Source organism: Lithobates pipiens, unplaced genomic scaffold (assembly GCF_037356315.1).
Source record: "Lithobates pipiens isolate NorthernLeopardFrog02 unplaced genomic scaffold, aLitPip1_a1.2 Scaffold_16, whole genome shotgun sequence".
NCBI lineage: Eukaryota > Metazoa > Chordata > Amphibia > Anura > Ranidae > Lithobates > Lithobates pipiens.
The window spans coordinates 45,105,040-45,249,218 of NW_027507748.1; the positions used below are offsets into that span (position 1 = coordinate 45,105,040).

General features: G+C 42.9%; 1 protein-coding gene across 2 annotated transcripts; it reads right to left on the bottom strand.

Annotated features, from left to right (window-relative positions):
- Window positions 1–4,904: 4,904 nt before the first annotated feature.
- LOC143981755 (uncharacterized) lies at window positions 4,905–69,613 on the bottom strand. Of its 2 annotated transcripts, none has more exons than XM_077479836.1 (12): window positions 69,510–69,613; window positions 42,267–54,134; window positions 40,940–41,194; window positions 34,241–34,353; window positions 30,349–30,565; window positions 22,311–22,451; window positions 18,410–18,541; window positions 16,163–16,300; window positions 13,546–13,626; window positions 11,211–11,323; window positions 8,765–8,963; window positions 4,905–6,740 (listed from the first exon to the last, which is right to left on the bottom strand). In XM_077479836.1, exons 1-12 carry the CDS (start codon window positions 69,556–69,558, stop codon window positions 6,526–6,528), a joined length of 13,521 nt encoding a protein of 4,506 aa, XP_077335962.1. In that variant the 5' UTR covers window positions 69,559–69,613; the 3' UTR covers window positions 4,905–6,525. The 2 variants fall into 2 exon arrangements, with proteins under 2 accessions (XP_077335962.1, XP_077335961.1); XM_077479835.1 differs by lacking the exon at window positions 69,510–69,613 and adding an exon at window positions 64,984–65,097.
- Between the last annotated feature and the right edge of the window lie 74,566 nt (window positions 69,614–144,179).

A 144,179-nucleotide genomic window follows, 5' to 3' on the forward strand; every position in this document is an offset into this window, starting at 1 on the left:
AGGTAAGTGTCTTATTATTAAAAGTCATCAGTTGCAGTATGTGTAGCTGTTGGCTTTTAATTTTTTTTTTGGGCGGACCTCCGCTTTAAGCTGTAAATGATTGACCTCCCATTTGATGGTGCCTGACTAGTTCTGAGTTCTGGGGTCAATCCACTTGGCATAGTCAGCTGCTTCATATGCATCTGTAAGTGTGAAATTCTGACCACCACTGTAAGAAAGGCGATCTTCTCATTACTACGGATAATTGTCTTTATGAGAGGCTCCCTGAGACTTAAATTATTTTTACAGTTCCTCTGGGGTAAAAAGGTTGAGAAAGGTTGCTCTAGAACAGTGTATATACAAAATAGACAAATACTGTTGCGCACAAACCTCGCCAGATGAACCTGATCTTATTTTTAGAAAGCTGCTCACATATAAAAGTGTTCTCTACACTCAAAGTTACAGATAAAAGGGGTGTTTTATGTGGCGCTACCTAAATAAATTAATCCTAAGTGGATCTTACTAAATGTGAACTCTCAAAAAAATATATATATTCTTATAAATAAATCTGATCCATATGTAAAAATTCATACAGTGCATCAATTCTCAAAAAGTATAGTGCAAAAAAGTATAAACAATATAACAAAAAGGTAAAAATTAATTGCATGAATAAATCAATACGTGCAAATGTGCAATAGTGCAAATCGCATAACCCACAATCAAACCAAAAAGGATAAAAATATTAAAAATAGGGTTGCTCCAAACAAGATATAAAGTGCAAAGTGCGAATAAATCAGTCCACTCCAATCTGTATAAATTGTGCAATCAGTCCAAAAGATGATGGTAATCATGCAATGTGAATAAAAGTGCAGATTACACCGTTCCTCCACACTTCAGTGCTTAAGGTGCACCCCTTGTTTCCCCCAGCCTCTCACCTCTAATCAAGGTCCCTAGGGACCGGATCACACTTCAGGGATGGTGGGCTAGCAATCTTCCACCTCCTCCCAAATATAACCTCTGGGACACCAGCTTGTATTCTCCAAAAATTCACAATCCGGGTTATATAATAATGAGGAAAGAGAATAAGGGGGGCCTCCAATGTGTAGTACAATCAAATCCACTTTATTTCTAAAAATATCCACACTTACATGTAAATCCAGCAATTCGCGAATGTAAACAATGGTACTTCCGGTCTCGGCCGCGACCGGAAGTGACGATCGACACCTAACTCCTCCCTGACGCGTTGCGTCACATACCACGTGACTTTCTCAAAGGGACCCTTTGAGGCTACATGAGGCTAGTGGAAAGAAGATCATTGCTATTAATCTAATCAGGTCCGAAGGCTGCACATCATACACCAAAGTGCCACAGGTTGGGCACCAGGGCTGTAGAAGCTGGAAACCACGGTAGAAGACATCACTACCCTGGTGATCCACTATGATTATGTCACCTCCTTGCCTTTCCACCTCATCCAATCACAGAACAGTTTGCATTCATAGAGGAAATTTAAAGCATTCTCTTAATGTCTCCCATGTCTAGCAGTCGACATCCTGTGCTCAGAATGCAGCAGGGCAGCCACTCAGAGCTGGACCTGGAAGCTAGTGGAGATCACTGGAGTAACGGTGTCCACTTAGAGTGACTTCAGCTTCTAGAGGGATCTGACAGGTAAAGTATGGTATATACATAGTTACATTGGATCATGGTTATTATTTAAAAATATCCATACTTGGAATTTGTCTTTAATAAGAGATTCCTGGTGTGAAACTTGTTCCTATGGGGCAGAGCGAGATCCATTCATGTAAGGTTTGCAAAGTACTGTCAACGGGTATTGGTTAAGTCAAGTTGGGTCACCCCACAGACGTTACCATATGCATAGAAGAGTGTGCTTCGGGGGTAGGAAACTAGACAGGGAATGAGTTAAAGAGTGAGAGTGCTTCCCCCGTACAACAAGTCCGTAAGCAACCCCCATAACAAAGTGTAAGCAACAATGCTCTTAGGTGGACCTTAGAGAACAGTGTAGACTGACGGAGAAAGCAGTAGCTGATCACACAAAGCATCTTCTGATACCACAACTTTCCTTTCCTGTAGATCAGATCTCCTGTATGTATGAAATAGACTAGTGAGGAAACACAATGGAGGGAATTTATGCTGACATTGAACGATGCACTAAAGCTTGTGTAGCTTCTCTTTGAGGCAGTATTGGTCAGAGCATCCCATGGGTTGGCAGTTGAGGATCTACTAGTTCTGCAATGCTGGTAGTTGTAGTTCTATAGGGATGGGAGATTATTACATTTGTTAAATCCTATAAGTACAAACAATTGCTGACCTGTGGATACAGCATCCTTAAATGATAGATATACTTTTAAGGAGTTGTTTGTGATTGTTAATTGATGGACGGCTGTCGCTTTCTTATTACTCCAATTTCATTTCTTTCAGTTATTATTAGGGGGCAGGGTGTATCGCTCCCTAGTGGTGGTTGATAAGCCAGTTCACATTTTAGAAGGAACTTCTCTGCTGGGAACTTCAAAGACCTGCATCCCAAGCACTGGCTTTTCATTACAACGTATGGGTCTATCAAGGAGTAACTGGTCCACAAGATTCAAATAGCTAATGGGGGTCCCGCCTCTTGTGGTTACCAACCTGATCCCTCCAGGGTCAAGCCAACCACCTTTCCTCAGGGTCTTTGGGTTACTGGGTACATGGTGCAGACAGGGGGATCTGTCACTACCAACACGTTGGCTGACTCAGCTCACCTGGGCACTCACTGAGCTAAGTTCCACGCAAGGACCCTCAGATATAGCCACCTTAAGTTTCAAGGAAGACATTGTCTCAATTTTCTTCTTTTTTTGCTTTCCTGACTGTGGCCTGGCATAACACAACTTAACTGCTCATACTCTTCATGGATTAATGAAGGTCATAACATAGTTTGGTTGAACACATACTGTAGGAACCATTTCTTAGTTGCCTAAATTTCTATCCTTTACCAACTCTGCAACAGTCTTTAACAAAGAGTCTTTCAGCTCTTCTGGCCTGGGTCACTCAGGGCTGAAGAGAGTTCTGGTGTTCCTGAGAGGGGGAAGACGTAGTCAAGTGTACTACATGGTCTCTGCTGGTGAGGCCCTTGGATTCCCAAGGGGACCTACATCAGGAATACCTGCCTTCTCTGGCTTCTGTCAATTACTCCACCACCACCAACAACTCCCCACTCTCCTATTTAAATGGTGCCTACTTGTACAAAGGGGGTGCGAGAGGAGGGGGCCCTAGTGGCCAAACTAAGGATTGCTGCTCAACCCTAACAGGGGAGCTACAGTAGGGTCCTACAAGGGGTGAAAACTGTTACACTAATTTTAGCTTGCTCTGTCTTTTTTTCATGCTATTTGCCACCAACAGGGCTAGTCAGAACCAACAGCAGGGCCAGATGATCTGGATGCAGAAAAAAAAGTCACTGGGGCACCAATGCCAACACTGTGGGGGAGTCACTGACAGTCTGTCATACAGCATCATGACCTGGGAAACACTAGTATGCATTAGGGTGATTAAACAGAACCTGTGCCCTTTTATATAAGGTGTCCATATCAACGTCCTGCCTTATATCATGAGTGCTCATCAGAGGTCCTCACCAGAGTGCCCCCTTACATCAGGGTCCGCATCAGAGTGCCCCCTTATATCAGGTGTCCCCATCAGCGTGCCCTCTTACATCAGGTGTCCCCACCAGAGTGCCCTTTTAAATCAGGTGTCCCCTCCAGAGTGCCCCCTTATATCAGGCGTCCCCATCAGAGTGCCCTCTTACATCAGGTGTCCCCACCAGGGTGCCCCCTTATATAAGGTGTCCCCATCAGAGTGCCCCCTTACATCAGGTGTCCCCATCAGAATGCTCCCTTATATCAGGGGTCCTCATCAGAGTGCTCCCTTACATCAAGTGCCCTCACTAGTGTGCCCCCTTACATAAGGGTCCCCATCAGAGTGCCCCCTTACATCAGGTGTCCCCACCAGAGTGCCCCCTTACATCAGGTCTCTCCATCAGAGATATTGGGGGTACAACTAAAATCTGGGGGGCCCACCCTAGCACTGCAGCCCACACTAGAACTGCAGCCCACCCCAGCACTGCAGCCAACCCCAGAACAGCACCCACTTAGATCCAGCCCTAGCCATTAATGTTTTTATTGCCATGATATTATAATTATTATTATACAGGAAATATATAGTGCTAACAGATTGCACAGCACTGCTGATAGTGCTAGGTGCTGCAGAGAGAGGTTCTGTAACACTCTTCGCAGAGATCAAAACATTGCTCTGGGGATCTACATGTATCGACGGATAGATAATAAATAGATAGACAGATAGATACAGGGCTTCTTCAGGGAGATTGCGGGGAAACAGTCCTGTCACCTCCAGCATTAAATCTATATAGTGACAAAGGGTGCTGGGGTTTGCTGGATGGTCTAATGATGCCTGCTGCTGAAGGATTTATTGTCGCTGGAGGTATCTATTGTAGAGGGAGGGGTCTTATTTTGCTGGAAGGGGGGGGGGGGGCAATTGTTGCAGAGAGGGATCTGTTAAGGGAAGGTTCTATTGTTCCTGGCTGCTGGTCTTCTATTGTTGCTGACGGGGTTCTATTGTTCCTGGGTGGATCTATAGTTGTTGTGGGGGTATTTTTTTTTGCAGGGATCTATTGTTACTGGCTGAAAGGGATCTTTTCCTGCTCTTTTTTGTTATCATTAACAAATTTCATACAAATTACTTATCATCCCAAAATGATATTAGGTTCTGTTTTCTCGAAAAGGGACAGCACTGGGAGGAGGTGGAACCAAGGGACCGTGCTCAGAGGTATGATAGATAGATAGATAGATAGATAGATAGATAGATAGATAGATAGATAGATAGATAGATAGATAGATAGATATTACGCAAATATAAGTCATCCATTAATAAAATAATTTGTTTATTGCCTTTAGCTTAAATAGCATCATAATAAATATAAAATTGTCATTTAATAGTTATATTCTTTAATCCGTATACAAATTACATACATTCCTATGTCATATAAAGTCTTCTTATTATACAGTATAAACAAAATAAACATATACTCAATATAATTTATTTAACATATATTATATTGTAAACAAGCAACAATAGTACCGGTATTTGTTCATGTTGATAATAGGCCTGGGGATTACATTTGGCTATACCCAGCGCCAAAGTTATTTGTATAAAAGCTATAGCCCCATGTATAGGGGCTTTAAACTTGAAGGGGAACCCTTCTGCTGAGGGAGTACGCAAAGCTCTGGAATGATAGATCCCATGTCTGGTCATGACAGCATTTACAACAGCCATGTTTTAATAGGTGGCCCATATTCTATTTATAATAGAATTAGAATAGCATGGTACCCCTCAGCTGTAAAGATTAGCCCCTCCCCCAAGTATTGGCACTTTATAAATAAAAATTTAATTCTCACATTAAAAATTACCACGGTAAAGTAAATAAAATAATAAAGCGCTCTTTTGTTCAGTGCAAATATATTTGAACCCTTATCACTTTTTACATATTTTCTGATTTGCTGCAATCCCGTAACCATCCTTCAAGTATATTGCTAAATAAAATCGTTTTTTGCAAACACATAAGGGGGCCTGTTTATAAAGAAAAATTCATACGATCGTCATCTCCATCTAGTGGCCATAATGCACTTTTTTATTTTTATTTAAGTAGTTCAGAAAAATTCCCCATTATGGCCACTAGATGGAGCTGGCAATCATAGCAAATACACATATTAGACACGTTTCGGGATTATTCATGACCTAGCAGAGACATTTATTTTTTATTTTTGAAGGGGTTGCAATAAGCTCCGTTACCTATAAAATGTTGTGCCCTCTTTTCTCCCTCCCTTTGCTACTTTATATTTTTATGGGCAACAGGACTTTAGCAAGGTCATTAAGTATGTTCTAATAATTGAATATATATTTAAAACTGCTAATGTCATTTTTATTATTTTACAATGCAGAAATCTGCTTTATATAAAATAATGTGTGTTTTTGTAAACGTGGCAGACTTAATATAATCGTACTAATATTAAGGCCTTGCCATCTGTTGAGCGTTGGGTTTGCACAAGCCCTTTAACGGAAACGCATAGAAAAATCTTCTTTAAATTGCTTTCTTGCTGTGTATATATATATATGTATACAGACTGTGCTGTATATAACACAACTAATGACACAATGGCAGTGCGCCACGACTAGAGGTAACCAGAGTGATCAACACGCTGTTACTCTTATTTAATAAGCCAATAAACAATTGACAAAGGGTAGCAACCCATAGCAACCAGAATTCATATTTCAGTGATGTGAAATCCAACTTGTTACTAGGGGCATTGCAATAAGCAACTACTGGATAAGCCTGTACATCACAACTGGCCATTTATGCTCCATACAGACATACTGTATGTATATTTTACAGTTAATAGTGAGCAGCACATGCCACAGGCAGCAGAAGTCCATTTTCATGCTTAGTCCATATACTGGAAGACAGCAGAAAGTCCATTATGTCACAGGTTATAGGGTCCTATAAGTGGACCATATGATGTCCTTTGGGGAGAATGAGCCCATTCTGTTCTTGGTGTAGATCCACACGGCAGCCAGAATGACCACTATTAGCAACAGTGCCCCCAGAAGGACAGAAACCACGATGGTGGCAGTCTGCCAGTTGTTGTCTGAGGTGGTGGCTGAGGTGGTGGCTGAAGTGGTGGCTATGCTGTTTGTGACAATTGCTGCAAAAAAAAAATAAGAAAAAAAAATTATTAAAGGGGACATTTAAAATCACATGTCTATCAATTGTGGCAGCTGTACATTTTAGGGTTTTGACAGGTTTCTGTTCATATCAGAACTGCTTTCACCTCAATTCAAGTCTTGGAATACATAGGCAGCTCAAGGTCTCCATGGAAAGAGGTCAAATGCACACACACAGGCCTCTACTTAATTGGGCTTGTTTTATGCTATGAAGTAGTATCTTGTATTAGTAGGGTTTAGAGCTCAATTTCCATCATCTTTGTGTAGGATTTCTTCCAAAATCCAAAAGCATGTGGCCAAATTAAATGACTTCAGTCTATGTCAACCATTTTCCAACAGGGTTCAATAGAACCCCTTGGATTCTCCAGGGTTGGCTAGGGGTTCCTTGAGCCGTGGCTAACTGATCTTCCATCTGATGATACTTACATAGTTCCAGGTACAACGATACCTGGCAGAGCCATCAGAATGACTGCAGGGATGCCACCTGTAAGGGTGGTATTCTTACCACCTTCCACCACCAATGCAAGGGATATGTTTCCAATGAACCCTACTGGATTATTCTTGAATGATCTCATAAGAGTTTCAATGGATTTCAAATGATAGTTTAAGGCACCTAAAGGCACACTGAATTTGGCTATTGACAAAAACTCAAAGCTCGTTAACACAGCCCTATACTTAGTCAGGCTTGTTTGATGCTATGAAGTTGTACCTTGTATTATAATGGGTTAAAGCTCAATTTCCATCATTTTTGTGTAGGATTTCTCCCAAAATTCAAAAACATGTTGCCAAGCTAAATTACTTCAGGCTATGTCAGTCATTTTCCACCAGGGTTCACCAAAACCCTTGGGTTCCTCTAGGGTTGGCTAGGATTTCCTTGAGCTATGGCTAAATGACTTCCCATCTGATGGTACCTACATAGTTCCAGGTGCAATGATACTTGGCAGAGCCATCAGAATGACTGCAAAAATGGTATTCTAGCCACCCCTGTAAGAGTGGGATTCTTCCCACTTACCACCACCAACGTAAGAGGCATTTTTCCATCTTACCAAGGGTCCCTTGAGATCTGAAACTTATTTGAAGGGTTCCTCCATGGTAAAAAGGTTTAGAAAGGCTGGTCTACTCGATCCCTAAGACTGTAGGATTGTTGTAGGGATATTAAATTTAGGTGCCAACAAAAGTGATATTTTGGTTATAGGTAGAATTGAGTTGGCTCAGTAAGCCCTCATGTGTTTTATACACTATAAGGTCAAAAAACTTTTGGACATCTGACCATTACACCAACTGTATATGAGCTTGTTGGGCATTCCATTCCAAAACCATGGGCATTAAAATTAAGTTTCCCGCACTTTTGCAACCATAATAGCACCATTCTTCTGGGAAGGCTTTCCACAGGATTTTGAAGTGGGTCTGTGGGACCGGGATGACCTGCCTCAAAATTGGCATGCTAATTCATCCGAAAGGTGTTCAAGTCAAGGCTCTTTGCAGGGCACTTGAGTTCATCCACACCTAACTCATCAAACTATCTCTTCATTCAGCTGGCCTTGTACACAGAGGCATAGACTAGTCACGTTGGAACAGAAAAGGTCCTTCTCCAAATTATTGCCACAATCATCTGAAATGTCTTTGTATGCTGTGGTATTAACAAAATCCTTCATTGGAAACATCTGACCTCAATAATTTGCAGCGGAATTCCCATACTTTGGGCCATATTGCGTATATTTTTTTGCACTGCTGGTGAGTTCTCTGGACATCTGAGATTTCCATTTCTTTTGGTACAGCAGGTGTATGTTTCAATCATCATATTATAAAAAGTATTAAAAGTTCAACTAGAAGAGTAGGAGCCCCTTGTCATAGCCATAGTAGATGTAAAGACAACCAGACTTAGGCACTAACAAAGTTAAGAATCAGCATCTACCAAAGTGTCTGGCTCCTCTAGGTTGGGGCCTGATGAAAAAGAGTTAGCTCATGAATGTGATATGTATAGGCAATATAAATGAATACTTACGCTGCATGACATTGGGTTCGGCGTCAGTGGAAATTATGCCTTTGCCACCGTCCAGAGCCTTCTGAAAGGCGTCGATGCTAATAGAGTTAGAGGAGTTTATCAGTGATGTGAAGTAGGCGACTACACTTCCCTTCCTGAAGCCAACTACAATGATCTGGAAGTTGGTGACATTCAGAGTTCTTTTCATGTAATCAGTGAGCTGAAAAAAAAAAGGAAAAAGAGAGGCAATTAATTAAAACAAATTAAAAGGTCAACTAAATGAGCGGTCAACTTCTTTTTGGTATTGAAGGGTTAGAACTTCTATGGGGTTTATATTGTTGTCTGTGTTCCTTTTGGGGAGATTTCCCTTCACTTCCTGCTCATTTGACAGTCGGACAGAAAAAGTAGGTAGGGGAAATTTGCCCAATGGGAATTCAGACAGTAGCAAAAAAATATTTTACAGGAAGGGTTAAAGCGGTAGTAAACCCGCAATTTTATTTATTTTTTTTAAAACCTGCAAAGCAAAAGGCATAATGAGCTAGTATGCACCGCATACTAGCTCATTATGAAATACTTACCTTAGAACGAGGCCCCGACATCTCGCCCGATCCACGCCGAGGGAGCCGACATGCTCCCTCGGCGTCTCTTCCGGGTATCGCGGCTCCGGCGCTGTGAGTGGCCGGAGCGGCGATATCGTCACTCCCGCGCATGCGCGCGGGAGATTTAAATCCGGCCGGACGAGCGCTGCCGGATTTTCACGGAGAGAACCCCCTTGTGCGCATGCGCCGCTGCAGTCAGCGGCGCATACCGAGGTTTAGGAGATATTACGGTTTAGGAGATATTTTTTTTACCTACAGGTAAGCCTTATTATAGGCTTTCCTGTAGGTAAAAGTTAAAAAAGTGGGTATACAACCACTTTAAGGCTAGGACTCCGTTCAAGTTTATATAACTATTTATGTCCCCTTTAGGAAGTTTTGCCCTTTCTTACTTCCTTCTGACACCTGTCATCTGGACAGGTAATGTGTTTAGTCACCTGTCCAAGGGTATAATGGGGGCTGCCCATGCTGACTTTTAAGAATGCTAGCTTTTTGTCACTGACATGCAACCAGTATAGAAATATGCAGCTTGGGTAAAGCAAAATAAACTATAGTAAAAAGCTGTCACATAAACAACAATAACCTGTGGTCGCTGGCCTTATGCATATATGTGAACGGAGGTGGATTGACAGTGCTGCTGCTCTGTGCTGGGGGAACACTCACATAATGCACACCCACCATTGGGAATTAGCTGTCGCCAACAGCTCCCAGTCACTATTTACAATCATGAGCTATAGGAAGGACTAATCACATGATCACTGTCACATGGTCAGGAGCCCCCTACCAGCTTCTGTCAGAAAGATCCCTTAAAAGTGCCATTGGGTGGTAATGGTTAAATAAGAACTTCCAACAATCCAGATTAGATTTTGACTAGGATTGCACTGATACCTATACTAGTATCCAGTGGCGGCACGTTCATAGGGGGCGCAGGGGCGCTGCCCCGCTAATCCATGTGCCCGGCCTCTCATCTACATGCAGGGTGATGGGCGCATGGATTTCAACTGGTTTTTTTTTTAAGCACATAATTAGAGCCTGAGGCTCTGATTGGCTTCAAAAAAGGGTGGGCTTGGGGTGCAGAGCACTGAGCCCACCCAGTTGTGTGACAATAGAATAGAACTAATTTTCGCTGTTGTCTTCCTGATTCTCCTCCCAGCCAATCGGGTCTCAGGATCCACTTCCTGTTCGACCGAGAGGAGTAGTAACAGCCCTGGAGCGAGGAGTCGCTGTGAGGAGTAGCAGCCCTACTCTGGATCGTTGTCATCTGCCTCCTAAGGTAAGAAGGCCTCTGTCCATCCATCTGCCATGGGCAAGGCATCAGAACACCACAACGGTCATCTTGGTACACCCCGTACACCCAGCACTCGCCTGCAGTAAGGCTTGTTAGTTGTTACACTCAGCCAAGTTATTTCACACACAGACAAATTAGTGCCCTCATCAGTGCCACCCTATTAGTGCCGCCTCATCAGTGACCATCAGTGTAGCCTCATCAGTGACCATCAGTGGCCATTAGTGCAGCCTCATCAGCGCACATAAGTGAAAGAGAAAAATTACTTATTTACAAAGTTGTGCTTTGAAAACTGTCACATGACATTAAAAAAAGTATTGGTAATTGGTATCGGCGAGTACTTTAAAAAAGTATCGGTACCTGTACTCGGTCCTAAAAAAATGGTGCATCCCTAATTTTGACACACAATAACCTAAATGCCTTCTTGTGAGTTTGGTAAATAAATTCCTGAAGGCCACATATAATACAATAAATCCAGTGGATATGATACCTTATCCTAGAGTACAGATGAGTCTTTGAAGACCATAGAATGTATAGTTCCTGAAACTGTGTAGAAACTTTAAATGTGTGTTAAGGGAGTACTTACATTTACACTGAAAAGGTTAGCCAGGGTTTTGTAAGCTTGGCTGGAGGCATTATATAGATCTACGTTGAAATTCCTATCCCTCATCTGTAAACTGGATGGAAAAGCTTGGTTACCTATGGAGAGAAAGGACAATACATTTCTTTTATAACAATTAAAAATTTTGTTCTGTGTCTTAACAGAGCAGACAATCAGAATATATATCAAGTTCATGAAAAATACAGCCCAGATTGGCTGCCAGTGAAAGATAGAAGAAAAAGACCTTCTGAGATCCTTCTGGTGTAGCATTGAGACCTCACCACTTCCATTGTGACTCCTAACCCAAGGCTTGTAAAGTCACACCCATTGACTAAGATTTCTATGAGAGCTTTAAATAAATATACACAAACATTTTAAAATGTTTTAAAATATGAATGGTGTCAGTAGAGAAGGGAACGGGGTCAGTACAGAAGTGGACAGTGTCAGTAAAGAAGTAGATGGGGTCAGTAGAAAAGTGGACGTGTCAGTAGAGAAGTGGACGTGTCAGTAGAGAAGTGGACATGTCAGTAGAGCAGTGGACATGTCAATATAGAAGTGGATGGGGTCAGTAGAGAATTGGATGGGGTCAGTAGAGCAGTAGACATGTCAATAGAGAAGTGGACAGGGTCAGTAGAGAAGTGGATGTCTCAGTAGAGAAGTGGACGTGTTAGTAGAGAAATGGATGGGGTCAGTAGAGAAGTGGACGGGGTCAGTAGAGAAGTGAATGTGTCAGTAGAGAAGTGGATGGGGTCAGCAGAGCAGTGGACGTGTCAATAGAGAAGTTGACGTGTTAGTAGAGAAGTGGACGTGTTAGTAGAGAAGTGGATGGGGTCAGTAGAGAAGTGGACGGGGTCACTAGAGACGTGGACGGGGTCAGTAGAGAAGTGGATGTGTCAGTAGAGAAGTGGATGTGTCAGTAGAGAAGTGGACGGGGTCAGTAGAGAAATGGACGGGGTCAGTAGAGAAATGGACGGGGTCAGTAGAGAAGTGGACGTGTTAGTAGAGAAGTAGACGTGTTAGTAGAGAAGTGGATGGGGTCAGTAGAGAAGTGGACGGGGTCAGTAGAGAAGTGGACGGGGTCACTAGAGATGTGGACGGGGTCAGTAGAGAAGTGGACGGGGTCAGTAGAGAAGTGGACGGGGTCACTAGAGATGTGGACGGGGTCAGTAGAGAAGTGGACGGGGTCAGTAGAGAAGTGGACGGGGTCAGTAGAGAAATGGACGGGGTCAGTAGAGAAGTGGACGGGGTCAGTAGAGAAGTGGACGGGGTCAGTAGAGAAGTGGACGGGGTCACTAGAGATGTGGACGGGGTCAGTAGAGAAGTGGACGGGGTCAGTAGAGAAATGGACGGGGTCAGTAGAGAAGTGGACGGGGTCAGTAGAGAAATGGACGGGGTCAGTAGAGAAGTGGACGGGGTCAGTAGAGAAGTGGACGGGGTCACTAGAGATGTGGACGGGGTCAGTAGAGAAGTGGACGGGGTCAGTAGAGAAGTGGACGGGGTCAGTAGAGAAGTGGACGGGGTCAGTAGAGAAATGGACGGGGTCAGTAGAGAAGTGGACGGGGTCAGTAGAGAAATGGACTGGGTCAGTAGAGAAGTGGACGGGGTCAGTCGAAAAGTGGACGGGGTCAGTAGAGAAATGGACGGGGTCAGTCGAGAAGTGGACGGGGTCAGTAGAGAAATGGACGGGGTCAGTCGAGAAGTGGACGGGGTCAGTAAAGACGTGGATGTGTCAGTAGAGAAGTGGATGTGTTAGTAGAGAAGTGGATGTGTTAGTAGAAATGGACAGTGTCAGTAAAGAAGTGCACTGGACAATAAATGAATAGAAGGTTCTCTGTGTTGAGCGTCTTCCTGTTTATTTACAAACTGAAGCATAGTAAACACAGTTTATGATGCTTCAGTTATGAATGAACACAATTAGTGATTGGCGACAATCATTCACTGTGTTCATCCAGAAAAGGAATGACATATTTACCGGCCCCTTCCCCCCACCCCTTCCTGAAACAATCCACACAGCAGCTGGCAGGAGAGATGAGGAGGGAGACCAGCAGCGATGCGGGGGTGGGGGGGGGGGTCAATTACAGCAACTGTTTTTTTTTTCTGTTGGGATAAAGGTCAGTGGTAAATGGTTTGGCCCAACCCTCTAACTGACACATTTTTGGACACCTATGTCTGGTAAAGGAAGATGAAAAATGACAACTTACTGGCAGCCCAGGTGAGGCTTTGTCTATGCATCCAATGTACAGTAATAGGGGGGTTGGAGGATTGCACACTACAGTAAGAACTTTGCAGTATTTGAGTAGTAACAGATATAAGCACTTACTTGCACAAATCACGTTTTTGGAATCTAGGCAGGCGGAGTTCGAGGAACAAAATGTTGCGCTGTTAAAGCAGGGGATAGGATCTGTAACACAAATAAAGACCAAAGGGTTGATTTAAATGAGAAATATTGATGGTAAGATGGTCAGCTCTGATTAGTTAGTATCTTTCATCCTGTATTCTATAGACTAGTTGATTGTATATATTCTGTAACCAACTGCATTTACTACACAAGATATATGAGTGACAAATGTTCCTTAATGTATCAGATTGGCTCAAATTAACTGTGCACCATTGTTCCCAGTAAACACTGAAAATGGTGTAATGGCATGTATAGTACACGTGATTATGTGCGTACAGCATTTATGTATAAATTAATTCTAGTAGCTAGATGAATTCATGTGCATATGCATGTACACGCACGTGTTTGCACACTTATAGGTGTGTATATGTGCAAATGTCTTCAAAATATGCATCCTCGAGTGCGAGACACACGTTTATTTTTATGGATCTGAAAGCAGCACTAAAACATGCTGCTAAATGCTGCTGTGTGAAGGGATTCCGTGTCTATCATAGAACTGCTTTCAGGTCTTAAAGAAAAACAAAAGCGCTGTATAGATCTAAATGTCGTGTTTTTAACATCTTCGTACATGAGCCTTTTAATGTGTTCATCAACCTCTGCCTGCTTTGTTTAAAAAAAAAAAAGAAAAAAAAAGCTGTTGTTTACAGACCTCTATAGCTCAAGTTGGATTTTACATCTATTGAAACCTAATGAGTGAGCAGAATCGGTTGGCTGATTTGATAAAGAAGTTTAGAATAGTTTAGTATAGAAATCCAACTGAGAAGACCCATATGTTGCCAACATCCTAATTTGAACAAAATATAATAAAAAAGAGTACCCCACAAGGAATACTAAGGGACTTTTGAGGCAACTGATCAACAATTGATGAAAAAAGCATAGAAATGTATTACTATAAAAGTATATAAATATACATGGTGCATATAACACCAAACAGGAGTTGCATATACAACACAGACAGAATCATAAAACAAATATAAAAATGAAGATCTTTCAATACTGATCCCAACGCATTTCTAGACCTGTGTAGAGTCCTTTCTTCGGGACCATTACCTACGAAGTAGTGCTGCTACATGCTATAATGAGACAGTCACACATCCTCATTCCTGTAACTATGAACATGATTTTGATGTGTGACTCTGTCTCATTATAGAATATCAATATAACAGCACTACTCCGTATGTGCAGATCTTTCAATACTGATCCCAACGCGTTTCTAGACCTGTGTAGAGTCCTTTCTTCGGGACCATTACCTACGAAGTAGTGCTGCTACATGCTATAATGAGACAGAGTCACACATCCTCATTCCTGTAACTGTGAATATGATTTTGATGTGTGACTCTGTCTCATTATAGAATATCAATATAGCAGCACTACTCCATACGTAATGCCCCTGAAGAAAGGACTCTACACAGGTCCAGAAACGCGTCGGTCTCAGTATTGCATAATCTGCATTTTTTATATTTGTTATATGATTCTGTCTATGTTGCATATGCAAATCCTGTTTGGTGTTATACGCACCCTGTACTGTATATTTATATACTTTTATAGTAATACATTTCTATGCTTTTTTTCATCAATTGTTGGTCAGTTGCCTCAAAAGTCCCTTAGTATTCCTTAGCGGCGGTATCCTTTTTTAGAATTTTGATCAAGAAGAACTATCATGATTATCTAAACAGAACTGAATGCTTTGCCTGATCCAATCAACCCTAAGTGGTAGTATTTTGCCAAAGGAATAGCAGTTGCTTGAAACTACCTGCGCACGGAAGATGTGATGGAAATCATGTAACTCAAACTTTTCAACAGAGATTAAAATGTTTTCACTCCGTGAGGAATTTATTTATTTATGTGGGCCAGGTTTTCTTATCTCATAAGGAAATTCTCACTGTGCTGAGCTAGGAACCTGGCTTTTCAGAGGACTTATTTGAGTCACCAGCGTGTAAACTCTAAATTGAATGTCTATGAAGAAGCACTAGATGACACCTGCAGTAGATATTAATAGGTTGACTGAACAACCAAGCTCTGGGCTTGTCTTAGTCCTCAGCTTGGTCCTTTTAGGAAGATGAGGGAGGTCTTTTCCCTGTAGAACTAATGGAGGATGGACCCCTGAAACCAACTCCACTCTCAAGAAAAAATAAAAAATTTTGTGTAATCGCCTTTCTAATAAGCGGCAGAAGTAAGTCATGACTTCATCAACTGTCTACTGCGGAAAACCATTGAATTGCAGTGAGCTTTTTGTGCTATTTGAAAACTTCGAAACACTAAAGGATATCATAGAGAGATCTTTTGAAGGAGCTTGGCATAAGTATACTGATGGATTTCGATTTGTTTGAATATAAGTGCTTCTTGTAAAGATGTCAAATTGAGAGCGATAACACCAAAGCAAAAATGCAGATAGTAAATGTATGATTACAGTAATATTTGGACTCACATATGTATTATCACCCTTTGAGGGGGGCCTGTTGGTTCAGTTGAACCAGTTGAGTGAGGATAATGAATTGTGTATAGGTGTTTGAAGATGATGATATTGGACTGCACTCACCTAGACATTTTCGCCCAGGGTTGGTTAGGTTCTGATCCTGAATTCCTGGATAGCAGTTACATTCGTAGCTTCCCACGGTATTGGTACAGTAAGCGAGTTGTGAGCATGTGTTGCTTCCATTAGTGCACTCATTCACCTCTGTATAGACATAACATTTAGGGTTGTATATATTCTTTAGTTATTATGCTTGGGAATAAAAAATATATGACTTAAAACTAACATTGCACATTTTGTATTCTCCTTTTCACCCAGTAGATGGAGCTCTAACGTAATTTCATCATTTTTAAGACTTTCTTTACCTGCTTTGCTAAAAGAAAATGTCTGTTGTTTACAAACCACTACAGCTCAAGCTTAAACGTACACCTGTTTAAATCTAGTGAGTAATTGCTGAAGTCATGCCACAAGACGTTTGATATTTGTTATATGTTTTGTTCACTGTCACAAGGTTATGGGCCCTCAGATCACTGATAATGTTACCATCAGTAATCACACATGCCACTGAGATACGGGGCCCACACCTTACTACCTTGTTCTCAAATACTTACCTTCTCTAGGGTTTCTGTCTACCTTTGCTTTTCCCCTTCCCTATCCCCTTCCTCCCCGCCCTCCCTGACAGCCTACTTCTTCCTCTATCCGGGTTAAAAGATGGAAGTTAAAAAGTAATGTTACACATAAGGTTCTCACATACTTATGTACCTTGGTACTTGTGTATTTTTGTAATTTTGTATTACTGAACTTTCATTGATCCTGCAAATAAAAATATATTCAACCTTAAATCTAGTGAGTAAGATTTCCCCTAATGTCCTTTTCTGAAGGCTTCTGGATAATCTAAGGTCATTGGCATGCCATGCCTAGGAATTTAAATTATCCAGAAACCATCTCTGGAGTGAATGCAGTCTTATGGCTTATGCTATATTTCAAAGCCCCGATAAAGGAATTGACTTGATCCTCTGAAAAACATTGGCGTTTTCTTTTTGACTATCAATAAAAAGATTTTGGATCTATCTCATGATCAAAACATCTCATGCCCCTTTGTACACAAAGCTCAGCACCCACCACATACCAAGGCCATTTTGCTTATGAATCTGTACTCTGAGCAGTTCCTCAAGATGAACTGAGTATCCCAGGTCCCATTTGCAGGCCCAACATACACTCCGGGTTCCCTCAACTTTGGATTTATACCATCCAGTGCCACCTTAACAGATCATCTATCCCTACCCTAGACATCAAAAATGTCCTTTTCTAGTGACAGTTGGAAAAGTGAACGAAAATCTCCCCAATTGGAGCACAGGCCTTAAAAAATCCAAATAGAGGCTGTAACCGCTCCCTCAGCCAGAAAGTTAAAGTTTTGAATGAGATTGCACTTTCATTGTAGTCAGGTTGCTATTAACAAAGTGAAACTAAATTCAGAGATACGCACAATGAGAATTCTGGCTTACTAAGTTAAAGTGGAGAGTTCCACCCAAAAATGGAACTTCCGCTTTAAGTGACGGTGATCCCCTGACATGCCACATAAGGCATGTCGGGGGGGGGGGCAGATACCCTCTTTTTAGAGGCGTCCAGCTCTCACTTCCTTCCGGGGCTCCGTAAGAAAGTTCACCCCCTCCGCTGCAATCTTCTGGGACACGTCACAGGTCCCAGAAGATTGCCGGCCAATCACAGCGTGCATGCGCAGCTCATGCCCAGGTGTGAAGCCACAGCCGGGCATCCACAGTAGTGATGTCGGCGCCGTGCAGAGGAGGGGGAGAGGAGTGGGGCTTCCTACACCTGCATCGCTGAATCCTAAACAGATGAGTGTCCAATTGTTAAAAGTCAGCAGCTACACTGTAGCTGCTGACTTGTATTTCTTTATTTTTGGTGGAACTCCGCTTAAATAACAATAACCTTCATTACAGCATTGGGGTTCTTGGTTCAAATACCTGCCAGGACACTCGCTGCATAGCGTTTGCATGGGTTTCCTCCCACACTCCAAAGGTGTGCTGGTAGGTTAATTGATTCCTATCAAAACTGATCCTAGTATGTGTATGCATGGGAAATAAAGACATTTGATTGTGAGCTTCTTGATGTGAATGTACAGTATAGGAAGCACTGCATGAGTTGTCAATGCTATATAAATAAATACCCGTAATAAATATATCTTGTGGAATTTTACTTTTGATTGTATGACAGGTTTGCTTTAAGGATGTTCTCCTCTACGCTAATACATGACAAATCATATTTGATCCATTGACCTCATAGAAGGCTTACCTGTGCATACCCGTCCAGGGTTGGTGGGATTTTCATCCTGAAATCCGGATTGGCACTGACATGTGTAACCTCCAACTATCTTGGTACAGGTGGCATTTGGTGAACACGTGTTATTACCAGAGGTACACTCATCTGTATTACCAACACAGGACAAGGTTGTACATTAAACTCTTGATGCACAAAACTGCATTACACAAAAATACAGTTTTCTGATGCTTTACATAGAACATAATACATTTTCCATGATCTTTTAGATGCACAATTAAAACAGATCCCAATATTCTTATCATTGTGTCCTTTTTAGAACTTTACTTCTATGTATAGATATAGTAATTATAGGTGTACATAGAAGTCGATGTATTTACTGTCTACATAGGCAGGCCCTGCCTTCTACTTTGCTTCGCTGCACCACGAGTTGCGCTTTACGGCTCCTTCTCACAATGCAATTCTGTGAGTCGGATGATTCATTGAAAACAATGAGCTCTGAGTTGAGTTGAGAATTTTTATTCAACTGATAGAACTCATATTTCCATCAATTATCCAATCAAGTGAAAAGCAAATTCCTCTTTCTTTATATTTGTGTTCAACCAATCAGGTTCACAGGAAACTAATTGAGTGAAGATTCTCAACTCCTTTTTGTAAATCACCCCTATTATCTCAAAGTTGCAATTTGTGGCAATTTATCTATTATGTCACAGTGACCATAGTTTATAAGGGGTCCTGTGCCTCCTATTGCTTGGCACAACACGGCGTTTATTCTATACCCCCAAAATATATGCAATATTTTCTATATGCTGCACAAAATGCAGCATTTTGGGAAATTTTTCAGATAGAGATTTTTCTATTTCCATTTCCCTGGAACGTGCGTTGAGAATCATTTTTTATTTGCCACATTGGCAAAAATGTTACAGTCTGCGCTATTTTAATATTGTACGGCTGATAGTTTATATAAGTGTGTTTCTGGTTCTGAATTCCAAAGGACTACCTACCTTCATTTCCAATACATTATATATAACCCTTCCCCATGCTCATCTCCTTAATCTCCTCCTCACTTCCATAACCCCTCCCCATCTTCTCCCCTTTTCCTCACCTCCATAACCCCTACTCATCTCCTCCCTTCTCCCTCATCTCCATAACCCCTACTCATCTCCTCCATTTTCCCTCATCTCCATAACCCCTACTCATCTCCTCCCTTCTTCCTCATCTCCTCCCTTCTCCCTCACCTCCATAAGCCCTACTCATCTCCTCCCTTCTCCCTCACCTCCATAAGCCCTACTCATCTCCTCCCTTCTCCCTCACCTCCATAAACCTTACTCATCTCCTCCCTTCTCCTTCATCTCCATAACCCCTATTCATCTCTTGCCTTCTCCCTCATCTCCATAACCCCTACTCCTCTCTTCCCTTCTCCCTCACTTCCATAACCCCTACTCATCTTCTCCCTTCTCCCTCACCTCCATAAGCCCTACTCATCTCCTCCCTTCTCCCTCACCTCCATAAGCCCTACTCATCTCCTCCCTTCTCCCTCACCTCTATAAGCCCTACTCATCTCCTTACTTCTCCCTCACCTCCATAACCCCTACTCATCTCCTCCCTTCTCCTTCATCTCCATAACCCCTACTCATCTCTTCCCTTCTCCCTCACTTCCATAAACCCTACTCATCTTCTCCCTTTCTACATAACCCCTACTCATCTCCTCCCTTCTCCCTCATCTCCATAACCCTTACTCATCTCCTCTCTTCTCCCTTATCCCCATAACCCCTATTCATCTCCTCCCTTCTCCCTCATCTCCATAACCCCTCCTCCTCTCTTTCCTTCTTACTCATCTTCTCCCCTCTTCCTCATCTCTATAACCCCTCCTCATCTCTTACTCTCGTCCTCATCTCTTACTCTCGTCCTCATCTCGGTAACCCCAACTCATCTCCTCCTCCCTGCTCGTCACCACAACCTCTCTTAATTACTTTCTCTCTTCCTCATCTTCAAAACCACAAACTCAAATTTCCCCCCGCTCATCACCATAGCCTCTGCTCTACCCCCTCCATCTTTTACTCATTTCCATAGTCCCTCCTTGTCTTCTCCCCTCTTCCTCATCTCCATAGCCCATCCTCATCTTTTCCCGTCTTGCTCATCTTCCCCCTCTTCCTCATCTCCATAATCTCTCCTCATCGCTTACCTTCTTCCTCATTTGCATAACCCCTCCTCATCTCCATATCCCCTCCTAGTGCACAGGCAGCGAGCACAGGAAGTTATTAGCTAACAAGATTTCTGGCAGGATCAACAGGTATTGTATGCACTTATAGAACAAATGTAAATGTACACTTTTAATGGTATATTTAAAGAGGAAGTAAACCCGCCCAAAAAAATTCCAATTTTCTACTGTTACTCTGATACTGTACATCAGCCTTCATCCTATATATGTTATTTCTCAAAACGAGCGCTGTAAATACCTTTTTTTATCGTTTCCAAACTATCTCCCTTCCGGGTATCGCCCGCGCCATTTCAAATTCTGGCTTTGACGTCCTTTCCGGACATCATTTCCGCCCTTAGTTAGATTTCACTCCGGAAATCTCGCGCATGCGCCGTAGCGTCAATAGAAATCCTAACCAAGCCTCGATCTCGGTTGCCGTTACTAAGGCAACAAAGCATGTGACCAATATAGTAAACAGTCACAACAAGCTCTGCTCTGCTCTCCTCTCCTCTGCTCTATGAATCATTCCCCTGCGTGACGTCTTCAGTCACAAGGGGGAGTGTCAGGAAGAGCAGGGATAGCTTTACAACGCGAGACTTCTCCTCTGCCGCAATGAGGAGAATGCCTCGTATTAAAAAAAGGCAGAGAGGCAGGAAGATGAAAGTCGGCAATACAGTATACGCCGCATTCGCACGACCACACTGCGCAAGCGCGGCTGACGTCACGGAAATGTAAACGGCGGTTTTTACGAAAATGTGACAAGCAAGTTCACTTTCTCAGGCAGCGATCAGCTGCCTGAGAAAAGTATTATCTAACAAGCTAAACATGTTTAGGAGGGTTTACTTCCTCTTTAACAATTCTAAAGGGAACAAATAAAAGAAGTGAATTTTTAGGGTTTACATACACTTTAAAGTGGAGTTCCGTCTTGGGAAAAAAAATATATTTTAAATACTGTAGCTGCTGAGATTTACTATATGGACACTTACCTGTCATGGGAGCCCATGATGTTGGCACTGCAGCCGATCTTCAGGTCGACTGTGGGGTGGTGCCACCGCCATTCCAGGAAAGGGAACCCGGCAGTGAAGTCTTTTGGATTCACAGCCAGGTCCCCACTGTACATATGCGCCGCACTTTCTGATTGGCTCGGCAGCAGAGGAAGGAGAAGGGGGTCGAATTTGTGGCCCGGTCTCCCAGAAGTAGGGAAGGGGACCTGTGAAATATGGGTACCTGTTCCCCCCTTCCCCCGAAAGGTACCAAATGTGACACCGGAGGGGGGAAGCAATTAAGTTCCGCTTTTGGGTGGAACTCCGCTTTAAGCAGTTAGGTTGAGTCATTATATTCCTTTCTTTTTAGGTAGATGATGTCATAGGAGGAGGCCATTCCTGTTGAAGAAGCCTTCTCCAATAGAAGCCCTTAAACTGCAGACTTCCATAGGTTATAATGTGTGAGAGGAGAGTGGATTGGTAAGCCTCTGCCTCAGTACTCGCTTCAGAGCTCACTGACCTAAACCAAATCATGAATTGCTTTATTGGAATGTTACCTAAACTAATACATGAAGCTGGACGGTCTGGCAGGCCACATCACCACCAACTTTTTAAAACTATACATTAAGAGGAGTTGACCTTATATTGTTTATCTCAATTTCCTTTTTCTCTGATGAGTGCATAAGAAAAAATAAATAAATATATATATATATATATATATATATACACTTACCAAATTCACACTGTATTCCAGGAACATCGGGGCTAAAATCGTAATAGCCAGCATTGCATTGGCAAGTAGATGTCCCGATGTTCGATAGGCAGGTGGCATATTGGGAGCATCTGTTAACATCCACGGCACAACTGTTTTGGGCTGTAAACACAAAAACATCAGTATTGCATTAATATCATTGTGAAAATTTTCTATCCAGCAACAAATAAGTAAGACTGCATGATGCCCCTGTTACCTTAGAGCCATGATATAGCTAGTAATCATAAGCCATATTCAGATGTTGATTTTTCATTTAAAATGGGTTGTGTGAAAGTTGTGGAATTCTATGTGTCAATTGTTGTCAAATCGCCAAGGTTGGAGATGTTAAAATGGCAGTATATGTGGAAGACAGATGGTGTCTAAAGCCCCCCACCTCTGTTCAGAGATAGTCTTTCCATTTTAACCACTTCGCATCCAGGCCATTTCTGACATTTCTCTCCTACATGTAAAATTCCTAATTTTTTTGCTAGAAAATTACATAGAACCCACAAACATTATAAAATTTTTTTTAGCAAAGACCCTAGAGAATACAATGGGGGTCGTTGCAACTTTTTATCTCGCACGGTATTTGCACAGCAATTTTTCTAACACGTTTTTTTCCGAAAAAAAAAACTGTTTCATGCTTAAAAAAAAAAACAGTAAAGTTAGCCCAATTTTTTTGCATAATGTGAAAGAGGAGGATACGCCGAGTAAATAGATACCCAACATGTCAGGCTTCAAAATTGCACGTGCTCGTGGAATGGCGCCAAACTTTGGTATTTAAAAATCCCCATAGGCGACGCTTTAATTTTTTTGACTGGTTACATGTTTTGGGGTACAGAGGAGGTCTAGGGCTAGAATTATTGCTCTCGCTCTAACGTTCGCGGCGATACCTCACATGTGGGGTTTGAACACCGTTTTCATATGTGGGCGGGACTTACGTATGCGTTCGCTTCTGTGTGCGAGCTCACGGGGACAGGGGCACTTTACTTTTTTTTTTTTTATTGTTAATTTTATTTTTATTTTTTTAGTTTGACACTTAAAAAAAAAATTTAAAAAAAATGTATGATTTTTATTCCTATTACAAGGAATGTAAACATCCCTTGTAATAGGAATATGGCACGATTGGACATATTTACAGTGAGATATGTGGTCAATAAGACCCCATATCTCACCTCTAGGCTGGGAAGAATAAAAAAAAGGAAAAAAAAACGATCATGGTTTCCCTGCTAAATTGGCGCCGTTATTTTGAATACCGAGGCCGGGCGTGAAGTCATAACATCGCACCCGGCCTCCGAATGATCATAGAGACTCCGGGGACGATCTGGTCCGCCGGAAATCTCTATGGTAACTGGCGGGGGCCGGCGGATCCTGTCACCGACTCACCGATGGAAGCAGTGAGTCGGTACAAGCACCGTAGGACGGCGGGAGGGGGGGGCGTCCCCTCCCGCCGCCCATAAGAACGATCAATCGGTGGAACAGCCGCCATGATCATTCTTATGGTGCAGGGAATCGCCGGCTGAAAACGCTGATATCTGAATGATGTCTGTGGCCTCAGGCATCATTCAGATATAACCACTGAAAGCCCATGACGTCAATAGACGTAGTATGGGCACCAAGTGGTTTTAACCACCTCAATACAGTGCAGTTACACCCCCTTCCTGACCAGACCAATTTTCAGCTTTCAGCGCTCTCACAGTTTGAATGACAATTACTCAGTCATCCTACACTGTATCCATATGAAACTTGCGTCCTTTTTTCCACACAAATAGAGCTTTCTTTTAGTGGTATTTAATCACTAGTGGGTTTTTTATTTTTTGTGCTATAAATAAAATAAAACGTAAATTTTGTGAAAAAAATGCCTTTTTCTTCGTTTCTGTCATACATTTTTGCTAATTAGTAATTTTTCTTCATAAATTTTGGCCAAAATTTATACTGCTACCTATCTTTGGTAAAAATAACCCACATTAGTATATATTATTTGGTCTTTGTGAAAGTTATAGAGTCTACAAACTATGGTGCCAATCACTGAAAATTGATCACTTCTGATCAGGCCTTCAGTACATCAGGTGTATCTCATTTCTTGAGACACTAACAAGTCAGGAAAGTACAAATACCCCCCAAATGACCCCTTTTTACAAAGTAGACATCCCAAGGTATTAAGTAAGTAGCATGGTGAGTTTTTTTAAGTTGTCATTTTTTCCCACAATTCTTTGCAAAATGAAGATTTTTTATTTTTTTTAATTTTTTTTTACTAAATTGTCATATTATCAGGTTATTTCTCACACACAGCATATGCATACAACAAATTACACCCCAAAATACATTCTGCTACTCTTCCTGAGTACGGCGATACCACATGTGTGAGACTTTTACACAGCCTGGCCACATACAGAGCACCAACATTGATGTAGTACCTTCAGACGTTCTACGAGCAAAAATGACGCATCTCATTTCTCAACCACCTATTGCACTTTTGAAGTCCCTAGAGTACCAGGACAATGGAATTTCCCATAAAATTACCCCATTTTGGAAAGCAAACACCCCAATGTATAATCTGTGAGGCATAATGAGTCTTTTGAACGGTTCATTTTTTTCCAGAAGTTTTTGGAATATGTGGAAAAAAATTAAAACGCATTTTTTTTTACACAAAATTGTCAATTTATAAGATATTTCTAACACATAGCATGTATATAGCAAAAATTACACCCCAAAATACATTCTGCTACTCCTCCCGAGTATGGCGATACCACATGTGTAGGACTTTTACACAGCCTGGCCACATAGAGAGGCCGAACATTGAAGTAGTACGTTCAGGCGTTCTAGGAGCATAAATGACACATCTCATTTCATTCCTACCCATCACACTTTTGAAGGTCCTGGACCACCAGGACAGTGAAATTACCCACAAAATGACCCCATTTTGGAAAGCAAACACCCCAACGTATATTCTATGAGACATGGGCTGGAGATAGGTGCTCGGGTACTCTGATGGCCTGGTGACAGTTACTCGGGTACTCTGATGGCCTGGTGACAGGTACTCGGGTACTCTGATGGCATGGTGACAGGTACTCGGGTACTCTGATGGTCTGGTGACAGGTACTCGGGTACTCTGATGGTCTGGTGACAGGTACTCGGGTACTCTGATGGCCTGGTGGTAGGTACTCGGGTACTCTGATGGCCTGGTGGCAGGTACTCGGGTACTCTGATGGCCTGGTGGCAGGTACTCGGGTACTCTGATGGCCTGGTGACAGGTACTCGGGTACTCTGATGGCCTGGTGACAGGTACTCGGGTACTCTGATGGCCTGGTGACAGGTACTCGGGTACTCTGATGGCCTGGTGACAGGTACTCGGGTACTCTGATGGCCTGGTGACAGGTACTCGGGTACTCTGATGGCCTGGTGACAGGTACTCTGATGGTTTGGTGACTGGTATTTGGGTACTCTGAAGGGCGGTGACAGGTACTCATATGGACTGTGACAGGTACTCGGGTACTCAGATGGACTGTGACAGGTACTCTGGTACACAGATGGACTGGAACAGGTACTCGGGTACTCAGATGGGCTGTGACAGGTACTCGGGTACCCTGATGGACTGTGACAGGTACTCGGTACTCTAATGGACTGTGACAGGTACTCGGTACTCTAATGGACTGTGACAGGTACTCGGGTACTCTAATGGACTGTGACAGGTACTCGGGTACTCTAATGGACTGTGACAGGTACTCGGTACTCTAATGGACTGTGACAGGTACTCGGGTACCCTGATGGACTGTGACAGGTACTCAGTACTCTAATGGACCGTGACAGGTACTCGGGTACCCTGATGGGCCGTGACAGGCACTCGGGTACCCTGATGGGCCGTGACAGGTACTCGGGTACCCTGATGGGCCGTGACAGGTACTCGGGTACCCTGATGGGCCGTGACAGGTACTCGGGTACCCTGATGGGCCGTGACAGGTACTCGGGTACCCTGATGTGCCGTGACAGGTACTCGGGTACCCTGATGTGCCGTGACAGGTACTCGGGTACCCTGATGTGCCGTGACAGGTACTCTGGTACTCTGATGTGCCGTGACAGGTACTCGGGTACTCTGATGTGCCGTGACAGGTACTCGGGTACTCTGATGGGCTGTGACAGGTACTCGGGTACTCTGATGGGCTGACAGGTACTCTGATGGGCTGTGACAGGTACTCGGGTACTCTGATGTGCTGTGACAGGTACTCAAATACTCTGATGGACTGTGACAGGTACTCTGATGGACTGTGATTGACAGGTACTATGAGGGGTGGTGACAGGTCCTCTTTATTGGGGGGGGGGCAATCAGTATGATTGGTGTACACTGTATGCGGTAACGAGATGTTACCGCAATCTCCTCCTCACACACGATCGGTGTGTGAGGAGGAGAACCCAGTAACATCCCGTTACCGCAGTTTGTTTACATTTTTGTGATCGGCTGTGAAAGGATCACAGCCGATCACGTGGGTAAACAGCCGGCCAATGGCTGTTTACCAGCGTCGGTGATGAGCAGTGTTCCCGGGAAACACGCCGCCACCGACGTGCACGCGCAGCACGTCATTTGACGGCCGGCGGTCAGCAACTAGTTAAAGAAGAATTCCAGTTATGGCAATGTTTACATTGGTGCAGCTTGGACTAACATAACTATGTCTATACCATACATGTGGGATCCCTTTAGACGCTGGAGGTCACTGCAATAGGCACCCCTGCTACAGTGATGTCCACTAGGTGCCGGAAGTAAAGAGCATGACATCACCATGCCGCCTCTCCAATTAGATTGGAGCTTTGGATTCATTGAAAAAAACTCAAAGTAATCTCTGAACGGCCCACATGCTGGGCATCCAACCTTCTGTGTTCAGGATACATCAGGGCAACCTCTCGGCATGGGACCCAAAAGCAAGTGGAGATGACTGCAGTGGCAGCGTCTACTATGAGGATTTCCAGCGTCTAGAAGGATCCCACCGGTATGGTATATGCATAGTTATACTGGTCCAAGCTGGACAAACGTAACTATGTACAAATATCCATAACTGGAATTCTTCTTTAATGTAGATGGCCTCTTGTTATCCAGTTGTACTCTTTGTCCTTGAAAGAATGTCCCTTTACTTTAAATTTTAGGAAAGGTGCTTAGTGTTGGCTTGTAGAATTTGCCCTCCTGTGTTGGGTCATTCATTTGTTGAGAATTCTTTTATTTTTTTTGTGTACAAGCTTCTGTCTCAGTGTACTTGGACAATCAATATATAGCTTGACAGATTCCATGGTGGCTGGATTAAGCCCCGTACACACTATCAGATTTTCTGCTGAGTTTTTCCTTCAGATTTACCAAAACCATATAATATGAGGTCAAATCTTAGGAGTTTCAATGTGTATGCAATCAGGCAGGCCCTTGTACTACATGGTTTTGGTAAATCTGAAGGAAAAACTCAGCAGACAATCTGATAGTGTGTACGGGGCTTTAGAGTCACTGAGTTACCCATGAGGGGTATGTTCCTATCACTCATTAGGACTGAGGAAGTGGCTTGGACAACCTGAAGGGTCATCTGTGCTAAGCATTGCTGTTCATTCATTCAGATATAATGGTCCTCTATGGGAACCCTTGTATCCGAACAGACAGGCAGGTAGGTCACACATTAAAAACACATAAAATTCCAGTAGTAGATGACCATCTTAAGTCTGCTGCTATTGGCTGTCCAAGTTTTGTAGATTAATGCCTTGTACACACGGTCGGACATTCGGAACCACAAAATCCGTTGGATTTTTTCCGACGGATTTTGTCCGTTGCATACACACAGTCGGACAAAGTTGTCGGAAGATCGCTCGGAACGTGATGGCGTTCGTTCGTTACGACGGAACTACGCTGAGGCTAGTAGCCAATAGCTTTGGTCTTGTAATTTTATCTGAGCATGCGTGGCACTTTGTCCGATCAGAATTCTATACAAATGATCGGAAAAAATAGCTAATGGAATGATAGATAGATAGATATATAGATAGATAGATAGATAGATAGATAGATAGATAGATAGATAGATAGATAGATAGATAATGGATAGCTACGCAGATAGATAGATAGATAGATAATGGATAGATAGATAGATAGATAGATAGATAGATAGATAGATAGATAGATAGATAGATAATGGATAGATAGATAGATAGATAGATAGATAGATAGATAGATAGATAATGGATAGATAGATAGATAGATAGATAGATAGATAGATAGATAGATAGATAGATAGATAGATAGATAATGGATAGATAGATAGATAGATAGATAGATAGATAGATAATGGATAGATAGATAGATAGATAGATAGATAGATAGATAGATAGATAGATAGATAATGGATAGATAGATAGATAGATAGATAGATAATGGATAGATAGATAGATAGATAGATAGATAGATAGATAGATAGATAGATAGATAATGGATAGCTACGTAGATAGATAGATAGATAGATAGATAATGGATAGATAGATAGATAGATAGATAGATAGATAGATAGATTGATAATGGATTGATAGATAGATAGATAGATAGATAGATAGAAAGATATATAGATTGATAATGGATTGATAGATAGATAGATAGATAGATAGATAGATAGATAGATAGATAGATAGATAGATAGATAATGGATTGATAGATAGAGAGATAGATAGATAGATAGATAGATAGATAGATAATGGATTGATAGATAGATAGATAGATAGATAGATAGATAGATAGATAATGGATAGCTACGCAGATAGATAGATAGATAGATAGATAGATAGATAGATAGATAGATAGATAATGGATAGCTATGTAGATAGATAGATAGATAGATAGATAGATAGATAGATAGATAGCTTTATCACAATGTGACATCATGGGGGTTATTTACTAAAGGCAAATCCACTTTGCACTAAAAGTGCACTTGGAAGTGAAGTCGCTGTAGATCCGAGGGGGACATGCAAGCAAAATAAAAAACAGCATTCTGGCTTGCACATGATTGGATGATGCAGAGCTTCCCCTCATTTCAGATCTACCCCTCAGATTTACAGCGACTGCACTTACAAGTGTACTTGTAGTGCAAAGTGGATTTGCCTTTTGTAAATAAACCCCCCATGTCAGTAAATATTGATCTTTCTTTTTTAGTCCTCCAATAAAAAGGTCATTAAAACCACCTTGCATTTTATTGGTTGAGTCACTACAACAGCTGGCTTCTAGGAGGACAAACTTCCAATGTGTGACGATCTGCCGTTTTTGTTTCTTTGTGTAGGATAGAGATAATGTATACCCAACGTGTCCTGGATTTCAGGGAACATGCTAAATAAATACATGCTAAATACACACACAGGGGGTTATTTACTATAGTAAAATCCACTTTGCACTGCAAGTGCACTTGGAAGTGCAGTGGCTCTAAATCTAAGGGGTAGATCTGAAACGAGTGGAAGCTCTGCTGATTTTATAATCCAATCATATGCAAGCTAAAATGCTGTTTTTTATTTTCCTTGCATGTCCCCCTCGGATCTACAGCGACTTTACTTCCAAGTGCACTTGCAGTGCAAAGTGGATTTTCCTATAGTAAATAACCCATAACCCCCATAGGGTATGGAAAATGTTTTACCCGTCCAATCAGTCCTGGTTGTCGACCTAACCTTTTTTTTTTTATTTATTTTTTTTATTACGGCAGGTAAAAAAATACAACTTGATCTCCTCCCCACCCTCAGCCCATGATTGGACGGTGAATAAGCAGCAGCACACTGTGTTGTGTTCATCCTTCTACTCACTCTGTTCTCTTCTGCTGTCAGCATGTTTCTGGTTAATACATGTGCATTGCAGGACACCTGACCTTATAACTGTATTCACTGTTTTGTTTTTTGTTTTGTTTAGTTTTTTTCAGTATCTACCTAGAGTTTATCTCTGCTATAGTAAAGGATTGTTACAGATATATAGACATTAGAAAGACACACAGGGTTTGTAATCGAACAACAAAGAGAGTGTCTGATTTACCACTGAAGCTGTATGATCCTTTCTCGATTTTTAGAGCCGAGCTGTTCAGTGCATTAGTGAAATCTTGGCTAATGTTCGCCACTGTGAGGTTAACGGCAAGGTTTGTGATGATGTCATAGTCCACGATGACGCTACCGGCTTTCAGACTCTTCAACACAACACGCATTTTGCCGGACTTGATATATTCTAGTATCACGGCGCTCAGATACTTTAGCAGCTGGAGGACAGACAAAAAGAATAAATGAGAATGTGTCCTAAAACAATTACTCCCTATGGGCCATTATATTAAAATAAAAATAAAAAAACTTCCATTAATAATTATAATTATTATAATTATAATATAATAATAAGAATTGGTTAATTCAACTTGGAGGTAAATCCAAATTCAACTCTCACTCCCAGTAGCTTATGTTTTTTTTTTTTTTTTAATAATTCTTACATGGAAATGCTTCTTGCAGCCCTGACACGCAGTACAGAGCTCTGTGCTGGCAGAGTTGAGTAACAGCCACACACACCAAAACAAGACTTGTATTGCAGACAAAGCAGAGACGGGGAGAGGGCGGGCTGGAGAAGCTCTGTTGTACTGTACAAAGTGCACAGGGTCCAGTGCTGGTGCGTATTAAACTGCACAGTCATATTTAGACATTCCACACAACTGCTGTAACAGTAAAGTGGAGGTGAGACTAGAAAAATAAAGGTAGTTACTACAATGTCTATCTGACTGCATATCTATTTATATGGTTTCAATACAATTATATGATATTTCAAAAAAAAAAAACACTCAAATCTCAGCTGCCCTTTTCAATCTTTTTAACACCAAAGGACCCTTCATAACTTTCCATTCTGAAGGAACACCTGCTAATGCATTATTATATCCACAGCTCATGGTACACCAGCATGATAGTCAGTGAGAAGAATGTTCCTTCCATTGGTGATCAGTGGGAAGAATGTCCCTTACATTGGTGATCAGTGAGAAGAATGTTCCTTACATTGGTGATCAGTGGGAAAAATGTCCCTTACATTGGTGATCAGTGAGAAGAATGTTCCTTACATTGGTGATCAGTGGGAAAAATGTCCCTTACATTGGTGGTCAGTGGGAAGAATGTCCCTTACATTGGTGATCAGTGGGAAGAATGTTCCTTACATTGGTGATCAGTGGGAAGAATGTTCCTTACATTGGTGATCAGTGAGAAGAATGTTCCTTACATTGGTGGTCAGTGGGAAAAATGTCCCTTACATTGGTGGTCAGTGGGAAGAATGTCCCTTACATTGGTGATCAGTGGGAAGAATGTTCCTTACATTGGTGATCAGTGGGAAGAATGTTCCTTACATTGGTGATCAGTGAGAAGAATGTTCCTTACATTGGTGATCAGTGAGAAGAATGTCCCTTACATTTGTGATCAGTGGGAAGAATGTTCCTTACATTGGTGATCAGTGGGAAGAATGTTCCTTACATTGGTGGTCAGTGGGAAGAATGTTCCTTACATTGGTGATCAGTGAGAAGAATGTTCCTTACATTGGTGATCAGTGGGAAGAATGTTCCTTACATTGGTGATCAGTGGGAAGAATGTTCCTTACATTGGTGATCAGTGGGAAGAATGTTCCTTACATTGGTGATCAGTGGGAAGAATGTTCCTTACATTGGTGATCAGTGAGAAGAATGTTCCTTACATTGGTGATCAGTGATCAGTGGGAAGAATGTTCCTTACATTGGTGGTCAGTGGGAAGAATGTTCCTTACATTGGTGATCAGTGATCAGTGGGAAGAATGTTCCTTACATTGGTGGTCAGTGAGAAGAATGTTCCTTACATTGGTGATCAGTGAGAAGAATGTTCCTTACATTGGTGATCAGTGGGAAGAATGTTCCTTACATTGGTGATCAGTGGGAAGAATGTTCCTTACATTGGTGATCAGTGGGAAGAATGTTCCTTACATTGGTGATCAGTGGGAAGAATGTTCCTTACATTGGTGATCAGTGAGAAGAATGTTCCTTACATTGGTGATCAGTGATCAGTGGGAAGAATGTTCCTTACATTGGTGATCAGTGGGAAGAATGTTCCTTACATTGGTGATCAGTGAGAAGAATGTTCCTTACATTGGTGATCAGTGAGAAGAATGTTCCTTACATTGGTGATCAGTGAGAAGAATGTTCCTTACATTGGTGATCAGTTGGAAGAATGCTCCTTACATTGGTGATCAGTGAGAAGAATGCCCCTTACATTGGTGATCAGTGGGGAGAATGCTCCTTACAGTTGTGGTCATTGGGGAGAATACCCCTTACATTGGTGGCCAGTAGGGAAAATGTCCATTATATTGGTGGTCAGTCAAAAAAATGTTCCTTACATTGGGGTCAGTGGGAAAAATACCACTTTCATTGGTGGTTAGTGGGAATAATGCTCCTTACAATGATTGTCACTAGGAGGAATGCTCCTTACATTGGTGGTTAATATGAGGAATGTTCCATATGTTGGTGATCAGTGAGAAGAATGCTCTTTAGATTGGGGGGGTCAGTAGGAATATTGCCCCAAACACTGGTGGTCAGTAGGCCACCCTTGCAAAGGGCTAAAAAGATAACTAGTGTTATGCTGCTGGCTTTGCCAAATGGTGTTGGTCCTAGAGCTTTGCAGGCACCTAATCCAATGGAATGTAAATGAGCCACAGCTCAACTTTTGCAACCTTTGGAGGAATACTAGTTGAGAATGACTGGTATAGATAATAGATGCTATTCCTTAATATTCCTGTATACGGGCAGTACAGTTCCCCATCTTTTTAACTATGACTATTCTGCCAGACCCAATTCATTAAGCTACAACATGTGTGTTACTTGCCAAAAGTAAGATTTGCTTTGGTTTGGTGAACAGGAGTTAAACCGGCGGCCCTCCAGCTGTTGCGGAACTACAAGTCCCATGAGGCATTGCAAGGCTGACAGTAACAAGCATGACTCCCACAGGCAGAGGCATGATGGGACTTGTGGTGCCACAACAGCTGGAGGGCCGCCAGTTTGACATCCCTGGCTTAGTGAATACAGTCCGCATAAAAATCAAGAACATTTTGAAGGGGAAGCTGTCATTACAAATCATGCTTTGTATAGATTATAAGGACACGTGTCAGCATTAACACATCACATGTCCACGTTGCAAAAAAAAAAAAAAACTCCTCTTTCATGCTTCATTATGTTATTTAAAGCCTAGGCTAAAGATCACATTGCCTCTGGATAGAAGATGGAAAACCCTCTCTGACCTGCTGAGAGATAAGACACGGTATAATTACAACTCAGACACAAAAACTTTTGGCATGGCAGTCAGTAGAAGTAATACAAAGCTACAGTATATAACCAATAACAAGGGGTGTATTCATAAAAAAAATAAAAAATCATAGAGCTATTTGTTCTGTGAAGCTGCATGTACATTCGTTCTGTACAAATGTAGGGGGCAGATCAAATGTTACTTGACTTTTTTCATACAGAACAGACTGAAAATATTGCACTATGGCCACTAGATGGAGCTGATGATCACAGTAATTAGGTATTTATTGTCTATGATCCTCAGCTCCATCTAGTGGCCATGATGTGCTATTTCCCTGATTCGGTCTATTCCGTGTGAAGAACATTCAACTTGGGAAGAAGACAGCCCAATGACATTCATGTGACGAGTAGCTTTGTGAATTTTGTTATAAGTAGACCCCACAAATCAGCTGTTGAGTGCTAGGGAAAGGTCAGAATTCAAACCAGAGGTCCAGAATCCCATGGGCACCAGTGGTTTCAGGCAACAGAAAAGCGTTAGGTTAATGGAGGGTCATGCATTTAATCGGAGGGGGAAATAATCAGTACATCAGCACCACATGTCTCAAATGAACATCCCCAAACCAGAATGTAGCGACAGACTCTTCTCACCTCATTGATAAAATTTTTCTCAAAGTCTTTGAATGCTTCACTGCTTGTATCGTTGTAAGCTGGCTTGTATTCCTCACTAATCACTTTTATTTGTGCAGCATAAACCCTTGCAGCTGTGGGAGAGATTTGAAAACAGATCAAATTAGAACCAAGCCTAATGTTAGCATTTGCTGCATATTAAAACCAAGCCATGAAGTATATGTGAACCCAATCACTATAAATCTGGTGATCCTGCTATAAAAGTCCTTGTTCAGGCACTTCCTGTTCTAGGGTGGCAATTCCCGTGTGTCAATTTTATTCTGCATTGTCACCTTGTCACCCCGTACAATCAGCCACGGTTACCCACATTGCACCATCATAAAAATGACAAGCAGTCATTACTGAAGTGCATGTAGACAGACAGTAGCTGCAAAGAGGCTGCAGGAGATCTGCAGCACTCAGATGCAACAAAGGATAAAAAAAAAAAAAGATCAAAACTGTATTTTATAGAAAATGCAAAAATGGCAGTTGTCTATGGTTTATGTTTTTTTTTATTTATTCATTACCTTACTTGGGTTTAATTCTAACTAAATACAGTATGTTGAGGCTTTTTTTTGTCTCATATAAGCTTTAACATGTTAATGTATTTCAAATCTTCAGCCTTCGATCAAACAATATCTGGTGATCCTTCTATAAATCATAGGGTGAGAGCTGCCTCACAAATGTGCTCTTGCATTGTCACCCTGTCACATGTTTACCTTGGTGGAGATTAAGTGGCCATGCCGACACACATTGTGCCTGCACAGTCATTGACCATCACTATGTTTGACCACCGATAGCCACCAGCTGACTATCAATGGTCAGCATTATTGACAACCAATAGCCACCATCATTGACTATCAGTGGCTATGGTGACTATGAATGATCACCAACACTGACCATCAATGGCCTCAAATAACATCAATGGCACCATTATTGGCTATCAAAGGCACTATCATTGAGCATCAATGGTCACCATAATTGACCAGCAATGGTCACCATCATTGATGACTAATGGCACCATCAATGACCACAAATGGTCACCATCATTGACCATCAATGGTTACCATCAATGACAATCAATGGTCACCATCATTAACCACCAATGGCACTATCGTTGACTAACAATGGCCACCACCATTGACCATCAATGGTCACTATGACTATCAATGGTTACCATCCTTGACCACCAATGGCACCATCATTGACTATCAATGGTCGTCATCATTGACAATCAAGGTCACTATGACCGTCAATGGTCACCATCCTTGACCACCAATGGCATCATCATTGAAAATCAGTGGTCACCATCAATCACGATCAATGGTCACCAACACTACCCATGAATGGTCCACATTGTTGACCATTGTCACTATCAAAGAAGGTCCAGAGAACAGATGTTCAGTAGATGCTGGAGCAAACTCATGTAGACAGGAAGTAGCTGAATGAGGCTAGAGCGGATCAGCATCACTGAGAAAAGGATAAAGAAAAAAGGATGGGCAAATGTTAAACTATTTAATCGAGAGAGAGTCATGAAAATTGTTTTATGATACACACAGGGCCTTCTTTAATATTGATTGGACCCCGGGCAAATATTTTCTTGCCCCCCCCCCCATGCAATTTCGCTTTCCACCTTCTCTGAGATATACAATAAAAAGCAGTAAATCAGTTTACTGTATCAGATCAGGCAGCGATTGCATTTGGTTGCCAGAGGTTACAGCATATCATTACTGCTTACTAACTGGTTGCTAGAGGTTACAGCACACATTAAGGCCGGGTTCACACCGCTGCGATGCGGGAACGCCGCGAATCCGCTGCGTTTTCCCGCATCGCATTACTCCCGCATTACTCCCGCCGGCAGTTCACACTGCCCTATGCGGACGGCTGGGAGTGTCAATGATATGTTAATGACACCCCCAGATCCGTCCGCATATCGCAGTGCGATCTGCCGACTCGCACAGGAATCGGATCGCATGGTGTGAACCCCCATGCGATCCCATTCTGTTGCGGACCAAAAAAAGGGTCCCGTGCGAGTTTGCTGCGGGACCCATGCGAATTCAGCCATACTATCTGTATGGCTGAACTCGCATCGCTACGGAGATCGGATGTGATTTGCGGTGCGAATCACATCCGATCTCCCCCCACAGCAGTGTGAACCCAGCCTAAGGCTCACTGATTAGTTGCTAGAGGTTACAGCATATGATTTCTGCTTGTTGATTGGTTGCTAGAGATTACTGTACTTCTCACTTATTGATTGCTATAGGTTACAGCACATTGTCTCCTCACTGCAGGGGAGCATGATATACATATGAATGCCGCCTTTATTTACATATCAATGTCACCTGCCTCAGCTATTTACATATAAATGCAGCTGATATTTACATATGAATGATGGTTATTTACATGTAAACACAGGGTTCTCAGGTGAATCATTTGTACACAACAATAGGACAGAGCTGGGCAGCATTAGTAGCAGCACTTCACACTGAGATATCGGGACACAGCACAGGACTAAAATTTCAAGGGGCAAGGGGATTTAAACTGACATAGTTGGCAAGTATGAGGCAGCTGCTTTGGGCCCCACAACAATGACAGGTCCCAGGGCAGCTGCCCCTTTTGCCCTGCCTTAAAGATGGCCCTGGATACACAGTGCTTTAGCAAACTAGATGTAACCCAGATAGGGTTTAAATCTACTTTTAATGTGGACTTTTTCTTTTACAGATGCTAATCCAGTTCCTCTGAACTTTCTTCTCCCAGCCATGTATCAATAATAACATTTTATTTTCAAACATTGTAGCAAACATTGACACTGTGTCTCACACCCCAGCCGAAGTTTCCGTCCTGAGGTGCGTGGAATTATTAGAAGTGAGTGAGGTCACAAATTGTCGGTGGGAAATGTAAATAGAGTGTGTGAGGAGAGCCAGGGGGAGCTACCACAGGTAGAAAGTGGAAAAGTGAGCGATTGTCATCAATCAGGATGAGTGGCATATCATGGAAGGTCAGCTACTGTGACATGACCGCAGTCTGACTGCGACTCCGAGCTGTAGGCGTCAGCATTTTGCCATTGTCATCACTGATATGACTTATTATGTATTGAGGAAACATTTTTAAGTACCTATGGCACCTTCTGCAGATTAGATCTATATAAACTCTCAGGAAGCTGTACTTTAGTTACGCAAGTAGCATTACTAAATTGTTATTAAAAATAAATAAAATTATTGGATTCTAAAGCCCACAACCCAATGAAAGCTTTTTATTTAATTTTGAACTGATTTCTTTATCAGATTTGATTGCAGTAATTTTTTCCTTTTTTGGGGAGATTTATCCCAATTTCCCATCAGGACAGGAAATTATGACAAATCTCTTTTATAGAAACACAGACAACAAGAACAAAAACATATTTTGTTATTTTGAGTCTGTCTTTTATACAATTTCTGTCAATGTTCCTAAAAACTGGTGACCGTTTCTCCCTGACATCTCTTTTCCTTCTTTAGATGGATATAACAAGGTTGGTCTTGTAAAAATACAGTATATCAATACAAAATTTAAATAATAATAATATTGATACATGCAAAAAACTAATATGTATATGTTATTTGCATATATTATTATATTACTATTATTATTATGATTTTTATTATGTATACATATGTTTATGATTTTTTTTTTTTTTTTTACCTTGGAGGGTAGTCATACAGCAGCTTGAGATCGAGTGAAGGGTCAGGAGTGTAGATTTCTTTTTTTACATATACTATTATCCATTTTCTGTATATTTGATTTATTTATTTATTGAGTGATTTGATAGGACTACATTTCGTCTGTTCTCACTGACACTACATATGGCTTGTGACTGCCATTGAGGATAAGTGTTACACAGTTACTAAAGAAATGTATTGTGGGGCTTAGGGTAGGGGCCCTTGGGTGGCAAGAGACTACCTGAGTTCCAGCTGCCCCAAAAGCAGTGGACCCTTTGCTCTTGAGGCTCCTTGAACTCTATGATTGGAACTGCATACTTGTGCTAACTTTGCTAATACCTTTCCTGATTGCAATAGAAAACATCATCTGCACAGGTCATGAAAATAATATTCAGTTTTATGGTTGCAAGGGGGCATTTACATGCCTCTTTAATTTGTCCCATGCTTTTTTAAAGCGGAGGTCCACCCTAAAGTGGACCTTCCGCTCATCAGAACCCTCCCCCCCTCCGGCGCCACAATTGGCACCTTTCAGGGGGGAGGGGGGTGCAGATACCTGTACAGTACAGGTGTCTGCACACACTTCCGGGATAGCTCTCTGCGGAAAGGGGCGTAGATTACGCCCCTTTCCGCAAGTGCCCGCCCCTTTCCGCAAGTGCCCCGCTGCCTGCTGGGAAACACACAGATCCCAGAGGCAGCGGGGACCGTCCTTATTGCACAGCGCAACTCGCGCATGCGCAGTAGGGAACCGGGAAATGAAGCCGAAAGGCTCCATTTCCTGATTCCCATACCCAAGATGGCGGCGGCAGCACCCGAGAGACGATCGAGAGATCGGCTTCGGGTGCCGACATCGCGGGCGCGCTGGACAGGTAAGTGTCACTATTTTAAAAGTCAGCAGCTGCAGTATTTGTAGCTGCTGGCTTTAAAAAAAAAAAAAAAAAAACGCGGAGTCCCGGCGGACTCCCGCTTTAAAGAGATTTTGAAAGGTAGATTAAAAATGGCCAAAGGGACACAACGCCTTAAATGCCCTTAATAAAATAGAACAGCATTGATATGTTCTTAGAACATGGCTTTTTTGTTTTAACCGACACTCTTTGTGCTCCGAGCAAGAGGATTAAACTTCATAAAGTCAAGAAAGTGCACCTGCATAGCCTGTACAGTAGCTTTGCCGATTTGAGTAATGATATTTCCGTATGTACTTTCTAAACAAAACAGTGAATATATTGAGCCCTGTTCAAGCGGATTACGGGCACAACAAATACTGAGTCACGAAAGTGCTTAAAGGGAATTAAAGTAGGACCAGGATGCCGAGCAAAGTACACAACCCAGAACTACCCATCACATTTCCCTTTCTATTAGCAGCACAACTTTCTTAAAACGTGTTTAATCTCACCCCTACGGACCTTACTAAGGCACAACAACGACTGCTTTTACAAGTCACCTCAGCGGCTAAGCTGACCATCGCTAGGGCGTGGAAAAGCCCTACTTTACACATAGCCGGAGTTAAGAATAGGGTCACCCAGGCGATGGTCTACAGTAAGATTGAAGCCACTATAGTGGATAAGATTCCTCATCACATTAGAATATGGCAACCCTGGATCGATCATTTCCTACCCCCAAATTTCCGATGACCACCTAATGGCACCGTGATCTGCATTACCATACCAAAGTTCTAAAAAATACATCATTGTGGGCCCATGTGGGCGGCCCGGCTTTCTCCTTTCCTCCTTCTTCTTGTCCTCTTCCCAAGCCTTACTTATCCTAACTGGCTTCCTTCCCTCCTTTTACTTCCTTCTTCCCTCTCCTATTGCCCCCCACCTTCACTGCACTTACGGTTGACATGTACGTTTACCCCTAAGGTTTAGCTCATCTGATCCTCCCAACTGAACATTGGAACTCTGTTCTGTACGGTTTACCTCGGTTGAGGCTTTAGCCTCCTATTGTTCGTGTCTTACAAATGTTCACAGTTACGAGAAATGTGCAGGTTAATTGTGCTTTGACCCATATTTTTCTCCTGTTATGCATATGTAAATCTTTTACCATTGAACTAACGTGTCTGTGCATATCGCATTAAGCTACACCTATGTCGCATTCTTCCTGTTCTGTACCTGTTACCAATAAAACTTTTGAAAAGAAAACTTGTTTAATCTGAATTGCTCAATTAAAAAATTACCAGCGAAAATACAGCTACACAGGTGTCTAGATGCTATTATAAGTCTGGGAAGGGAGATACCGAATGTTTGGTGAAATGATTGAGTAGGAGAAGCTGTAAGGTGGTCTCGGGAGCTGGATAGAGTAGCTTTCTCATCCACGTGCCCATTATTTTGTATGACTGGGTGGAATAAATTGATAGGGTAAATTGGTGGGAAATTAATTGTGAAAGGAAAGTGATTAATTATTACATCAGAAGTTGGGGTTCCCATCTGATGTTACTGAGATTCCCCATGGTGTGCTTGACATTGATGGTATCCATTTGGGTTAAGTCTCATGGGGCAGTGTTATGGGCTAAAAAGTGCCCATGTAGTAGTGTAGTCTGGCTAGATAGGTCAAGTTGTGGTTTATGTACATTTGCCTTCTATGACCCCCTCCTCTTTTAATCGCGGCAACAATTAGGAATGAGGCCATGGTTGTTTTTTGAGCTGGTTGTTCAGAATGATTTACTGTTTTATATGGGTGTTTTGGCATATATGATGGTAACATTTTTGTTAATAAAAAGAGCTCCTGTTACTGGTTTAAATCCATGTCACACAATGTGTGTGTCCTTTGGTGGGAAATGGGGTCAGGAGGAATGAGTGTACATAATTCATTTTTAAGTCATGACGGAAATTGATAAAACCACTTGGACCCATGTATGTATCCTACACTTAGCCCTAAGCAGTTACATTTATGCTGTAAATGCATGCAATAGATTCATTCTCAGCTTTTAAAAATTGTCTTGGACTTATTGGCACAAAACAAGCTTAGTTCGCCCATAAACACATTTACTTACTTGTCCAGATGGTGGTGTTGAATTTTGCTTTCTGTGGACAGGAATTTTGTTGGGTATAGATGGTATATTGTACTGATGGAAGAAGGTCTGAGAAGGTGACACTGGATGCCTTTGTATCAATTACATTTTTAGTGATGCCCTCAGTGGACAAGGTTACATTGTACTGAGCGTCTGCCGATGCCCCTTCTTTAATTAGTCTGATTACAATCGTATCACTGGTGACGCTCGTGAATTGTATAGAAACCGATGCTTTTGCTGCAAAAAAACACACAAAATAATAATCTTACCCTGATCTCTTTTAGTGCAGTCCGGAAACATATAAACTGATGTTTCAATATAGTACATATCTAATCTCTATCGGAATCTAAATTGATTACAAATGTAGCTTCAAAAGCTTTTGGCACTATGGGGTTAATTTACTAAAGGCAAACAGGCTGTGCACTTTGCAAGGGTAGTTCCACCGTGCAAGGGAATATTCTTCAGAGCTTATTAAACACAGCAAAATTTCACTTTTCAAAGAATACTCATTTTTGTGCAAGGAAAAAAAATAATGACTGGATGATGTCAGTAGAGCTTCACCTCATATATTAAGCTCTAGGAAAAATCCCTTGCAAAGCGCAGAGTGAACAGCCTATTTGCCTATATGTATCACAAATAAATTTAATGGAACCTAGCTTATAACCTAGCTTATATCAAGGTGGAACTAACCTAATGATCACTTAGATGCTCACCAAGTAAGCATGGTTCTCACATTGTTTGCCTTTCTTAGAGCATAGCTAAAGTTGTATTTTTGTTAGATTTGGATAACATGGAGAGGGACACCTGTCAGGTTTTTATTGCTGATTGTATCCCCATTAGGGAGATTTTCTCTCTCTTTTTGTCCTGGTAACCATTGTCACGAAGAGTAAAAGTGAGAGGAAATCCCAAATTTTAAGTTATGCCCAGAACAAGAATAAAGGGGAAGTTTTCCAAAGAGGGCACTGGTTTTGGTGTACTAGTTTTCTGGTTGGAGACATTTTTCTTACTTCCTGTTGGAACAAGAAGAGAAGGGCAATCTCCCCGACGGAGGACAGACAGCAAAACAAAAACTGTTAGGGGCCATAACCTTCCCCTAATCTATCTAAAGTTAGGGTCCTTCTCTGTAAGATGTAAAACAAACTGTAACACTTTGCACCTAGAAGGTATTTGGATGATTTAATCTGGAAGTTCAGATCAGCATATGCCTAAAATTTGTAGCCAGCCAATAATCTCAAATAATACAAGTACAGCACTTGCCTATTTCTATTACTATAATATCTCTACCATCTATAATACCTTGATAACTTACTGCAAACTGAAGATGTTGTAGTAGTGGTGGTAGTTGTAGTAGAAGTAGTAGTAGTTGGTGTTGTAGTAGCGGTGGTGGTTGTAGTAGAAGTAGGAGTAGTTGGTGTTGTAGAAGTGGTGGTGGTTGTAGTAGAAGTAGGAGTGGTTGGTGTAGTAGTGGTGGTAGTTGCGGTAGGGGTATTAGTAGTTACAGGGCTAGTATTTGTTGTGGTAGCACGCGTTGAGCTTGTTGTTGAAGACCCTCCAGAAGTGGATGTTGTACTGGCTAAGGTTGACATTAATTGCTGAACAAGGGTAGTTGAGTTGATTGTGCTAGAGCCTGTTTGTGTGGATGCTGTTGTTGGGGTTGATGTTGATTGATTGGAAGTGATTGTTGTACTGGTTGTGGTAGACCCTGTATGTGTGGATGCTGTTGCTGTGGTCAATGAAGACTGCCCAGAAGGATTTGCTGTACTTGTTGCTGTGGACCCTGTTGGTGTGGATGCTGTTGTTGTGGTCAACGTTGACTGTCCAGAAGAGTTTGCTGTACTAGTTGCTGTAGACTCTGTTGGTGTGAATGTGCTCGCTGTGGATGAGGTTGATTGTTTGGAAGTGGCTGTTGCATTGTTAATGGTAGACCCAGTTTGTGTAGATGCTTTTGTTGTGGCTGAGGTTGATTGACTGGAAGTAGCTGTTGTATTGGTTGCAGCAGACCCTGCATGTGTTGTGGATGTGGCTGTTGTAGTTAACGTTGACTGCTCAGAAGGGTTTACTGTACTGGTTGCCATAGACCCTGTTGGTGTAGATGTTGTTGTTGTGGTCAAGGTTGACTGTTTGGAAGTGGTTGTTGAATTGTTAGTGGCAGACCCAGTTTGTGTGAATGCTGTTGTTGTGGTTGATGTTAATGGATTGCTAGTGGTTGGTGTACTGGTTGTGGTAGACCCTGTATGTGTGGATGCTGCTGTTGTGGTCAACGTTAACTGCTCAGAAGGGTTTGCTGTACTAGTTGCCATGAACCCTGTTGGTATGGATGCTGTTGTTGTGGTTAATGTTGATTGTTTGGAAATGGTTATTGTACTGTTGGTGGTAGAATCAGTTTGTGAGGATGCTGTTGTGGTCAAAGTTGACTGTATAAAAGGGTTTGCTGTACTGGTAGCTGTGGACCCTGTTGGTGTGGATGTGAGTGTTGTGGATGAGGTTGATTGTTTGGAAGTGGTTGTTGCACTGTTAGTGGTAGATCCAGTTTGTGTTAATGCTGTTGTTGTGGTCAAAGTTGATTGACTGGAAGTGGTTGTTGCACTGTTAGTGGCAGACCCAGTTTGTGTGGATGCTGTTGTTGTGGTCGAGGTTGGTTGACTGGTAGCGGTTGGTGTACTGGTTGCGGTAGACCCTGTATGTGTGGATGCTGCTGTTGTGGTCACTGTTAACTGCTCAGAGGGGTTTGATGTACTAGCTGCCATGGACCCTGTTGGTGTGGATGCTGTTGTTGTGGTCAAGGTTGATTGTGTGGAAGTGCTTGCTGCACTGTTTGTGGTAGACCCAGTTTGTGTGGCTGCTGTTATTGTGGTCAACGTTAACTGCTCAGAAGGGTTTGCTGTACTGGTGCTGCTTGTGGTAAAACCTGTCTGTATGGATGTTGTTTTACCTGTGCTTGAACTTAACTGATCAGCAGTGTTTGGATTAGCTGTACTGGTCAATCCAAGGGGAGATGTGGTAGTTGTAGCTGAGCCTGTTTGTGCATATGCAGTTTTAATGGTTTGCGTTGGTTGCTCAGATAATATTGTTGTGGCTGAGGCTGATTGCTCAGAAGTGATGGTGGTGCTGGTCACGATGGAACCTGTTTGGGAGGATGCTGTTGTGGCTAAGGTTGACTGCTCAGAAGGGATTGTTGCAGGCCCTGTATGTGTTGATGCTGTTGTTGTGGTCAATGTTGTTTGTTCAGGAGTGGTATTTGAACTTGTTGTCGTGGACCCTGTTGGTGTGGATGCGGTTGTTGTGGTTGAAGTCGATTTCTCAGAACCGTTTGTTGTACTGGTTGCAGTAGACCCTGTTTGAGCAAATGTTGTTATTGTATTTGCAGTTGTTTCAACAGCAGGTCTTATTGTACTGCTGCTTGCAGTAGACCCTGTTTCTATGGATGCTGTGGTAGCTGTGCTTGAAGACAATTGATCAGCAGAGTTTGAGCTAGCTGTACTAGGATTTACTGATGAAAATAATGATGTAGATTCAGCTTTAGTTGAAGAACTTAGAAGAACACTTGTTGTGAAGGTTGTACCTGTAGAGAGAGTTGTTGTTAAGGATTCTGGAACTGTTCCAGTGGAAATTAAAGACAAGCTTGTTACACCCAAAGTCGAGCTGTCCACTGTTATATTAGATGTATTTGTAGGAGTTACAGATGGCAACAATGATGTAGATTCAGCTACAGTTGAGGTAATTGAAGAGCTTAGGAAAGCACTTGTGTCGGTCGTTTTTGTAGATAGAGTTTCTGAAATGGTTGACTGTAATGTTGACAAACTACCTGTTGTTACTGAAGTCTCAGTAATTGACAATGTTGTAGCAGTGTTTGTGGTAAATGATTCCGGGACAGATCCTGTAGAAACAGCAGTTGATGAAGATACAGTAGGTGACTCTGTAGAGAAGGCTGTTGACAAACGACCAGTGGTAGCTGAAGTATCAGTATTTGAAGATGTTAAAGTATTAGTACTTGTTGTTAGGGATTCTGGAACTGTTCCAGTGGAAACTGAAGACAATGTTGTCGCACCTGGTGTCGAGCTCTTCACTGGCACAGTGGATGTGTCTGTAGGAGTTACAGATGACAACATTGATGTAGATTCACCTATAGTTGAGGTAATTGAAGAGCTTAGGGAAGCACTTGTGGTTGTGTCTGTTGTTCCTGTAGATAGAGTTTCTGAAAAGGTTGACTGTGATGTTGACAAACTACCTCTTGTTACTGAAGTGTCGGCAATTGAAAGTGTTGTAGCTGCAGTTGTGGTCAATGATTCAGAGACAGATCCTGAAGAAACAACAGATGATGCTGTCACCAGTGGAGTGGTACTTTCTGCTGTTGAGATGGATGTATCAGTAAGGCTGACAGATGATGAAAATGATGTGGATTCTACAGCAGCTGAGGTTCCTGAAGAACTTTGAGGTTGAGAAGTGGAGAAAGCGTCTGTAGATGAAGATACAGTAGATGACTCTGTAGAGAAGGCTGTTGACAAACTACCAGTGGTAGCTGATGTATCTACATTTGAAGATGTGAAGGTATCAGCTATAGTTGAGGTCATTAAAGAGCTTAGGGAAGCACTTGTGGTTGTGTCTGTTGTTCCTGTAGATAGAGTTTCTGAAAAGATTGACTGTGATGTTGACAAACTGCCTCTTGTTATTGAAGTATCAGCAAGTGAAAGTGTTGTAGCTTCAGTCGTGGTCAATGATTCTGAGACAGATCCGGAAGAAACAACAGATGATGTTGTCACCAGTGGAGTGGTACTTTCTGCTGTTGAGATGGATGTATCAGTAAGGCTGACAGATGATGAAAATGATGTGGATTCTACAGCAGCTGAGGTTCCTGAAGAACTTTGAGATTGAGAAGTGGAGATGGCCTCTGTTGATGTAGATACAATAGATGACTCTGTAGAGAAGGCCGTTGACAAACTGACAGTGGTAGTTGAAGTATCTGCATTTGAAGACGTTAAACGATCAGCACTTGTTGTTAGGGATTCTGAAACTGTCCCAGTGGAAACAGAAGACAATGTCGTCACACCTGGGGTCGAGTTCTCCACTGGTACAGTGGATGTGTCTGTAGGATTTACAGATGACAACATTGATGTAGATTCAGCTATAGTTGAGGTCGTTAAAGAGCTTAGGAAAGCACTTGTGGTTGTGTCTGTTATTCCTGTAGATATAGTTTCTGAAAAGGTTGACTGTGATGTTGACAAACTGCCTGTTGTTATTGAAGTATCGGCAAGTGAAAGTGTTGTATCTGCAGTCGTGGTCAATGATTCTGAGACAGATCCTGAATAAACAACAGATGATGCTGTCACCAGTGGAGTGGTACTTTCTGCTGTTGAGATGGATGTATCAGTAAGGCTTAAAGATGATAAAAATGATGTGGATTCTACAGCAGCTGAGGTTCCTGAAGAACTTTGAGGTTGAGAAGTGGAGAAAGCGTCTGTAGATGAAGATACAGTAGATGACTCTGTAGAGAAGGCTGTTGACAAACTACCAGTGGTAGCTGAAGTATCTGCATTTGAAGATGTTAAAGTATCAGCACTTGTTGTTAGGGATTCTGGAACTGTCCCAGTGGAAAATGAAGACAATGTTGTCACACCTGGGGTCGAGTTCTCCACTGGTACAGTGGATGTGTCTGTAGGATTAACAGATGACAACATTGATGTAGATTCAGCTACAGTTGAGGTCGTTAAAGAGCTTAGGAAAGCACTTGTGGTTGTGTCTGTTGTTCCTGTAGATAGAGTTTCTGAAAAGGTTGACTGTGATGTTGACAAACTGCCTGTTGTTACTGAAGTATCAGCAAGTGAAAATGTTGTAGCTGCACTTGTGGTCAACGATTCTGGGACAGATCCTGAAGAAAAAACAGATGATGTCACCAGTGGAGTGGTACTTTCTGCTGTTGAGATGGATGTATCAGTAAGGCTGACAGATGATGAAAATGATGTGGATTCTACAGCAGCTGAGGTTCCTGAAGAACTTTGAGATTGAGAAGTGGAGAAAGCGTCTGTAGATGAAGATACAGTAGATGACTCTGTAGAGAAGGCTGTTGACAAACTACCAGTGGTAGCTGAAGTATCTACATTTGAAGATGTTAAAGTATCAGCACTTGTTGTTAGGGATTCTGGAACTGTCCCAGTGGAAACTGAAGACAATGTTGTCACACCTGGGGTCGAGTTCTCCACTGGTACAGTGGATGTGTCTGTAGGATTTACAGATGACAACAATGATGTAGATTCAGTTATAGTTGAGGTCATTAAAGAACTTAGGAAAGCACTTGTGGTTGTGTCTGTTGTTCCTGTAGATAGAATTTCTGAAAAGGTTGACTGTGATGTTGACAAACTGCCTGTTGTTACTGAAGTATCAGCAAGTGAAAGTGTTGTAGCTGCACTTGTGGTCAACGATTCTGGGACAGATCCTGAAGAAAAAACAGATGATGTCACCAGTGGAGTGGTACTTTCTGCTGTTGAGATGGATGTATCAGTAAGGCTGACAGATGATGAAAATGATGTGGATTCTACAGCAGCTGAGGTTCCTGAAGAACTTTGAGATTGAGAAGTGGAGAAAGCGTCTGTAGATGAAGATACAGTAGATGACTCTGTAGAGAAGGCTGTTGACAAACTACCAGTGGTAGCTGAAGTATCTACATTTGAAGATGTTAAAGTATCAGCACTTGTTGTTAGGGATTCTGGAACTGTCCCAGTGGAAACTGAAGACAATGTTGTCACACCTGGGGTCGAGTTCTCCACTGGTACAGTGGATGTGTCTGTAGGATTTACAGATGACAACAATGATGTAGATTCAGTTATAGTTGAGGTCATTAAAGAACTTAGGAAAGCACTTGTGGTTGTGTCTGTTGTTCCTGTAGATAGAATTTCTGAAAAGGTTGACTGTGATGTTGACAAACTGCCTGTTGTTACTGAAGTATCAGCAAGTGAAAGTGTTGTAGCTTCAGTCGTGGTCAATGATTCTGAGACAGATCCTGAAGAAACAACAGATGATGTTGTCACCAGTGGAGTGGTACTTTCTGCTGTTGTGATGGATGTATCAGTAAGACTGACAGATGATGAAAATGATGTGGATTCTACAGCAGCTGATGTTCCTGAAGAACTTTGAGGTTGAGAAGTGAGGATAGCCTCTGTAGATGTAGATACAGTAGATAATTCTGTAGAGAAGGCTGTTGACAAACTACCAGTGGTAGCTGAAGTATCTACATTTGAAGTTGTTAAAGTATCAGCACTTGTTGTTAGGGATTCTGGAACTGTCACAGTGGAAATTGAAGACAATGTTGTCGCACCTGGGGTCGAGCTCTCCACCAGTACAGTGGATGTGTCTGTAGGATTTACAGATGACAACACTGATGTAGATTCAGCTACAGTTGAGGTCATTAAAGAGCTTAGAAAAGCACTTGTGGTTGTGTCTGTTGTTCCTGTAGATAGAGTTTCTGAAAAGTTTGACTGTGATGTTGACAAACTGCCTGTTGTTACTGCAGTATCAGTAAGTGAGAATGTTGTAGCTGCTCTTGTGGTCAATGATTCTGGGACAGATCCTGAAGAAACAACAGAGGATGTCACCAGTGGAGTGGTACTTTCTGCTGTTGTGATGGATGTATCAGTAAGGCTTACAGATGACGAAAATGATGTGGATTCTACTGCAGCGGAGGTTCCTGAAGAACTTTGAGGTTGAGAAGTGGAGAAAGCGTCTGTAGATGAAGATACAGTAGATGACTCTGTAGAGAAGGCTGTTGACAAACTACCAGTGGTAGCGGATGTATCTGCATTTGAAGATGTTAAAGTATCAGCACTTGTTGTTAGGGATTCTGGAACTGTCCCAGTGGAACCTGAAGACAATGTTGTCACACCTGGGGTCGAGCTCTCCACTGGCACAGTGGATGTGTCTGTAGGATTTACAGATGATAACAATGATGTAGATTCAGCTATAGTTGAGGTCATTAAAGAGCTGAGGAAAGCACTTGTGGTTGTGTCTGTTGTTCCTGTAGATAGAATTTCTGAAAAGGTTGACTGTGATGTTGACAAACTGCCTGTTGTTATTGAAGTATCGGCAAGTGAAAGTGTTGTAGCTTCAGTCGTGGTCAATGATTCTGAGACAGATCCTGACGAAACAACAGATGATGTTGTCACCAGTGGAGTGGTACTTTCTGCTGTTGAGATGGATGTATCAGTAAGGCTTAAAGATGATGAAAATGATGTGGATTCTACAGAAGCTGACGTTCCTGAAGAACTTTGAGGTTGAGAAGTGGAGAAAGCGTCTGTAGATGAAGATACAGTAGATGACTCCGTAGAGAAGGCTGTTGACAAACTACCAGTGGTAGCTGAAGTATCTACATTTGAAGATGTGAAGGTATCAGCACTTGTTGTTAGGGATTCTGGAACTGTCCCAGTGGAAACAGAAGACAATGTTGTCACACCTGGGGTCGAGCTCTCCACTGGTACCGTGGATGTGTCTGTAGGATTTACAGATGACAACAATGATGTAGATTCAGCTATAGTTGAGGTCATTAAAGAGCTGAGGAAAGCACTTGTGGTTGTGTCTGTTGTTCCTGTAGATAGCATTTCTGAAAAGGTTGACTGTGATGTTGACAAACTGCCTGTTGTTATTGAAGTATCAGCAAGTGAAAGTGTTGTAGCTTCAGTCGTGGTCAATGATTCTGAGACAGATCCTGATGAAACAACAGATGATGTTGTCACCAGTGGAGTGGTACTTTCTGCTGTTGAGATGGATGTATCAGTAAGGCTTAAAGATGATGAAAATGATGTGGATTCTACAGCAGCTGAGGTTCCTGAAGAACTTTGAGGTTGAGAAGTGGAGAAAGCGTCTGTAGATGAAGATACAGTAGATGACTCTGTAGTGAAGGCTGTTGACAAACTACCAGTGGTAGCTGAAGTATCTGCATTTGAAGATGTTAAAGTATCAGCACTTGTTGTTAGGGATTCTGGAACTGTCCCAGTGGAAACTGAAGACAATGTTGTCACACCAGGGGTCGAGTTCTCCACTGGTACAGTGGATGTGTCTGTAGGATTTACAGATGACAACAATGATGTAGATTCAGTTATAGTTGAGGTCATTAAAGAACTTAGGAAAGCACTTGTGGTTGTGTCTGTTGTTCCTGTAGATAGAATTTCTGAAAAGGTTGACTGTGATGTTGACAAACTGCCTGTTGTTACTGAAGTATCGGCAAGTGAAAGTGTTGTAGCTTCAGTCGTGGTCAATGATTCTGAGACAGATCCTGAAGAAACAACAGATGATGTTGTCACCAGTGGAGTGGTACTTTCTGCTGTTGTGATGGATGTATCGGTAAGGCTGACAGATGATGAAAATGATGTGGATTCTAAGGAAGCTGAGGTTCCGGAAGAACTTTGAGGTTGAGAAGTGGAGAAAGCGTCTGTAGATGAAGATACAGTAGATGACTCTGTAGAGAAGGCTGTTGACAAACTACCAGTGGTAGCTGAAGTATCTGCATTTGAAGATGTGAAGGTATCAGCACTTGTTGTTAGGGATTCTGGAACTGTCACAGTGGAAATTGAAGATAATGTCGTCACACCTGGATTCGAGCTCTCCGCTGGTACCGTGGATGTGTCTGTAGGATTAACAGATGACAACAATGATGTAGATTCAGCTACAGTTGAGGTCATTAAAGAGCTTAGGAAAGCACTTGTAGTTGTGTCTGTTGCTCCTATAGAGAGAGTTTCTGAAAAGGTTGACTGTGATGTTGACAAACTGCCTGTTGTTATTGAAGTATCGGCAAGTGAAAGTGTTGTAGCTTCAGTCGTGATCAATGATTCTGAGACAGATCCTGAAGAAACAACAGATGATGTTGTCACCAGTGGAGTGGTACTTTCTGCTGTTGAGATGGATGTATCAGTAAGGCTTAAAGATGATGAAAATGATGTGGATTCTACAGCAGCTGAGGTTCCTGAAGAACTTTGAGGTTGAGAAGTGGAGAAAGCGTCTGTAGAGGAAGATACAGTAGATAACTCTGTAGAGAAGGCTGTTGACAAACTACCAGTGGTAGCTGAAGTATCTGTATTTGAAGATGTTAAAGTATCAGCACTTGTTGTTAGGGATTCTGGAACCGTCCCAGTGGAAATTGAAGACAATGTCGTCACACCTGGGGTCGAGCTCTCCACTGGTACAGTGGATGTGTCTGTAGGATTTACAGACGACAACAATGATGTAGATTCAGCTATAGTTGGGGTCATTGAAGAGCTTAGGAAAGCACTTGTGGTTGTGTCTGTTATTCCTGTAGATAGAGTTTCTGAAAAGGTTGACTGTGATGTTGACAAACTGCCTGTTGTTATGGAAGTATCGGCAAGTGAAAGTGTTGTAGCTGCAGTTGTGGTCAATGATTCAGAGACAGATCCTGAAGAAACAACAGATAATGTTGTCACCAGTGGAGTGGTACTTTCTGCTGTTGAGATGGATGTATCAGTAAGGCTGACAGATGATGAAAATGATGTGGATTCTACTGCAGCTGAGGTTCCTGAAAAACTTTCAGGTTGAGAAGTGGAGAAAGCATCTGTAGATGAAGATAAAGTAGATGACTCTGTAGAGAAGGCTGTTGACAAACTACCAGTGGTAGCTGAAGTATCTACATTTGAAGATGTGAAGGTATCAGCACTTGTTGTTAGGGATTCCGGAACTGTTCCAGTGGAAACAGAAGACAATGTTGTCGCACCTGGGGTCGAGCTCTCCACTGGTACAGTGGATGTGTCTGTAGGATTTACAGATGACAACATTGATGTAGATTCACCTATAGTTGAGGTAATTGAAGAGCTTAGGAAAGCACTTGTGGTTGTGTCTGTTGTTCCTGTAGATATAGTTTCTGAAAAGGTTGACTGTGTTGTTGACAAACTGCCTGTTGTTACTGAAGTGTCGGCAATTGAAAGTGTTGTAGCTGCAGTTGTGGTCAATGATTCTGAGACAGACCCTGAAGAAAGAACAGATGATGTCACCAGTGGAGTGGTACTTTCTGCTGTTGTGATGGATGTATCAGTAAGGCTGACAGATGATGAAAATGATGTGGATTCTACAGCAGCTGAGGTTCCTGAAGAACTTTGAGGTTGAGAAGTGGAGAAAGCGTCTGTAGAGGAAGATACAGTAGATGACTCTGTAGAGAAGGCTGTTGATAAACTACCAGTGGTAGGTGAAGTATCTACATTTGAAGATGTTAAAGTATCAGCACTTGTTGTTAGGGATTCTGGAACTGTCCCAGTGGAAACTGAAGACAATGTTGTCACACCTGGGGTCGAGCTCTCCACTGGAACAGTGGATGTGTCTGTAGGATTTACAGATGACAACATTGATGTAGATTCACCTATAGTTGAGGTAATTGAAGAGCTTAGGAAAGCACTTGTGGTTGTGTCTGTTGTTCCTGTAGATATAGTTTCTGAAAAGGTTGACTGTGATGTTGACAAACTGCCTGTTGTTACTGAAGTGTCGGCAATTGAAAGTGTTGTAGCTGCAGTCGTGGTCAATGATTCTGAGACAGATCCTGAAGAAACAACAGATGCTGTCACCAGTGGAGTGGTACTTTCTGCTGTTGAGATGGATGTATCAGTAAGGCTGGCAGATGATGAAAATGATGTGGATTCTACAGCAGCTGAGGTTCCTGAAGAACTTTGAGGGTGAGAAGTGGAGAAAGAGTCTGTAGATGAAGATAAAGTAGATGACTCTGTAGAGAAGGCTGTTGACAAACTTCCAGTGGTAGCTGAAGTATCTGCATTTGAAGATGTTAAAGTATCAGCACTTGTTGTTAGGGATTCTGGAACTGTCCAAGTGGAAACTGAAGACAATGTTGTCTCACCTGGGGTCGAGTTCTCCACTGGAAGAGTGGATGTGTCTGTAGGATTTATAGATGACAAGAATGATGTAGATTCATCTGTAGTTGAGGTAATTGAAGAGCTTAGGAAAGCACTTATGGTTGTGTCTGTTGTTTCTATAGATAGAGTTTCTGAAAAGGTTGACTGTGATGTTGACAAACTACCTGTTGTTACTGAAGTATCAGCAAGTGAAAGGGTTGTAGCTGCACTTGTAGTGAATGATTCTGAGACAGATCCTGAAGAAACAACAGATGTTGTCACCAGTGGAGTGGTACTTTCTGCTGTTGAGATGGATGTATCAGTAAGGCTGACAGATGATGAAAATGATGTGGATTCTACAGCAGCTGAGGTTCCTGAAGAACTTTGAGGTTGAGAAGTGGAGATAGCCTCTGTAGATGAAGATACAGCCGATGACTCTGTAGAGAAGGCTGTTGACAAACTACCAGTGGTAGCTGAAGTATCTACATTTGAAGATGTTAAAGTATCAGCACTTGTTGTTAGGGATTCTGGAACTGTCCCAGTGGAAACTGAAGACAATGTTGTCGCACCTGGGGTCGAGTTCTCCACTGGTACAGTAGATGTGTCTGTAGGATTTACAGATGACAACAATGATGTAGATTCAGCTACAGTTGAGGTCATTAAAGAGCTTAGGAAAGCACTTGTGGTTGTGTCTGTTGTTCCTGTAGATAGAGTTTCTGAAAAGGTTGACTGTGATGTTGACAAACTTCCTGCTGTTATTGAAGTGTCGGCAATTGAAAGTGTTGTATCTTCAGTCGTGGTCAATGATTCTGAGACAGATCCTGAAGAAACAACAGATGATGTTGTCACCACTAGTGGAGTAGTACTTTCTGCTGTTGTGATGGATGTATCAGTAAGGCTGACAGATGATGAAAATGATGTGGATTCCACAGCAGCTGAGGTTCCTGAAGAACTTTGAGGTTGTGAAGTGGAGATAGCCTCTGTTGATGAAGATACAGTAGATACAGATACAGTAGATGACTCTGTAGGAAAGGCTGTTGTACCAGGCTGGTTGGTAGTGCTGTCAGTACTGGATAACATACTTTCCTTAGATACACTTGCACCAGTAGTGGACTCTTCTGGGGAAGGGCTTTGGGTGTTACTCAAAGTATCTGTGGTTGATCCCAGTGTAGAATTAGTTTCTGTGATTGAGGAAGTATTGACAACTGCATCGGATGATGATTCTAAAGTTCTGCCTAATGAAGTGCTTGTCTGTCCTGTATTAATTGTACTATTTTCTGCAGTCAGACTTATACTTGTGGTGCCGTCACTTGAGGCAGCATCAGTTGTACTGTCCGTTGAAACATCTAGAATGCAAATCAATAAAGTTTATAACAGAAGATGCATTTTAGATCCAAAATACATTCATGTACAACAATGTTTTTAGTAACGTTACAACTCTGCATTAATAAATTCCTTACATGCCAAATGTATATTTTATGTTGAAGAAAACCTCACTTTATGTTTGTAATTTGTTCCCAAAGCACCAAAAAAAACAACTAAAAACATTTCTTACCATTTTAGATGTTTCTAAAGAGAAGGTGTGGTGGCTGATCCTACAATTTTTGGACTGGCTTGCAGTGTCTTTTTCCCCGCACAGATTGAGCTATGTCTCTTTAACGTACTGTACATTGCAGTAGGGTGGTTTATAAATTAGTAACCCTAAGTTAGAGCAGACTTTGTTCACACTTGGTTTACTGCTTATAACGAAGAACTGCCAACCCTGTACAGATAGGGTTAATAACATTAAACACTTCTCCGCAGCCGCCTCTTACATGTTACAAAGTAGGAGAGCAAATAAAGATTTTAACAAAGTAAAAAGGTAACCAGTAATTTTTTTTTACAGTTACTCTATGTCATTGGTAACATGTAACAATTCTAATATAGGTGTTCCTCCAATTTGGCTGCAAAAGTGTAATATATATTATGCTGGAAGAATGCTGGAAGAATCAACACTAAGCGGGCCCTGGGCTATTCAGCTGCTTGATTGTTTTTACAGGGGGGGGGGGGGGGGGCAACCGCTCCGGCCACCCTCTGGTGCTTCTACCGAGAAGGAGAAGGAATCTACCTGTGGCGGAAGTATACCATAGAAAATACCGTGGACCAGATGGTCCCCTGGAGTCTCTATGACCTTCAGAGGCCGGATGCGACGTTATGACGTCACATCATAATGTAAATGCTGCTTTATACTTGGCTAGAAATGCTGAGATTGCTTCTTTTTTTTTATTTTTATCTCAGTCTTTCCAGCCTTGAGGAGAGATGTGGGTCTTATAGACCCCATATTTCTCCTATTACATTCCTTGTAATAGGAATAAAAGTGATGAAAAAGAAAAATAATAATTTAAAGGGAAAGTGTAAAAAAAAATAATATAAAGAATAAAAAAAAAAAAAAACCTTAAAGCGCCCCTGTCCCCGTGTGCTCGCACACAGAAGCAAACGCATACGTACATTGCACCTACATATGTAAACGGTGTTCAACCCACAGATGTGAGGTATCACCCCAAACATTAGAGCTTTGCAATAATTCTAGACCTCCTCTGTGACTCTAAACTGGTAACATGTAAAGAAAGTTTAAAGCGTTGCCTATGGAGATTTTTAAGTATCGACGTTTGGCACCATTCCACGAGTGTGCGCAATTTTAAAGCATAACATGTTAGGTATCTATTTACTCAGCGTAACCTCATCTTTCACATTATATAAAAAAAATTGGGCTAACTTTAGTGGGTTTTTTTTTTTTTTATTATTCATTTTCCAAAAAAAACTGTTTGAAAACTTGCTGCACAAATACTATGTGACATAAAAAGGTGCAATGACTGCCATTTTATTCCCTAGGGTCTCTGCTAAAAAAAAACAAATATAATGTTTGGGGGTTCTGAGTAATTTTCCAGTAAAATAAATTATTATTTTGACATATAGGAGAGAAGTGCCAGAATAGGCGCGGTATTTAGAAAAGACCAATTCAGAATGTCTCTTCATCTACTGTATATAAGAATTAATATCTAATCTAGATGTGACATTTATTAAGCGTTAACAAAGAAAGTTAGCAGACTGCAAAAGTTTACAAGGAAGCCTAGGGCATCAACACTGTCCCTCCATTGGGGCATTGTCACCCTAGGACAGAAAGTGTTTACTGGCAGGATCGCCAGGTAAAAAAATAAATAAATAAATACTCTGCACTGCACTATATTACAATCTTGTTTTTGGGTTTAGATACACTTTAATTCTTAACAGAATTATCAAAAAGAAGCAGTTGTTTATTTCCTTCTTCTTATTCTCGGGCATTTCTGAATGACGGTTTCTTGCACAAGACATTCGATAGAATTGCATGCATCCTCTAGCAGTGACAAAGCATTTATTACTCAGGAAGGTACACAGACAGCTTTTGAATTGCGGTGAAAAAAGAATCATGTACAAATAGCATAGAACTAGTCCCACAACATCCTGGTCAAACATTTTTGTGACTACACAAAAGGGGAGATTATAGCAGTTTCAAAGCATGTGCCTGCAATGGGGTCTGGAGGAAAGGGGGCCCAGGGAAGAACAAAGTACTTTCTTTGTGCTTCAAAGCAGCATTAGGCATTTGTTCGTCTAGGTGAGACTTTCTCCCTGCCCACTGAGTGGGCACAGATGTGCAGTAGGGCTTGGGTCTTGAGTGAGCCCTGTTGCAGATCTGTGCATAAGCTGGTGTTCCGGACCCTGACCTTCTGCATGTGTGCAGGATTTCCCACACATGCAAAGCCACCCAGGGTCACCCTGAAGGTGAACTGAAGTTCTACTTCAGAGTTACCCTACAGCAGGGGTGTCCAAACTTTTTTCAAAGTGGGCCAGATTTGATGAAGTGAACATGCCTGAGGGCCGACCATTTTGCCTGACATTCTTTGAACCATTGAAAATTCGGTCTAAGGGTGTCCATCCGAGCACGAATACACTGCCCAACAAGAATTCTCTTGCCTTTGTTGCACTCGTTCCCAACACACAGACGAATGCTCTGCACTTTAGGGGGCACCGTTAATTCTTAATGGTACCCCACACATTGGAAAATGTAGGGTGCTTTTGGTGCAGTGCAATAAAAAAAAAAAAAAAAAAAAAAAAAGCTTGGGGGCTTCTTTCCCTGCATTTTTGTGAGTAGGGAAGTCCATTGAAATTAATGGGCTGCCCTACACACAGTACGCAGCCACACAGATGTTGCATTTACGGGCTTAAAACAGGTGGTGAGGAGGCAACATAATGCCTCTTTACCACCATTCAAATGCCTCTGCAAAGAGATCTGTGCATGGATTGCTTTTCAGAGGAGCAGGAGTCCTGGCTAATATCACACACAAGCCCTACAAAAGCAGTTTTGATGGTATAAGAATGGGGGTCCGGATTAAAAGTAACATACACACAGACACACTTTACTTTCACTTTTGAAGCTCACGGAGCTTCTCACAGTGCCGGGGATAGGCTGATCTGACAGCCCTGATCCCGCAGCACAATAAATTGAGAAAGACCAGGCGGGCCGTTCAAAACCGGACCGCGGGCCACAATTGGCCCGCGGGCCGGACTTTGGACATGCCTGCCCTACAGGTACAATCATATAATTCAGATTGTTATAATACTTTGGTGCTAATTAGGTTCCAGATTATTAATTGCACACATACTATGCATGTTATGTAGTGTGTGTGTGTGTGGGGGGGGGGGGGGGTACCCCTCTGCTTAGCATGCAAGGAAGTAAAAAAACAAATGCTTAGTACCACTTTAAGATCTGACAGCACATATACTGCTTTTGGTAATCAGAATATTCTCCTCTATGTGCTTTTCTGAAACTAGTTTCACATACATATGATCAGGGCTTTTCTTCTCAGAGAATAGGTGCAGGAACTCCCTCCCTTCTAAGTCACCCCATGTCTCCTCCCCCTACCCACCTCAGAGCACCGTCCTTTGGTTCCACCCCCTACCCACCTCCCAGTCCCGCCTCTTTTAGAGAATACAGAACCAAGTATCATTCTGTGGCGCTAAGTAATTTGTATAGATTTTGTTAGCAGCAAAATAGATCCCCTGCAGCCAGCAACAATAGATACCCCAACAACAACAGTTCCCTCAAACAACAATGCCCCCCTGCAACAAAAATCCACCCCAGCAACATTAGACCCCCAACTGCAACAACAGATTTCCCAGCAGCCAGCAACAATAGACATCTCTCTCAACAGTAGATTCCTCTCAGCAACAACGGACCCCCAGAAATATAAAACCCCCTCCCAGCAACAATAGATCCTCCACCAGCAACAATAGACCCCCGTGCAAAATCAGAACCCCACCAGCGTAGTTGCCATAGACTATAGATCCTCCAGCACATCCCCAGCACCCCTTGCCATTACATAAATTTAGTGCTGGAGGTGCCGGAACTGCGTTCCCCTACGTTCCCCCTGAAAAAAAGCCCTGCATATGATGTATCTTGTGATGTCCCCTGCAGACCCTCTTCTTATCCATATGATGACCTCAGTCTTCCAGGTTAAATGACTTCCAACCTGGAACATTGAGGGTTTCTTGTTACTGTCATTTCAGGCAGGCCCCACCCCTGAAGGTGCAGAGAGCATGGTGCTGACATCATCACGTTAGTCTGGCTTTCTGCATCAGCAGGGACCACCCATCCCAGAGAAGCAGCAAAGATGAAGAAAACCCCGTGGTGTTACATGACCAGCCTGATGACTTTGAGAAAGGTAAGTATTAAAACAGAAAGAGCATAAAATGGTACCAGCGAAGGTCCACATTAGGAGAAATGGTTGATTAAGTGGGGAGCAGGGACGTAAGTGTTGGAGGACATTGTTTAGTGCATTTAGCTTCACAGACACATGATTAATGATCATACATGGGAACTTTTGAAATGGCTGAGCCGGAAATCAGCAGGTCCCCAAACACCCCTACAAACCCCCAGCCCCCCCCCCCAATATCGGGCTCAGGTACTTCTAAAAGTTCCATATGTGTGGCCACTTCTGTCTAGTGACTATGTCTATGTTTGCGTCTCTCCTTTGGCCCTGAATGAGTTATTCATTAGGTAGTGGTAAATGGCTGAAGGCCAAGATCATTCTGCGTCTTTGCCGCCGCTACCCAACACTAGGCATAGGCATAAAATGACCTTGCCACTCCTGCTGCCAATTGTCGATTAGTGACACTCTGTTCATGTTTACATCACAAGCCAGCAAGAGAAGCAAAAAGCCGGCATTGCTGGGCCAGATCTGGCCAATGCTGAGGCAGGTTCATGACATGGTGACATAAGTAATCGCTCTCCTCTGTATCTTCGCTCTAGGTAGCACGCAGAGGAATTCCAGATAAACTACGCAGTAAAAATATTTATTTCTATTTTTGCACCCGAACTGCCTTAGAGACAAAAGATGAAAGCCTGTTTTTTTAGATACCGTTGTAGTAAACTCCCATTTTATTGCAATCTTCATCTACAATTGTGGAACTACCTGCCCTATGTGTTTGTTTTGTGTTTGATCAATACGAGATAACTTACCAAAATGTCATTAAAAAAAACGACATTAACAGAGAATGCTGGGAGAATACAGGTAGAGCACACATTGTCTTTTCTGAGGAATCTCTCTCTATGTCATCATCCAGTTAATACGGTTTCGGGATTGACAATAAATCATAGATAAGGTATCACCAACTCACCATAATACTACTTACAATAGTAAGTTCATAAATCTACCCTGTTAGTAACTTTTGTTATCAAAAACTATAATTGGATCTAAAAGAACTCTTGGAAAAGAGACATTTCAGATGCTACAATGATTACAACGGAATTGCAATAGTGTTTTTAAAATCACACACAAACATAAAAAAAAATGGCTTGGTTCTTTTTGGGCTCATTCACATGGGTGGCTCAAATCTCTATTTGTATCACCTTCCTAAAGCTGCATGGGTGGCTGGCTGAGGTTGTACACATGGCACAGCCTCGATACTTTGCTTTTCAGCCACAGTAAAATTTTACCCCATGTCATGCTTGGTGGGCAATACTACAGTGGTTGCTGCTATCTTCAAGGTCTCGTGCCAAGCGGCTGCTCTGCTGCATTCAAACACAAGAAAAGGCTTTCTTGGCATGGGTGCTACTCAGGGAGCACTATGCATTTTCTCAATAATTGCAAAGCTTTCTCAAATTTAAAAGTGGGGCAGTGATGTTACAATCTCCATCTTGTCCAACCAGAAAATGTTTTTGCACCCATTTAGAAAATGCAAAGCGTTATCTGAATGACGCCCATGCCAAATCATACAGAAAATGTAAAAATAAAGGGCTGATTCTTTTTGGGCTCATTCACATAAGTGGCCGAACCACCTATTTTTATCTCCTCCCTGATCACCCTCCTAAAGCTGCAATGGCGGCTTGATGGGGTTGTACACATGCCATGGGTTTTATACTTTCATTAGGGGCCGCTGCAAAAACGACCAAAGGGCAACAGCTTTTTATTTGCTCAACAATATCAAGTGCAATTTATGGTCTTAAATATTCATAAATTAAAAGATTTGCGCAATCTCCTTTAATATACCTGCGTCTAGCTATTTATCTAATTTATCATATCTATTACATGACTGCCTACATACACATCTCTTAATTTTAATCTTTTTTAATAAACAGAAAAACAAGACTCCTGATTAAAATGTACATTTCCTCATTCTTTTTAAAGTAACATTCAGCGAAGAAGAATTAATAGAACAAAACAAAATCATTTTGCAACATAATGAAGCCCATAGCCATGAAGAGATTGGAATGCATGAATGGCCGTCTACACACTCAGCAGGTGTTCCGCGGTTAGCTACACCTGCTGAGCCCCAGCGGGACCTTACAAATCATTGTGTGCCATCTTTTGTAAAGTACCTTTTTTTTTACAAGACTACATTTGTATTTTAGCTCTGAATGCCAACAATTCTGAAACCAATTTAGACAACAAACCAAAGATGAAAAGCAATTTAAGCTGCAAAGTTAGTTGAAAGTTTAATAAGCCTACTTAATCTTACATTTTAAACCAGAAAATGTAACATCTATTGCCCATTCACATTTGAGCAGAGCATATACAAGTAATTTTGAGGCTTTTTTGGCATTTTTTCACACATTATAAAGCGTGAGGTTCCATAGAAGAGCTCCTTTGGAGCAAAATCACGTTTTTGACCCCATAGACTTTTTTTGAGGCGAGTATGTGGAAAACACACTTAACAATCATTTTTGCACAATTTTCAACTTCCAATGAAGTCAATGGGGCCAAAAATGCCAAATTCTACAGTACATGTAGCTCATGTAACTTGTTTAGCTTCAGGTTTTGAGTTACAGGCCTTGACCACTTAAACTTGAACATGGACAATTAAAGTGCATGGGATTTGGCTTGTTGACCATTTTGGAACTCTGAGCTTCAAGCTACAAAACAGACAGGTGTGAATAGGGTTTTCATAAGGATCATCGCTAACCAAGACATGAAAAATCATCAAATTAATAAAGCAACATGTTCTTGGTATGTAACACACATGTCAGCCTACAGATTAATGTACGATATCATAAATAATTTTACTTTAAACTTTAAAGTGACACTAAAGGTTTTTTTTTTTTTTAAATAACAAACAGATCATACTTGCCACCACTGTGCATCTTGTTTTGCACAGAGTGGCCCCGAACCTGCTCTTCCGGGGTCCCTTGGCAGCGTTCTCTCTGCTCCTCCCCACATCAGACAACCCCCTAGGAGAAGTGCTCTCCAGGGGGGTTTTCTTGCGGGCGTGCTTTCGAGTCCAGCATTCGGCGTCCATAGATGCCAAATGTAGGACCCGGCCCCGCCCTCTGGCGGCCGCGTCATTGGATTTGATTGATAGCAGCGGAAGACAATGGCTGCACTGCTATCAATCTATCCAATCAACAGCCGTGAACCCCCTAGCAGAGAGACAGCATGTCCCCGTGGGACAAGTTTAAGGGATCAAGTAAGTAAAACAGGAGGACTGGGGGCCAGTCGCTGATAGGTGTTTTTTCACCTTAAGGCATAGGATGCATTAAAGTGAAAAAACACAAACCTTTACAACCCCTTTAACATTTATCATTCATAGGGGTTGATTCACAAAAAATGGAGAGTGCAAAATCTGGTGCAGTTGGGCATGATACCCAATTCGCTTCTAACTTCAACTTGCTCAATTAAGTTTTGACAAAATAATTGCTTTCTATGTAGAGCTGCACCAGATTTTGCACTCTTCAGTTTTAGTAAATCAACTGCATAGTGTCACAAAACAGTGGCTTCATCCAGTAGTCTGCCCCTGAGTTCAGAGATTTAAGGAATTCTAAAGTACTACATTCAGCTGGTGATTACTCAGCAATGGTATCATGAATTTCCACATCAAAAGTTATTTTCAAAGGATTCAGGGGAAGGTGCAATCTGCCTCTTAATAAGCAAATCTGTATACTACAGGTAAAGTTTAGATTTGTTTTAATGTAAGCTTGATTTAAGACAAACACGTGGGAGAGCCATTGCTGATCACATTTTCATAACGATAATTTCCTGGCGGTTGTAGGGATCCATGGGCATTATTAGTTTAACTCCCTGACCTTGATGCAAGGGGATCAACATGGCAGCCATTTTGGGTATTAAAGCAAAAGGATCAGCAAGATTCATTCTGGGTTAGTGAATCGGGGTAATAAAACAAGAGGATCAGCATGACAACCATCAACTGACATTTTCAGAAGGAAGCACAGGAATTCAGTCTCCACATATTTATTACAATAGGTTTCCTTTTCTTTTAATTCTGAAAATACAGTGCATGGCCAAAAGTCTGTGAACACCTGACCGTCACACCTACACATATATGGTAAAAAGTATGTTAGCGCCCCTCCAAGGGATTAAGTTCAGGATACTTAATGCTATAACATACAAGGACACTTGGTACACTTCCAACATTATAGTAACATTTTTGTAAAGGTTCTTTTCTATTCCAACATGACTGTACCCCTGTGTACAAAGTCAGCTCTATAAGGATATGGTTTCATGAGTTGGGTGTGGAGGAACTAGAGTGTCCTGTATGTAGCCCCGACCTCAACCCTACTGAACACCTTTGAGAAATTTGAGTGTCTACTGCAATCCAACATCAACACCTGCCACTACAAACGCTCTTTTGGCTAAATAGGCACGAATTCGCAAAGATACTCTAAAATCTTGTGGAACGCCAACTGGGCTCTGTTATAGCTGCCTAGGGGGAACCAACTCCATATTAACGGATAAATGGCCATGGTTTTGCAGTAGGATATCCAACCAGCTCATAAAGGTGTGATGGTCAGGTGCCCACAAATTCTTGGCCATATACTGTTCATTTCATTGTGCTTAGCTAGTAAACATAACCTAAGACCAAAAAGGAGGCCGATACACCCAGTTACATGAAATCTAAGCAAATTATTCAGAATGACCCGCAGGTGAACATTTTGTTTCTGCGTACACCAACATGCGGTATTTGCATACTGTGAACATGTTTGCATTAATACTGCTACTTCAATGAAGAAGGATTTTCCAGCTCCAATACTTTGACTCACACAATAAAAATTTGACTGTTCAAACAAAGATGATGCTTAAACATATTACGACCACTAACAGAAAAATTAAGTGTTTTCCGAGCTTCATTGACATTCTGTCCTGGATCTAACCTTCTCACCATCCTTCTGCTGTTGCACAAGTACCGTTAACAAAAGTCAGAAAGCATGTTCTAAGCAGCAATAAAAAGTGTAGTAATGCAAAATAAATAAAACGTGTCACCTTCTGTTCTTTACTCATTCAACCATAAAAAGTATCTATAGGAAACTTTGAGCAATAAAAAAATTGTTTAAATAGTTTACATAGCTCCTGGTAATACAATATAGTCTTTGAAATGAACTAAAGAAATGATGGTGTTGACTAACTTTATTTTAATAGGCTGAAAGTATATGAGAAAGCTAAATTCTATATTGATAAGACTGGATCCTAATGTAGTATAATGTCGGGTAACACTTGTTCTACTACTAAAAGAAAAATAATAGTTAGTAGTACTAGCAGCAACTCCTGACATCTCTTATCGTACATCAGTGAAGCTTTTCCTATAGTCAGGTTATGAAATACCAACAAATAGCACTTTCCACTAGACTTGAATGTGACTTTCAATTACTAGGTATTTTATAAGGCAATTAAGTTAATTAGGCAATACAAGTATATTAGAGTAAAGCAATTAGAAAATAGTTCAAATACGGGTCATAAAAAATAACCATTAATGGGAAATCAACTATGGGCAAAATAAAAAAAATGACATATAGGATGTTGTCTGCCAGGAGCATTTAACACAAAGTCCCCTAATGACATAGTTTTAATAGTTTTAAATGATCCTGCTAGTAGATCTGTTTGTTTTCCATTTCTCTTATTTGCAGTAAAATCTCGCAGCAGCATTATCACTACGTGGACAGAGTAGTCATGTTAAATGTACTTAAGGTAAGCAGCAATTAAATTAAAGCCAATCTCCTGCTAACACCTGTTAAGCATTTACAGCATTTATTTTTTAAAAAAAATTTGCATTTTATTTTTTAAATAATTAAAAAAAAAAATAGTTTTTTTAGATTTTTTTTTTATTAAACTATATGTGTAAAAGCTGACCCAGCAGCGTATATGGTTTGTTCCATCCCTGGTGACACTCACTTTTGCTGGACAGCTTGGTATGAACGTAAATGCAGAGAAAAATAAAAAATAAAGGCATGTGATATATATATAAAATTGATCCATAAACTAAATACCACCATTACAGGTTTTAAGCACAGTTACCAAAAAAATAAAACTTTTTTTTTTCCACTAAAGTGTATCCTTAAAGACTTGTAGAATAGCATATAGCTTTTCTCTTATTCATCATAGCATGAATCTTAATATATTCTTTTTTATGATCCACATGTTCGTTTTAAATAAAACATGTGTTAATCTTTAAATTTATTTCCATTAAGCTTGTAATTAGGATGGCGACAGGTGACTGGTTTCCCACAAGTTATTTTATAAAGGTATCATTGCAATTCACCAGCAAAAAGTATAAGCCTGAAATGTTTTAAGTAGATTGTAAAAAAAAACAAAAAAACTAATAAATAGATAATTTTAAATAGATAAAAACTATCATAAAAACAGAGTAAATACTAATATTATTTTTACTTACGTATAAAGCAATTGGCTACAATAAGCAATAAGTGGATCCTGAGCCCCATGGTTGGCAGTGGTAGGTGTTATCTCAGGTCCTGAACTGAGTCCCAGCTCCGCTGTGAGAGATTTTGAAGCCTCTGGAGGTGGGCGAGGCTCTTTATATTCTATTGACTTTCGTAGACAAACCCGTTCTGTACAAAGTGAGGATTCTAAATGACAGGTACAGTAGTAGTTCTAAAAATAGCTCAGGCAAAGGCATCTGATTGTCGTAGGTTGGAGCCATTGTATGAAGACTGGTCAGTTAGAAGTCAGATTCTTTACAGTGGCAACATAGCATATTAGTATCAATAGAATCTATCAATATCATAATCAATCCATCAATAGTATGAGGCCACTGACAGAAAACTGATTTTGAGCTTCATTGTGTCCCGGATCTAACTTACCCACTAACCTTATTCTGTTTCACAAGCACCGCTAACAAAAATCATGAAGTCGGGGACAAGGTCAAGTCAACTAATGGCCAGTGTAAAGATGACAAAGTGAGACCACCTCTGCAATGTGTGAGCATGATGTCCCAGCAAATATTCCCTGAACCCCCAAACCCACCATTAAGCATACTTTCCCTTTGCAAGCCAATCTTCTCACCAGACAATCTCCCTTCGAAATTTCCCCTTCTAGCACATATCCTCTCCCCTCCAAATTTCCTCTTCTAGCACATATCCTCTCCCCTCCAAATGTCCTCTTCTAGCACATATCCTCTCCCCTCCAAATTTCCTCTTCTAGCACATATCCTCTCCCCTCCAAATTTCCTCTTCTAGCACATATCCTATCCCCTCCAAATTTCCTCTTCTAGCACATATCCTCTCCCCTCCAAATGTCCTCTTCTAGCACATATCCTCTCCCCTCCAAATGTCCCCTTCTAGCACATATCCTCTCCCCTCCAAATTTCCTCTTCTAGCACATATCCTATCCCCTCCAAATTTCCCCTTCTAGCACATATCCACTGTCCCCCAAATTTCCTCTTCTAGCACAATCTGTCCTCCAAATTTCCCCTTCTAGCACATATCCTCTCCCCTCCAGATTTCCCCTTCTAGCACATATCCTATCCCCTCCAAATTTCCCCTTCTAGCACATATCCTCTGTCCCCCAAATTTCCTCTTCTAGCACAATCTCTCCTCCAAATTTCCTCTTCTAGCACATATCCTCTCCCCTCCAAATTTCCTCTTCTAGCACAATCTCTCCTCAAAATTTCCTCTTCTAGTACATATCCTCTCCCCTCCAAATTTCCTCTTCTAGTACATATCCTCTCCCCTCCAAATTTCCTCTTCTAGCACATATCCTCTCCCCTCCAAATTTCCTCTTCTAGCACATATCCTTGCGTTTTTGCCACGTTTGCCTTTAGAAGCTAGAAAAAATATTTATATATTTATTTGATTTTTTTTCAAAATAGCCAAAAATGAAAAACGCCTATAAACAAAACACAGCTAAAAGCGAGTTACCGTGTTTAGCCACGTATATAAGCGATTGGCGCTTGAAATGTCTCTAACTCAGCGTCTAAACCCATTTTTTTGCGTTCCAAAAAAAACCCCTAAACTCAACTGCCTAGAAATGACTATAATGATAAAATAACATAGAGGAGAGTTCAGGAGCCGTTGGAAAAAATGCCCAACTGCTCCTAAACATCCGTTTACCAGCAGCGGTGTACATGAAGCCTTACTAAAAGCAAATAGACTTCTTTGCAAAGAGCAGTTGCTCCAGAGCTTAGTAAATGAGATAAATCTTCACTTTACAAAGAATACCCAATCATGTCGAAGGAAAATGAAAAAAAAAATGCATTTTTGCTTGCACATGATTGGATGATGGAGGTCAGCAGAGCTTCAAAGCGGTAGAGCAACTGCAAAGTGCACAGTGTATTTGCCTTTAGTAAATCAACCTACAAATATCAGTTTAACACTTACTCTACTACTAAAATATAATTAATAGTTAGTAGTAGTACTATTAGCACAGGACATCACTTATATCTGTGAAGCTTTTCCTATATCCAGGTTATGAACTACAGCGAGTCACTTTCAACTGGACTTGTTAACAGTTGAATGTGATTTGCTATTGCTAGGTAATTATTATTATTATTATTGTTGATAAACATGATTTATATAACGCCAACAGTTTACGCAGTGCTTTACAATGTAGAAGGGGAACAGCCCAATTACAGTACAGTTCAATACAGAGGGGGCATTAATGTATTATGTAATGTATTATGTAATGTATTATATAATGTATTAATTATAATACATTTAAATGAATTAAGGAATAAAGGGGTAATAGAGAAATGCAATAAGATAACAGTTTAATCACTAGTCATTATTAGGGAATCAACGATGGGTAAAATGAAAAATAACATATATAATGTTGTCTATCTGGAGCATTAACACAACAGTTGTTGTGGTAAGTCCCTTCATGACATCGTTTTAATAATATTAATTGATCCTGCGAGTAAATCTGTTTGTTTTCCACTTCACCTAGCAGTGCGACAATGCTGTTTGTTCTGTAGTGAAATCTCGCAGCAGCGTCGGCACCCTGCGGACAGGTTGGTCTTATTAGTTTTTTAATGGACTTTAACCACTTCAGCACCGGAAGGTTTTACCCCCTTAACGACAGGCCATTTTTTTGTGATACGGCACTTTGTCAATTTAACTACCATAAAGTGGTAGTTCCCATCTACTTGCTATTCCCTTCATCATTGATTGTGTCGAGGAATACAGCAGAGAGTGGTATCCAACGCGTTATCATCCACATGCACACTACAATAAAAACATGTTTAGCAGAAGGTTTTTTTTTTTATTGTAAGTGCATGTGGATGATAATGTACATGTATTTTTCATACAATTATGCACCAACGTTTCACTAATTCGAGCTGTTTTTTTCAGAAGTGGTATTATTCCCTGAAGAAGAGATTTTTAACAGTACATTTTGAAACGCGTTGGATACCCCTCTCTGCTGTATTCCTTGGAACAATCAACGGTGAAGGGAATATCAAGTAGATGGGTACCACTTTATGGCTAACAGTCAATTGTGCAATATTGATAATACCATTGATGAAATTTTGCATTTCCAATGTGAGATTTTTGTGTCATTTTTCTATAATAAATATACATTTTTTATATATAACATTTTTATATCAACACTGCGCTGAAATAGCCGCCCACCACATCTAAGCAACAAGCTAATTAAATCCCATCTTCTGCTAACGAATTTTTAAGCAGTGGTTTTTTAATAAACATTTTTAATTTATTTTTTTATAAAAAAAAATAAAAAAAGTTTAAGCCATTGTAAGTATACTCGGCAGCGTATACGGCTTGTCACTTTCCTTATAACAGTCACCTTTCCTTGACAGCTTGGTATGAATGCAAATGCTTAGAAAAGTCAGAATAAAGGCATGTGAAATATGTACAAGTAACCCATATATTGAATACAATTATTACAGGTACCAACCACAAGCAGTTACCAAAATACAATATTTTTTACAATAGTGTGTCTTTAAGTAGAATAGCTATAGCTTCTATGTTATTTATCTTTTTTTTTTTTGTTTTGCTTTAAATATTTTTTTATTGGCATTTTCCAATGTACAACACAACATAACCAAAGACAAAAACAAGCAAAAAAAAAATAGCAAAAAAATAAATAATAGGAACAGTTAGCACATGCAAGGGCTGTATGAGGAGGGAAACATAACACCGAGAGTCTAAGCAACCGTTACGAGTCAAATAAAATGACCACGGCTATCCTATTATTTTAGCATAAATCCTAATTTATTTTTCTCTATGATCCACCTCTTAATTTTAAATAAAATGTGTTATGCCCTGTATACACGGTCGGACTTTCAGACGGAAAATGTGCGATCGGACTGTGTTGTTGGAAATTCCGTCCGTGTGTAGGCTCCATCTGACTTTTTCCATCGGAATTTCCGACACACAAAGTTTGAGATCTGGATCTAAAATTTTCCGACAACAAAATCCGATTGCGTAAATTCCAATCCAATCCAATCATGTGTAGGCAATTCCGACGCACATAGTGCCACGCATGCTCAGAATAAATTACAAGACGGAAGCTATTGGCTACTGGCTGTTGAACTTCCTCTTTATAGTCCCATCGTACGTGTTGTACGTCACGGTGTTTTCGACGATTAGAATTTCCGACAACTTTGTGCGACCGTGTGTATGCAAGACAAGTTTGAGCCAACATCCGTCGGAAAAAATATGATGAATTTTGTTGTCGGAATGTCCGACCGTGTGTACAGGGCATTAGTCTTTAAATTTCTTTCCTTTGAGCTATAAAATTATAGTTAGGATGGCGAGGATAAACAGGTGATTTGGCTTAGCTGCAACTCATTTTATAAAGGTATTTTTTAGTACTCCAGCAAAAACTATTAGATAATCTGAAATGTTTAAGTAGATTGTATTTTGTGTAAAAAAAAAAAAAAAAAAAAAAAAAAGATTAAAATTATAATAAAACTGAGTAAATACTTATATCATTTTTACTTACACGTGAAGCAGGTGGCTACAATAAGCAATAAGTGGATCCTGAGCCCCATGGTTGGCAGTGGTAGGTCTTATCTCAGGTCCTGAACTGAGTCTCAGATACGTTGTGAGGGATTTTGAAGCTTCTAAAGATGGGCGAGGCTACCGAGCCGACTCGCAGACAAACCCGTTCTGTACAAAGTGAGGATTCTGAGTGACAGGTAAAGTAGTGTTGCTTAAAATATCTCAGTATTATGTAAAGGCATCTGATGGCGTAAGTTGTGACATAGTACGCAGATTGGTCAGTTCACATTGCTTTGTTAACATTGGTAACCTACGTATCAATAGAATCCATCAATATCATACAATGCGGCCATACTAATTGAATGAAAGAAAAATTACAAACCACAGATCCAGAATTTGATCAATTAAAGAGCATTTGTCGACCTCTGTGGCAGAATTTTGATAATCAATTATGATTGCTCAAATATCTGTGTGTGTGTATTGGAGAACTGATCAAAATACACATTGAATAAATGATTGATTTTAACATTCTGGTTGTATTTTTAATCTGTATTTTCAGCCACAGTGAGGTTGATTTACTAAAACTGGAGAGTGCAAAATCTGATGCAGCCGTGCATGGTAGCCAGTCAGCTTCTAACGTCAGCTTGTTCAATTAAGCTTTGACAAAAAAAAACAACTGGCAGGTGGCTGCCATGCACAGCTGCACCAGATTTTGCACTCTCCAGTAAATCAACCTGTAAAAGTCCAGGGCTTACTACGCACGCACCATTGGCGCGTTGCTGCAAGAGGAAATCCGCGCCAACTGAGCATGCGCCAAAGACGCCTCAAGGCGCCAACCCGTGCCTGAGCAGAAGACTTGATCGAAAAGGGCAGGAAAATGCCCAGGACGCGCACAGGAAGTGACCTCAACCTGATGGAAAAAGGTGGGAAAATACCCAGGAGGCACACAGGAAGTGACATCAACCTGATGGAAAAGGGTGGGAAAATACCCAGGAGGCGCACAGGAAGTGACATCGGCCTGATGGAAAAAGGCGTGAAAATGCCCAGGAGGCGCACAGAAAGTGACCTCAAACCTCCCTATATAAGCCCAGCTCAGACACTGACAAATTTCTGGATTATCTTCAGTCCCCCCTTGTTCCTGTGCTAGTGTGTGATCTGTCTGAACCGGTTGTAACTTGGAAACCTATTTGACTACTCTTGATTGCTGCTTCCCTTTGACCTCGGATTTGTACCTTAACCATTCTACTTCTTTGCCCCCTTTGTACTCATCTGTCAGATTGGAACCGACCCCAGCTTGAATCTCAACCATTCTTCTTTTTAACCCTTTTATGCTTCGTTACCCAACTGGAGTTGACCTCGGCTCGGATCTCAGACTAAGGCTTGCACAGTGCTCTGCACCCCTGCCACTCGGTGTCCACCAAGTCTCCATCTCCAGAGTCTTTAAGGACCCGAGGTACAAGGGAGGCCTCCCCACTACTTCGGTCTCACATCAGGCACATGGCCCTCGTGACACAACCCCAATGCGTTTCATTTTTTTTTTTTAAATTGATACATTTTTCAGTTTTACTGATAATACAAAGATGAACACCTGTTAGGACACATACATTGCAAAATCAGTAAAGAACTATGAATCGATCTTGTATTGTTGTTGACAACATTTAATTATCTGCAGCGCGAATACACAGGAGTGCCAGGAAGTTGTTTCCAGATTGTTGATGGAACCATCTGATGGAAGTTGTAGAACTTTGGAAAGGAGGAGTCTGCAGTCTCCAAGCTGCAGGAGGCTACCTACCAAGATAGTTGGTCTAAATGGAGTACATGTCTACTTGATTTTATTCTATATAGGCTACAGATCCAGGTGAGGGTCCAGTAATTATCAATTATGACATTTATGGACATTGGGATCTAAAGGGAAGTTGAATTAGGAGGAGGGTTGGAGGGAGGATGAAAAGATGATTGGGAAAAGGAGAAAAAGAAGGAGATAGGAAGGTGGGAAATGCGACCCATACATCACCCTATTATGCCTTGGGTCCAAACATGGGCCATCGAGAGACCTAGATTGTAAGCTCTAACTAGCAGGGCCCTCTGATTCCCCCTGTCTTGAATTGTATTGTATTGTAATGTCTACCCTAATGTTGTAAAGCGCTGCGTAAACTGTCGGCGCTATATAAAACCCTGTATAATAATAATAATAATATTGCAAATACTAAAGGTTGTCATGCTACGTGGATTCACTTTTGAATTCACCCTAGACTGGGATGCTGGTGAAGTAAATCTAGAAAACCCAAGTGAAAAAAAATATATATCATTACAGTGCTCACAATAATGTAAAAAATCATAAACAGATCAAATAATCAGTGAAAAAAACATCCATATATATTGTGCAAATGTGCTCCAATCAATAAAGTGCAGTTGTGCTTTAAATTCAAGGTGCATCACACACTCCCTCCTGTGTCCCCACTCACCAAAACAAATGGACCCCTAGCTTTTCAGTCCAGGGGTCATTCAGGCTAGAACATTGGCCATGAATGGCAATTCATAGAAGGGTCCAATGAAGATCTCCCCCAATCGTGATGGTCAAAGGGAGATACTGGCACTAAAAATGAAAGAACGGGCTAATAGTGAAGTACAATTAAGCAGGATTTTAATGTGCAAACGTGGTAAGCTACTTACAGACAAATTGGTATCGCATAAGGTAAATAAAGGTATTGCAGTGGTACAAAACAAGAAAACGCGCATTCCACCGAAATCAGAAGTGATGTCGTCAGAACCCGCAAAATCGAAATCGTATCAACGTGTTTCACCCTCCCACAAGGCGTCATCAAGGACCTTTTTACATTATTGTGAGCGCTGTAATCATACTTGTTTTTTTCCATTTTGTCAAGTGTATAGTACTTTGTGTACAGCAGCTGCAATCACTAGTTTAATAATATCACTTCTGCGTGAGTCAATATATATATATATATATATATATATATATATATATATATATATATAGTTTTATCATAGAAGCCCCAAGTGGCTCTTTGTATCATACTTTAATAGATACTAAGTGCCCGTGCTAAGCGAACATTGCAGCAGGGCTGTAAGAGGAATGGAAGCTATTTGTGATCACTGGAGTAAGCTGTGCCTACTACAGTGATTTCCAGCTTCCATGGGGATCCCACTGGTATGGCACATACATACTTACATTGATCCAAGCTGGTAGATACATTTTTAAAGCACATTTCACCCAAGCAGCACTACATTGTGAAAAAGCTAATTTAGTCATAAAACAAAAAGCAGCAAAGTCAGTTTTACTGTTTGTATTCTGTTCATCTCTTTTCATAAATATGAAGGCGTTCTGCTTGTGCTAAGCCCTGCCCCCTCAGTAAGGACCACCCCTTTGAATAAGTACCATTGTTATGTGCCATTGCTGGCGCAAGCAGCTGCACCATGGCCTCACACTTCTGAATGCCACATTTTTAACTAGTTTCCGTCCAGGCCAATTCTTAAGTTTCTCTCATACATAGAAATGCTTAATTTTTTGCTTAAAAATGACTTAGAGCCCCCAATCATTATATATTTTTTAACCACTTGCCGGCCGGCTCACGCCGATTTACGTTGGCAGAATGGCTCTCCTGCGGAAACTGACGTACCTGTACATCAGTTCGTAAAAAGCAGGATAGCGGGCAGGCTATGTAAACAAGGCATTTCCCTGTTCTGCCTAGTGACATGACAGGGATCTACTGCTCTCAGTGATCGGGAACAGTGATCTCTGTCATGTTTCAGTAAGACCACCCCCCTACACGCCAAGGGAACACACTAAACCCCTTGAGTGTAATTTTTACATTGAATAGTGCATTTTTATAGCACTGATCAATAAAATAATGTCACTGGTCCCAAAAAAGTGTAATTTGGGGTCAGATTTGTCCGTCGCAATGTCGCAGGCCTGCTAAAAATCACAGATCGCTGCCATTACCAGAAAAAACAATTTAAAAAAATAAGAGTCCCTAAATCGATCCCATAATTTGTAGAAGAGATTTTGTGCAAACCAAATAATATATGTTTATTGCAATTTTTTCACCAAAAATATGTAGAAGAATATAAATCGGCCTAAGCTGATGAATAAGTTAGTTTTTTTTTGTTGTTTTGAATATGTATTATAGTAGAAAGTTAAAAAAGAATGTTATTTTTTTGCAAAATTTACGCTCTTTTTTTGTTTATAGCACAAAAAATAAAAACCAGAGAGGTGATTCAATACCACCAAAAGAAAGTTCTATTTGTGGGGAAAAAAGGACGTCAGTTTTGTTTGGGTACAGCATCGCGTGACTGCGCAATTGTGGGTTGAGAGGAAGGGGGTAAAATCTTCTGTGGCTGAAGCGGTTAATGTGCTTTAACCCGGAGGGTTACATGGTGTAACAGGAGTCACTTTGGGCATGGCAAAAAGAAAGCTCTATTTGTGGGAAAAAAAAGGACGTCAATTTTGTGCGGGTACAGCGCTGCACGACAGCGCAATTTTCAGTTAAAGAGAGACGCAGCTCCATATCGCAAAAAATGCTCTGGACATTAATGTAGCACTGCCCCTGTAGTGGTTGCTGCCCAGTGTGAAACAGACAGATAACATGAGCTGCATCTGATCACCATGAGCAGACCGTATCAATGGATTACTGCTCCCTGGTAGCCAGAGGACACCTAAATTTACCTAATAGCCTCTCTGGTATGCAGGGAAACCCAAAACTATGCTCTCTCTTTAGCACCTACCTAAGAGGGTGCTACAGAAAATAAAATGGTTGTTGTCACATGTGGACAAACAAAAGCCTGTAACAGTTTTAACAAATCATTTAGCAGAAGTCCATCTCAACTAAGACCAGGTTCCGACTTTGGAGCACTTGTGGCATCAGAAGTCGCACCCCATTGAGTTCAATGAAACCGTTCTAATCAGTCACTCCGACTTCCTGCACTACTTTTGGTCAGACTTCGGTACGACTTGCATTGACTTCTGTTAAGGAAGTCGCATGCAAGTCATGCCAAAGTTGCGTTGGGATTCGGCTGCAAAGTCATGTAGAAGTCACGCTACTTTGAAGCCGCGGCAGTGTGAACTCGGACTAAATGATCCCCAGATAAAATCAATAACATCCATAATGCAGTCCAATAAGTTAAACTCTCATCCACTCAAAGTTCACTTAGGGCAAACTAATCCAGGAGTGAAAACCAACTCTGTGATTTCCTTGTAATTTGCAATGTTGCACAATATTTGCTCAGCGGTTTATCAAACGCAGATTTTCATGGAAAAATTGCACTGTAATGAGTTTTTGTGCATACAAACACAATATAATACCCATTTTATGGTAAAAAGATAAAAGACGATGTTACATTGACTAAATAGATACCTAATAAGTCACATTTTAAAATTGCATACGTCTGTGGAACGGCGCCAAACTATGGTAGCTAAAAATGTCCTAAGGTGATGCTTTAAAAGCCTTTGCAACTTACACGTTTAGAGTTACACAGAAGGCCTGGCACTAGAATTATTTGTCTCGCTCTGATGTTCATGGTCATTCCTCACATGTGTGGTGCGATCACTGTGTACATATTTGTGCAGAACCAACAGGAATGCTCGCCTTTGTGCATGAGCGTGGGGGGGAGGAGGGGGATGCTTTAAAAAAAATGGTAGCTGGATGGACGTTGCTGGAGAGCATCCATGGACATGTGGTATACTCTCCATGACTGAGGGGCAGATAGTGACTTCTGTTGCTGGCATTCATTCTATCTACTATAAATTTGGGTTCCCTATATCTTTTCAACTAAATGTTGGCCTGTTTGGCACCATCGCTTATACCTCACTGCAAACCGTATGTAAAATCGTTGCTGATGGCCCACTTTTACACCTATCTTTGATAACCAAATCATATAGCTTGCCCTTACCTTTTCTGCCCTGGACGAGATTTAGTTGCTACCGGTAGCTATGGGGTCCTCGTGCCCCTATGCCGGCCCCCAGACTGTACCCTATTGGATTTGCATGATCCACTACAATTTTTGTTGCTCTACTGTGCCATATTGGGTCCTGAAGAAGCCGTCTTACTGGCAAAGCATTGACCTGGCAGGTTAGGTAACCGGAAGGCTATATTTCCACAAGTGTTATTACATGCCTTAATATCTACATATGTTAAGTCTTCCAGTACAAGAGTAGAGTGTGTCTTGCAACAACTATTTATGGCTCAATTCAGGCCCTTTGGCCTTTTGTTTTAATTAATTTTGCACAATAAAGATTATATTTTATGAATTCTTTGTCTGCTATGCTAAGCCTATAAAGTCCGGCTAGACAGGCAGGTCCTGGCATATCTGGCCCCGCAGCTTGTTTGTATTAAAAAAAAAAACTCATTATTTATTTTATTTAAAACATTTTAACAGTGTACCTTTAATATTTTTTTTGATCAACTTTATTACTATCATAAGGGATGAGCAACATCTCTTGTGATACCATAAGCCATAATAGGTCCTCTTTATGAAGACCCTATAATTCTCCTTCGGTCTCCAAAGCATCTGATCAAACCGATATCCGTAAAAGCTTGTTTACATCAAACCGGTCATGGCTTGTTTAAATCAGACAAAATCCTTGTCGCTTGCAGTCTCTGACATCACACAGTGGGAGTTATACTACCTGCGTCCCAGGATGCCACCAGTTGCATCCTTATCGATCTCCCTGAATGGGAGAGCTCAGTAAAGGTGGTGGCAGGAGGTGGGGACCCCCTTCTTCTGCCTGTAGAAGTGATCGAGTGGATGCATAGCCACTCAAATCACTTCTCTGAAAAACAGAATTGCTGGCTGAAAACCTTTAAAATCACTTCAACCCACCGCCATTTTATACGAACAGCAAAGGGGATGGTAATTAAGTAATGGTACATAGTTCCAATAAGTAGTATAGGATTTTGGATTCTATAATACATTTTTTTTTTTTATTTAAAAACTATACTCTTGATAATAATTAGGACCTTTTTTTATCTGAGGTCATCTTATATTAAACTGGTCTAAGTTGGTTTTATCCTTTCTTATACAATGTATAACATATTCTTTTGGGTAGTTAGTTCCATGCTAAAATTCTTTTAGTTAAACTACTTTTAGTTTATGTTGGAACTACAACTCAATATTATTACCATATATGTGATCTTTTGTTTTGCTGCCACCATACTGTACTTATGTATGCTAAATTTTAATATTCAATAAACTAATTTGACAAGAAAAGTTTTTAAGTAACCATTTTTGATCATTTCCTCGTTTCAGCTTGGGTACACAATCATTAACTCTGTATTTTAACTGTGATATTCTATTGCCACTCTCAATAAAAAAAAAAAAACTTATCAAAGCCTGGTCAGTTTAGTTATTTTTAAAAGCATATTTAATTTTTGCAATCCCCTCTCTTACAGGTTGGGTAGTTTCACCTATATATCAAAGTCCACAGGGACATTTAGCGTAAAAGGTGTTAAACATGTAAAACAAGTGCTTAATTCTAATATCATAACCTTTCAATGGATATGAAAATGATTTCCCTTTAATAACATAAAAAGAAATGTATAATAGGTAGAAATGTATAATATGTAGAAATGTGTAAAAGAAATACAAGGATAACATCTATTATTCTTAGAACCTAAAAAAGTCGGAACAGATTAAATCTCAGGTTTCACACAATCAGCACATATATTTTAGTTATACAGCGTATATGTTCTGAAAAATTGTAAAGGCTAATCCCAAAATCTGCCATTTTTGGATATTTTGTATGTAATATATGCAAATAAAACTTATTGAAAGCAAATATTCTTTTGAATAATGGACAACACAAATAATAGTAATTATAATAATAATAATAATAATAATAATAACAAAAATAATCGAATAATTATAATAATAATAATAATAATAATAATAATAATGAGAGACACAAACAGTATTTAATTAACATTTCTCTGCACGACTTTATCTCTAGGTAAAGATTTCCCAAAATACACTTCTTTTTTTTTACTACAACCTCCCTAGGTAACCCAACTGCACTCGTTCATTCATTATTTCCTGAAATCTTAGGTATGTAACCAGGTCACCCTCCACTATGTGGAAAAGCTTTTGAAGTTGACTTCTAGGAATAGATATAAAAACTGAAGGCTGGGGAAAACCTTTATAGTGAAGTGACTAATTACAGTCAGTTAATATAATAATATACAAGTCACTACCTAATTTATTGTTAGATACAGAGAGTCTAGTATCAAGTAATGGAATAGAAAATGAGTCATCCTTCAGATCAAATTCCAAACGAGGCACCACGGTATTCAAAAAGTTATAAAAATTCCATTAGCAATGATTCATCACCTTGCAAAACGCCATAAATGTTATTTATAAATTTCATCCAAGTTATACAGAAACCCCAAACCAATGAACATACACATATTTTTCTTCAGTCGTTGTGACAAAGGCATTGGCATGTGAGGATGCAGCAAGTCATAGATGCACCTTGTAATTGCAGCAATTAATTGTTTCCAAACATGAAACAATTATTTTTCAGAAGTAAATTGCAATAGGCAGAAATGAAACGTTTGTTCCGTTGAATTAATATCTGATTGTTCAAGCAACCTACCTATAGCACAAATGCCCATTTCATGATCAAACAATGCATATAAATGGTATGTAATATAAGTGGGTTGATTTGCTAAAACCGGAGAGTGCAAAATCTGGTGCAGCTGTGAATGGTAGCCAATTAGCTTCTAATTCGTTCGATGATCGAAATTCATAAATTTGAAAATTCGTAAATTCAGAAATACGAAAATCTGAAAATAAGAAAGAACGAAAATCAGAAAATGTGAAATAATAACTAACTAACTAACTAATAATAACTAACTAATAAATTATAGGTATTGGAATTTCCTTTCAAATTTGGCTGTAAGTCAATGTAGCGGTTATGAATTTTATTCGTAAATTTGAATATTCTAAAATTCCTAAATTCAAAAATAAGGAAATTTGGAAATTCGGAAATTCAAAATTCGAAAATCCGAAAATAAGAATGAAAATGCGAAAATAAAAGCGAAAATCCAAAAATTCGAAAATCTGAAATAACAACTAACTAATAATAACGTAACTATTACTAACTATTAAATTATAGGTATTTGAATTTCCTTTCAAATTTGGCTGTTAGTGAACGTAATGAATACAAATTTATTCAAAGTTACGAATTATTCGAAATAACGAATGCTGCATCTAAACAAATGGAACGGAATGAATTATTAATAATAATAATAATAATGATAAAACAGTTTTCATTATTATTATTATTTACTATTATTAATTTGTTACTCTCCATTCGTTTAGATACAGCATTTGTTATGTCAGACAATTCGTAACTTCGGATAAATTCAGATAAATTCATATTCGTTACGTTCTCTAACAGCCAAATTTGAAAGGAAATTCCAATACCTATAATTTAATAGTTAGTAATAGTTACGTTATTATTAGTTTGTTATTATATCAGATTTTCAAGATTTTTGGGTTTTCACTCTTATTTTTAGATTTTCGTTCTTATTTTTGGATTTTCGAATTTTCGAATATTCAAATTTACGAATTTTAGGAATAAAATTCATAACCGTATTTTGATAATACGTAATTACGAATTTTCGAATGTTCAAATTTACAAATATTCAGAAAAATTAATTAAACGGGTTTGTTGAAATTTGTTAAAAAACGAATTCGGAACAAAATTAATTGCACATGCCTAGAGCCTACCCTGGGATGTCTCTTACGTATTTTCGCTAGCATATATGTTACTGTCAGTGTGTGAAATTTTGCATGGTATAGAAAGCTTAGGAAAACTATAGATATCAAATTATGCAATGCTTAATATTTGACACATTTCCTAGGCATTCTATACGATGCAGTGAGGTCCGTGACTTTTGATGCTCACCTCACCCAGAGAGTATTGAGTACCAATTTGCCATTTGCACTTTAGCCCTTGTTTGGCAGTGACAAATCACACAAGCCTCAGTTTGCACAGCAGACATTTGCCCATATTGTGCTGTATGAGAATGACGGATCAAGGGGTAGTGCCTGGGCAAGAATCACAGCAGATTGCTATGCAGCGACATTTCTAGGAAGAACTATCTAAAGTGTAAAAATTGTGTTTTTCTAACCAAACCACTTACCAAAAGTTAGTGAGAGATGTAAAACAGACAACTACTAAGAAAAAAAACACAGCACTATTGGGTGCTAAATGATGGTGGTAGACAACAAAAGTAAGTTGATTTATCATGTTAACTACTTCAGCCCCATAAGAATTTACCCCCTTCCTGACCAGAGCACTTTTTGCGATACGCCCCTGCGTCGCTTTAACTGACAATTGCGCGGTCCTGCCACTTTGCAACCAAACAAAATTGACGTCCTTTTTTTGCCACAAATAGAGCTTTCATTTGGTGGCATGTGATCACCTCTGCATTTTTTATTTTTTGCGCTATAAACAAAAAAATAGAGACAATTTTGAAAAAAAAAAGCAATATATTTTACTATTTACTATAATTTCATTTACTATTTACTATAATGAATATCCCCCAAAAATATATATATAAAAAAATCTCTTTCACAATTTAGGCCGATATGCATTCTTCTACATATTTTTGGTACAAGCAAAAAATCACAATAAGCGTATATTGATTGATTTTAGCAAACGTTATCGCAGCGGGTAATGGCTCTGTGTTGAGATACACTGTTATACAAGCTGTACACTCACTATTTTACATTGTAGCAAAGTGTCATTTCTTCAGTGTTGTCACATGAAAAGATAGAATAAAATATTTACAAAAATGTGAGGGGTGTACTCACTTTTGTGAGACACTGTAATGTTTGTGAGTAAACCAACAATCAGAAATATAAATATTCATAACAAAACGGGGATGGGAAGGGTATTTAAAGCCCACCATGGCGTGTGGTTCCACGCAGCAGCTGCCAATGGGGATGGTCAGTGTATAGTCTTTTTCTGAACCTTGTACCTGGGAAGACTACATTCTGGGATACATTATTGCTGGTGTAATTTAATAGAGCCACCTTCTGTTTGTATTTTTTGTAGGTCCACAAAGAAGTGGGGGTTTGGTCTACCTCCTTTTTACAGGTGGTAAAGGCCTACTCTTAGAGGGGTGGTTCCTCCATGTGTTTGATGGGCATGACATGTAAACCAAGGCCTGTGGGACTTTTGATGTATTTCCAGTCTAAGGTAACATCTGGTTCCTTCATAAATATGGAAGTGTCCTTGCTAAGGTATAAATGTCTCTATGTTGACCCTCCACAAGTGATGGTATGTGGGTTTTGTCCCTCCTATAGTCACTGATGTCTCCCTGGGGCGATCCTGTTGGTGCATGTCGAGTCCATGTCAGTACTTCTGAGCACCCCTGGTGAGGCAATCCTCCAAGTGATCATTTACATATATTTTTGTATATTGTTACTTTGTTATGAATAATTATATTTATGATTGTTGGTTTACTGTAGTGAACCACATTGGTTTTTATTTTTCTTCCATTTACTCTTACTAATCTGCCTGACATATCACCAATTTGCCTCCAAAATGTTAGACTTCAATATTGCCCTTTGATTATTGACTACTATCATTTTAATCCAGCCTTTTAATGTTTTTTTTTTAGAAATAAACATTTCAGCAAAATGTGTCCTTTTGAAATCCAAAACTTAATTTTTCATTATTGTTTTCAGTTGTTTTAATATCAAGCCGAATACATTGCTGATCACTAGAAGACAAATTTTCTCCCACCTGAACTTCGGACAATTGATTCCTATTTGTGAGTACTAGGTCTAGAATATGATCTCCTCAGGCTGGGCTTTTTAGTAGTTCTTTCAGAGTAACAACATTCAGTGTCCTCATTATATTTCCACTCCTGCTTGTAAGCAGTTTGAGAATTCCAACTAATGCTTGGTATGTTGAAGTCACCCATACTTAAAACCTCTCCCTTCATTGTCAATCAACGCATTATTATCATTTATTAGACTGTTCTGGGGGTCTGTATACTACACTAATTCTAGAGGAAGATCCCTCCCTGGTTTGAAGGCAGATCCAGAGGATTTCACGTATTTTATCTTTTTTTGTTTTAATTAACCACTTGATGCCCGCACTATAGCCGTAAGACGGCTACAGCTCGTGCTTAAATTTTCGGGAGGGCATACATGGACGTCCTCCTGTGCTTGCTCTGCTCGTGTGCCCCCTGCCACACGTGAGCAGAGCACTCTGTGATCACCGACTCCTTGGGACTACTCGGCTGATCACAGATCTGAGTAAAGGGCCAGTCCTGGCCCTTTATCACAAGATCAGCTGTCAGCCAATGACAGCTGATCAGTGATGTAAACAGAAGCCAGAAATCAGCTTTTTTTTTCTCACGCTGATAACGTGGGGAGAAAAAAAAGCAGATTACCTGCTCATGTAAAAGGGACATCGGTCCCACACAGCGACAGTCACTGCTGCTAAGCACTGCCCACCAGTGATACCTACCAGTGCCCACTAGTGTCACCTATCAGTGCCCCTCAGTGCTGCCAATCAGTGCCCATCAGTGCCTCATCTTCCGTGCCACCTATCAGTGCCATCTACCAGTGTACGTCAGTGCCACCCATCAGTGCCGCCTATCAGTGCCCTTCAGTGCCTCCTATCATTGTCCATCAGTGCCACCTATCAGTGCCATATATCAGTGCAGCCTCATCCTTTATTACAGGTATTTATCCGCTTGCCCACAGCCCACACGGCAGCCACACTGTGCAGAATCATATACATATATACATGATTCTGCACTTACGGCTAGGGGGCACGTGTGCCTCTTTTTGTTGTGATTTGTCACAGCAAAAGCCAAAATGTCGCTTATGGCCAATGGATGTCCGCCAGCCCCCCACTGATCCTTGGGAAGACACACAGGATGGAGCTCTGCATATGGAAACACCTCCCCCAACATAAAAGTGTAAATGATGCCTATAAGTTTGAAAGGCCTGAACCCCCCCCCCCCCCAGTAAAAAAATGATCTACGGCCCTGGCACCAACATAAGCAGTCTCACCAGCAATGCACCCGGAAATGCCCACAGGAGACCGGACAGGAAGGTTCACTGACAGTGACGGCCGCACGGCCTCAATGCATTTCGCTAGATAAGCGTCTTCAGGAAGCTGCAAAAGACGTTACACACTGGAACACTGGAGCATGTATTGGTTAAGTGAAAGTAAACTCCCCTATCGTTTTCAGCCAAGGAAGCTGCCATCTTTGCCTCTGTTTAATCTTCACCTGCCAAGGTGCTGCACATGTGATCTGTTATGACACCAGCCATTGGATGGTTTGACAGTTTGGTTGAGAGCACAGCCAATGTGCAGTTAGCATTCCCGGCATGCCGGAAATGTAACTGTTTTTTTAAACTGTTTAAATCGATGAGTTTACTTCCACTTTAGTATTGGAGTAGTACCCTATTTACTTTGGAGCACGGTGTTTGAAGGACTTTGATAAGAAGATTGTGCATTCTTTTGAAAAAAACATTTCTTATTTTTTATTTTTTTTCATATTTTTTTAATCTATATTTTTATATTGTTGAGATTTATATATTCTTTGAGGGTTTCATAAGAAAAAAATTCTAGGACATTTATATGTATTGCACATGTGATATTTTTGTATGGTGGTTCCACATTAGCGTCTTACTAAACGTGTCAGTGTCAGACTGTTCCCTGCAATATCGCTGTTGTGCTATAAGTCGCTAATCACCACCATGACTAGTATAAAAGTAAATAAATAAATACAAATTCCAGTATATATCCCACAGTTTGGAGACGCTATAACTTTTGCGCAAACTAATCAATATACGCTTATTGGGAATTTGTTTTTTACCAAAAATATGTAGCAAATATATGTAGCAAAATACATATTGGCCTAACTTGAAATAACTGAGAAATTTGATTATTTTACTTTTTTTTTTATTCAGTGTGTTTTATAGCAGAATATAGATTTTTTTTTTCAAAATTGGGAGTTTTCTTTGTTTATATTGAAAAAAAAACAAAAAAAAAAAAAACACAAGAGATCAAATACCAGTAAAAGAAAGCTCTATTTGTGGGAAAAAAAGGACATCAATTTTATTTGGGTACAGCGCCGCACGACTGCGCAATTGTCAGTTAAAACAATGCAGTGCCGTATTGCAAAAAAACTTTTTTTTATCAAAGACAAAACATTTTTTTTATCAAAGGGACAGTGTAAAAAAAAAAAAAAAAGAAGAAAAAACCCCAAAAAACTTAAAGCACCCCATCCCTCTATGCTCACGTGCAGAAGCGAACAAATATGTCACATGTGACTATCACCGTGATCGTTAGAATGAGAGCAATAATTTTAGCACTAGACCTCCTCTTTAAAATCTAAGCTGGTAGCCTATAGAAATTTTTAAAGGATCGCCTATGGAGTGTGCGCTGTTTTAAAGCAGGACATGTTAGGTATCTTATTATCATCTTCATTTATTAGCAGGTAAATGCGGTCCTCCATGTATTCACATAAATTGAATCCGGCCCTTAATGCCCCGTACACACGGTGGGACATTCCGACCACAAAATCCGTCTGATTTTTTCCGACGGATTTTGTCCAAAACTTGTGTTGCATACACACGGTTGCACAAAGTTGTCGGAAAATCCGATCGTTCTGAACGAGGTGACGTTAAACACGTACGCCGGGACTATGAACAGGCCAGTAGCCAATAGCTTTCATCTCTTAGTTTATTCTGAGCATGTGTGGTACTTTGTCCATCGGAATTGTCTACACACAATCGGAATTTATGCGATCGTATTTTGTTGTCGGAAAATTTTAGATCCTGCTCTCAAAATTGGTGCGTCGGGAAAATCCAGCAGAAAAAGTCCGATAGAGCCCACACATGATCATATTTTCTGACAACATAATCCAATTGGACTTTTTCCATCTGAATTTCCAACCGTGTGTACAGGGCATAAGTGGATATGGCTCCAGGCATTTATATTGAGAAGTTACCCTTGGGAAGGGAATGTATATACAGTATAAATATATATTTATTTATTTGTATATATATATATATATATATATATATATATATATATATATATATATGCTGTATATATACACTATGGTTGCATAATTAATAGCTACATGAGTCCTTAAGTTATTGACCACTTGGCAACCATATAACTTATATATACGGCGGCAAAGTGGCAGCGCCGGATACACTTCCTGGTAGACGCAGCGCATAAGCTCGCTGCTGGGGGCCCCCTCCTGCTGTGATTATTCAGGAGCTGATCTGCGGGTACCGCTGACTCGATGTCCATCATCATCCGCCAATCGTTAGACAGAGAGCCAGAGCGGCGTTCTGCCTATGTAAACATAGCAGATCGCCATTCTGACAGGGGGGAGGCATGGATCCTGTGTCTCTGCAAAGCAGGGACTAGCATCCAAGTCTTCCCCTAGTAAAAGCACCTCCCCCACAGTACACATAAACACTGGCTAGGAACACAGTTAACCCTTTGCTAGCCCCTGATCTTTAACCCCTTCCCAGCCAGTGTCATTAGTACAGTGACAGTGCATGTTTTCAGCATTTATCACTGTATTAGTGTCACTGGTCACCAAAAAAGTGTAAGTTAGTGTCCACATGGCTGCCGCAATATTGCAGTCCCACTATTAGACACTGATTGCCACCATTACTAGTAAAAATATAAAATAACAAAAAATAAATAAATAAAAATATTTTTTACCAAAAATATAGCAGAATACATACTGGCCTAAATTAATAAAGAAATGTTATAAATATATATATATATATATATATATTTATATATATATATATTGGATGTGTTTTATAGCAGAAAGTAAACAATTTTTCTTTTTTTTTTTTATTTCATTTTATTTTTTCAAAACTGTCGGTATTTTTTGTTTATAGATCAAAAAAGAAACAACCCAGAGGTAATCAAATACCACCAAAAGAAAGTTCCATTTTGTGGGAAAAAAATTAGTCATAAATTTTATTTGGGTGCATTGTTGCACGACGGCTCAACTGTCGGTTAAAGTAACGCAGAGCCTTATTGGAAAAAGTGGCCTGGTCATGAAGGGGGGAGTAAATCTTCTGGAGGTCAAGTGGTGAAAAATTACCTTTTAATTTCAATCTTCTGCAGCTATAATTTCTTTTAAAAATGAAAAAAAATGTATTGCAATATTGCAAACTAGAGTTCTATAAGCTGATAGTATATGGAATTTCCTCAGAAATGTAATTTTCTGTGACTGAGTTACAGATTTTTCTCAGACATAAATCCAAAGATAAGTACAATTTTAGAAATCTCCTGCAACAGAAATGACATTTTTAGTGAAATACTCCTAGGGCATGTTCACAATAGGAATGCAGAGACACTGATGATTTCTGAAACAAAAATAGCTCTTTTCTTAAAATAGAAAAAGGAATCTGTGGCAAAGTTTGTAAAAAAAAAAAAAAAAAAAAGAACCCAAATGGGGTTTTGTTTTTTATTTGTTTAAAAAAATAAAAAAATGGAGTTACACAATAAAGTACAGTATAGCACTACAATACGCTCATGCATATAGCGACCCACACATGCTATAATTATGGTTGAATTGTTGTTTCACTTATCTTCCTTTTTTTTCCTTTTTTTTTGTACATTTTAGTTTTCTCTACAGCAAAGGAATGGAGGTGACCATACACGTCTTTCACCTATTCCCACATTTTCCTTTCTCCTCTCCATTCATTCAGTGATGCTAAACCATCAGCTTTGAGCAACTGATTTAATCACCTACAGAGTAGACAGCTTCTTAATCTTTTCATACTTGTCGGTGTTCCAGTTTTTGTTTCAGAGTGTCTCCTTTCTTTTGTGGCATCCTATGGAGCACCCCTTGCATGGATTCCAAGTTTTTTGTTTTTTTTAAGCACATGATTAGAGCCTGATGCTCTAATTGGCTTAAAAAAATGGTGGGCTCAGGGTACAGAGCACTGCGCCCTGAGCCACCCAGTTTTGTGACAATTGTTGTGTGACTACTGTCTTCTTAATTTCTTAATTCTCCTCCCAACCAATCAGAAAGCAGGTCCTGGGACCCCATTGGCCGGGGAGTCTTAGGACTCCCAGCCAGTTGGGTCTCAGGACCCACTTCCTGTTCATCCGGGATGAGAAGGAATGGCCTCGGAGAGAGGAGCAGCAGCCCTACCCTGGATCCTTGTCATCTGCCTAAGGTAAGGAGGCCTTTAATCGCCATCTTCCTGTCCATCTCCCACAGGGGTGATCACTGCCTTTCTGTGTCTCTCCCATGGGGGGGTGATCCCCGCCTTCACGGGAAATTGTTTCCCATGGAGGGGAAATCGCCGCCTTCCTGTCGGTCTCCTTGGTGGGGGGTATCGACAACTTCCCGTCTGTCTCCCATGGGGGGGGGGGGAAATCACGTCCTTCCCGTCTGTCTCCTGGGGAGGTATCACCACCTTCCCGTCTGTCTCCCATGGGGAGGAATCGCCACCTGCCCGTCTGTTTCCCGGGAAGGAGGGGTATCGCCATCTTCCCGTCTGTCTCCCAAGGGGGGAGGGAATCGCTGCCTTCCCATCTGTTTCCCGGGAGGGTATCGCCGCCTTCCTGTCTGTCTCCCAGGGGGAGGGGGAAATCTCTGCCTTCCCGTCCATCTCCCACGGGGCGGTATCGCCACCTTCCCGTCTGTCCACCGGGGGGTATCGCCACCTTCCCGTCTGTCTCCCCGGGGGGGATCGCGCTTTCCCATCCGTATCCTAAGGGGTACCACCGATTTCCCATCTGTCTCCCAGGGGGTATCGCCTCCTTCCCATCTGTCTCCCACTGAGGGGGGTGTCGCTGCCTTCCAATCCATCTTCTGTGGGGGGTATCGCCGCCTTCCCATCTGTCTCCCACGGGGGGGTGGCGTTGGCTTGCCGCCACCCCCCAAAATATTGAGGGGGTGGCCACAGAATTGTTGCTCTTACACTGACATTCACAGCGATAGCGCACATGTGTGGTGCAATCACTGTCTGCATGCCGGCAGGGCCGGTGCATGGATGTTTGTCTACTCAGGCGAAGGTCTTTTTTTGCAGGCCACCGCACATTTTTCTGGTATACCCAACATGACAAACCTTAAAATTGCATGCGCCCATGAAATGGTGAAAAACTTCAGTAGTACCCTAAATGTTATCATGCTTTGAAAGCCGCTACAGATCACCAGTTTAAAGCTACGCAAGAGCTCTGATGCCAAAAGTATTGCTCTCACTCCAGCGTGTGCAGTGATATATAACATGTGTAAGGCAATCACCCTTTTTCCTACGTAGGTGACAGAGGCTGCTGGTGCTCTATCTTTGGGATGGGCAGCAAATAAACCACCAGCCACACTCCACCCCACCGTTCAATCAGTGCATCAATCGGTCAAACCCAACACACCCCCCCCATCGCTCGCTCATTTGCCCACCGGCCCCGCACTTATCCCATCTAGGTCACGGGCAGTGTTGGTCATCTTACTGTACATCAGCAAATAATAATCAAATTTGCAAAAACCTGTGAAAATTCCACCACCATATAGTCCCCACTGTAATATCCACAATCTCCCCACTGTAATCCGCCATATCCTCCATTTTTAGGGTATCCTGCACCGCTGTAATAAGTACTCCTACAAGTGCCTTTTCCTGCACTGACCCAGACACAGAGTTATCCTCACTGTCCAAACGGTCCTGGTCTGCATACTCTGATACATCAGAACAGGGTCTGCCTGTCACAGAGGGGCCCGAGTCTGAATCAGACTTTTCCCCAGAAGATGGTTGGGGGGGTTTTACCCCCCTTGCGCCCGCATGCCACTTCCACCCTGGCAACACAGGCCTCAAGGACCACTGACAGAGCGTCCACAGGCACCGCAGGTGCAGGGGAACCAGTTGCAATAGCAGGGATGTCTGGGGAAGAAGCGCCAGCTTCTGATGCCATGCTGATCCACACTCGCCTGTCACCATTAGGGACCTAAGGCAAGTCACACAAAATGTCCACCTTCCTAGCTGCCACAGACTGAGGGGCCCCCCGCAGTACTCACCACCCTGACCCAGGTACTGCGCTGTGCTGCTGCTGTCCACTCTCCCCTGTGCCATCCACGAGGTGTCTGTGTGGAAAGCACCCTATTCTAGAGGGAAACAAGCACCCAGCGCTAGAGGCAAAACTACCTAAGGCTACTAGAAAATGGCCGCCAGCAAAAATGTCTGAGGGCGCCAACAAAACTGGCCGAAGAACTACTAGAAAATGGCTGAAAGGCAAAAAATTGGCTACAAAAAAATGGCCCCGGAGCATGCAGCAGCCTCCCCACATGTCTCACACAGCACAAACACCTCACCATGGCCCAGAAACAGAGAAAAGGATAAGCTGACCCTCAACACCCGGCGCAGCCCCCTGCTTGGACCCAGAGCCCAGAACCCTCCCCCGGAGGACCCCCGGCCAGGTACGTGCACCGCACCCCCATGTGCCCAGTCAAACAGCAGCCTGCAGCATGGGGAGGAGGGAAGTAACAGGGAGAGAAGAAAGGGAGAGTGATAGACCCCCTAGTCAACTTCCCAAGGAATGGCCAGCTGCTTCACCCTGCTGAGACAGGTGGACCCATACTTACCCCTCCTGCAGGGACTTCTGGACACATTCCACAGACAGACCCATCACCCGAGCAGTACGGGGTGACTGCCGACCATGGCACACTGTGGCACAGACAGCAATAGCCCGGTCATATGTGTGCCCGGAGCATATAGCTCACCGGGCCACCCTTGGATTAGATGGGGCATGTCATGGCCGACCCAGCGCATAGCTAGGGCCTGCTCACGCTCGATGGCCAGGGCTGGAGAGACTAGAAGGATCTATATTATCCAGCCTGTCACCCAGCCCGGCTGTTGATTGTAGATCACAGGAATCAAAAATGCAGAAAAAATAAAAAATTCCTAGGACCAATGGTCTCAACGGGAGCCAGGTCCTTCTCCTACACTAGACAGAAAAAAACTGGAAGCTGGAAGCAGAGTGAGGAGTTATAGCCAGTAGGACCACCCCCTGGGCGATACTATGCAAGTGTTGCTGTTTTTCACACTTTCTGCCTAGTCCTCTCCTAAAGGGGCGACATAACCCTAAGGTCAAGAAGAGCTGCTGTGTCCGTCAATGAACGATAGAGAAAAAACTATTCATCAGTTTAGGCCGATATATATATTCGTCTACATATTTTTGATAAATAAATCGCAATAGGCATATATTGATTAGTTTGCGCAAAAGTTATCACGCCTACAAACTACAGAATCATAGTTCCCACAAAGTTGAGAGCATGAAATTGTCCAAATGCCTTGGTATGCTGATGCCTTAAGAGTTCCCTTCACTGGAACTAAGGGGCCAAGCATGGGCGTCCGCAGAACTTTTTCCAAGGGGGGGCATCATTTTAAGGCCGCTCATGCTCCGCCCCTTTTCGGCAATCTCATAAAAATATTTCCACTGGTAATACATATGTGTTATATAACAGATAATTCATCTTCACTTTGTATTGGGAATTACTCTGGTGGCTGCGTCCCATGCCCATATAGCCTAGAGAATGTACATCTTTTTACATTGTAATACATCTGTTGTGGCCATATTTTGATCTCATACTGTCACTGTATAGGCTGTTTTCATAAAGATAAAAATATGGCAACAACAGATGTATTGCAATGTAAAAAGATGTACATTCTCTAGGCTATATGGGCATGGTACGCAGCCACCTGAGTAACCTTGCGGACGCCCAGGCTTTCAAAAACCAGCCCTGGAAAAAATGTCATACCAGCCTCACAGCATTATTATACCAGCCCAACAGCATAACGTCATTATTTTCTTGTTCATGAAAGGGAAAACCATACATTTTACCAGTTAATAGTGGTAAGTGATCAATCATCAAGGGGGACCCCAGGAACTCAGAACATGGGGGGGACCACCTTCTGCAGAAAGAATACTTGAAGGTAAGGGGGGTGGGTTACTAATATAAGGAGGAAACCCCTTATATCAGTGCCCCTTACATTATCGTATTCACTCCCCCCTTACATCAGTGACCCCCGACTGGCCTGGCGGTGCTTTCACTGACCTCCTCTCAGGTGCACTGTGCAGGGCTCAGTCAGTCGGCTCCAGCTTGGTGGCTTTGGTTTTATCCTATAGTCTCCTGTCCACAGTCCACACAAGTCTGACTTCTCCCATGACCCCCATCCTGGCGGTGCTCCCACTCTTGACTCCTCTCCAGACTCTCTACAGGAGATGGTCAGAGACTGCAAACTTGATGCAAGAGCTCAATGCAGCCTCACCAGTGCCCATCAAATGCAGCCTCACCAGTGCCCATCAAATGCAGCCTCACTGTGCCCATCAAATGCAGCCTCACTGTGTCCATCAAATGCAGCCTCACTGTGCCCATCAAATGCAGCCTCACTGTGTCCATCAAATGCAGCCTTACTGTGCCCACCAAATGCAGCCTCACTGTGCCCTTCAAATGCAGCCTCACTGTGTCCATCAAATGCAGCCTTACTGTGTCCATCAAATGCAGCCTCACTGTGTCCATCAAATGCAGCTTTACTGTGTCCATCAAATGCAGCCTCACTGTGTCCATCAAATGCAGCTTTACTGTGCCGTGAATGCAGCCTCACTGTGTCCATCATTGCAGCCCCTCCTGTGCCCCATGTCCCAGTCTGCAGTCCCTGTCTGTGGGAAGGTGTGTTGTTGATGCTTGGTACGGTACCTTGCATGCCAGCAGGATATCCATGATGGCCAGCAGCAGGCAGGGTCTGTTCTCGTTTTGGATGGGGACGGTGCTCCTTCCAGAGGATCTGTCTGCTGTGAGATGGCATGGTCCCTGGCCACCTGGACCTTCAGCTGTCCTCATTTTCCAGCCCCAGTCAGCCTGTCCTCTGGTCTTGGGGAAGTGCAGAGCACTGGGTGGGAGTTGTAGAGAAGGGGGAGCAAAGAGTACTGGCGGGGTTGGACAACACATGGGTGGGGGCAAAGAGCGAGGGGGAGTGGAGATCACAGGGGTGGGGAGTGGAGAGCGCTGGGGGGGGGGGAACTTGAGAGCACTGGGGGGGCCAATAAGAACAGGGGTAGAGAGTACGGTAGGCTGAGAGCACTGGGGGGGCTAAGAGTGTAGGGTGGTGAAGAGCACTGGGGGGCAGAAAAACAGGGGTGGAGAGCACGGGGCTGGAGAGGACTGGGGGGATACAAAGAGCAGGGGGGAGTGGACAGCAATGGGGGGGAGCTTGAGAGCACCAGTGGGGGCCAGAAAGAACAGGGGTGGAAAGCACGGGGGACTGTAGAGCACTATGTGGGGTGGAGAGCACTGGTAGGGTTGGAGAGCACATGGGTGGGGGCAAAATGCAGGGGGAGTGGAGAGTACAGGGGTGGGGAGTGGAGAGTGCTGGGGGGAGCCAAAAAGAACAGGGGGGAGAGTACGAAGGGTAGAGAGCACTGGGGGGGCTGGAGAACACCAGGGGGGCAGAAAGAACAGGGGTGGGGAGAATGGGGGCTGGAGAGCACTGGGGTGGGGGCTGGAGAGTGATGGGGAGAGCTGAAGAACAGGGGGGAGAGCACTGGGGGGAGTGGAGAGCACTGGGTGGAGAGCACTGGGAGGGGGGGAGAACAGGGGGAGAGCACTGGAGGGTAGAGAAGAGCACTGGGGGGGGAGCAGTGGGGGAAGTGGAGGGCACTGGGGGGGAACAGGGGGGAGAGCACTGGAGGGGGGGAGAGCACTGGAGGGAGTGGAGAGCAATGGGGGGGGAAGAACAGGGGGGTGAGCACTGGGGAGGAGAACAGGGGGAGAGCACGGAGGGGCGATGACTGGGGGGATGGGGGGAGCACTGGGCAGAGTGGAGAGCACTGGGGGGAACAGGGCGGGGGAGCACTGAGGGGGGGACAGAAGGGGAGAGCACTGGGATGGTGGCTAGAGAAGGATGGGGAGAGCTGGAGAGCGGGGGGCAGCAAGAACAGGGGAGGAGAAAAGTGTGGGGGGGGGGCAGGAGAGTGTGGTGGAGGAGAGCACTGGGGGGGGGCAAGGGGGAGAGCACTGGGGGGAGTGGAGAGCACTGTGGGGGGGAGGAGAGTGTGGTGGTGGAAGAGAGCACTGGGGGGGGGAGGGCAGGAGAGTGTGGTGGTGGGGGAGAGCACTGGGGGGGGCAGGAGAGTGTGGTGGTGGAGGAGAGCACTGGGGGGGAGGGCAGGCAAGTGTGGTGGTGGATGAGAGCACTGGGGGGTGGCAGAAGAGTGTAGTGGTGGAGGAGAGCACTGAGGGGAGGGCAGGAGAGTGTGGTGGTGGAGGAGAGCACTGAGGGGAGGGCAGGAGAGTGTGGTGGTGGAGGAGAGCACTGAGGGGAGGGCAGGAGAGTGTGGTGGTGGAGGAGAGCACTGGGGGGAGGCAGGAGAGTGTGGTGGTGGAGGAGAGCACGGGGGGGGGGGCAGGAGGGTGCGGTAGTGGAGGAGGGCACTGGGCGGGCAGGAGAGTGTGGTGGTGGAGGAGAGCACGGGGGGGGGGGCAGGAGAGTGTGGTGGTGGAGGAGAGCACTGGGGGGGGGGAGCAGGGAGCACAAGGTGAACTGGGGACAGTAAAATAAGTTGGATAGGAGAATTGGCAGGGGGGCCCCCTGCAGCCCCCCCAATCCTCCTATCCAGGCACTGTGGCACACAGGGCAGGCTTTACCTGCAGCATCTCCTCCTATGGATAAAAGCGCTGGCTGGCTGTGTACGGCGGCCGTTCTGTAACATGGCCTCGCCCCCCCGACCGACTCGTGTGATAGGCGGAACGTTGATTCTCTCTACTATCACACAAGCAGGTCTGGGGGGGGGGCATGTTACAGAGCTGCCGCCGAACACAGAGGCAGCCCGCTCTGTGATCCAGAGGAGAGAGCGGACGCCCATGGGGCCAAGCCCAACCGCTGAAAAACAACCCCACACCATAATCCCCCCTCCACCAAATGATTTAGACCAGACAATTTCATGCTCCCAACTTTTTGGGAACCGTTTGGGGATGGTCCCTTCCTGTTCCAACATGACTGCACACCAGTGCACAAAGAAAGGTCCATAAAGACATGGATGAGTGAGTTTGGGTTGGAGGCACTTGACTGGCCTGCACAGAATCCTGACCTCAACCTAATAGAACACCTTTGGGATGAATTAGAGCAGAGACTGCAAGCCAGGCCTTCTTGTCCCCATCAGTGCCTTACCTCACAACTTTCAGGAAGAATGGTCAGAGATTCGCATAGACACACTCCTGTGGACAGCCTTCCCAGAAGAGTTGAAGCTGTTATAGCTGCAAAGGGTGGGCCAACTCAATATTGAACCCTACGGACTAAGGCCGCGTACACACGCGGGGACTGTTCGCCCAACTTTGTCCGTCAAACAGTTTCGGCAAACAGTCCGCTCAAAATTAGCATGGACGGACATGGCCACACACGACGGACGAACAGTTTGCTGAAACCGTGCGCGATGACGTGAACGGCACGTACGACGGGACGAAAAATACGACGTCCTATACACTGCATTATAACTTTCGGCGTGTAAATCCTTTCTGAGCATGCGCGGAACTTAGTTTGACGAACAAGCCTACACACGAGCGGACTGTTCGCTGAAACAAGGTTTCAGCGGACAGTTTTTCGGAAATTCCGAAAAACCTTGTTCGTCAAACTGACCGCTGAAACTGTCCGCTGAAAGCCCACACACGAGCGGACTGTCCGCCCAAACACTGTTCAGCGGACAAAGTTGGGCGAACAGTCCGCCCGTGTGTACGCGGCCTAAGACTGGGATGCCATTAAACTTCATGTGCGTGTAAAGGCAGGTGTCCCAATACTTTTGGTAATATAGTGAATATGTAATCCCAACCTCTTGTTTGCATAGCTACCTCTTTTGTTCTGGGAACTTCTGCTCTGAAGCTTGCACTGAAAGTTAGATTTCAAACCACATTTTGGAGCAAACTTAAAAGAAATCTATAGTCAAAGCATAGTTGAAGGTGACTTCATATACAGTGCCTTGCGAAAGTATTCGGCACCCTTGAACTTTTCAACCTTTTGCAACATTTCAGGCTTCAAACATAAAGATATAACATTTTTTATTTTTTGTGAAGAATCACCAACAAGTGGGACACAATTGTGAAAATTATTCAGCCCCTTTACTTTCAGTGCAGCAAACTCACTCCAGAAGTTCAGCGAGGATCTCTGAATGATCCAATGTTGTCCTAAATGACTGATGGTGATAAATAGAATCCACCTGTGTGTAATCAAGTCTCTGTATAAATGCACCTGCTCTGTGATAGTCTCAGGGTTCTGTTGAAAGTGCAGAGAGCATCATGAAGACCAAGGAACACACCAGGCAGGTCTGTAAGTGCCCGTTCACACAGGGGCGACGCGACTTGCAGCTGTAATTGCAGCAAAAGGTGGCTCTACAAAGTATTAACGCAAGGGGGCCGAATAATTTTGCACGCCCCACTTTTCATTTTTTTATTAGTTAAAAAAGTTTCAAAAATCCAATAGATTTCGTTCCACTTCACAATTGTGTCCCACGTGTTGGCGATTCTTCACAAAAAATAAAAATGTTCTATCTTTATGTTTGAAGCCTGAAATGTGGCAAAAGGTTGAAAAGTTCAAGGGGGCCGAATACTTTCGCAAGGCACTGTATTGCTATTCGGCACTGAGCTATTTTAACTGGTAATTGTGCGGTCCTGCAATGCTGTACCTAAATGGAATCAATAGCCTCACTCACTTAAGTCTCGTCCACATATGTAAACGCCATTCAAACCACACATGTGAGGTATCGCCGCGTGCGTTCGAGCGAGAGCAATAATTCTAACAATAGACCTCCTCTTTAACTTTAAACTGGTACCCTGTAAAAAAAATTTAAAGCGTCGCCTATGGAGATTTTAAAGTACCGAAGTTTGGCACCATTCCACGACTGTGCGCAATTTTAAAACGTGACATGTTTAGGTATATTTACTCGGCGTAATCTTTCACATTATACAAAAAAATTGGGCTAATTTTACTGTTTTGTTATTTTTTAATTCATTTATTCCAAACAAAACGCGTTTGAAAAATTGTTGCGCAAATACAGTGCGACATAAAAAGTTGCAACAACCACCATTTTATTCCATAGGATGTCTGCTAAAAAAAACATATATAATGTTTGGGGGTTCTGATTAATTTTCTAGCAAAACAATTATGATTTTTACATGTAGGGGAGAAGTGCAAGAATAGGCCCGGTATGGAAGTGGATAAACATTGCCCACTCCAAATGTCATTTTAATTCCCCAATTTACCCCAATTTACCCTTCCAGGTTTTATGAAACATTTTATTTGAGCTCTTACACTTTGCTGCTCGAAGGGAAAATGATTACAGTTGAAGGCTTGCCCTGAGGCTCCTACATTTTTTTTAAAGGTTAAAAAAACAAAAAACATTGTCACAGCACTAAATTATAGGTAGCACTGACATATCTATAAGATCGTATGTCTGATAAGGTGGATGACTGCGTTATCTTTCACTTAGATCTACCATTTAAAAGGTTGAAATAGAACTTGAACATGGGAGAGGTCTACATTCTTGCATTATTAAGGATCATCATTTCAGTCTTAGCATGTGAACACATAGACTCCACCCATAACCACTTCCCTTCTTTCTGAACACAACAAACCTTTATGTCAAGGGCTTTTTAGTCCTAGTTTGAAATGTATCATTTTAAATAACCACTTCTGAAAGAAATTTCCTCCACTGAAAATGGTTTTGGGTGGGCACCGGTGGGTTCAACAAATGTACCACCACCTTACAACAGTCTGGGTCCCTGGTAGACATCATTATGTGGTTTCTTATAGATTTAATACCTTCACAATCTGTGGGGAACCATGCGTAGAGAACTTTATTAATCTAATCTCAGTGTGCACTCCTAGTCCTGAGACTGCACTGTCCCTGACAATTGCCTCAGTTTCAAGCTAGCAACTGGAAAACAATCAGAGTGTTTCCGAGCCATCTGATCACCGAATACTGATGGCGATGACTGATCTTCTCCTTCTCTTTCATTCTTCTCCTTCCTTCTTCTCCTTCTTTTTTTCCTCCTCTTTTTTTTCTTCTTCCCCCATTCTTCTCCTCCCTTTTTCTTCTATTTCCTTCTTCTCCTTCTCCCTTCTACTTTTCCTTCTCCTTTTTCTTCTCTTTCTCCTACCCCATTCTTCTTCTTCCTTCTTCTAATTCTCCTCCCTGCTTCTCCTTCCTTCTCTTTCCCTTTTCTCCTTCTCTTTCCTTTTTTTATCTTCTCCCTTCTCATTCTCTTTTTTTCTTCTATTTCTTCTTTCCCAATCTCCTCCTTCTCCTTTCTTTTCTTCTCTTTCTCTTTGATTCGTCTCCTTCCTTCTTCTCCTTCTTTTTCTTCATTTTCTTTTTCTCCTTCCCCATTCTTCTCCCTTCTTCTTCTCTTTCCTTCTCCTTTTCCCTTCTACTTTTCCTTTTTCTTCTTCTTCTCTTTCCCCTTCCCCATTCTTCTCCTTCTACTTTCTTCTCCACCTCCTCCTTCCTTCTTCACTTTCCTTTTTCTCCTTATCCCTTCTACTTCTCCTTTCTTCTTCTTATCTTTCTCCTTTCCCATTCTTCATTAAAACCAAGAGGACTTTGTATGCTTTACGTAAACGGGTGACCCCCCATCTGACAACACGGGGAAAGCTATAGGGAAGTCCTTGTGCATCAGAGGGGGCGGGGTCACCCTCCATCACCTGAACAGAAGCGTCACACAGCGGGAGACTCCAATTGAGGCGGATCGTCTGGAGTACAAAGCGGAGAAGAAGAAGCCGGAGGAAGATGCCGGGCGAGAAGACCGGAGGAAGAAGAGGAGTAACATAGAGGTAGAAGCGGGGGCGATCCAGTCCAATGCAGAGGGTTTCTCAACCAAGTTGAGATATACTTTGAGATCCTGCCCCAGATGTTTCCCACGGACAGAAGCAATAGGTTTTGTGATATGTTTGCTTTCTGAGAGAACCTTTAGGAGGAGGGAGAGATCTACCTTTATTGTGGCAGGGCAGGTCCCTTTCTGAAGTCTTGTCCTCCCTGTCCAGGGAACGCCTGAACCTTGAGGTCCTGTCATGGACAGACCTTAGGTGGCATGGTTTCGTCCCCAGGTATCCAGAAGGATAAGCCCCTTGTTTCGGTCACCCTTTCTTGGGCTGAGTCGTCGGTCAAGATACAGGCTCTAATCAACTTTGGGGCTTCAGGCCTGTCAATTGATGCTGCCTTTGTATGGAAGCACTCGATTCTGCTGCAGTTGCATAACAGCTATGAAATTAAAAAAACAGTATTCTTTTTAGTTTTTGTTGGTTTGTTTGTTGTTTGATTGGATGATGGAAGTCAGCCAAACGTCACCACAATCACTAAGCTCTGGGAAAATTCCCTTGCAAAGAGAGCAGCCTATTTTCCTTTAGTAAATCAACCCCACTGTGTCTGTAGTGCTAAAGTGTGAAACTAACAATTATCAAGTCCTTTATTTCTAGTGATGTAACTCCAGCACTGCCTTTGTTATAACGTCAATTATCAGTGCTAAGCTGTAATACCAGAAAAGTTAACCAGAATTCCTTGTAAAGATTATTTCGAGAGAATTGCACAGCTGGCTCCCTGAGACCTACTCAATACAAGGACAAACTCTTGGAGGTAAGTGGTGCGTATTCCAACATGGCAATTCTGGACATGATGAGCGCCAAAACGGAAATTACTACCCAAGGTAATATTCCTGAGGAGCATGCAGCTCATCCAGCTATGGTCCAGCTATGGTCCCTTTAGGGCCCATTCACACTATGTGCACTTACCTGCATTTGTCCTCATGGATAACTGCAAGCAACTGAAGTAGCATATACAAAAACAATAGTTTTCAATGTGTCATGTTCAAACCAGAATGCAGTGTTTCTCTGCGTTCCAGAGCTGTGTGATAGTATGCAACACGTTTGCAAAATATCGCAATGCTCTGGATGATCTTGTATGTCATTGAACAGAAAGTGCAGCCCACCACACTGCTGTGCGGTGATGTGAATAAATGGTCTGTTTGTACATTTCACATAAAGTTCAAACAAAAATAAAGGGAGCGATGTGATGCAGTGAAACCAACACGCATCAACGCCACACTCTGTAGTCCAAAATAGACGTGCGCATCAAAAAATGTGTTTTGTTTTGTTTCTATACGTTTCCGTTGATTCGTAACGATTCGTAATTTCGTAAGACATATGTTTTCATATTCAGACTCGTACGTATTTTCGTAACAGATATATTTTTGTTGATACAAAATGATTCGTAAATTCCGTTAGTCTAATGATTCGTAATTTCGCAAGACGCAAGTTTTCATATTCGGACTCGTTTGTATTTTCGTAACAGTTATATTTTCTTTGATACAAAATGTTTCAGAATTCCATCTAATTTTCCTTGATTCGAAATTCGTAATTTTGTTAGATCATTTTCGTTTATTCAGTACACAACTTGTAATTTAGTAATTGTTACTTTTGTGACATTGCCTTTTTCGTTGGTTTGTACTTTCACAGAAAATAAAGAATAATAATCCTATACTTGCTTTTCTAATAAGTCCTTAGGCCCCTTTCACACTAGGGAGCTTTGCAGGAGCTACAGCGCTAAAAAAAGTGCTTGCAAAGTGCCCTGAAACAGCCGCTGCTGTGTCTCCAGTGTGAAACCCCCCAGGGCTTTCACACTGGAGCAGTGCGCTTGCAGGACGTAAAAAAAAACTCCTGCAAGCAGCATCTTTGGAGTGGTGAAGGAGCGGTGTATACACTGCTCCTTCATCGCTCCTGCCCTTTGAAATCAATGGGGCAGCGCGGCTATACTGCCAGCTGCAGCGGTGCTTTGCGGGCATTTTTAACCCTTTTTCGGCCGCTAGTGAATAGCACCGCTAAAACGACGGTAAAGCAGTGCTAAAAACAGCGCCGTTTTACCGCCGACGCCGCTCCTGAAAGGGGCCTAACTCCAGTCCACTCCCTCAGTCACGAAACCTGACTCAGTCTCCTCCTCAACTGAATCTAAAAAGATTCAGGAATGCCGTGTGACAGAAATGGGATAAGCTGACTGGCTAAAGATATTAACTAATGCCGCGTACACACGAGCGGACTGTATGGCGTACTTAGTCCGTCGTACAATCCGACGGACAGTCCGTCATACTTTCGAATAAACGGACTTGACCACACACGGATACACAAACAGTCCGACGAAAGCTTGCGCGATGACGTGTACAGCACGTACGACGGGACTAGAAATAGGAAGTCCAATACACAGCAAAGCACCCTTCCGCCGTGTAAATCCTTTCTGGGCATGCGCCATTCTTAGTCCGTCCGACTAGCATACTGACGAGCGGATTGTCTGCTGAAACCAAAGTATGACGGACAGAATTTCGAAAAATCCGAAATTCTTAGTACGCCGGACTGCACACTGAAAAAGTCCGCTGAAGCCTACACACGAGCGGACTGTCCGCTGAAATGTGTTTCGACGGACTAAGTACGCCATACAGTCCGCCCGTGTGTACGCGGCATTAGATACATCACTCACTAATACACTGCCCATTCGAAAGAATGATTCGAGAACAGGAACAAACAAAATTAGGAACAGACGAACAAAAGAAATTACGAACACACAAATTAAAATACGAACATACAAAATTATGACTAGATAAAGGATTGAAAATACGAAATGTAAATCATTCGTTATGGATGTCATTTTCTTTCTTTTACTGTTTCAGAGTCTCGTATGTTCATAAGTTTGTCCGTGCGTAAGTTCATTTTTTCCCATGTTTGATATTTTGCTTATTCCTAATTTCGTAATTTTCGTATTTTGGCTCCTTCAGCTATTCGGATGTTTGAATTAATCCGAATGTACGAATACTAACAAATTCACACATGTCTAGTCTAAAACAGATTGCATGCTAAACTGTTGCGGGCAAGTGTGAACGGGCCCTTACCTAAGGACCAACCAACGTTAAAGGGGATTCATTTGGTGCTTCAGAAATCGAATGTATCCATAGATAATCTCAAAGAATACACAAGTGGCGTTAAATTAAAAGTGCTGTCACGTGGAAGCAGGGAGAGAGTCTTCAGCCTCAGACAAGGTGGAGAGAAAGTCACCAGTAAGCCACGACTAGAGAGTCAGAACTTACAAAAGGTCTTTTTTTTTTTCCTCCTACCAACTGAACAGAATCATGGATAGAGTTTGAAGGAGTAAGAACTTCTGTGTGGTCTTAATTCCCACCTGTAACTTTTTCACATTGCATGATTTGCTATGATGAATTTACCTTATGCACAACATCAAGCTTATGCTGTGTTTGACACATATGTGTGACAGATTGGTTAGCACAGGGGTTTCAGTCTATGGTTTCCTCCCTCTTCTTTCTTTTTCTTCTTCTTCGTTGTTCTTTCTTCTTCTTCTTCTTCTTCTCCGTTGTTCTTTCTTCTTCTTCTTCTTTGTTCTTTCTTCTTCTTCTTCTTCTTTGTTCTTTCTTCTTCTTCTTCTTCGTTGTTCTTTCTTCTTCTTCTTTGTGCTTTCTTCTTCTTTGTTCTTTCTTCTTCTTCTTTGTTCTTTCTTCTTCTTCGTTCTTTCTTCTTCTTCGTTCTTTCTTCTTCGTTCTTTCTTCTTCGTTCTTTCTTATTCCTCTTCGTTCTTTCTTCTTCTTCATTCTTTCTTCTTCTTTGTTCTTTCTTCTTCTTCGTTCTTTCTTCTTCTTTGTTCTTTCTTCTTCTTCTTCTTCTTCTTCTTTGTTCTTTGTTCTTCTTTGTTCTTTGTTCCTTCTTCTTTGTTGTTCCTTCTTCTTCTTCTTCTTCTTCTTTGTTCCTTCTTCTTCTTCGTTGTTCCTTCTTCTTTTCTTCTTATTGCTTTTTCTTCTTCTTTTTTCTTCTTCGTTGTTCCTTCTTCTTCTTTTTCTTCTTGCTTTTTCTTCTTCTTTTTTCTTCTTCTTTGTTCTTCGTTTTTTCTTTCTTCTTTTTCTACTTCTTTTTCTTCTTCTTCATTATTCTTCTTTCTTTTTCTTTCTTCTTCGTTTTTTCTTTCTTCTTTTTTCTACTTCTTTTTCTTCTTCATTATTCTTCTTTCTTCAGCGGTCTTCTTCTTTTGATATAACTGGTTTTAAACAAGAGACACACAAATTCCACATGGTTTTAATGAAATTAAAGCATATTATGAAGCTTAAACTGTGTTTGACACATATGTGTGACAGATTGGTTAGCACAGGGATTTAAAGTGGTTGTTAAGCCATGATCTCATCTTTATATCATCCCCTCTGTCAGAAAAAAAAGCTGCATCCTAGTGCTTTAAAAAAAAAAAAAATGATTTCTTCCTGTTTTAACAGCATCTCCCAGCGATCATGTGACTCCAGGCTCTCAGCTCTCCCCATGTGATATCTCCAGTGGGCAGGGCCAAGATTCCCCTGCTGTAACCACCCAGGGAGGAGGGGAGGAGAGGAGCCGAGAGCCTGGAGTGATGTGATCACTGTAAGACCCTGTTAAAACAGGTAGAAATTGTTTTTATTTTATAAAGCACAGGCACTGGGACACAGGTTTTTATCTGACAGAGGGGATGATATACAGATGAGTTAGTTTTAAATCAGAAGGGAGAGGAGCAGATCAGCGATAGTGAGAGATGACAGGCAGGGAGGGGTGGGGGAGGAGGAGGACAGAGGGAGAGAGTGGAGAGCTGCAGATAGCAGCATATGACGGAGGCACGTATGCTGACAGCGGTGTCAGGGCTCAGCAGCCCTGAGATATTGGAGCCAGCGTACAGAGAGGGAGGGTAGAAACTGAAAAAAACGCGCAGTCTAGACTATCAATAATAGCTGCCAGCACAAGAGAAATTCTGTGATATATTAAAACAATTGTGGAAAAGTAAAGTGTGGCACTAATGAAGGTGAATAAATGATTCACAATCAATGAAAGAATATAAAAAGGACATACTCAATATCCTAAAAAAAAGTGAAAGTAGTAGTGTAACAAAATACATTACTTGTGTCAATATATCATGACAAATGGGATGGAAGTGAAACCAAATTAAACATACATCATGAGGTGCATGAAATGAAAAATAAATGAAGTAGTAACTACTATAAATGCATAATCAAGTCCATATAGCGAAAATGAAACCAAACTATAAATGCGTGATAAAGTCCATAACGTTCTGAGAAAAGTTAAGGTGACTGTGTGAGTTGTCTGAAGATATCCACCACCATATGGAAAAGGCTTACTGGATACAATGGACCCAACTAGGCGTATGCCTAATGAGTCTCAAAGGTTTATTGGTGTAATCACAACCGGGGAGATGTACAGCAACTCCGAACTCCAGTATGCACCAAAACAGGCAGGATTCGTCACTAGATTGACCCTGTGGAAATCCACCAAAAGTAAAGTGGTCGGTATGCACTGTAGTTCTTCCCAGTATTGCATATACCGAAGGAGAAAAGGTAGGGCCACGTAATGTGATACCGTTTATAATAAAACATTTATTGTAAATCATAAAAATGGGTACTCACATGTGAGAAGACATAAAAAGGCATGTAAGTAAAATCTGGCAACGCAGTGGCATCAGAAAAGCCCTTCCTTGGAGGTAAAAACTGACCAGATCAGCCAGATATTTCCGGAAATACAGGGGGCCAAAATACACCGCACAAGCTCAATGCTGTATAACATGCTTTAACCACTTACAGACCGGACCATTTTGCTGGTCAAAGACCAGACCACTTTTTGCGATTCGGCACTGCGTCGCTTTAACTGACAATTGCGCGGTCGTGCGACGTGGCTCCCAAACAAAATTGACGTCCTTTTTTCCCATAAATAGAGCTTTCTTTTGGTGGTATTTGATCACCCCTGCGGTTTTTATTTTTTGCGCTATAAACAAAAATAGAGCGACAATTTTGAAAAAAAACGCATGATCTTTTACATTTTATTATAATAAATATCCCCCAAAAATATATATAAAAAAAACATTTTTCCCTCAGTTTAGGCCGATACGTATTCTTCTACATATTTTTGATAAAAAAATCGCAATAAGCGATTATTGATTGGTTTGCGCAAAAGTTATAGCGTTTACAAAATAGGGGATAGTTTTATGGCATTTTTATTAATAATTTTTTTTACTAGTAATGGTGGCGATCAGCGATTTTTATTGTGACTGCGACATTATGGCAGACGCATCGGACATTTTTGACACATTTTTAGGACCATTGTCATTTATACAGCAATCAGTGCTATATAAATGCAGTGATTCCTGTGTAAATGACACTGGCAGTGAAGGGTTTAACCAGTGGGTGGCACTGTAGGGGTTAAGTGTTCCTAGGGGTGTGCTACTAACTCTGGGGGGGCTGGGCTTTCATTTAGTGAACACTGATCTCTGCTCCAATCACATGGAGCAGAGGTCAGCGTCACTAGTTGCTAGGTAGAATGGGGAAATGCTGTTTACAACGGCATTTCTCCATTCAGCCCCCCGTGAGATGATCGCGGGTATGCCCAGGGCGATTGAGTCCGCGGGACCCACGACCGGACTTATGGGGATCCCGGTGGCAGAGCGACATTAAAGATTGGACGTACTTGTACGCCAATATGCCTGCCTGTGCCATTCTGCCGACATACATCAGTGAGCGCTGGTCGGGAACCGGTTAAAGCAGTGGTTCACAACCTGGGGGTCAAATGACGATTTGCCAGGGGTCACCGAATCCTGGGCTGTTCCTGAAGCCAGTTCTCCTCCAGCCCCTCCCACTTCACATTCCTCACCAGTCAGCTGACCTCTAGTCTCTGCCCCCCAGCCATGCCACTAAATGGGTGGCTGCGAAGAGGCTGAGTAGGTGACCGCAGGCTCCAGGAACAGCCAAGCTGGGTGCCTGCGAAAAGGCTGGGAGAGCACTGACAGAAAGGAGAACAAAGAGAAAGAGTGGTAACTCCTAAAAATGTACCATAAGGGGTTTTAATACTGTACGAAGGAAGGGACTCAGGGAGTGCTAAATGTCTGTGGGTTAGGGGTACACATTACTTGTCTTGCCTTGCGTGCTGACAACCCACGCTACGAAAATTATTTTACTATTAGGGGACCGGACAACTTGAGAAATTTTATCAAGGGGTCAAGGCACCAGATCGTTGAGAACCACTGCTTTAAAGGGACAGGATCTTTATTATTTTTTTGGGGGTTAACAAACGCTTTAACTATAATGTTTTATCCCTCTTTTTTTTTTTTTTTTTTTTTCATGAATTACTGGCTCCACAAGTCATTCCCCCACAGAGAGCCTGACTACATACATTAAGCCGATGGGAGAAAAAATTGATGACAAGAAACTGTTGAATATGATTTCTCAGATTCTTCTTCTTTTTCGTTCTTCTTCTTCCTTCTTTTTTCTTCTTCTTCTTGTTCTTCCCTCATCTTTTTTATTCTTCTTCATTCTTCTTCTTCTTCCTTCTTCTTTTTTATTCTTCTTCTTTCTTCTTCTTCTTCTTCCTTCTTCTTTTTTCTTCTTCCTTCTTCTTCTTGTTTCTTCTTCTTCTTCCTTCTTCTTTTTTCTTCTTTTTCTTTCTTCTTCTTCTTTATTCTTCGTCCTTCTTCTTCTTGCTTCTTCTCTCTTCTTCTTTATTCTTTTTTCTACTTTTTCTTTCTTCAGCGTGCTTCTTCTTTTGAAATAACTGGTTTTAAACACACAAATTCTGCATGGTTTTAATGCAATTTAAGCACTTTTTTTCTTTCTGATAGTAAAGCCGCGTACACACGGGCGGACTGTATGGCCTACTTAGTCCGTCATACAATCCGACGGACAGTCCGTCATACTTTCGAATGAACGGACTTGACCACACACACCACTTTTTGAGCGGACTAATACGGCGTACTAAGTCCGCCATACTATCCGCCCTTCTTTTGAAATGAACGGACTCGCCCACACACGCGGAGGAAAGTCCGCTCATTTCGAGCGCGTCTCCAGGTAGGCGGGGCCCACGAAGGAGACGTCGCTGACCCCGCCGCCTGGTATGGACTTAAAGGGGAACCCCAACGCCGAAACAAATCGGCGTGGGGGTCCCCCCCAAGTCCACAACAGACCCTTGTCCGAGCACGCTACCCGGCCGGCCAGGAAAGGGGGGCGAGCGAGCGCCCCCCTCCTAAACCGTACCAGGCCGCGTGCCCTCAACATGGGGGGGTGCCTTGGGAAGGGGGGGCCGCGCGGCCCCCCCACCCCAAAGCACCTTGTCCCCATGTTGATGAGGACAAGGGCCTCTTCCCGACAACCCTGGCCGTTGGTTGTCGGGGTCTGCGGGCGGGGGGCTTATCGGAATCCGGGAGCCCCCTTTAATAAGGGGGCCCCCGGATACCGGCCCCCCACCCTATGTGAATGAGTATGGGGTACAATGTACCCCTACCCATTCACCTGTAAAATAAAAGTACAAAAAAAAACGCAACACACGAGATAAAATACTTTATTGCACAGCTCCGGGGGCCTTCCGTCTTCGGGGGTCTTCTCGCTGGACTCCTCCGCTATCTTCTTGTAGCTCTTTTGCTAGCGGAGGAGTCCGGCTTTCTTCCTCGCCGCCGGCCTCTTCTCCCGACTTCGGGGGTCTTGTCCCCCTCTTCGGTTCTTCTGCCGGGCCACCGCGCCTTCTTATAGCTCTTTTACAGGCGGTGGCCCGGTCTTCTGTCGCTGCCGCTGCCGCCTTCCGTTCTTCTTCTTCTTCTTCTTCTTCTTCTTCTTCTCCAGGAGATGTTGCCTCGACGATCTCTCCGGCCGGAATGCCAGGGACGCACTGCGCGGCCACTTATATAGGGACAAGGGGCGGTGTCACATGGCTTTATGTCACATGGGTTGGTCACATGGGTTGATGTCACATGGGGACTATGACATCGTACGGGGGCGGGGTCACCATGTGACACCAACCCATGTGACATAAAGCCATGTGACACCGCCCCTTGTCCCTATATAAGTGGCCGCGCAGTGCGTCCCTGGCAAGAAGAAGAAGAACGGAAGGCGGCGGCGGCGACAGAAGACCGGGCCACCGCCTGTAAAAGAGCTATAAGAAGGCGCGGTGGCCCGGCAGAAGAACCGAAGAGGGGGACAAGACCCCCGAAGTCAGGAGAAGAGGCCGGCGGCGAGGAAGAAAGCCGGACTCCTCCGCTAGCAAAAGAGCTACAAGAAGATAGCGGAGGAGTCCGGCGAGAAGACCCCCGAAGACGGAAGACCCCCGGAGCTGTGCAATAAAGTATTTTATCTCGTGTGTTGTGGTTTTTTTTGTACTTTTATTTTACAGGTGAATGGGTAGGGGTACATTGTACCTCATACTCATTCACATAGGGTGGGGGGCCGGTATCCGGGGGCCCCTTTATTAAAGGGGGCTTCCGGATTCCGATAAGCCCCCCGCCCGCAGACCCCGACAACCAACGGCCAGGGTTGTCGGGATGAGGCCCTTGTCCTCATCAACATGGGGACAAGGTGCTTTGGGGTGGGGGGGCCGCGCGGCCCCCCTTCCCCAAGGCACCCCCCCATGTTGAGGGCACGCGGCCTAGTACGGCTCAGGAGGGGGGGCGCTCGCTCGCCCCCCTTTCCTGGCCGGCCGGGTAGCGCGCTCGGACAAGGGTCTGTTGTGGACTTGGGGGGGACCCCCACGCCGATTTTTTTCGGCGTTGTGGTTCCCCTTTAAGTCCATACCAGGTGGCGGGGCCAGCGACGTCTCCTTCGCGGGCCCCGCCTACCTGGATACCCGCTCGAAATGAGCGGACTTTTCTCCGGGCGGGAAAAGTCCGCTCATTTCAAAAGTACGGCGGACTGGCATACACACGGGCGGATTGTCCGCCGAAATGCGAGTACGACGGACAATATTTCGAAAAATCCAAAATACTTAGTACGCCGGACTGCACGCTGAAAAAGTCCGCTGAAGCCCACACACGAGCAGACTGTCCGCTGAAATGTGTTTCGGCGGACTAAGTAGGCCATACAGTCCGCCCGTGTGTACGCGGCATAAGAAACCACAGAAGACATCATAGTGAGAATCAATACATAATAATACATGTCACCTGACAACCTACAGTGTCTTCTCACGTCATCCCTTATTGGAATGTAACAACATTGACCAAGTGACCTGTCAGATGACGAGAGATAACTAACTTCCTCAGTTTAGCCCTTTGTAGTATTTAGCAAATAACAAAAGAGTGTCTGATGCTAGCATGATGGTTACAAGTTTTTCTTCGTTGCCTCCTTCAAAATTTGCTGCTGTGCTCAATGGTTTAGTCCCTTTGTAGCCACATTCACTCTTTACATTAAAGTATAATGAAAGCCAAACCTCTTTATTAGTTTTGCATAAACGAACACTTCCCAGAGGTTTTCTTTTTTTGTGTTGCTGTCTCTGTCCCATTGAGGAGATTTCTCTTTATTTCCTGTTCCGAAGATACAACATGGAATAAGAAGAAACCTCTATAAAGTTCCCTATTTAGCAGAAATGGGTAGTTTCAAGTAAATAGTACATTTTTTATACATACATGTACATACATACATTTTTTTTTTTTGGTTATGTTTTATTAGGTTTTGTTAGACAACATATATTATACTGTGTTACACTTTTGTTTTATTTTTTATTATATTGTTTAAAAAAATAGCAATTATTTAATGCACTGCGCTTTAGCAAACCTTAGGTTAGCGTTTACATTTAATTTGCTTATTTCAGTGGTTTGCATTAAAAGTGTGACCATGCCGTGTTTAAATATAGGTAAATGGAAACCTTTGCTTTATTTTAACACCTGTCAAGTACTAGATACCTGGACCATTTAGGGGAAGGAAAGAATAGGTGGCACCCTCTGAAATCCCTGTGGTTAAAGTGGAATTCCAGCCTAAATCTAAAACTAATCTTAAAACTGTCCCATGCCCCTTCCTAACACCTATGCTTACTAACTTGTGTAAGAAAGAAAGATGTACATACTTCCCTATTTTCAGCCGGCCCTGGTCCAGTCAGCCAGCAGCGGCTGCAGGGGAGAGGAGAGAGTGCTTCGACAATGGCTAGTAAAGCCTGTATCGGCGACATGACCCATAGGCTTCAATGGCACTTCCTGCAGAGTTTATGAGCATCATGGGAAATATAGTTCCAAAACATCTGGGGTGCCAAGGTTCACCATCCCTGGTATATATCATGCACCTTCTTTACACAGGATAGTAAGAATAGGTGTTAGGAGGTAGAAGGGGACAGTTTTAATAGTAGTTAGGGTAAGGCTAGAATCTAGAATTCCACTTTAAGCCTTCAAGCGGACCTTTATTTCATCTTTCCATCTATTAAATCTTCTGTTGTTTTAACTTTGGATAGTAAAACATTTTTTCTGCCAGTAAATACCTTATACAGCCCACTTCCTGTTTCTTGTCTGGTCATTAGCTAAGGCTTAGGACATCATGCACAGCTCTCTCTCTTTCACTCTCTTGAGAGTTTGCCAGAAAGGGGAGGTGAGTCATAAGAGGGCCAATGAGAGCTGCAGGGCTGGAGGTGTGCTTCTGTGTGTCTGTGTAAATCCAGGAAGTTAACAGGCAGCAGCTTCGGCTGCCCACAGTTAAAATGGTTGCAGTCGGACTCAGTGGAGGGAGATTTCTGCAGGATATTTGGCAAGTACAGAATCACAGTATATATAAAATAATATGCAAAGTGGTTGGAGAGAAGCTTCAGAATGACAAAGATGTTTTGATTACAAATTATGTGAGCAGACTGAGTTGCCCATATACTAGTGGATTTCTGTTTGAAAATAAATGTAAAAAAAAAAAAATTAATGTGGTCAAATCAATGATTATTTTTGACTATAGTGACAAAGAAAATCGAAGGAGAGGGATCGAACAAGCAAAATTCTACCTGTGAATATGGTTTTCATAGTTTCATAGTTAGTAAGCTTGAATAAAGACACCAGTCCTTCCAGTTCAACCTGAGTGAGTGTCTACCCCTATCCCTGTACATTGCACACTCACATCGGTCCCTATCTTCAAGGAGCCCACAATCTAAGGTCCCCATTCATATACTAGGGCCAATTTTGGACAGAAGCCAATTAAACTACCTGCATGTCTTTGGAGTGTGGGAGGAAACCGGAGTACCTGGAGGAAACCCACACAGGCACAGAGAGAACATGCAAACTCCAGGCAGGTAGTGTCATGGTTGGGATCTGAACCAGCGACCCTTCTTACTGCTAGGTGAGAGTGCTACCCACTACACCACTGTGCCACCCTGTCATATGGGATAAATCATACTACCGGTAATATGGATTGACTATAAGATTTGAAACACTGGCATGGCAATCAAATTAAATATTTCAAAGTTTTCATATGAAATGTGTGGAGTCTATAATAAAACACTCTAGCGAAATACTTTTCTATATTTTCGTGTGAATGTTCCAGCAAAATTATACTGGTGCAGGGCCAGCATTAGTAGGCTATTTAGAAAATTTGACAAGCGTACGGACAGACGGAATGATGAAGTGCCTTCCAGAAGGAATGTTGTGAACAGGACAAGTCATTGTATGTGCGACATCACCATGGATCTCCGGGGGTAAACTTTGTATTGTTGTTCTCTGACTCACATTGTTTGGGGTAATTGCATGTATGTCATGGAGTTCCCCAGAGTCTCCACTTTTACCTGCCTCTCCTATTCCTCAAAATAATAATAAGCAATTATGGGGTCCGGTGGGGTGGTCCCAAAGTGTGAAAAGTACCCATCAGTTGTATTCAATCGGGTCCAGCAGTGTTTTTTTTTTCAGCATCATGTGAACTAATGCAGCCATGTTAGGTCATGTGACCCCTGGCACCTTTGACTTGTGGTTGCAAACATCAACAAAGTCTTCATTATTGTCCCCAAAGACACTCATACCTCCCAACTTTTTGAGATGGGAACGAGGGACACCTATTAGCAAACGTTTGTTGGCATAGGACACACCTATGGGCCACGGCCCCATAAAGGATAATTATAGAAAGAAAAATGATTAATTATGCCCACAAATACTTTTGTTTAACATTATTATTTCCTTATATTTGCTTTTAAAATTTACAAAATGCAACAATTTAGAAACTGGATGAAAGGTTTAGCACAGGGAAACACTTTTGATAGATAAGTAGTGCATTTTATATACAACTTTAATGATCAGACCAAAATGAGGGACAAATGAGGAGGAAAGAGGGACAGAGGGACTTTGTTCCAAATCAGGGATAGTCCCTCGAAATCAGGGACAGCTGGGAGCTATGCACACTGCCAGTGTCACCTACCTCACTGTAATTCCATTGCATTCTCATGAGACAGAGACAGAGCACTGTGGATTCCTCTATTTCCAATGAATGGATTACCTGGCTCTGCTATGTTTCACCCCTTCAGCATACAGCCCCTCCAAGCAGATGTTCAGCTGATGCCAAGATGTGGGAAGGCTTTGCGTCTTTTTTGGTAGCACTTTGGAAAATTCAGCTGAACCATGGCAGCACTTCCAGGCAACTGCAAGCATGGCCTTGACTGGGGAGGGGAAGGCGGGCATGAGGGGCAGTTGTCCTGGGTGCAGTGTCTTTATGTGTTGGGGGGAAACAGCAGCCCTGAGGCCGCGTACACACGCGCGGACTGTTCGCCCAACTTTGTCCGTCAAACAGTTTCGGCAAACAGTCCGCTCAAAATTAGCATGGACGGACATGGCCACACACGACGGACGAACAGTTTGCTGAAACCGTGCGCGATGACGTGAACGGCACGTACGACGGGACGAAAAATACGACGTCCTATACACTGCATTATAACTTTCGGCGTGTAAATCCTTTCTGAGCATGCGCGGAACTTTGTTTGACGAACAAGCCTACACACGAGCGGACTGTTCGCTGAAACAAGGTTTCAGCGGACAGTTTTACGGAAATTCCCAAAAACCTTGTTCGTCAAACTGTCCGCTGAAACTGTCCGCTGAAAGCCCACACACGAGCGGACTGTCCGCCCAAACACTGTTCAGCGGGCAAAGTTGGGCGAACAGTCCGCGCGTGTGTACGCGGCCTAAGGCCGCGTACACACGCGCGGACTGTTCGCCCAACTTTGCCCGCTGAACAGTGTTTGGGCGGACAGTCCGCTCGTGTGTGGGCTTTCAGCGGACAGTTTCAGCGGACAGTTGGACGGACAAGGTTTTTCGGAAATTCCGTAAAACTGTCCGCTGAAACCTTGTTTCAGCGAACAGTCCGCTCGTGTGTAGGCTTGTTCGCCAAACAAAGTTGCGCGCATGCTCAGAAAGGATTTTCACGCCGAAAGCTATAATGCAATGTATAGGACGTCGTATTTTTCGTCCCGTCGTACGTGCCGTTCACGTCATCGCGCACGGTTTCAGCAAACTGTTCGTCCGTCGTGTGTGGCCATGTCCGTCCATGCTAAGTTTGAGCGGACTGTTTGCCGAAACTGTTGGACGGACAAAGTTGGGCGAACAGTCCACGCGTGTGTACGCGGCCTAAGAGTACATTCAACTGAGTTGAGAGCCCTCCCTCACCCCTTCCACCCTCTACTAACCCAATCGGCTGACTGAGGGGTGCCCAACCTACAGGGAGGAACCCAGTCAGACCTCCTTCTCCCTCTTCCTCTATTGAAATAACTGATTTTACACACAAATTCTCCATGGTTTTAATGAAACGAAAGCAATTTTTTGCTTCCCGATAATAAGGACCCACTGAAGACATCATAGTGAGAATCAATGCCTGATATGTGTCACCTGATCACCTACAGTGACATCTCACACCATCCTGCCATTGGAATGTAACACTGACCAAGGGACCTGTCAGATCAAGAAAGATAACTTCCACTGTCCTGCCCTTTGTAGTAGTTTGCAAAAAAAGTGTTTCTGATCCTATCATGCTGGTTACAAGTTTTCCTTCCTTGCCTCTCCTTCAAAATTTGCTGGTGGGCTCAACGGAGTAGTCTGTTTGTAGCCCCTGGCACTATTTACTTAAAGTATAGCTAAAGCCAAACCCCTTTGATTGGTTTTGGATAGAATATGATATAACAAAAACTTCCTTGAAGTAATTTATTTATGTATTTTTTTGCGCTGCCTCTGTCCCATTGAGAAGATTTCTCTTTATTTCCTGTTCCAAAGATACAACAGTGTAAGCCCTTGTACACACGGTCGGAGATTCCGTCGGAATGTGTCCGATCGGATCGGTTTGTCGGATATTCCGACTGTGTGTGGTATGCATCGGACTGTTTCTGTCGGAATATCCGTCGGACCAAATTTTCCAACTTGCTGGAAATATTTTCCGACAAACTGCTCCGATCGGACATACTCCGATCACGTGTAGAGAATTCCGATCGGACAAAGTGCCATGCATGCTCAGATCAAATTCCTACATCAAAGCTATTTGCTACTAGCCTGAACGTAGTCCCATCGTAACGAAATTACATCATCACGTTCTGAAAGATCGGATTTTCCGACAACTTTGTCCGACCGTGTGTATGCAACAGTTCCGGACAAGATCCGTCGGACAAAATCCGACGGACAAAATCCGACGGACAAAATCCGACCGTGTGTACAAGGGCTAAGAGGAAATCCTTTATTCCTTCTTTGGCAGAAATAGGTGTCTCAAATAAATAGCAAGTCAACCTCACTGTGAATTATTTGTTGAAGTAAGGGAAAATTACAAATGAATCCTTTAGTTCTATTGATGAAATTCTGGCACTGGCTTGGTATAAGGTCATGTAACTGTCAATTATAAGGTGTAAAACTTGAAAGTTAACCAGAACTGTACAATCCAAAGACAACTTTCTGGAAGTGAGTGGTGCGAAATCCATCATGGTGATCTTGGACGTGGTGAGTGCCAGTACAGAAACCTGGCCTTGAGATAATATTTCTACGCAATTCACAGCTCATACAGTTGTGGCCCCTTTACCCTAAGGACCAAACAACTTTGAAGCGGGGTTCTTTTGGTAGTGCAGAAATTTAATTTATTCCTAGATAATCTCAAAGAACATATGGGTAGCATTAAGGGGAAGTTCTGGTGTTAAAAAAGCCACCCAACTGAGTTGGACCGTCATCGTCACCCCTTCCATCCTTTACTAACCCACTCCAAGCTTAGGCTTTGACATGGACAAAATATAAGTACTGTATTTATTGGCCCTATAACACTCCCTTTTTTTAACATGAAAATCGGGTTCAAATAGCGTGTGCGTGTTATACGCCAATACTTAAATTTTAGCTGCCTTATTTCAAATTTAATTTTTTTCCTGAAACTTCCCTCTTAAAATGAATGTGCGTGTTTTACACCTGTGCGTGTTATACGCCGATAAATAAGGTAACTTAATAAATCAAACAATAGTGATTCCCTAAAAACTACGTTACCATTATTATCCATTCCGAAATTTGTTTTCATTCTATTTAAATCTACTTTAACTTAAATTGGGCTTTACTAAAATAATAACAGCCGACCCTTCCATGAAGGTGCTTGTTCAGATACTTTCTGTTATGGGGTGATCTGTCTCCCTGCCCTTTCCTAACACCTATGCTTACTAATCTGTGTAAGAAAGATGTACATACTTACCTATTTTCAGTCTGCCCCAGTCCGTTCAGCCAGCGTCGACTACAGGGGAGAGGAAAGAGTGCTTCGACAATGGCTAGTAAACTCTGGATCGGTGACATCATCCATTGGCTTCAATGGTCCATCTGTTGCTGGTACTTCCTCTATCCTGTAGCCTCACTGGCTGACACAGTATAGTGGGATCACATGATCAGACTGGAGCACCCTGAAAACAGGTATGTACTGTATATACTGTACATAATCTTCCTTACACAAAATAGTAAGCATAGGTGTTAGGAGGTAGGTGGGGACAGTTTTAAGAGTATTAGGATAAAGCTTTAATTCCACTTTAAGCTTTAGGATGTCCATATACTAGTAGAATTCTGCTTGAAAAACTAAATTGTTAATGTGGTCGAATCGATGATTATGTTTGACTATAGTAACAAGGAAAAATTAAGGAGAAGGATGGGAATTTTTTTTTTGAACAAGCAAAATTCTAACTGTGAATGTGGTTTTCATATGGGGAAAATCATACTACCGATATTGTGTCATTCCCTGATGAAGTCACATGACTGGTGACGATACGCGTAGGAACGCTATTGGAGAGTGAGGACACCGGAAGTGACGTCCGGAGTACGAGCGCGGCGCTCGTTCGTGTTTTAAACTGTACATTTTATGGCTTTTAAATGTGAGTACCCAGGACTTTGCTTATTGAATAAATAGAAATTTTGAATACTTACTTCACCATTGGAGTGTTCCCCTTTCTTCCCTTTATGATAACTACATATGCATGGTGATTGAGTGTCCAGAGTAAACCACTTACTGAACCCACACCAGCGGATAGCAAGTGTTTATTGGAATGCTGTTTACCTTACAGCAGTAAGGTAAGGTAGTTATTGCACCTAGCGTGTGAACACAAGATTCACAGGAGCACCGGTGGAATCAGTCCTTTTTTTGTTTGGTCACGCAGCCTATTGATTTGTCTACCACTGGATGGACTCACATTTTGCATGACTATAGATAACCATTATTTGATGTGATTTTTTAGAGCACATTCTGGATGTTTATACTTTAGAGCACATTCTGGATGTGCATTTGGATTTTGATTATCATTTTCAGCACTGTATGCACTTCGATTAAGATACACTGGATGTTATTGCACTGTACCAAGTTGCACTATTAAGTTTTTACAAGTCTTACCCTTTTGTATATTCTGAGTATTAATTTTTTTAAATTTTCATTTATTCTTTATAATTTTTTTCTTTATTTATTTACACTCTGTGTATATTTTTCTATTTTTGTTTATTATATTATATTTTTTTTATATTTTTATATTTTTATTTTAATACAACATTTTTTATTTTCTTTTTGAAAAAAATTTTTCTATCTTTATCCACTCATTTTTGGATTTCATCTTAGTCTGCTACCTATATATCTTTTTTATCTTTATTTATGCTACACGCTGTTTTACTGCTATTGAACCTTTTTTGATTATTGACTTTGCACATAGCACTTGATTGGATACTGTTAGCACTGGGTTAGGTGCACAGTTTGATGTATTGCACCCGAGTGGATATACACACTGTCTGAGTCTATTAAGGCACGTAGTTTATTTATATATTATTTACTGACACCTAGGCACTACAGCTAGTTTATTTAGCTACATTGTTACTTCTCTCTGTTTATTTGGAGCACAACACCAACTACTACCTATCATCACTTATTCTGGGGAGGGTTATCACCCCTACCGGTGTTTTGCTGCAACCATAGTTTTTATTTATTTCACTCTAGGGCACGTAGTTTGGCACGAGAATACCTTATACCTTTACCGATATTGTGTATTGAACATAAGATTCAAAACATTGGCATGGCAATCAATTACAATTTTTCAAGATTTTCATAAAAAATGTATTCATAATCAAATGCTCTAGCGAAATACTTTTCATAATCTTCGTACAAATATTCCAGCCAAACTCTACTGGTGTAGGGCTAGATTTAGCAGGCTATTTAGAAAATTTGACAAGAGAATGGGCAGTGAGAATGATGAAGTACCTGCCAGAAGGAATGTTGTGAACTGGACAAGTCATTCTTTGAGTGACATCATCATGGATCTCTGAGTGTAAACTAGTGTTGTCCTCTGACTCACAATGTTTGGGTTAATTGCAGGTACGTCACAGAGTTCACCAGGGTCTCTGATTTCACCTGCCTCCTATTACACAACTATGGCGACATGCAGGCTTTTTCTAATTATAGGCAGAATTTACTATTACGTCAAGATTTAGGTCCTTTTTGGAAAATGACCAAGCAATTTTGGGGTTGGGGTCTGGGCTAGGGGTTCACAATGTGAAAAGTACCCATCGGGTGTATTCGGTAGATCCAGTAGTGTTTTTATTCAGCGTCATGTAAACTAATGCAGCCATATTAGGTCATGTGACCTTTGGCAACTTTGACTTGTGGCCACCAACATCAACAAAGTCTTCATTACTGTCCCCAAAGACACGGCCAGAGTCAACTGCTTTCATTGCATTCTCATAAGACGGAGATTGAGCACTCTGGGATCCTCTATTTCCAATCAATGGTTTACCTGGTCATGCTATGTTTCATCCTAATCCCAGCATACAGCCCCTCCAAGCAGGTGTTCAGCTGATGTCAAGATGGGGGAAGGTTTTGTGCTGTGTTTTGTGGCAGCACTTGGGACAATTCAGCTGAATCATGGCAGCACTTCCAGGCAACTACATAACAAGAAGAGCCTTGACTGGTGAGGGGAAGGGGGCATGAGGGGCAGCTGTCCTGGGTGCAGTGTTTTTATGTGTTGGGGGGTGCAACAAGGCAGCAGCCCTTAGAGTACATTCAACCAAGCTGAGAGCCCATCCTCACCCCTTCCATCCTCTACTCAGCCACCTTGCTGTCTGAGGGGTGCTCAACCTGCCAGCAGGAGCCCAGGCAGAGCAGCAATGATATTTTCAATGGTGGGGTCCATTGCACTAGTAGTGTACTTAGGGGGGTGTGGTTCGCACTAGGTACCAGCACTCAGGGAGTGCTGGCCAGTCACCTGCCTGTCCGACAGGCAGATGCAGCACTGTAGTATATCATAGATTCCAACTGCACAAGACAATCAGGGGTGCCAATATCAGGGGAAGTGGGGATTAGTTGGGCATCTTCCCACTGGGCACTGAATGAACTTGTCTGACCCTCACATGCTATACAATAACACTGTTGATTCTTCCACCTTCCTGGCTTACTCTCACAGTGCCGCTGCTCTGGGCTCAGGCTTAGGCCCTTTTATATACCTTCTGTTGTAGAAATTTTATTAGGATGTATTCAATATGTATTGTCACAGTATCTCCCAGTATTAGTTCTACTTGTGGCTCGCTCATAAAAGCTAACCGGAGCAAAAACATAATCGGTTTGATACTTGTCTGCATTTGAGGAGGGATATACACTTATGTCATGTCTCTGCAGATAACCTTGCATCCATAGGAATGGTAGAATAATCCAGCTATGCATTGTTCTCTGAACAATGCAGAATAAGGATTCGCCCCAATGGTAGAAGCGTTCACGATTTCTTAGGCGCCAATCTCATTACATGTGGATTTCTTTGTTAAAATGTAGAGCTCAGTTTAACAGGTACAACCTCTGCACCTTTCTCTCAGCAGGCTCTCTCGGCTGTCTTGGCTCTCTCAGCTGTCTTCCACCTCCCTGCTGTCTTCCACCTCCCTGCTGTCTTCCACCTCCCTGCTGCACTGGCCCATGCCCTGGCCTCTGGTCAGGGGACCTTCTGTCTCTCAGATGAAACCCCCAACTATCAACAGCCCCTTGATTATAAGAGCTGTACACACCTGCACAAATAGCCTGCTGGTCTCCGGTAAGACATGGACATAGGGTATAGGCTTTGTCCCTCCCAAGACACTTTGAAGCCTCCAGATTCCAAAACCAATTCCAGAAATTACCAGTGCCAGGTAAAACTGCCTGTTTTCTCTAGACTGCTCAATCAGGAGACCACTGTGTTGGGAGATGGTCCTGTTGGCTCCCTATCATTACTAGAGATCAATAACACTGGTGCTTCCTACAGCCTCCTGTCTCACTCTCACAGTGCCACTGCTGTTGCCTCAGACTTAGGCCCTTTTTTGTCCCTTCAGACCACCTCAGAACACCACTGTGCTCACATGCAAATTCTATACTTTTCTCACAGCTTTTACAGCTCGCTTGGCTGTCTTCGCTCTCTTGCACCTCCCTGCTGCACTGGCCCACACCCTGGCTTCTAGACAGGGAACCTCCAGTCTCCCAGATGGAGCCCCAAATTACCAACAACCCCTTGAATATAATTTTTGTGCATAACTGGACACACACAGGCTGCTGGTCTCCTGTAAGACACGGACATAGGGTTAAAGGCCTTATCCCTCCAAAAACTCTTTGAAGATTTCAAAATCCAGAACACATTCCAGGAATTACCAATCCTGAGAAAAACTGAAGAGCCAATTTTCTCTGTTCAGAACCCACAGGAGACACAGGCTGCTGGTCTCCTGTAAGACATGGACATAGGGTTAAAGCGTTATCTCTCCAAAAACTCTTTGAAGATTTCAGACTCCAGAACACATTCTAGGAATTACCAATCACAAGGAAAACTGAAGAGCCAATTGTCTCTGCTCAGAACCCACATTCCGTTTTATCCCCTACCTACCAGGCCCTGGTGTCCCTTTCAGGACTGCCTGATCAAGAGACCACTGTGCCAGGTGATGGTCCCCCTACCTACCTACCTATCATTACCTGCAACATCTTCAGAATTCACCCCTTCCTGACTAACGACACCACAAAGCAACTTATTCACTCCTTGATTTCCTGCCTTGACTACTGCAACGCTCTCCTTAATGGCCTACCCTTACGCAGGCTATCCCCCCTTCAGTCTATTATGAATGCCGCTGCTAGACTAATAAACCTCACTAATCGATCTGTGACTGCTGCCCCTCTCTGCCAATCCCTTCATTGGCTTCCCCTCCCCCACCGTATAAAATTCAAAATACTAACCACAACATACAAAGCCATCCACAACATCGCCCCCAGCTACATCACCAACCTCATCTGCAGATCTCGCCAAAATCGTCCCCTCCGCTTCTCCCAGGACCTCCTGCTCTCTAACTCCCTTGTTACTTCCTCACATGCTCGTCTTCAGGACTTCTCCAGAGCCTCTCCCGTCCTCTGGAACTCCCTGCCCCGGTATATCCGATCAGCCCCTAACCTGTCCACCTTTAGGAGATCCCTGAAAACTCACTTATTCAGGGAAGCCTATCCCACACCCACCTAACAACTGTTCCCGAGCCACCCCCATCAAATCATTCTCTGCAGCTATTACCTGTTGTACCACCACCTCCCTATAGAATGTAAGCTCTATGAGCAGGGCCCTCCTGTCCCTTCTGTATTGAACTGTACTGTAATTGTGCTGTCCCCCCTCTACATTGTAAAGTGCTGTGTAAACTGTTGGCACTATTTAAATTGTGTATAATAATAATAATAATAATCATTACTAGAGATAAAACCATATGTGCAGCGTTCAGGCATTAAAGTCCACACACTATGCCACAGCATATAGGTGTTACATTGGCAGAAAGAGATTAAAGAAAGCTTTTACAAAAAAAAAATTGTTTTTTAAATCCCTGGAGGAATTGTCCATGAGATGCAGAAGGGCCCTGTAATAGCTTTTCTATAGAGCCCCATTGTCATAAGATGCAAACTCCTATGCGCATGGGCAAGGCACTCTGGCGCACAGTTGTGCGCAATAGAAATGCGCTAAAGCGCACGAGCATGCGCACACAGGGCGTGACCCCTCGCTGACCTAAAAAGGAAGTGAGGGCATCCAAACACACTGCTGGTTCGTCTTCAGCTTCCTGAGATTCCCACGTCTGCTCTTGTGATTTGTATTACCCGTTGTGACCCGGATTGCCTCATCGACCTCGCTGATCCTCTCCTGACCCGACCTCTGGCTTGACCTGGGACTCCCGCTTTCTGAACGTGTTTGACCCTCAGCCTGCATCTGGACTTACCTGCTATCGCCTGTGATCGACCCTTGGCTTGTCTCTGGATTACCTTTCTGTCTCAGCGTTCCTGGTACTTGTTGTCTTCTGATCTGGACTGTGTTTAACCCCCGGCCTGCCTCCTGGATTCTGCCTTTGCCTTACGGACTTACTACCATTGCTCCTGGACCTTCCCATGGGACATCGCCTATCAGCTCTGCTCAAACTACCTGCTGATCTACTAGCAAGTGACTGTCCTACTGGTAGCTTGTGCCTCTTGGTGCCAACCACCCTCTGTGCCACCTTCAGGGGTGGTCTGCGCCGAGTCACAACAGCGCCTGCTCTCGGCATCTTGGCCTCGGTGAGTACATTTATATGATAGTACAAACCAGCCATGACAGAGCCCAACAGAGCGTGTTCTCCATTAGAAGTCCTGTGCCAGCAAGTCTCGGCACTCACAGAAGCAGTACAGAAACTACAGGATGGCTATGCACAGATCGACAGCAGGCTTCAGCAACTAGCCACAGCTCGGGCACCCATAAATCCTATGCAAGCCTCCGCCAGCGGTGCCTCCACACCTCAAGTCCAGCCTCCACCTGCTATGGTGATGGCAGTACCCGAACCACGAGTACCCATGCCTGAGCGATTTTCAGGCGACCAAAATAAATTCAGAGCCTTTAAAAATGCATGTTCCTTGTACTTGGCCTTGCAACCCAGGACCTTTTCTTCGGAGATCGTCAAGGCCTTATGGAACAGAGAAGTCCCTTGTTAAACTCCATGAACACCTTCTTTGAGGCCATGGGACATGGAACAATTATATGATGACCCTCAGTGTACTGCCACGGCTGAGGCTACCCTGCATGCCCTCCCACAGGGGAGGAGACCGGTGTTGGATTACACCGTTGAGTTTCGCAAGTGGTCAGCTGACACCGGCTGGAACGAGGCGGCCCTGCGTTATCAATACCGGTTAGGGCTCTCCAAGAACCTAAAGGACAAGTTGGCCCAAGTAGAGACTCCTGCCTCCCTGGAGGAATTAATCCAGCTGGCCACAAAACTGGACAGACGGATGCGCGAGCGGCGCTCCGAACGCCTCCAAGCCCCTCGGCCTAGTTGGATGCTTCCTAAGGCCACTGTCCCGTATCCACCCATCTCGGTTCTTTCAGGTCCCTCTTCTTCGGGGGGGAGCCCATGCAGCTGGGTTTGGTCCGTCCTCGTCTCACCTTAGAAGAGCGACAACGGAGATGCCAAGCCAATCTATGCTTATACTGTAGGGGCTTGGAAATTTCATTCGCAGCTGCCCTGTGAGACCCTGTAAGTTGCCCCCACGGTGTATAATGAACTACCAGAGTATTGGTCCTGCTCAAACTTATGTGACTCTCTCTGTTTCCCTACAGCTGGCAGAAGAGAAGATCCCACTCCCAGCCGTGATTGACTCGGGTGCATGTAGTTGCTTTTTGGACATCTCCCTTGCACAGCAACTACTCATTCCATGCCAGAATAAAGGAACACACCTTCTAGTCCATTTAGCAGATGGATCTCTGCCACACTCCAGTAACACAGGAGACACTACCCCTACTTACTATTACAGACTCCGACCAAAGAGAACTCCTACGTTTTGATCTAATATCATCTCCCATGTTCCCCATCATCCTGGGACTTCCCTGGTTGCAGGCTCACGATCCCCAGATCAGTTGGAACAAGAAGGAAGTGTCCTTTACATCCGCCTATTGTATGCAGCACTGTTTTGATTCCGTTCCAGCTCCTTGTATGACCGTGGCCCCCGCCACTAATCACTTTCAGCACATTCCTCAGGCCTATTCCAAGTTTAAGGACGTCTTTGATAAAAAGAAGGCTGACCATCTACCATCACACTGACCATATGACTGCCCCATTGAACTGCTACCCGGCTCTGAGATCCCTTTTGGACGAATATTCCCCTTATCCGAGACTGAACTAAAGGCTCTCAAATCCTACATTGAGGAAAATCTTGAAAAGGGGTTCATTCGCCCATCTTCTTCGCCAGCAGGGGCGGGTATTTTCTTTGTGGGAAAAAAGGACGGATCCCTTAAAATATTTTCCAAATTGGACTTGCGGGGGGCCTACAATCTCATTAGAATCCGTGCTGGGGATGAATGTAAGACAGCCTTCATATCGAGATTTGGCCACTATGAATAATCTTGTTATGCCCTTTGGCCTGTGCAATGCCCTGGCCACATTTCAGCATTTAGTAAATGATATCATCAGAGACTATCTTGATGATTTTATAGTGGTATATTTGGATTATATCCTTATTTTCTCTGTTTCTCTTGAACTCCACAGGGTCCACGTGCGGAAAGTCCTCACCATCCTCCGACAACATCGGCTGTACCTTAAGGCGGAGAAATGTGAATTTGAAATAACTACCGTTCAATTCTTAGGATTCGTCATTTCTACCGAAGATATCTCCATGGATCCCCAAAAGATCAAGGCAATCTTGGAATGGCCTGTTCCAAGGGATAAGAAAGCTGTGCAAAGTTTTATAGACTTCGTTAATTTCTATCGCAGATTCATCGCCGGGTTCTCTTCAATAGTTGCCCCCATTACTCAGCTAACCCGCCAACACACCCGATTACAGTGGTCTCAAGAAGCCCAAGAAGCCTTTACCCAACTAAAGACTTTGTTCACCTCGGCTCCTATTTTACGGCATCCCTATCCAGTACTACCCTTTTTACTGGAAGTAGATGCCTCCGAGACAGCCACAGGAGCCATCCTCTCGCAACGACAAGGGCCTAAAGCTTTGTTACACGCGGTGGCTTTCGTATCTCGGAAGCTGAGCCCACCGGAGAGCAATTATGATGTAGGCGACCGAGAACTATTGGCCATCAAGTTCGCTCTGGAGGAGTGGAGATACCTCTTGGAAGGAGCCACTCATCCCATCACAATATTCACAGATCACAAGAATCTTGAATATCTGCGGACTGCCAAGCGCTTAAGACCCCGTCAAGCCAGTTAGGCGCTATTCTTTTCAAGATTTCAGTTCCATATCTCGTACCGACCCGGATCCAAGAACAACAAAGCGGATGTGCATGTTCCCTGAGTCCTCCCAGGTAACAGAGCCTAGTACAATCTTGTTGCCTCAAAACTTCCTTCTACTTCCACAGTCTGACTTGATTACGGCCATCAAAGTGGCTTCAGTCCATTGCAATGACCCAGCCCTATCTAACTTGGAAAAACGTGACAATCTGTTTTGGGCCTGAAACAAGGTCTTCGTTCCCCTTGAGATTAGGACTCAAGTTCTAAGGACTTGTCATGATCACAAATTGGCCGGCCATTTTGGGACAGAGAAAACAGTGGAACTGATCTCTCGTTCCTTCTGGTGGCCAGGTTGGAGACTGGACTGCTAGACTTACATTGCCTCTTGTGTACTGTGCCAGCGTAACAAGGGCCCCAAGACCAAGCCCTAGAGCCTGTTAAGGCCCTTGCCCATTCCTGACCGGCCCTGGGCAGATGTCTCAATGGATTTTATTGTGGAGCTACCGCCCTCTGAAGGATTCACCACAATCCTGGTAGTAATCAATAGTCTTTCAAAGATGGCCCATTTCCTACCTATGGTTGGTAGCCCCTTTGCTCTGGAAACTACCAATCTCTTTATTAAGGAGGTTGTCAGGCTCCATGGGGTTCCCAGCAGTATCATGTCAGATAGAGGTCCTCAGTTCACCTCTAGATTCTGGAGAGAACTCTGCAAGACACTGGAAATCAAGATCTGTTTGTCATCGGCATATCATCCCCAAAGTAACGGGTAAACTGAACGGACAAACCAAACCCTTGAGCAGTATCTTCGCTGCTTTTGTTCAGGATCTCAAAATGATTGGCCGGCCCTGTTGCCATATGCAGAATTTGCCTACAACAATTCAATACATACAACTACCAACCAGACTCCCTTTTGGATCAACTGTGGGTTTCACCCTTCTTTCCTCCCCAACTCCATCCCAGAATCTACTGTTCCTGTGGTCCAAAATCGGATAACCGTCATCCAATCTAATTTCCAAAGGTATCCAGGAGACCATACAGAAGGCCCAGGACAATTACAAGAAATACCATGATAGGGGAAGGAAGGAGAACCCTACCTTTAAAATTGACAAGGAAGTCTGGCTATCTGCCACTAATCTTAAACTTCCTTGTCCCACACGCAAGCTGGGTCCCAGATTCATAGGACCGTTCAAAATCAAGAGAGTAATAAATCCTGTAGCCTTTGAACTAGCTCTCCCTGAATCGTACAGGATACACCCTGTTTTCCATGCCTCCCTTTTGAAGCCATTGGTTCCCAGTCCTTTTCCTGGAAGAGAAGTGCCTCCTCCTCCACCCATCAAGATCAATGGAGAAGATGAGTTTGAAGTGGAAGCTTTACTCGGATGCAGGAAACTCGGTAGGCAAATACAATACCTGGTAAAATGGAAGGGGTATCCTTCAGAAGATAACTCCTGAGAATTATCCAAGAATCTTCATGCTCCCAGATTAATGAAGACATTCCATCAGCAACATTCGGAATTGATGGCGAGCTTGGGCATCCGGAGGCCGCCCCTCGGGGGGGGGGGCACTGTCATGAGATGAGCACTCCTATGCGCATGGGCACAGGTAAGGCGCTCTGGCGCACAGTTGTGCGCAACAGGAATGCTCTAAAGCGCACAAGCACACAGGGCATGACCCCTCTCTGGCCTATAAAGGAACTGAGGGCATCCAAACACACTGCTGGTTCGTCTTCAGCTTCCTGAGATTCCCACGTCTGCTCTTGTGATCTGTATTACCCGTTGTGACCCGGATTGCCTCATCGACCTAGCTGATCTTCTCCTGACCCGACCTCTGGCTTGACCTTGGACTCCCGCTTTCTGAACGTGTTTGACCCTCAGCTTTCATCTGGACTTACCTGCTATTTCCTGTGATTGACCCCTGGCTTGTCTTTGGATTACCCTTCTGTCTCAGCGTTCCTGGTACTTGTTGTCTTCTGATCTGGACTGTGTTTGACCCCCGGCCTGCCTCCTGGATTCTGCCTTTGCCTTACGGACTTACTACCATTGTTCCTGGACCTTCCCACGGGATATCACCTATCAGAACTGCTCAAGCTACCTGCTGATCTACTAACAAGTGACTGTCCTACTGTTAGCTTGTGCCTCTTGGTGCCAACCGCCCTCTATGCCACCTTCAGGGGTGGTCTGTGCCGAGTCGCAACAGCTACCACTCTAGGCATCTTGGCCTCGGTGAGTACATATATATGATACCCATCACACAAAGTAAGAGCCCTGGACTAACCTTTTAAGGGCCAATTATGATACATATATCCTATCCTTGTCATATTTGCATTATTCAGTATGAACCCCTAAGTGTTATATGCTGTTTTTAGAGTTAGATTGATTAAAATTAGATTGATCTTCTGTTAAGGAAGTGGAGAAGCAAATATTGGAGATATGCAAATTTTTTGCTGGAAGAGGTATTTCAATTAGTAATTCTGTTGCATAAAAACATAGCATACCTCATCCTCCTTCACCCCACTTACCCAACCAGCATTATCTTTGCCTGGGGCAAGGGCTGTCCAAGCAGTAAAACTCACATTCTCTCTGGAGATTGGAGTGTCTACTAGTTTTCTTCAATGTATATGTGACTATTGTTTATTGTATCGGCTTCTGCATTTTTAGAGATCTACGTCATTTCGGGTAAGAAGATTTTAACATGTCACTATTTACTGTAATAACAAGGGGCATTTTCACATCTGGACAACGTTTTATGTTCTTCAAAACTCATCACTCATCATCCCCTTCCTTCGGTCAAAGGTGTCTCTGATCCCTTGTAATAGAGTTACAAGATAAGAGTGGACTATTTTTTATAGATAATATAAATAATTATAATATAAAATAGATATATAGATGACTACCCACCCAGTTCAGCATACTTCTGGCCAACATGCAAAGATGGCGCCACCTAAAGTAAATGTCAACCCTAACTTAATGATGTTTAGATTGCCAAGGTCCTGTGTATCTTAAGCAACTGCCATCTTATTCACCTCTGTTGCATTTCAATGCTGATCTCCTGCAGCTTCTTTGCGGCCACTACCAGTAAACATGCACTGCAGCGATGGTTACATGGCATTTCACAGGTTGGGTTTCCTCATGGTGACCACAGTGGAACATGACTGTGTATTGAAACAGTCACTTGAAGTCTCTATTGTAAGCCTGCATGATTGGATGACAAACTAAAGTTTTACTAAACCCACAACAGTAAAATCAGTCTGTATATGCAGTAAAGCATGCTTGTTATACTCACTGTGGGACTTAAGAGGTTAATCCTCCACATTGCGTAAAAAGGCTTCTTTGATTCTACTTTCTCTGTTCCACTCTTTCTTCCACTGGCCCTAAACCATCTCCTTATAGAACAGAGGCTAGTGGACAAGCTGCACGTGCTCAGTTTGGTGTGTATTGCAAGAGAGTTTTTTTTTTTTCTTGGGAGAGTGCATGCAGGGGTCAAGTCCTGGGGAAAAAAATGTGGGAACTCCCACCCAAGATCCACTCCCCCACCAAAAAAAAAAATTGGACATTGGGGCACATCAGGGCACATCAGGGCACGGGGCACCTCAGGGCATGGGGCACATCAGGCCACATAGCACATCAGGGCATGGGGCACATCAGGGCTCGGGGCACATCAATGCATATTATGGCACATCATGGGGCACATTCGGGCACATAGCACATCAGGGCACATTATGGGGCACATAGCCCATCAGGGCATGAGGCACATTAGGGCACATGGCACATCAGGGCACGGCGCACATTATGGCACATCAGGGCACATTATGGGGCACATCGGGGCACATTATGGGGCACATAGCACATCAGGGCATGGGGCACATCAGGGCACAGGACACATAAGGGCGTGGGGCACATCCGGCCACATGGCACATTAGGGCACATAGCACATCAAGGCACAGGGCACATCAGGGCATGGGGCACATAGCACATCAGGGCATGGGGCACTTCAGGGCACATTATGGGGCACATAGCATATCAGGGCATATTATGGCGCACATAGCACATCAGAGCACGGGGCACATAGCACATCAGGGCATGGGGCACATTAGGGCACATGGCACATCAGGGCACGGGGCACATGGCACATTGGGGTACATTATGGCACATTATGGGGCACATCAGGGCACATTACGAGGCACATAGCACATCAGGGCACATAGCACATAAGGGTAAGGGGCACATGACACATCAGGGCACAGGGCACATAGCACATCAGGGCACAGGGCACAGGGCACATAGCACATCAGGGCATGGGGCGCATAGCACATCAGGGCACATTATGAGGCACATAGCACATCAGGGCATGGGGCACATAGCACTCAGGGCACGGGGCACATCAGGGGGCACATTACAGGGTACATGAGGGGATCTTACTTGCCAGTATGCAGAGTAGCGCAGGAAGCGCCTGTCTGTAGTAAGTTCTCTCTCTTGTAACTCAGCACTGTTCGCTCCCCGGCGGCCCCTCCTCTCTTCTCGTCTATTCCAGATAATATCACAAGCCAATGGGGATAGACGAGAAGAGAGGAGGGGCCGCCGGGGGCCGAACAGCGCTGAGTGAAAAGAGAGAGAACCTATTACAGACAGGCGCTTCCTGCGCTACTCTGCATACATCTCATTTGGCACGGGCGGCTCTAGTCCTGCAAAGGGAACGGCGTTCCCGCTGTGAAAAAAGTGCAGGGATGCCGTTCCCACGCGTTCCCGCAGGACTCGAGCCCTGAGTGCATGTGATTAGTATAGGGCCAATCAGCACTGTCCAGACAGAGAGTCAGGGGTCCTGCAGCCTCATAGGACAGTCAGAGGAGAATGAAAACTCCTCCTACAAGCTTTAACCAGACACTCTAACTGCTGATGAGAAAAGGTATTTAGCAGTTTATATTTACTAAAATAATTGCATTTACGTGTTTTGTGTACTGTGGGAGACCAGATATAGTGACTGCAGGCTCATGGGGGGCAGTGCAGGAAGTGCCCGAACAAGGACCTTCATGGCAGGATTACTGGGAATTATTTGAATAAAAGTTGCAAATTAAAAAATATTGAAGATGTTATGACCTGTACACACGGTCGGAATTTCCGACGGAAAAGGTCCGATTGGATTATATTGTCAGAAAATCCGATTGTGTGTGGGCTCTATCGGACTTTTTCCATTGGAAATTCTGCCGGAAAAAATTTGAGAGCAGGATCTAAAATTTTCTGACAAAAAATCCAATCGGACTTTTTCCGATCATTTGTAGAGAATTCCGATGGACAAAGTGCCACACATGTTCAGATCAAATTACGAGACCAAAGCTATTGGCTACTAGCCTCTACGTAGTCCCGTCGTACGCAAGTTCCGAACGATCGGATTTTCCAACAACTTTGTCCGACCGTGTGTATGCAACACCAGTTTCAGACAAAGTCCGTTGGAAAAAATCTGACGTATTTTGTGGTCGGAATGTCCGACCGTGTGTACAGGGCATTACAGTTCCTAAGGCAGCCTTTCTCAACCATTTGAACATGCAGAAACCCTTAAAATAACTTTTTGGGTTTAGGGAATGTCTGCTAATAATTACTATATCTACAGATCACAGTACATCAGTACATCAGTACTGTCAGATGCTTCATACCACGATCGGAGTTGCGTGTCAGACTGACACACAGCCCCTCGGATCGTCGTGCTGCGTGCCCCCGCAGGCACAAGCCGGCTTGTTACCCTGATCACATCACATGACGTCCAATCAAGATAACTAAAACACTTTGCCAACGTCATATTGCTATATGGCGGGCGTCAAGGGGTTCATTTTCCTGTTTATCTTTCCTAAAGGCAGAAGATTTCTATGCATTAAGGTAAAAAGCCTTCCAGGTGCAGCTTCCCCCCAGCCCCCCCTTATACTTATCTGAACTCAAACTCGTTCCAGCGATGCACATTAGAGCAACTGCTCTCCTGGAGCCATTGGTTCATGCTGCTGTCAATCATAGCCAGTGAGCCAATGAGGAGAGAGGGGGGGGTATGTGTGAATGGACAATGCACATTCACAGGAGCGTGGATCGGGAGCAAGCTTGCTCAGGTGCACCCATAGCAAGAGGCTTGCTATTGTGGGGCACTAGGCAGGGCGGGAGGAGCCAGAACCACCATCAGGGGACACAAAAAAAGAAGAGGATAGGGGGCTGCTCTGTGCAAAACCATTGCATAGAGTACGTAAAATCTCGTACACAGGATTGGATTTTCGGCAGGGTATTGTGTGATGACAGACTGTCTGCCTAAAATCCGACCGTTAGTACGCTCCTTCAGACAATTGTTGTCTGACTTTCGGCCAACAAATGTTGGATGACAGGCTAGTAAATTTTCGGCGGACAATGGTCTGTTGTCAGATTTTCGTATCGTCTGTACACAAGTCCGTCACACAAAAGTCCAAAGTACAAACACGCATGCTCGGAATCAATGCTCACCAAACACGACATTAGCAGAAGGTGCCCAAAGGGTGGCACTCAAGAGCTGAAAGTCCACATAGTACGTCACTACATTCGTGTTTGTTGGCTGACAATTGTGTGCCGTTAGTATGCAAGACAAGTTCACGACACACGCCCTTCGGACCAAAAGCCTGGTGTTTTGTTGGCCAACAATCCGATCCAGGCTTTAGTATATGTTTTATTTTTTTTGTGTTTTTTAAATTCCAAACTGTAGCATTACTTTAATCCCAGTTCCACGTAATCCACTGTAGGTGGGTTCCAGACACATGTGGGATGGATGGATCATCCCAAATCGGTGCTTTGCAACTCTTTCTCTGCTTGATGCATTACTAAGCAGATTTGCACTTCCAAAGTGGAGTCCAAATTGTCCAAAATCGGGCAGCAGTAGACATCAAGGAGTGGCGGGGATCAGGGTATTGGCGTACATCAGGCTGCGGCGGGCATCGGGGCATTGGGTAGCGGCTCCTGTGTCTTCTCCTCTTCCCTCCTCCTCGCTGCCACTGTGCGTCTCCTCCCTTCCTCCTAGACATCCAATAGGATCCAATAGGATCGCTTGTTCTTTCAGCCAATTGGACAAAATTTGTACAGTAATATTATTATTATTATTATACACGATTTATAGAGCGCCAACTGTTTACACAGCGCTTTACAATGTATAGGGGGGGACAACACAATTACAGTACAATACAAAAGGTACAGGTGGGCTTTCTATGTGTGCGTTGGGCAGCAATGGCCCTGTGGGGGAGGGGGGATGTTTTGGAATATTTTTCTGCTATTATACATTTATGAGCAAATGGTTCCCAGATCTACTTTCAAAAAATATTGGGGTGTTCTGTACTAAGGCAATGCCTGGGCAAGGATCTTGAAAACCTTCAGTAAGTAGACTGCATTTCTTTTAAACCGTTTATATCTTCATGTTTCCTTTTTGACTGCAGGTTGCCTTTTCATTTACTGTAAGGATAAAATATTCGAGGTGACATAATTTGGAATTTGAAACATTTTCTTGCCTAATAACATTTTTTCTACTATAAGCAAAAAAAATAAGTGCTTAGACGTGATTGCTAGCAAAGCTACCGATAGTGATTGATGTTGTGGCCCTTGGCTTTACCGTGCCCAGGTGATGTTTTACTGGATGCCGTGAACAGAACATGGACAATATGGGTTGCTGGAATCCAGTGTTCATTTCGTGGATGAAAATATTTTCGTGATAGTTTTCGTCAGCTGCATGTTTTCAGTGCCGAAAACGAAATGAAAATAAAATTTTAATTAGGTCAATTGATGAAAACTATGACGGAAATCAATTCCAATTTTTGTGAATAAACGAAAACGGAGACATTTATCCACCTGGGAAGTGGCGGCCCGTCCATTAGGGGCGCCTATGTGCCGCCACCCTCTATCCACGGCTGCCACCCCTTATTCATGCTCTTTCCATCGCTGCCGCCACCCCCTATTCATGCTTCCGGCCCATTTCAGGACGCTGGGCGACTGAATTACAGTGGCGGGGGTGTTTTTTTGAAGCACCTGATTAGAGCCAGAGGCTCTAATAGGCTTCAAAATAGGGTGGGCTCGTGGTGCACAGCATTGTGCTACGAGCCCACCCAGGTGTTACAACAGCGAATGAATCCTCCTCCCGGCCAATCGGGACGTGGGTCTGTTACCCGTCACCCAATTGGCTGAAAGAACAAGCGATCCTATTGGATCCTATTGGATGTCTAGGAGGAAGGGAGGAGACGCACAGTGGCAGCGAGGAGGAGGGAAGAGGAGAAGACACAGGAGCCGCTACCCAATGCCCCGATGCCCGCCGCAGCCTGATGTACGCCAATACCCTGATCCCCGCCACTCCTTGATGTCTACTGCTGCCCGATCCACATTGCCTAGATGAGGTAAGTGGACCGTCTGGCAGACAGCGAGAGGGAGAGGGGCTTTGGGGTGCCGTGGGGGGGGGGGTGGTTGTTTGCTGCCCCCCCCCTCCTAAACAAAGAAATAAGAGCCGCCACTGCACCTGAGCTTCCATTTTCCTCAGAGCTCCACCTGTCTGTTAACCTCTTGGACCTAGAGAAGGCTTAAAGTGGTTATAAACACACTAACAAAAAAATAACAAATAAAAAAACCTGCAAGACAAAGGCATAATGAGTTAGTGTGCATAGCATACTAGCTCATTATATAATACTTACCTTAAATCCAAGGCCCCGCAGAGGTCCTCGTACACTGGTCCAGCTGGCGACATTGCTCCCAGAGTTACGTCCAGGTATCGTGGGCTCGATGACGTCAATCCCGCGCATGTGCGCTTGAGCCACCGGTAATGGCACACTAGCTGAACCGTGCAGGTTTAGGAGATTTCCGGGGTAGCTACAGATAAGCCTAATTATTTTACCTGTAGTAAAAAGTGGTTGTAAAGGGTTTGCAGCCACTTTAACCCCCTTCATGACTAGGCCATTTTTTGCGATACGGCATTACGTTGCTTTCAACTGACAGTTGCGCAGTCGTGCAACAGTGTCCACAAATAAAATTGATGTCTTTTATTTTCACCACAAATAAAGCTTTCTTTTGGTGGTATTTGATCACCTCTGCAGTTTTAATTTTTTTTGCTATAAACAAAAAAATACCGATAATTTAAAAAAAACAAAAAAAAAAAACAATATATTTTTTTACTTTCTGCTATAATACATATCCATATGTAAAAAATAAAATGTATTTTTCTCATTTAGGCCAATATGTATTCTGCTACATATTCTTCCCACTGACCACCAATGTAAGGAACATTCTTCCCACTGATCACCAATGTAAGGAGCATTCTTCCCACTGATCACCAATGTAAGGGGAATTCTTCCCACTGGTCACCAATGTAAGGGGAATTCTTCCCACTGGTCACCAATGTAAGGGGAATTCTTCCCACTGGTCACCAATGTAAGGGGAATTCTTCCCACTGATCACCAATGTAAGGAACATTCTTCCCACTGATCACCAATGTAAGGAACATTCTTCTCACTGATCACCAATGTAAGGAACATTCTTCCCACTGATCACCAATGTAAGGAACATTCTTCTCACTGATCACCAATGTAAGGAACATTCTTCCCACTGATCACCAATGTAAGGAACATTCTTCTCACTGATCACCAATGTAAGGAACATTCTTCCCACTGATCACCAATGTAAGGAACATTCTTCCCACTGATCACCAATGTAAGGAGCATTCTTCTCACTGATCACCAATGTAAGGAGCATTCTTCCCACTGATCACCAATGTAAGGAACATTCTTCCCACTGATCACCAATGTAAGGAGCATTCTTCCCACTGATCACCAATGTAAGGAGCATTCTTCTCACTGATCACCAATGTAAGGAGCATTCTTCCCACTGACCACCAATGTAAGGAGCATTCTTCCCACTGATCACCAATGTAAGGAACATTCTTCCCACTGACCACCAATGTAAGGAGCATTCTTCTCACTGATCACCAATGTAAGGAACATTCTTCCCACTGATCACCAATGTAAGGAACATTCTTCCCACTGATCACCAGTGTAAGGAACATTCTTCTCACTGATCACCAATGTAAGGAACATTCTTCCCACTGGTCATCAATGTAAGGGGCATTCTTCCCACTGATCACCAATGTAAGAACATTCTTCCCACTGATCACCAATGTAAGGGGCATTCTTCCCACTGGTCACCAATGTAAGAACATTCTTCCCACTGATCACCAATGTAAGGAGCATTCTTCTCACTGATCACCAATGTAAGGAGCATTCTTCTCACTGATCACCAATGTAAGGAGCATTCTTCTCACTGATCACCAATGTAAGGAGCATTCTTCTCACTGATCACCAATGTAAGGAGCATTCTTCTCACTGATCACCAATGTAAGGAGCATTCTTCTCACTGATCACCAATGTAAGGAGCATTCTTCTCACTGATCACCAATGTAAGGAGCATTCTTCTCACTGATCACCAATGTAAGGAACATTCTTCCCACTGATCACCAATGTAAGGAACATTCTTCCCACTGATCACCAGTGTAGGGCTGCTTTCACACTGGGGCGGGAGCGGCGTCGGCGGTAAAGTGCCGCTATTTTTAGCGGCGCTTTACCGTCGTTTTAGCGGCGGTCTGCGGGCGCTAGCGGGGTGGTTTTAACCCCCGCTAGCGGCCGAAAAAGGGTTAAACCCGCCCGCAAAGCGCTGCTGCAGCGGCGCTTTGCCGGCGGTATTGCCGCGGTGTCCCATTGATTTCAATGGGCAGGAGCGGTTTAGGAGCGGTGAATACACCGCTCCAAAGATGCGGCTAGCAGGACTTTTTTCACCGTCCTGCCAGCGCATCGCTCCAGTGTGAAAGCCCTCCGGCTTTCACACTGGAGTGAAAGGGGCCGTTTTTTTTCAGGCGCTACACAGGCGCTATTTTTAGCGCTGTAACGCCTGAATACCACCCCAGTGTGAAAGCAGCCTTAGGAACATTCTTCTCACTAATCACCAATGTAAGGAACATTCTTCCCACTGGTCACCAATGTAAGGGGCATTCTTCCCACTAATCACCAATGTAAGGAGCATTCTTCTCACTGACCACCAATGTAAGGTGCATTCTTCCCAATGACCACCAATATAAGGAGCATTCTACCATTGACCACCAATGTAAGGAGAATATTACCCTCTAGCCTTCAATAATTTGGTTTAAGCAGAGGTTCATTGAGACCCAAAAATTATTGTAGGGGTTCCTCTAGGAAAAAAATAATAAAAAAGGCCATCCAAGCGTGTCAAGAAGGCACCTTAGGATTTATCACACCTTCTTAGGACATCTTCAGCTGGGAGCTCTATTAGACTGGAGTAAGGAACTTCGTTTTGCAGAGAGGGTTTGACGTGGCAATGTGGCTTCCTTCACATATATTTGAAAATGTATGCAACATAAACCTTTTGTTCTTAACACAAATGATTGAAATAGTTTAGACTTAGCTTTCAAACTGACTAACTTTAAGTTTTTTGGGCAACTTTTATACTGTATACTTCCACGCTGGCCACCAATGGAGATAATAAGTGGTCTTTCAAACCCATTCTACAAGCATGGTTCACTGTTGTCACTATCAGGAAGCTTGCCCTGAGAAATGACATGCAGTCATCACTGAAGTGAAGGTAGAAAGGAAGAGGTTGCAAGGGGTCAGTCGCACTGAGATGCATCAATGGATATTTTTTTTTAAACTCTTCCATCCTATGGAACTCCCTACCCAACTCTGTCTGTCTCCTACTCTGTGACTTTTAAGCAATCCATGAAAACCCTTCTCTTCAGAGATGCATTTCTCACCTCAACCTAACAACTTTATTTCCACTATATCCATCAGCTCATCCCCCAGTTATTGCCTTTTGTATAATTTGACCCTCCCTCTTAGATTGTAAGCTCTAACGAGCAGGGCCCCCTGATTTCTCTTGTACCAAATTGTATGTGTTTGCGCTGTGCAAACTGTTGGTTCTATATACATCCTGTATAATAATAATAATAGTAATAAAAAACAAGTATTTGATTAAAAAATGGCAAAATATAACCCAGAATGTTATGGAGAGACCAAAGGAACCAAAAAGCCAACCGCTGAACCAGTGTGTAGTGCAATAAAGCCACCTTAGATCAGAAGCTCAGAGTTTACCTCAATTACCACTCATTTCCTAAATGGATAAATGGTGGTAATTCTTTAAGAATTTGTTACTGCTAGACATGTGCAAAAGGAAAAAATTTGTTTAGTTTCGTTTCGTTTTAATTCGTTAATTCGTTAATTTCGTTTAGTTATATTCGTTAACTTCCTTAAATTCGTTTTCGGATTTTGTTTAGTTTTCTACCGAATTCGAAAAATCGGCCACATTCGAAAATATTTCAACGAAATTCGAAAATATTTCTACCGGATTCGAAATGATTTCAACATGATTCGACATTATTTCAACCACATTCGAAAATATTTTGTGACCCGACTTTAGGGCCATGTATCTCAGGGTCACTTAGTGCTAGAAACTCCAAATTTGGATATGTTGTAGTGATAGTACTATTGTGTTTGCATACCAAATTTGGGGTTTCTAGCTATAAGTGACCCCGAGATATGTGGCCCCAAAATCGGGTCGCAAAATGTTATTAGTTAATAGAGCAGAGAATGACATTTTGCGACCTGATTTTAGGGGCACATATCTCGGGGTCACTTATAGCTAGAAACTCCAAATTTGGTATGCAAACACAATAATACTAGGGCCGCGTACACACGGGCGGACTGTTCGCCCAACTTTGTCCGCTGAACAGTGTTTGGGCGGACAGTCCGCTCGTGTGTGGGCTTTCAGCGGACAGTTTCAGCGGACAGTTGGACGGACAAGGTTTTTCGGAATTTCCGAAAAACTGTCCGCTGAAACCTTGTTTGAGCGAACAGACCGCCCGTGTGTAGGCTTGTTCGTCAAACAAAGTTGCGCGCATGCTCAGAAAGGATTTTCACGCCGAAAGCTATAATGCAGTGTATAGGACGTCGTATTTTTCGTCCCGTCGTACGTGCCGTTCACGTCATCGCGCACGGTTTCAGCAAACTGTTCGTCCGTCGTGTGTGGCCATGTCCGTCCATGCTAAGTTTGAGCGGACTGTTTGCCGAAACTGTTGGACGGACAAAGTTGGGCGAACAGTCCGCGCGTGTGTACGCGGCCTAGCTCTACAACATATCCAAGTGTCTAGCACCAAGTGACCCCGAGATACATGGCCCTAAAGTCGGGTCACAAAATATTTTCGAATGCGGTTGAAATAATGTTGAATCATGTTGAAATCATTTCGAATGCAGTTGAAATAATGTCGAATCATGTTGAAATAATTTTGAATGCATTCGAAATTATTTCAACATGATTCAATATTATTTCAACCGCATTCGAAAATATTTTGTGACCCGACTTTAGGGCCATGTATCTCGGGGTCACTTGGTGCTAGACACTTCAAATTTGGATATGTTGTAGTGCTAGTACCATTGTGTTTGCATGCCAAATTTGGGGACTCTATCTATAAGTGACCCTGAGATATGTGGCCCCAAAATCGGGTCGCAAAATGTCATTCTCTGCTCTAATAACTAATAACATTTTGCGACCTGATTTTGGGGCCACATATCTCGGGGTCACTTATAGCTAGAAACCCCAAATACAATAATACTAGCAATACAACATATCCAAATTTGAAGTGTCTAGCACCAAGTGACCCCGAGATACATGGCCCTAAAGTCGGGTCACAAAATATTTTCGAATGCGGTTGAAATAATGTCGAATCATGTTGAAATCATTTTGAATGCAGTTGAAATAATGTCGAATCATGTTGAAATCATTTCGAATGCGGTTGAAATAATTTCGAATTATGTTGAATTCATTCGTTATATTTCTTTCGTATTCGTTGTAATTTGTTATTTTTTTATTCGGACATTCGGATGCATCCGAATGTCCGAAAGATGCAAAATTCGGCCGAATTTCGATTCGTTACAAAACAAATTGCACAACCCTAGTTACTGCCATATCAATAGATTGAATGGGGGAATGGGGGTCCAGGTACTGCCCTGGGGAACATGAATTAATGCAATTTGTTTGTTCAGGAGCAGGGATTTTAAACAATAAAAATGAAAAATTCCTTTAAATAGAGTGCCTGGGGGGTTCCCTTATGCCACGTACACACGATCAGACTATCCGGCGGACTTAGTCTGGCGGACAAACCGCTGGACTGTCCGCCGGACTGTCCGAACGAGCGGACCTGCCCACACACGGGACTTTTTCAGTGGACTAGGCCCGACCATTATGATATCACAGTCCCAGAGGATGCTGGGACTGTGACATCATAATGGGCGGGGACATCACCCGGCGATGTCCCTATATAAGTCGCCGCACGCCGCGTCCCTGTGATTGTGGCCAGAGACAGCGACGAGGCAACAGCTCAAGAAAAAGAAAGAAAAGTCCGTTCATTTCAAAAGTACGGCAGACTAGCACACACACGGCCGTATTGTCTGCCGAAATGCGAGTCCGGTGGACAGATTGATGTACAAAGCTACTTTCTTAGTCCGCCAGGCTTTTGGGTAAAAAAAGTCCACTGCAGCCCACACACGGGCAGACTTGAGTCCGCCGGACTTTTCCACCAGATTGTTTGATTGTGTGTACGCAGCTTAAGTCTGCCTGTAGTGGTGCATCTGTACTGTGTACAACAACAGAATGAAGTAATGGCTGTACATTGTCAAGGAGCAAGTGGCTGACTCTATGTTCAATTAATTCAGCTGACTCCTCCATGTATAGAACATGCTGCAGCAAAAATGAAATTTCTAAAGAAAAAAAATGTTTTGGTCTGGTATGGATTTTAAGGGCAATCCCACTCCAATATAAGAAAAATAAACGGCATTGGGGACCCCCAAAATCCATACTAGACCCTTGTCTGAGCAGGCAGCATGGCAGCTCTTGCTCTGCCCCCCCCCCCCACCCCAAAACACCTTGTCCCTATGTTGATGGGGAAAAGGGTCTCTTCCACACAAACCTGGGCTGTGCTAGTGGGGGCCTGCGGGGAAAGGGGGCCCTCCAGATCCAAACCCCCCCACTATGTGAATGAGTATGGGGTACATAGTAACCAAAAAAGTTTCAAAATAATAACAGGTTTTTGGCAATCCCTTTATTAAAACATTTTTTTTTTTTTATTCAACTGTCAGGGGGAAGCCCGATGACAGCTGATGGCAACCAGCTTCCCAGCCCTGCTCCTTAACAACCAGCTTTTACTGCGCCCTGATTGGACAAAGCTTTGCCCAATCATGGCGCAGAATGCAATTTTTCGGTTCGCCGGGGTGAACAGTCAATGTTCTGCCCAAACTCATGCTTGGGCTGAACTGTTCACCCAACACTACTTACCAGATTACCCAAACAATATATGCCAAATGGATCCAATAAAGTTTTCAAACACCAACTTTATGTCTTCTCCTTTATTCACCTTTCTTCACCTTCCTTCACAGGTATCTTCAATTCATGTGTGGAAACCAAAAATGTGGACCCATTTGAGATATGTGGTTTGGATAATCTGGTAAGAGGCTGGGAAAGTTACCTACAGGATAAGACCTTTTACAGTTATTATTTTCCTGAAGTGCAGGATGTGTTTTTACAATTTTAGTGAGATTCTAAAAGTGGTTTTACTAAGTACTCCCTGAATTTGCCGCAGCCCACAGGTGTCATCATAGCTACCAACATTGGTGCAAAAGCTTGCTCGAGTGATTTCTTGGGTACTTGTCATTGAGGCATTCCAAGAACAGTCCAGGCGATGTGATAAAATCAAACAAATGGATTGAATTATCTTTCCCAACTTCCCTTTAATCAAGTCTTATTAAATCAGCTTCTCTCACATGTTTTATGCTCCCCTTTAACTTATGCTGACCATACACGGCTTAAATTTCAGTGAATTTGCCAAAATTTTAACTGTGGGTGGCCCTGCCGACACCACCCGGCTCAAAAAACTTTGATTGAGAAATGAAAGGTGCAGAAAAAAAAATGAGGCTGGACAGTGACTGCAGCCAATCAGAGGCAGTTACTATTTGGGTATTCTTTCAGCAGTGTCCAGTCCTGGCGATCAGAATACTTTTGTTGGCTGCAGGAATTTCCTCTTTCTGCTGTTTAGTACGGGCAACTGTTGTGACTCCACCACTGAATTGGCTTCTCTGGGCTTGGTGCTTGGTGGTATGTGGTTTCCGAGTTACAGCATTGAACAACTTTGCTGTGGAATTGGACAGTGACCCTCAAGCAACAGGAAGAGTGCTAAATATATATCAGATGACTCACTTCCAGAGTCACCACTCGTAGAATGCAACATTCTTGTGTCCCAATACATCAAAGAATCCGCTACACATTGTGTACTGAATGTCCGTGTCAACAAAGTAATTCGAATCATGAAATAACTTGTACATTACTGGCAGTAGTAGCCGTAAAAGGTGACATTGTGGGTAATAGTCAAAATGAGAAGTATGTAGAAGGCATTGTGGGGTTAGGACTGGAATACAGTTCAGTCTCCTAGCTTATATCCTGAAACCCATCACATTCACAGTGTTAAAGTACAACATTCACAGAAGAAGCTTAATGGTTCAGGAACTGGACTGACCATCTGATCTGACCTCACAAAAATCTCTTCCATTATAGAGCACAGAATGACTATATAGGAAATATGGGCTTACCGGCTACCTCCTCCTGGCCTGCTCCTCCACTTCTAGGGGTTCCCACGGTTGATACCCAACAACTTGTACAGTGACACACATGAAGTCCTTTCAAAAAGGTTTTATTCTGCAGTAGAACTTTCAATTAACACGGTCTCTTAGGGAACAGAGGGCACGGGGTGAAGAACTTAGGCACCTTGAACTGCAGGTCTAGCAAAGTCTCTATTTCCACCCAGAGAGTAGCCACTCGCAGCTGGGTACTTCAAGGCTGAACAGATCTCTAGCCAGAGATCATGGCAGTCAGCACTTGTCTCTAACTTGAACAAACAACTTAAGGGCAAACAGGAACCTTTTTCCTCCATACTTGGAACGTTTCCCGTCTCCTTTATGGTACTGGAAAAGTGTGAATTTGTCAATGTCCTCCTCAACTCAGTTAACCAGGCACTTCTCAGGATGCCACTTGCCGGCCCTCCTCCGAAGAGTGCTCCCCCGGTCACTTCCACGAGCTGCGGTGTCCCTCCAAGCTGAGAGCACACCTGGACACTTTGAATCCTTCCTCAGTTACTGCGCCTCGGACCAACAGGCTCCGAGACTCGGGAACGGACGGATCCCTACCCCAGACCAAGCAGGTCTATCAGGGGCCACTGACAGGAACATGTTGCGGGGTGTTGAACACCCCATGACCGGGACCCCTCACGGGGCTACCCCGGTGTCACGATCTGGAGTCAGGCTCAGAGACCAATAGCTATAGCAGCAGAGCAGATATTCACACAGGTCACCCTGGCTGATGACACGGGTTCACCTGAGGTGCGGGGTCTAAGCACTAACCGGTATTCACCAGAGCTCCCAAAGGTGGAGATGGGCTTGGCTGCGTGTTAGTGCCAGGTCGCGGTCCTCAGGATAGCCCCACCAGGAGGTGAGCAAGCAGGGGGTCTGGTAGCAGATATAGCAGGTAGAGATCAAGCAGAAGCGTAGTTGAGAAACAAGCCAAAAGTCGGTAACCAAGAGTTGCAGGTTGGGATTCAGCAGAAGCGTAGTCCAGGAGCAAGCCAAATGTCGGTAACGAAAGGTAGCGAGGATACGGTCGGCAGCAGGAGAGATAGAAGCAAGATATTGGCTGGTAAAGGCACAATATTCTGGCAAGGAGGAAGTGCAGAGACATGGCTTATATCAGGAAGTTCATGGGAGGAGCAAAGGGTTCAAGGTTCAAGGCAAACAAGATTCAAGACAAGATCACTAAAGGAATTGTCCAAGAAGCTGTCCAAGGAGCTGTCCAGCATTCCAGGTGGCTCAGCAAGCAGAGTCACTGCCAGACACACCAGAGGTCCCAGGTTCAAGCCCAGGTCCTAACAGTACTCCCCACCTCCCAGGATGTCCCCTGGACATCTTAGGGCCAGGTTTCTGAGGAAACCTCTGGTGGAATTCCCTTGTTAATCTAGGGGCATGAACATTCTCCTCAGGCTCCCAAGAATTTTCTTCTGGCCCATTGAACCAAATATTGCAATTTGTTGTTCCTAGAGATCCTGGAGTCAAGAATTTTTCCCACCACAAATTCTTCTTCACCCTGAACCTCGACAGGTGGGGGAGGAGGATGAATTCTTCCAGAAAAAGTATTTTCATGAAATGGTTTGAGTAGTGATATATGAAACACAGGGTGAATCTTCATATTGTCAGGAAGTTTTAGGCGAAAAGTGACCGGGTTGATTTGAGCAGAAATCTCAAAAGGTCCCATAAACTTTTGACCCAACTTAGCACATGGAACTTGAACTTTTAAATTTTTGGTAGATAACCAAACTTTCTCACCTACTTGAAAAGTGGGAATAGACCTACGATGTCTGTCAGCAGCCTTCTTGTAATATTCCTGCGCCTCCTTCAATGTATCAGTCAATTTCTCCTGGATCTCATGTAATGAAGTTAGTCTGTTGGTAACAGCAGGAATTGAAGTTGAGATGGGGAGATCAGGAATAAAAACTGGATGATACCCCGTGTTTAAGAAAAATGGGCTTTGGGATGTGGAACTATGTTTAGTTATTATAAGCAAACTCTGCCGTAGGAAGGTAGTCCACCCAGTCATCCTGAAGATAACTCACGAAGCATCGAAGGTATTGCTCCAGAGTTTGATTGGTCCTCTCGGTCTGACCATTAGACTGCGGATGAAAAGCCAAGGACAGATTAACTGTTACACCCAAAGCTGAGCAAAAACTTCTCCAAAATTTTGAGGTAAACTGTACCCCTCTGTCAGACACCACATCATCAGGAATTCCATGAAGTTTAAAAACTTCTCTAACCATTACCTCAGCAGTATGTTCGGCGGAGGGTACCCCTTTAACTGGAATAAAATGAGCCATCTTAGTGAGACGGTCAACGACTACCAGAATGGTGGTCATCCCTTTTGAAAGAGGAAGGTCAACCACAAAGTCCATAGAAATTGACCCCCATGGTCTTGATGGAACAGGTAGTGGTAGAAGTAACCCCAGAGGAGAAGATCGAGGTGTCTTATTGCGAGCACAGGTTAGACATGAAGCCACATAACTCTTAACATCTTTCTTGTACCCAGGCCACCAAAAGGAACGTGATAAGAGTTCTTCTGTTTTAGAAACCCCAAAATGACCAGCAAGCTTAGAGTCATGTACCAACCTGAGGGCTTCTACCCGAACTGATTCAGGTACATAGAGGCAATGCGCTTGAGTCCAAAAACCATTGTTGTACTTGAGGTTAATGTCCTTAGGAGGATTATTAAGAAGTGGGTCATTCTCATACCCCTCCTTGAGAAGATTAAGAAATGTCTTTGAACTCATGGCCCCTAGAAAGTTCTTTTGAGGCAGGATTGTACATTCAGAGGTGCTTTCCTGGAAAGGCCCAGACAACATCCGTGATAGGGCATCAGCCTTACCATTCCTTGACCCAGGGCGGTATGAAATAACAAAATTAAACCTGGAAAAGAAAAGGGTCCAACGCGCTTGTCTAGATGACAACCTTTTAGCAGACCTAATAAATTCTCCATTTTTATGATCGGTGAGAACGGTTACAGGGTGCTTAGCTCCTTCCAGCAGATGCCTCCACTCAGAAAATGCTTCCTTAATTGCCAGCAGCTCCTTGTTTCCAATGTCATAATTCATCTCGGCTGAAGACATCAGTCGAGAGAAATAAGCACAAGGATGAAGCTGCATTTTTTCTCCCATTCGCTGAGAAAGGATAGCTCCCACAGCAGAATTAGAAGCATCAACTTCTACGATGAAAGGTAGTTCTGGATCTGGATGTACCAGTATTGGTGCAGAAGTTAAGAGAGTTTTCAGTTTACTAAAGGCAGCCTGTGCCTCAGGTGACCACAAAAAGGGCACCCCTTTCTTTGTCAACTGTGTGATTGGAGCAATTACCCTAGAGAAATTCCTTATAAATCTTCTGTAAAAGTTGGCAAATCCAACAAATCGCTGTATCTCTTTAACATTCTTAGGAGCGGGCCAATCCACCACAGCTTTGATCTTATCGGGATCCATGCTTACCCCTTCAGAAGAGATTATGTATCCCAAGAACTGGATCTGAGTTTGTTAATCTCTCGAAAACAATACAGACATGCTTGCGGTGTTCTTTCAAAGTATCAGAGAAAATGAGAATGTCATCCAATTATGCTATTACAAACTGATCAAGCAAATCTCGAAAAGCATCATTAATAAAATGTTGAAAAGTTGCAGGAGCATTGCAAAGCCAAAAGGGCATGACCAAAGACTCAAAATGTCCATATCTGGTTCTGAAAGCAGTTTTCCATTTATCTCCGGGACGAATGCGGACAAGGTTGTATGCCCCCCGTAAATCTAATTTGGTAAAGAGCTTGGCAGAGCGGAGTCTCTCAAGCATTTCTGGAATCAGTGGGAGTGGATAGCGATTCTTAATTGTGATCTTATTTAAATCTCTGTAGTCAATACACGGACGCAGGGTGGAGTCCTTTTTCGTCACGAAGAATAAGGCTGCGCCAGCAGGAGAGGTTGAGTGTCTGATAAAACCCTTCTCAAGATTCTCATTAATCCACTCCCTGAGCACTTTCAGTTCAGGTTCTGATAAAGAATAAAGGCGACCAAATGGTATTTCTGCCCCTGGAAGCAATTCAATGGGACAATCATAAGAGCGATGAGGAGGCAGCTGATCTGCGTTCTTTTTATCACAAACGTCCCGAAACTCAAGATATTGTGGAGGTAGCTTGTCATATGACTGGATAGTTGCCAAAACTGCTTGTAAATCTTGGGTTGGTGGAGGGCTTATTTGATAAGATTCTTTGCAATGTTTCTTGCAATGGTCAGATGAAAAGCTTAAAGAACGTGTCTCCCAGTTGATGGAGGGATTATGGATAGAGAACCAAGGAATGCCCAGGATAATAGGGAACTTGGGTGATGTAATCAGCTCAAAGCTGATAGTCTCCTGATGGTCAGTTTCAATTAGGAGTTTAAGTGGGATTGTCTCGTGGGTAACAGGGCCTGAAGTCAAAGGTGAGCCATCCACAGTTTCAATATCAATTGGGGCAAGTTTATTTCTTATTTGAATGTTATTACTTT

Coding starts and splice junctions, on each gene's coding strand:
- LOC143981755 (XM_077479836.1), bottom strand. CDS start 69,558: ATGGGGCTCAGGATCCACTTATTGCTTATTGTAGCCACCTGCTTCACG. Junction 18,542..22,310: donor TGGAATACAGTGTGAATTTG/GTAAGTGTATAT, acceptor TTGGTAATACAG/ATGAGTGTACCTCTGGTAAT. Junction 6,741..8,764: donor CGAACCCAATGTCATGCAGC/GTAAGTATTCAT, acceptor TTTTTTTTGCAG/CAATTGTCACAAACAGCATA.